The sequence below is a fragment of the Emydura macquarii genome, unplaced genomic scaffold (assembly GCF_026122565.2).
Source record: "Emydura macquarii macquarii isolate MOO-44397 ecotype Brisbane River unplaced genomic scaffold, CSIRO-AGI_Emac_v2 contig_1119, whole genome shotgun sequence".
Classification (NCBI taxonomy): Eukaryota; Metazoa; Chordata; order Testudines; family Chelidae; genus Emydura; species Emydura macquarii.
Genome location: NW_027131256.1, coordinates 15,314,876 through 15,459,054, shown reverse-complemented (window position 1 = coordinate 15,459,054; position 144,179 = coordinate 15,314,876). Strand labels below are relative to the sequence as shown.

At 40.7% G+C, this 144,179-nt stretch overlaps 1 protein-coding gene across 3 annotated transcripts; it reads right to left on the bottom strand.

Moving 5' to 3' along the window:
- Positions 1-34,375: 34,375 nt before the first annotated feature.
- On the bottom strand, positions 34,376-138,977 carry NECTIN3 (nectin cell adhesion molecule 3). Of its 3 annotated transcripts, XM_067546219.1 has the most exons (9): positions 138,467-138,977; positions 98,552-98,890; positions 85,281-85,577; positions 81,207-81,324; positions 73,657-73,808; positions 55,003-55,141; positions 50,167-50,251; positions 35,947-36,000; positions 34,376-35,369 (listed from the first exon to the last, which is right to left on the bottom strand). In XM_067546219.1, the coding sequence occupies exons 1-9, from the start codon at positions 138,645-138,647 to the stop codon at positions 35,196-35,198; spliced, it is 1,539 nt and encodes a 512-aa protein (XP_067402320.1). In that variant the 5' UTR covers positions 138,648-138,977; the 3' UTR covers positions 34,376-35,195. The 3 variants fall into 3 exon arrangements, with proteins under 3 accessions (XP_067402320.1, XP_067402319.1, XP_067402321.1); XM_067546218.1 differs by lacking the exons at positions 34,376-35,369; positions 35,947-36,000; positions 50,167-50,251; positions 55,003-55,141 and adding an exon at positions 59,251-62,215 and having other exon boundaries at positions 138,467-138,934; XM_067546220.1 differs by lacking the exons at positions 34,376-35,369; positions 35,947-36,000; positions 50,167-50,251; positions 55,003-55,141 and adding an exon at positions 59,251-62,215 and having other exon boundaries at positions 98,768-98,890; positions 138,467-138,929.
- Positions 138,978-144,179: the final 5,202 nt, after the last annotated feature.

Here is a 144,179-nt window from a genome sequence, read left to right as displayed (position 1 = left end):
AATATGGGCTGAATGAGGGAAAGTCTAGACTAGCACATCCCCTGGACAGCCTTGTGTAACAAAAAACTCCATCAGTGGATTCACACGGACAGCTGTAACTGTGCCCTCATGAAGAAAAAAACATGACCCTGGTTCAACCATCAGCTAACCCCAAATCTTTATTACTGCGACTGACAATAAGACGGAGTTTGCGCATATAGAGCGCATAGTGGTGCTTAGATGCACAATGGTGCTTAGAGGCACCCCAAATGATCCTTTCATACCATGGTGATACCAACTGTAAGCACCCTTAGCTCACAGTAATTTAACTAACTACTTTGTGTCTCAGCACCTCACAGGATCCAATATCTTGTCTAATTGCTACAAAGCACATCCCTAATGACAAATTTTTCTTAACCTGACACTCCCATGGGTGACTTGCACCCTGTCTTGCTCCTATTTTGCTCATAATTTCTGCTTTACCTAGAAGTCTGGAAGAAAATGATTTTCTTTTTAATCTCAAAGTTTGTCCTTCTAACAAAGCAAGGGAATTACACAGGCATTAGCTTAAGAGGCAACAAGCTCACGGACAACAACAAAAGCTGTTTCCTTGATAAACAGCAGATAATGTGGGATTTCAAATGAGCAAATAAGGCTGGAGGCAAATAATTCAGTGGCAAGGATTGCAAGAACATGCTTTTTTGGCTAAGATTCACTTCACTGTGAATCAACAGCAAAGAGCTCAGTAGAGGTTAGAGAAAGCTCTTTGGAGGACAGTTGTGCCACCATGAGGTATATTGTGCTGTGAGAGCCCTTGGTAGTTGCATGTTCGTTTCAGGCATGATGATGAAGATGAAAAAGCAGCCATTTACATTCAGAGCTGCTTGTTTGTGTTTACGAGTTATACTATTATCACCACCACCACCACGGGATCCATTGTATTTCTATATGCTGGGAACAACACTCCAGTCTCCCTACAATAGTTAGGCAGAATATTATTTTTGTGTTTTGGGTAGAGAGAGTTGTTGCATTAGTGAAGAGTGAAGCTGAATGAAGGTTAAGTTGGACAAGGGGAACATTGTTATTCCCCATGAACTGCTCTGTCCTGTCTGCACTGCACTGCTTTGTCCATAGGGCTGAGTTGCTTCCAGTCTAACTCCACCCATTCTGTGTTCCTGTGGTATCCCCTCCAGGGAACATGGGCCCTCTGACTCCAGTTCCACTGATCAGGATACATCTTCCCTATTTTAAAAATATTTTAATATAAATATTAAAGAACAGATCATTGACACCCAGACCGCCACTCTGAATCCCTTTGGTTAGAGGCTGCTAGCATATTTACCACAGGCTGAACTGGTGATATAGTCTGAGACAGTCTGGTTTCCTCAACTGCAGACTGCGCCTGGAATGACCTACCTCTATCTAGCTGTCACCACGTCCAGCAGCCTGTCTTTCTATGGTGCCTCCTCCATCCCTGAGGGATTGGCCTCCAGATGTTGTGTCTCTCTGTTCTATGGCTCTCTCTCTCTCTCTCTAGGAGTTGCTGGCTCAAATGGGTTCCTCTGGATTACTTGTCCTTCTTGCATAGTCCCCTTTATGACCTGGGTGCCCCTGCAGCCCTCATGACTCCTTTACTTTACTCCTTCGGTGTCTCTCATTGCTGGATTGTCACAAGAGTGCCTGCCTGCAGGGTTGATAGGTCCTTGGTTGACCTGTCGTATTCTAATGCCTGCTTTCCCTGGCTGTCTCCATCCCCTCTCAGCAGTGTCTCCGTCTTTCTGGCCACAACAAGTGTCCCCTCACTGGTAGCTGGATTTTGATCCTTCATGCCATCAGTACCTGCACTGGACTGTTTGAACACCCCTGGGTATTTGTGTGCCATAAATGCTAACACGGGGTCAACAAGAAGAAACCGCCTTGTCTAACAGTCTCTTACCTGTTTTGACAGCTGATTTCAGCTTACCATTACTCTGCGAGCATACTAGGAAGGAGGAGGTGAGACAGACTCATATTTCAGAGCAAGTTCCTTGAATTCTTCCAAAGCAAACTGGGGTCTATTGTCAGTCAATACAGCGCCTGAAATGCCTTTTCTCCCTAAGTGGGCCTTCCATTTACCAATCACTGACTTGCTTTTTGTATCAGGCAGGGCATTGACCTCCCGAAAGTTTGAATAATAGTCCATTGTAATGAAGTATTACTTTTCCTTGAAGCAAAGAAGTCCACTCACACCTTTTCCCATGATTGAGTGGGCAGGGCATTTGGCACTAGAGATCCTTTCTGTGACTGGCAGGTGTCACACACTTTCTATCAAGGAGTATTCATTTCTGGCCAGTAAACACACACTTGAGCCTGTTTAAGAGAGCAGTCAAAGCCCAGACATGAAGCAAGTGTTTTTTGCATGACATTCTTATGTAATGAGGCAAGGACAACAGCTCTGTCCCCGAAATGCTATTCCATCCTGCACACTCTTTAATTTGAGAACATGGATTCTGCTTTTACTCATACTTGACTTTTGTCTTCTGGACTCCCAGCTAATATTGCTCTCTTGACTGCCGGAAGTTGCATGTCCTTTTTCCATAGCCTCTTCGATTTCCATCAGCTTTGCTGTTGAAACTGAGAGATAGCATAGCATGGATTCGGTGTCCTGATTCCCTTTCTCCCAAATCACTTGGCATGGGTATCTGTGCCCTGCTCAAGATGTCATCTAATTCCAGTAATCATCCTGGACAACACTGAATCTCTCTCTGATAGCACTGGAGGTGCATCAACATGTGCTGAAGTCTCTTTGAAGCATGAAGAAGAGACTTTGCCATGATTACTTCCAGGGGCTTCTGGGCTGCTTGCACTATTACTGGGTGGCTGTAAGTATACCAGTGGAACGTTCCACTCCAAATACCACGGCTAGAAGCTTTTTCTATGTCTGGGTGTACTCCTCTTCAGTCTGGTAGGGTTCTGCTGGCATAAGCACTCCTGCAAAAGAGCTTTCTCTGACACATCAACACTGGAGTGTCTGTGGCTCTCCTGGTTGGTAGTGCTTTAGGACAGGGACAGCTATAATAACTTGTTTCAGCCTATCACATGCTTGCCTTTGGGAATCTGTCCAGTCCCACTCAACATCCTGCCCTGTGAGCTGACGTATGGGTTCTGCTACTGCAGCCAGGTGTGGACAGAACTTTTATCATTCCTATGAAGCGTTGTCTTCCTGTCACATCCACTGAAGCTGGCATGTGTTTGACTGCTTTGATCTTGTTTGGATCTGCTTCAGTTCCTCTGCTGTGAGCAGATGCCCTGTGTATGTCACCTCATACGGTTTGAGTCTCACTTTTTCTGGGTTGAGTTTTATGTTCTTCTGCCTGCATCGCTATAGAAAAGCTTCCAGTTTTCTGTCATGGGCTCATTCAGCTTCTATATTATTGCGTCCTTCACCTACTATGATGAGGATATCTGCAATTATTTTAACCCCAGGCAATTCCATGGGTGAATCTTCTCTGAAACAGCACGGATACTGGGTTTGCACAGCCATTGTAGTGACCAAGTGGTGTTGTAAAGGCAGTCAAATATGCTGGACTCTATCCAAATTTTTGGGTGAAAACCCTTTCCTTACATCACAGACCATAAAGATTCTGGCTTTGGAATGTTTTGCCAAGGTGTCATCAATTGTGGGCAGTGGCATCTTTTCAATGCCCAGTTCAGTGGCTTTGGGTCTATGCAGATCTATAATTTGACTGATGGTTCTTTGCCATTACTATATTGCGTACCCAAGCTGAACTGGTCTCTTCAGATGCTACGATACCCATGCTTTGCAGACTTTCGTGCTCCTTGCATACGGGATTATGTCGTGCTACTGGAATTTTCCTTCCTGGTCAGCACACAGGTTCCATTATGGGATCTACTTCAAGTCACAGCTTTCCTTCGAGGCACCCATTGCCTTTGAAAACATCTCCATTGTCCATGGCACTTCCTGTGACCCATCCGCACCTAAGATGGCCCTCTAAAAATTCCAAGGTCAGGGCAGGCTGCAAAAAGGAGAGCAGATTCTCCCAAACTGGTGGCTAACACTGAAGTTAGTTTCACCAACCACAAACAGTGCTCCTGAAGCCCCACACTGGTTATCAAGAAGCTGCAACAAGAAATACACAACTCCCTTTATTGCATTTCAGTCAGAATCACAGATTTTAAGGTCAGACAGAATCATCATGATCATCGTCTGACCTCCTGCACATTGCAGGCCACAGAACCGTACCCACCCACTCCTGTAATAGACTATGACTGAGTTACTGAAGTCCTCAAATCATGATTTAAAGACATCAAAGTACAGAGAATCCACCAGCAAGTGACCCATGCCCCCTGCTGCAGAGGATGGCAAAAAAACAAAAAAAAACAAACAAAAAAAAAAAGCCAGGGGCTCTGCCAATCTGCCCTGGGGGAAAATTCCTTCCCGACCCCAAATAAGGAGATCAGCTAAATCCTGAGCATATGGACAAGACTCACCAGCCAGACACCCAGGAAAGAAGTCTCTGAAATAACTCAGCACTAACCCCATCTAACATCCCATCACAGGCCATTGGGACTATTAACCGCTAGTAGTCAAAGATCAGTTGCCAATTTAGACTGTCCCATCATACCATCCCCTCCATAAACTTACCAAGCTCAGTCTTAAAGCCAGCTAGGTTTTTTGCCCCCACTAGTCACCTAGGAAGGCTGTTCCAGAATGTCACTCCTCTGATGGCTAGAAACCTTCGTCTAATTTCAAGTCTCAACTTCCTTATAGCAACTTTATATCCATTAATTCTAATGTCCACATTGGTGCTCAACTTAAATAACTCCTCCCCCTTCCTGGTATTTATCCCTCTGATGTATTTAGAGAGAGCAATCCTATCTCCCCTCAGCCTTCTTTTGGTTAGGCTAAACAAGCCAAAATCTGAGTCTCCTCTCATAAGGCAGATTTTCCATTTCTCGGATCATCCTAGTAGCACTTCTCTGCTTCTGTTCCAGTTTGAATTTATCTTTCTTAAACATGGGAGACCAGAAATGCACATGGTATTCCAGATGAGGTCTGGTACTAGCACCTCCCTATCTCTACTGGAAATACCTTGCCTGATGCATCCTAGGACTGTGGCCACATCACATTGGCGGCTCATAGTCATCCTGTGATCAACCAATACGCCCAGGTCCTTCTCTTCCTCTGTTACTTCCAACTGATGCATCCCCAGTTTATAGCTAAAATTTTTGTTATTAGTCCCGAAATGCATGACCTTGCACTTTCCACTATTAAATTTCATCCTGTTTCTATTACTGCAGTTTACAAGGACTCTGGCTTCCAGTAAGCAGTTAGAGTTTTAAATAACTTATGTCTTTACTGGACCTATTCCCTTTACTAAAATGTCCTCCTGATCCCCAAAGGGTCAGCCACATCGCCAGATCAATCTAAGTTTGGATCTTACCTGAAATCTGACCACGCTGCCAGCCAATCCTTTAGTAACTAAAACTAAATGTTTATTATAAAAGGAAAGAAACAAATAAGAGAAATGTTCAACAGCCAAAGCAATCAGATACATATATGGACTTTAAAGTCATTTGTATCAGGTTCTCAGCAGAACTGTGGTGTTTGCAGGCTTGTACAGTTCCTCTGGTGCACATCCAGTAGCTGGATGGGTCTCACTCCTTCGTTTCACAGCTTCAGTTGTAGATGAGTTGATCCAGAGGTAGGAAGCAGGAATGAAGACAAGATAGAGATGGTGCAGCTGCATTTTATAGTCTCTGGTCTGCCATATGGCTTGTTTCAAACACAAGCCTGCAGCACATGAGCATGGAAAGGCACTTGCATTCCCCCTGACCACAGGCATGATCAGCTCTTGGGCTTTATTGGCCCCACTTATTCCTGTCCAGCTAAGCCTCCAATCAGCTGCCTAATGGGTTAATTGGCTTTTCTAGCCTGCATTAAACCCTGCAGGGTAAATGTGGGATAGTCACCCTATCACAGACAGGTCTAAGCATTTTCTAAGCTACTTTTGCAGCTGAAAATGAAGCTCAAACTTTGAAGCTGCTGCAGGAACATATGCTTAATGAATCCAAAATAGCATTCACCATTTCCACAGCACCTACAGAACTTTTAGGCAATTTTTACTCTTAATTATGCAGGGTCCTCACACTTGGTATGACACAGTAACCTCACGTACTTTTTGCAGCCTCTCTTGCTAGTTGGGAATACGTTTCCTCATCTTGATGCACATGTCCCAACTTTGTCAAGTGGCAAGGCTGAGCTCAGATAGAACTGCATGTCAACCTTTTCCACTGAAGCACAGACATGTGTGTGATTCAGCCTGGCCTGGTTTAGCATGACAACTGCCACTTCCAATTTGCTCTGAAACAGCACATTCATGCAGCCATTTTAAAAGCTCTGTTCTCAGTTACCAGGGCAGATCTGGGCATTGCATAAATAAGCATTTTCCCCTCTAGTTTCACATTGCCCTTTTCTGCAAGGACTGATGAGGTCACATGCTTTCAGTCATACCGAGCATATTGTCAGGACAGTCCAACTTCCATCTTGGATATTGGCGGTACACTGTATTTGCCTTCTCTCATTTGCCTCTATTCTTTGCATCCTCAGAGCTGGTCCATAACGGGTCCTTTGCCTAACAGACCATTTTCTAAGCTTTGACACCTCTTCAAAGCTTTTCAGACTTGTTATTTCTATTCCCTAGGGGCAAGACCCATCAAGAACCACATCTTCTTTGAGTGCTTGATTTTGTCCATTCCATTGTAGGGGTGTGCGCGCCTTCGTGAACAGTTACTGGAACTTTTTTCCCTTTAGTAGTACCCGTAGGGCCATCTTCGTCCCCCCCTGGAGTCCCACACACATGCCATGGTGTATGAGGCGCTGCTGGCCCTACGCCCCCTCAGTTCCTTCTTGCTGCTAACTCTGGCAGCGGGGGCGGGGGTGGGTTGTGGAATGGACATGAGCAACACATCTTGAACAACAGTTACAAGATAAGTAACCGTCTTTTCTTCTTCGAGTGCTTGCTCGTGTCCATTCTATTGTAGGTGACTAGCAATCAATACCTTGGAGGTGGGCCGGAGTTATGGATGAGCCATTGAAGCCTACATCATCCCTCACCTGCTGGACGATGGCATAGTGGGACGTGAAGGTGTGAATAAAAGACCAGGATGAAGCCTTGCAGATGCCACTAGGAAGGCTATAGACGAAGCTTGAGCTCTGGTTGAGTGGGCTGTAATTATCCCCGGAAGCGGCACTTCGCCTGCTCATAGCAGAACTTAATGTAGGAAGTTATACATGAGGAGATGTGCTGAGCGGAAATGATTAAGCCTTTCATCCAATCAGCCACTGCGATGAAGAGTTGTGTAGATCTCCGGAACAGTCTCATACTCCATGTAGAATGCTAATATCTGTTTAACATCTATTGCGTGCCACCTCCAAACGTCTTGGTTACAATGAAATTGGGAAACCATCATAGGCAGGATGACCAGGTGCGGCCGCAACTGAACTTTGCTTTTATAGAACACTGTATAAGGAGGCTCCAAGGTCAACGCCCTAATCTCTGAGACCCTCCTTGCCAAAGTAATGGCCACCAGGAAGGCCACCTTCCATGACAAAAGCAGTTAAGGGCATGTAGCCATGGACTCGAAGCAGGGCCCGTGAGCTGAGAGAGGACCAGGTTGAGATCCCAGGGAGGCACTGGGTCACAAGACCTGTGGATAGAGCCTCTCCACCCCTTTCAGGAATCTAACTGTCATAAGGTGGGAGAAAAGTGATCTCCCCTTCAAAGGCTGGTGGAACGCCAATATAGCTGCTAGGTGGAGCTCAGGAAGGCCACAGCTAGCCCCTGGAGTTTTAGTTACAACAAGTATTTCAGGATCACCTGTATCAGCAACAACCCCAGCAAAATCCCCTTGGACTCTGCCCAACAGGCAAATCATTTCAATTTAGCCCGAAACTCGACCTGCATGGAAGGTTTCCTGCTACCCAGCAAGATTTGCTGGACTTGCGCCAAACAAGCTCACCCATTTGCACTCAGCCACGGAGCCTCCACGCCATGAGGTGCAGGGAGTCCAGGTCCAGATGTAGCAAGAACCATGATCCTGGGACAGGAGATTGTGCCATCTCCGAAGCTCCCCGGCGGGGCAATCGATAGGTCCAGCTGCATGCTGAACCAGTGCTGGTGCAGACAAGCCAGTGTAATTAAGAGAACGTCCGCCTTGTCCCTCTTGATTTTCAGCAGGACTTTGTGAAGGAGAGGAATGGGCAGAAACATGTACATGAAGCTCCCCGACCACTGCAGAAGGAAAGTGTCGGAGAGCTACCCGGCCTCCAGACCGCGGAGGGAGCAGAACTGCGGGCATTTCTTGTTCCATGCTGATGCTAACAGGTGCACCTGGGGAAAGCCCCACCATTGGGAAAATCTTATGGGGGTGAAATGAAGGCAACCCTTCATCAGTGTATTGCAGTAAAAGTTAAAGACTGGAAGTGAGAAAGGGTGCTCTTTCAAAATGAAATAAAGGTTATTTTAGGCATATATATAAAAATGATATGGTTTCCAGTACACAAAGGACAACTTAGATTTTAAGTTTTGCAGGGACAGTCTTTTTGTTATGTGTTTGTACAGCGCCTAGCGCTCTAGGGTCTCTGTCCATGACTGGGACTGTTAGCCACTATGATAAAAAACAAATAATATAATCACTCTAGATTTCATTCAGATTAATTAAACCATGCAGAAAAGATATGAATTGCCTGATTCTGCTCCAAGACCAGTTTGTCATGGGCATGACTCCTAAAAGGACTAGGTCACTCCACAGAAGAACCAAGTCCCTTGTGGAGCCCAGAGTAACTTGGCAGAAAAAAAATTTGTAGTCAGAAAGCTCTTTTCCTCAAGGGTTAGTGCTTACCCAAGGACACCAACCATGAGCAGAAACTGCTCCAGCCTGGCATTTAACACACAGCTTTATGACGGAGTGTGAATTCTGGGCTTTTAAAAGGAATTCTTCTGTCTCCAGGTCACTTATTGACCTTCCACCGTCCAAGGAGAAAAGGAATCTGCCCTTAACATAACTATTTGTTTACTGGAGACTTACTAGTCCCCTATGCTCTTGTCAATTACATATACATTACTCACCATAAACTTACAGTTGCCCTATTCTATTAGCTAGCACTGTGTAGCATTCAGTGGATTTCTTTACCACGTATAGGGTATGCTTTCCTGATAACTACTTTCCATAAATATTATCATGTTAATTGCAGATTTTAATGGCCAAAACTTTACTGTCCCTCAAGTGTCTCATCACAGTTACAATAGAATTTCTACAATTAAGGATCTTATTGTCTGTACTTCCTGGTAATACCGTGCTTCCCCATGGCAACGCTGATTTAAAGTTTAGTTTTATAAAGAGAAAAAACTAACAAGTTGAAAATATCTTGGAAATAATTCCTTCTCAAACTCAGCCTGCAAAAGGGAGGGCTACAGTGAGAATCTAAAACAATATGGACATTAATCCTAATTTTGGAGTTTTTCTGTGGCTGGGAGGTTTGCTTAGTACTGTCTGGTATTTTGCTGGCATGCTGCTATATAACTTGTAAGCCATTTAGTCATGCACTAGCAGACAAGCTCATTATTTCAAGCATGCTGGAGAAGCATCTCAAATGAGTGACAGGAACCTTATAAACATTCCTACCCAGTTCTTATCTACATAGATGAGGTCTATTCAAGAGAAGCTTTTTTCTTTTTGATTGTGCTATTGCAGGATGCATTTTTCCATTGCCTGGCTGAGTCATACTTCTGACATCTACTTGGGTGCAGGAGTAATAATAAATAGCAACTGACCTTTATATTGTGCTTGCATCCTAGAGGATCTCCTAGGCATTTCGTGTATTTTACAAAGGACGTGTTGTGCATCTAATTATCCTCTCACCACAGAAATGCGACATCTCTGGGGTGGAATGTGGCAGCTGTGTAAAGCTTTGTCTATGCTACAGAAATTCATCGACATAGGATATGTTGATGTTCAGCCACCGCTATAATTACAGCTGACATCCACACTGCTCTTCTTGGGTCGGTGGAGTGCGTCCTCACCAGGACCACTGTGGGAGGAGCTGAGGGAGCCACAGGCTGCCCCCCTACTTCGAAGCCCAGGTGGCTGCAACCTCCTGTGAGCACAGCGGCAGCCTCCCAGTGGCTTCCAAAGCTGGTCTCCAGCCCCCCCACCCCACTTGCCAATTTCACTCCTCTAGAAGAGTTCCTCCACCACTCGAAGGGAACATAGTGTCTACACTGACCCTGTGTCACCCCAGCTCTGCCCACAGAGGCTCTATGTCTCTCGTCTAGGTGGTTTTATTTTGTCGACAAAACGATCATTGTAGTGGGTACATCAGGACTGTTTTGTTGACAAAAGCTGACGTTCGACAAAACTTCCTCCTGTGGACAAGGCCCAGAACACAGCAATGGTACAAGGTAGTATAGGAGAAAAATTGAATCCCATATATAAGTGACAATAGGAAAAAAATAGGTAGAAGGTATCATTGACCAAATCAGAATTTGATCCCCAAATCTGAGGTTAACATCCCTATTCTTGTGAGAAGTAGCAATAAAAGGTGTTGTGTGAATTAAGATAATTACCATCTTTATTTAAATTACTTATTAAGACAGCACCTTCAGAAATACAATGTACTGTAACTACTTGCTACAGAACACTGTACCTTACTGTTTGAGGAAGAATTTCATGTATTGAATCATACTATTACTACTAAAACTGCACTCATGGCAGTTTTTTTTAAAAAAGGTATTTAAAGTACTGCCCTGGTCTGGTCCTGCTAAGTTTATGATGTTTGATGGGTTCACTGCATAAATTAGTGTGAATTCAAGTGAACTAGAGGACTTTCCATATGGGATATTCCGGCCATCCTGTTGGATTCATTTTAAAATATTCAAATTATGTAGCTTCTTTCCACAGATAGTATTTCATGTAATTAAAACCAGATTAATTATGGTACCAGCCACAGGAAAAATGTACACCACAGCCTTATGTGGTGAAGGTACCACATGCTGTTTCCCATGTGTTTGAAAGGGGAAAATTCATCTATGTTTTAATAATCGGTCTAGTGGCTGAAATATTGATGTTGGTTTTGTTATGAGACATATAAGCAGAACACAGCGTACTAGAAACTTACTGAATAACTGACTAAGGTGCACAGAACTGGGTGTGTCTCAGGACCCTTGACTCAAAGATGAAGACTCTATAGATGAAAGCCTGTGCATGCCTGTTTTTCCTCTCTGTGCTCAGTCTATATGTGATCAAAAGCTGTCGCCATCTGATGGCTGTTGAGTGATCTTAGTTGTATTCATGGTCTCAGTCCAGTTCTTCGTGGACAAGTGTGCACACCACAAACAGCATCACAACTGACTTAGTCTCCACATCCATCTCATCCTGGGCATCTCTCCTGAGACTGATTGTGGAAAGTAACTACTACTCTCACTGGGTCATGGAAGCAGGATATCAAATGCTTTGGTCTAGGTATTGTGGACAAATACATGCTGCTGCCCAGATTGTGTGGATACAGGAAGGTGTTTGTTTTCTAGGATTGTCAGCTTGGTTCCTTTGACCCTAACCAATTCACTCTGAATTGTTTGCAGACCATAGTAAGGTTTGCAGAACACAACAAGTTAGCAATACAGGAAAGGAACTGAACACTGAGGTGTTACTATGACAGGAAAGCACATCCTCACCCTGAGCGGGAATACCGTGAGTGCAGGCAGCCACAGTAAAAATAATCATTTGGCGGTGGTGTAGGTAGGGCAACAAGACTATGCACAGGAGTTAGGATTCAGGGTTTAGGATGCTTGGCTTATTCTAATGGGAAAAGGAAAAACCTTCCTTGGGGATGTAAAGGAAGATTTCCAGTCTCTGAAAGACATCACTAATGCCGATTAAGATGCTGTGCTCATGTATGAAGTGTCCATTAACTAAGACCATGTAATAATCAGAGAACCAAGATAAAGAACGCACTTTGGAAAAAGGGGCATTTAACATGGAATTACTAGCTGGGAGAGTGACTGAAGCTCAGAGTACAAGGAATTTCCAAATATATTTAGAACTATTTCTTAAACATTATTAGATGTTATAATGTGTTTTAGTAGCATGTAGAGGCCTCATCTGAGATTGGAACAGCTTTGTACTAGGTGCTGTATATGGACACATTAAGAGGCAGTTGCTGCTTCAAAGAGCTTACAATGTAAATAGACACGTAGACACACCAAGTACCCCATTTTACAGAAGGGAAACTGAGGCACAAAGAGATGAAGTGACTGGAGAAGTCAATGAGGAAGTCAATGGCAGAGCCAGAAATTGAACCCTGAGCTTTCCTCATGTCCCAATCTTGTACCTGCTGAGTGTGAAGAGAATTATGGACAGAAGAGGAATAATCTGTAAGAGAGAATCAAGATATTCTCCCATGTAGAATATTGGACTGTTCTTGTCTTTTCATATGGCTACAACAGGAGACTCTTAAGCGGCATAATTCAGGGGTATCAAGTAGTCTGCACTTACAGACAGAAAGTTCAATGGGACATTCCATGGTGATGGCTTTTCCCATGGCTGAGAGGTTTCTGTCACTGCTGTTTATTAGAATTGGAGAAGTTTTCATGTTATGCCTTTGATTTACCTTGTTATCTAAAAACTGAAGAGGAAAGCAAACATGCCCAATGGGAAACATGTTTACTACTTCCTAATGTTCTCCTTCACAGATAAAATACCGGGAAATGCCACAATGGATTCAAAGTTGCAGGGAGGGGGAAAGTAACTACTTTTGCATTGAACTTGTGAGAGGTGCATAATATTTACTTCAAATACAAAGCATAAACATCTGTTAAACCACCCTAAAGCAATGAGGAGCCCAAATTCTCTCATACGATATCCTTCACAGCATAGGCATTTCAGCAGGCATGCTTTAATTTGCTCCTGTGAATTCAGACTTTTTCCCCTTGGTTCACGCTCCTTATACAAATGGACTTCAAAGAATATTGATTCATGGTCTATGTGATAAATAGCAAGATGATGAACTAGAAATATAGGTTAGCCCACACACTCAGTTTAGACAGAAACAATGTCTTCAAACATATTTGCACTGAGAATTATAAACAGTTGTCATAGATGGTGAGAACAATAACTACCACAAACGTGTGGAAGGCAGCAGTGGTGACTTCGTATTTAAGGTTATCTTGTGCTTCTGACCCGTAAGCACAAACTAAAACCCTCTATTTGCCCTTTTCAAGTTCACTCTTCTTCCCAACCATAATTAGCACCTTCCTTCTTCACACCAAAATTCAATTTTCTAAGAAACTGTTAAGTAGATCAACTCTATATTAAGACAAATCAAAGCTCAGTTAAAAACGAACCATTTCTGAAGTTTAGACAATTTGCCTCTTCATTACTCTCAGCTGACTCTGACGCTTCAAAAATATGCCAACTTGCAAACACACTTTTCTATATAGGGTAGTTTTTTTTTTTTAAAATAAAAAGCACAAAGAAGTAATGACGTATCAATTTATTTTCTAGCAAGAAAAGCAGAAAGTTCAGGTGATGTCTTGTTTTCTTATAGTTCTTAGACATAACCATGCCCCTTCTCATTGCTACCCCAGCCTATCCCTAAACTGAAATTTCTCTTTGCTCCCCTTCCAATGCATTGCCTCCCTGCACGAACTCCTCCATCATCGTACAGATCTATACAGTGGCAGATCCAGCAAAGTCCTAACAACCATGGCTTTTCTGTGGACACTAGATGAAGTTGTCTAAACGGAGAAGGTGCATCTTCCATAGCAGAGGTACCACCTCTATTTGTCAGGCTACTTCGCCTTCAAACCTACCCCCTTCTAGTTCCAATATGGGGCACAGAGGTGTCAAAAACAATAGCTTAAAGGCAAACCTCTGCAGAAGCGGTATTATATTGCAGTGTGCCTCATGACAATTATATCTGGAGGGCTCGTCTCCCACAGGCTTTATACACCAATTCCATTAAAGGAATTGTTCATTAAGAACACGTTTCCACCAACAAAATCTTTGAAACTTGAACTATAAATAAGGCAGTGCACATTTGTGTGAGAGATGGACACAGGGAGAAAATGATACGATTCATTGAAGTGATGTCCTGATCTCATTTTTTTCAACTGGCAACCATTTTTAATCCCGTCAGTTTCAATCAAGTGTTTGATATTTAATGCACAAATACTTTATTTTCAAAAAACTAATTAAGTTAGCAAACATTTGTTTTCATTTTAACAGGTTTTTGGAGCTGTTCAACTTGCACACCAGTGAGCTGAACTCAAGCTGCACCTACGGTAATTGTCAGGTTTGTAGCTAACCTTTGATTCATTACCAAGGCAACGAAGGATGCACAGTGCATCTGCACTGTGACAGAACAGCGGCTAATAGAACTACAAAGCCAATCTGAGACTAAGGACCCAAACTGAGTTCTCAATTTAACAAAGAATCGATGTGTTTACCAGGGACAAAATTAAATCACCACCACCTACCACCTATAATCCCAATAGATTCTCAGAAATGTCCACACTGAGTGAAATGTAAAATGAAAACATCAGGGTCCCATTGCTTGCTCCCTCCGCTCACCCAGTCAGTGAGGTCAGATTTTACAGTCTGGAAAAAAAAAAAACTTTCATTTTACATAGAATGGAGACAAAGTAGAAACAGAGTAGCTCTCAACCCAGAAAGGCTACCTAGCCCACTAGACACAAACATTCTATTATTTACAAATATTTCAGATTCCAAAAAAATCCCTACCTGATAACAGAAACCATTGTGGAGTCCAAAACACCAATTTTCACTAGCGACTGATCATTAGGACGCTGATACAAGTGCTCCCCATCTCTCCAGTTTGTTTTTAACAGCGAGATGGATTGTAGAACCACTTTTTAAATATTTTTTAAGTTGAAGGATCTCAAGTTTCCACTTTTTATAAAAGAAATCAACAATTTAACTGGCTAATGGTTAGGTAAATATACTCAATTCTACCTCTCTTTTCTAGTTCTGATTCTGTCTGTCTTATTTAATTTGTGGCTCAATTTCCACATCTGTAAAATGGGGATAGTAATTACTAATTTGACAGGGCAGAAGGGAAGATTAAATATCATTTGTAGAGCTCTTCTGAGGGAAACTGTTTTAAGAATGATAATTATTTTTATATCAAATTAGTTTCTTAGCTTGCTGGGCTCAAGAATACTTGTTTTCAAGCTGTGACTGACAGCTCCCCAAAACCTGGCTACTTGAAACCATGGGCATATTTATGAGCATTTTTTTTCCTATTTCTGATTCAAGGTGGCAGTGACAGCTTCCCTCAGTCCATTAGACATGTAAAGCTACCTTACAAGGATGGAAGGCTGTTCTTCCCATGACACCAATGTAATAAGATCAGGATGATAACATCCAAGCATGATGAGTTCAAACAGTCACTCATATTTTGCCCATGGTCTTGGTTCATTATTCCACCTTAGCAGTTAAGCAGGAAACAAGTGTTTTCTGCCAAAAAGAAGGTCAGTAGCTATTGTCAAGTTTCATTGAACCACACACCACTGAGACATGCCCTGAGAGGTCAGATACATTTCTCCACGGAGAGTTTGGACAGAGAGGCAATCTCAGGTTCCTGTTCCATGACCAGAGCACTGGGGAGCTAAGAAACAAGTCATATGTAAATACACAGCTGCCCGTGACCTCCGCATGATTGACAGGTCCAGCCCCACAGGACAGACCAGGTGAAAAATGGACTCGACGGTGTATTGGTATATACTAAGTGCGTTCATACTGGGAAATCAATAATCCTGGTTACCCTCCCAGAACACCATTCAGGCACATCCCTCAGTTTCACCAATCACAAGGAAAAATTGGCCTTCAGTGTAAAATATGTCCAGGTGAAGCAAGCCTAAGGCATGTAACTACAGACATCACTTTCAGAGAACTCTTCATGGCTATCAATTCAGATGGACAGAATTTGGTCTGCTGATGGTCACTCTTAGTCCTTCCTTTTCTCAGCAGGACAGCATTGTTTCAGATGTTCACATACGTAGCAGCATCACCCTCATTTCTCTTCTGGGAGTTCATTTGCATTCAAGAATTCCACAGTCGTTCTAGGTCACAGGCAAATGCAAAGGAGCAAGACAGTATGGCACCCCACCTTAGATCCAGATCCCCTATTGTAAGACTTCCAGAGAGCCCAGTGAGAACTAGGTACATGGCTCTGATTGCTTAAGGCTGTGGATCATGAGGATGCAGGAACAACAATGTCCATTAGGACTGGTACACGCTGGAACTATGCTCCAAATTCTAAAACATTGGATATTTGACAATCAATAAGACACGAGTGCTGCAGGTGCACGTCTGCCTGATCACAGACTGATCCGTGTAGTTAGACTTCTCATTGCAGAAGGAGCTAATAGTTTAATTATTTCCAACTGTTAATGGTGCCACTTTGGACTTCGGCAGACTACCAACATGTTCAATTTCCTTGTTATTTCCCTCCACACTCACCTGAATCTTAAACAGAGGCACACGAAAGGGATAATATGGCAAGGAACACCACACTACTCCACTACAGAAGGGACAGGGGAGATTTGGTGGGTGAGGGCAGAGGTCAAATGAAGAACTGGAGTTCCTTGTTAACCAAGCAACAGGTTGATCAGGCTCTGCTTTTTTTTAGGGGGGGGGGGGAAGGGGTGGACGGGAGGAGGGAAACATAAGTAATGTCAACCCAATGGCATCAACAATATGTGAATCTGCTAAGTATGTTTCTCATGCAGGTGGTATAGAAAAGTTTTAATTCCATCAATGGATCTCCTAACAGAACACTGTATTTTACCAACTTCTGTTCTCTTCAGACTTTCACCTACATTATCCTGCATTATGGTCGGTGCACTTATATCCTATTTTGAAATACAAATACCTACAGCACCCACTGCCTCTGGTTTGCATTCACCTGCTGCATCGCTCCCACTTTTCTCTCTTGGAAATGTAGTTGGTGGTCTAAGTTAGGTGCTCTGTATATTATAATCAGTACTCTCCTCAGAAATTGCATTCCATCAGCCTCCTATAGCCTTCCTGGCACATTGGTTTTCTGGGACATCTGACCAAATGAGCTTCCTCATGATCAGCACAGGCATGTCCTGCCCCTCTTGAATCTGCAGCTTCTGCTTGGTGGCCTGGTTATGCAAGACACAGTGAACTAGAATAACTACATGACACTTTTGTAATTGTCAGGATAATATGCCACCCACCATGTTCAGATGGCTGCATTTCTCACTCAGCACTTTTTCTAAAAGAAGAGCTGGAGGCCAGGAGGTGGCTGTATTTGATTTCCTCTTTTAGTTGTTTCAGGCATTTCCCACGGGCATCGTGAATTTGACTTTAAAGCCAGAAGATTGTAGGTATTAGTCCAGGCTATGATATAACCTTCCCCCCGGTTAAACCATTCACAAGGTGTAGAATGGGTACCGTACTCTGAGAATCCCAACATTTGTCTTCCATTGAGCACCCCATTTTATAAGCCTCATCTAGTCCTGAATTCTTTGTCAAAACAGACTCCTGGGTACAAGGCAACATCTGTCATTTAATCACAAATGAACTGCATAGAGAAGGAAAGGAGCCCTTTCTAGTAGGCATATCATTCATGTCTTCAAACTTGATCCGGATTGTTGCCAGATTCCTGGGAAAGTCATCCATCTGAAAGGTGGCGGGGGGAGCAGGGGAAAAGCATAATGATTTGATACAGTGATTGGCTAATTTCTATGCTTACCTCCATCACCCTCTGAAAAGATCCCACTAGTAGGACCCCCAGTGATGACTTTGGTGAATGCAAATAGGGTAAGATTTCTGTGCGTCGGCCTCTCCAAATCCTCTTAATTCTTTAGAGGCCAGGGCCTCTATCTGCACCACTGGACTCTCAGGCAACACCATGAAACCTACCCATGACCTAACCCCTGGCATTATCCTCCTTCATAGCCATCTCCCCACACCCAACATTACCTAAAATAAGGAAGTGTGACATAAGAATCAGAATATCTCCCTCCACCCAACACTCAACTACTCCAGGAGCTGACTGTTGGCACAGGAATGCTTCACGCGAAATGGTGGCGTGATAGGGCAAAGCTGTGCAGTGAAACTGGTGAACTAATTCACCACAGTCTGCAACAGGCCACTGACTTCTATCCTGATAAATCAATGGCAGTTTAATCACTGAAGGGCATAATCCCTTCTGCACACCTCCCGGCAGGCACACAACTGTGGACTAGCAGAGCAGATTTGCCCCGTGTGGTACTCTACTTTGAAATTTTAAGGAGACGTTATTTTAATTTGTGTTCGTTAGTATGAGTACCAAAGCGCCTTGTGGAGGAGAAGTTACAGCTAAGTATAAGTTTTGAGAGCTGAATTATGAACTGAAGAGCAGTGAAACTGTAGAAAGTGAGCAGAAACGGTTTGTTTCATTTTATCAGAATATCCGGATGTGCATCTATGTTATAGAATCAATCTTTCTTTCAAGTATAGTTCATATTTTATAGAACACTACCCAAATTGAAACAACCTGCAAATGAAAGAAATGTAGCTGAACAGAACACAGAAAATTCCACAGTCAGGCTGTTACCTTATTAAATAAATCATGTAGTCTGAATGCATGGCAACCCTTCGAGAAAAAAAATTATGAACCTATTGAAAAGGTGGTTGCCAGGACTAAAGACAGGTCATAGATACAGATATTACAGAAAAATACAGTTAAGCAGGGCTACAGAAAGAGTGTACCAATACCTGAGACCGTATAGAAAGAGAATGGTCAAATTCACTTATTCCCTTCCAGGTGTTTTGTACATAGCTATTGTTCAGTTACAACCGGCAGGAGTTTGGAAAAAATCCAGGATCTTGAAATGCAGCTGTATTTCATCTGGCCTGAGGCTGAAACTGTACCTCTTATGATTGTGATGCAAGAGTATATGTGAGCCCAGGTTCACTCAAATACTTGCGAACATTAGCCTCAGATCAGATTCTCCAAAGGGTCACTAGAGTTTCCAACTGAACACCACATGTGGTGAGTTCTGCACAGGTTTTGGTCTCTCTTCCAAATCATTTCATACTGTTCTGTAACTCAGACGAAAGCACAATAACATCTTTTAAAAGATCATATTCACGAAGTCCAACAGTGGGGTCTGCTTCTCTCCAATAATATTTCTAATATTAGGATTCATCTTTTCTGTCCCAGAAATAGGTAAAGGTCTTCACCAGCAGCACATCTCAGAGGTTTCCATTTTCTTCTTGTCAGTAGCATTAATTTCCCACAGTTCACATCCATAAATTGCTCTGGAAAAATTAAGCTTTTCACCTATCTAACCTTTGTGCATTTCAAGATGTCATCATTTTTCCAAAGTTTTTTTTAAGGGAGGCTATGGTGGAATGAGTCATTCCCAGCCTTTTTCCTATTTCTTTTGGACAGCTTCCTTGGTTAGATATATATAATCTCAGATAACTGAATTCACCTACAACCTGTACAACTTGACCATTAATCATGATGTTCACCAACACAAAATTATGGACTTTGGTCACATCAGATGTAGAGATGCAAATAACTGAGAAAGGTATCATGGAATCTATGATGATGGTACATTGTAGCTGGGGATGACCAGTGAGGGGATGGATAGATGGTGTGCAGCAGGTCACTAGGAAATCAGTTACTGAGTGCTTGAAGCAAGTGATAGATTGAGAAGGCTTCTGAAAATTCTGCTATGATGCCATCAATATTCAGACATGAATATCCAGATTTTACTTACTTATTCCTTTAATCAGCTATTACGTGAAAAAGCAGGTGAATGCCATTATCAAATCTGAGACTGTTAATGGGTGCATGCACAGACACTGGTGAAACAAAACTCAAGTCCCTAAACATCATGATTTCTTAATTTTCCATTATTCACCTGTTCACAATGATCCTTTTGTTAAGTGACCAGTAGATAGGCCAGATAACCATTGGCTGAATGGGGGCTCTTCTTCCATAAATTGTTTGCTAGAGAAGGAACAGCATCTGTACAAGACCACAGGTGAAAAGATTTTCTAAATTTAGCATGGTTGTGAGTCCTTGGGCAAGTCACTGAATCTCTGCCTCTCCTTATCTGTGAATTGGAAAAAGTTCTTCTGACCTACCTTATTAGATTTCTTTGATATGTATCAACAGAGCAAGTGCATGGAAGGCTAGATCTCATTTTATTATTACATCTACTCAAACATTTCTTCTTTTCTATTCAAATAGTTTAATCATTTGCCAATTGGCAAAACAAGTAATTCATAATATGATCATCTGAGAGCTGCTCAAACAAACAATATTATTCACACTAATTTGTTCATTAAGTGAGGGAAAATGTATCACTTATTAATATTCACCCAGCTCTGATATTTACTGCCGGAGACTGACTAAATCCTCCCTAATAGGTCTTTGGATTTCTTTTCGTTATCAACAAAGTGACAGTAACCTACTCACATTGATAATCTCATAAATTAACTGTAGTGTTATCTGCTGAACACCCCAAGAAAGTCAGAGTACATTTCTGCAATCACAATTTTTCCCCTAACATGCTCAACATGAGGGAAAAAATCAAATAAATATGCACATATACATGTCCAAATAAGAAGTTCTGGGTTTTGATGCATCAATTGTGTGGATCAGAATATTAGCAGAAGTTCAGCTCTTTGAATGGAAAGGCTGCTTTCACTTGCCCCACTCACCTTTCAGGTGAGAAAGATGAGTGGGGTGCATAAAAAACTGCAGCTCCTGCCAGGTGGCTGGCAGGAGTTACTTGTTCTTCCCTGCAGAGCAGCCATTCTGACTACTTGGGTAGCAACTGCCCTGAGCCACCTGGCAGGAGGCAGGGAGGGGGCTTCCTTGTGGGGTAAGAACTGCGGCTTAGGGAGGGAGCTGCATGGATGAATGCAAGGAAGACGCTGGAGGCAATCAAGTGGCTGGCAGGGAGGGAGGGAGGAAAGGGGTGGATTCCGGAAAAGCAGGGAGGGAAGGGCATGGGAGTCGGGACCCGAGACACTGGAGCAGCTGGCGGGAGGGGAATGGATGTTGGGAAGGGAGTGGGAGTCAGGAGCCCAGGAACTGGTAGACAGCCAGTGGCTGGCAAGGAGGGGTGCAGACCCCTAGGCAGACATGGGGGGAGAGTCACTTACCTTGGCACTGCAGTCCGACAGTGGAAGGTGCTTCTGGAAGTCGAGGGCCGGGGGTTATCCACCCTGCGGGGGCTGCTCCCAATAAGTCCCGGCTTGCGGTCAGGTGAAATCTGGCCAGGCCGGGTGGATCCTTGCCCATCCCTCCCCAGCTGCTCGTGGCCACACAGAAACTCCCTGGTGGCTGCATTTGAGAACCATTGCGCTAAAGAATCTGTTCTACCTTGTATTTAGCTGTGACCCTCTGAGTTCTTCAGGTCTGGGAAAGATAAAAGCTCTGAGCAGCTTTTCATCATCAGAAATTGATCCAATAAAAGATGAGACCTCACCCACCTTGTCTCGCTAACATCCTTGGACCAATATGGCTACAACAACACTGGAAACATGCAAGAGCTGATGTCAATGACAAGAACATTTACATTTTGAAACAATGTTTGGAGTAAAAAAATTAGTTCCTTTTTCACTTACCTGCCAAGACCCGAGTCAGATTCTGTTTCAGCTGCAGCACAATCTCAGAAAAACCTTAAGGTTTTGCATAAATAGTCGTTGGTTTGTGTACCAGGCATATTGATTGTAAGAGGACAGAGACCATCTTGGCAGCTAAAGGGCTAAAGCCCAAAGCTTGGGAAGCACTGAACACCAGTGTCCATTGACTACTATCAACACTGCTCCTTATCTGAACCTCCCAGAATTTGGTCTTCAGCTTCCAGGACCTTTAAAGTTTCCTTGCAGTGGTTATCAAGCCTCTTCAAAGAGTTTTCAAAATCCCCCCCATAGTGACAACCTACTTTTGAGAAAAAAAATCCATTTTTATCTTGAATCTTCGCACCAGGTAAAAGTGGAGGAAGCACTCACTTCAGAAGCTAAGCCTTTTTATTATTATTTGTTTACACAATTTTGTTTTAAATCAAAACGTTTTTGTAATCTTAATCTGCTATTGTTACCGTTCTGGGTTCTTGGGAGCATTTTATTGTTTTCTTTAACAAAGTCAGTTGGCTTTATAAAGGAAATCTCATATTAAACAATTGAGACCTTCCCACTATAGTATAGTTAATTATCCTAGTTAAAAACAGTGTATAAAGAATATCAAATAAACCTCTGCCACTATTGCTTGAATGGCCTGCCGGCAAGCCATGTTTTGTTGTGCCAAAATTTTGTTTTATTTATTTTCACCTCATTATGATTAGAGCTCTCTTTGACCAGTGAACACCAGAAACTGAATTATAGTCATTGGCTTTCTACATAAACTTCACAGAACACCAGAGAGTAGCTTAATTTATCTATTGGATTTGAATACAGAAACCATCTTTCCAAACAAACAGATGGTGAAGCTTGGGTGGTATTTCATAGCAACATGTGTTTCCATGATAGTAAACCTTTCACTTTTAGTCTCAAAATTGAGGCTTTTGGACTCTATCCTCTGCAATGCTAAACTGTGCAGAGTAACACTTCAAATTTGACCTTTCTGGATTTATTTGGATTCCTCAGTAACTACACAGTTCCTGCTTGGTTTGGTTTTTTTTACATGCAATTGTGTAATCAATCAGCCTTCACACACATGAAGGTTGAAAGGTTTTAAAAAAAAAAAAAAAAAAAAAAAAAAAAGGTCATTACTTAATTTTCAACACAACAGACTAATTAATGAAGGGTTTAATTGACTGGTTGGAAATTTTGTTACACTGGGTGACTGTGACTTAATCTGAGTCATCCAAATAGGACAATTGGTAAAGAGCCAGAATTCCACATTTTTTTATTCTGATGAGGCAAACAGACACAGTTTGTAACCATTACTGTAGAGTGTAACAGTGGATAACATTCCATACTATTTCTACATAAAGGCAGCACAAAAGGCTGTCATGGTAGTACTATCAGAGGCACAAATAGCAACTCTGTATAAAACTGAATTCCATTTTGCACTTCAAGCAAGGATTTAATCTCTTACATAAGAAAAATACAGTATACTCTCATAACACTTACAGAACTTTGAGTATAGAATAAGTTATCTCGGAACTAACAAATACAAACAGCTAATGAATTTAAGTTAGTAAATACTGGTCACAGAGACAGTTACCAATAAACTAATAAGACAGCCTACACTGATATGTAAGCATCTAGATTACCTCATTACTGCCGCTTGGTTACTTACCATTTTGCCTATCATGTGTGTGTTACGTTGTGTTTAAGATACCCAGCTTTTTTGCCCCAGCCCAGGAAATACAGATAGTTATGTTGGCTACAGGAGGTACCAGAGTAAATTGAATGTAAAGTTCTGTATGGTATCCATGCTGGTGGATCAAATGAATGTTTGAGGTGATACATTTGGTGCTATTAAAAAAAATATTGTTTCAGTTGAGGAACAGCACATTTTGATGCAGCAAACGCTATACATTTTTTCCTCTTGCTGACCAGAATCACAAGCTTTGATTCTCTTCTCCCAACGGTAGGCTGTAGTTCTTAAATCATGCGGATGGAATAGTTTTTCCAGGTAGAATATACTTGGAAATTGTGACTACATGCAATCAAGTTATTAAGTTAACTTTATGTACTTGGCGTACTTTAGCTGTTTCCCGTGTGTATCTCTGCACAGCCAATTCATCCAAGGGTGAGTGAGCTGGCATCTATTCTGCCTCAAAATCAGAACAGTGAACTGATTTCCAATTGCACATTCTTTATTACCAGTCGTGTAGGGAGCGCAAGGAAAACAGCTTGTTTTCTAGCCTCCTAGGTGGAATCTGTCGGGCTGGCAATTAAAATATCTTTTGACTTGTATACAGCACAAAAGTCATCTGGAGTGAACAAAATAAAAGATGGAAACTATCATTTTAGGGGGGGTTTCAGATGATAGCTATCAACTCATCATTCTAGAAAGCTCTTTGAATTCCTGATTCCACTGGGACAATGTCAGCCACGTTAGTTGAAGAGAAACAATCCACTACTATGTGGAAACTCCTGGCTTTATCTATAGAATGCGTACAAGAACAGGAAACTGGACAGTGAAAATGTCATGTTAAGTAGAACTTAATGTTTAAGACTGGCTGCCTGTTGTGGCAAGAACACAGGAACTCACATTTTAGCTTTGCTGAGATTGGGAGTTGTAATTTTCATTAACAGTAAGTATTATTAATGCAGGCTTCCTCCACGCTGCCCCCAGTAACTTGGCTTAACCTTGTATGATAAACAGCTTTGCTGTGTACCCTAGCAGTAGAGTCTCTATGTCCCTTCAATACTTTGCCCTCTGCTAACCAAGGTAGTCATCATGTAATCAAAGGCTCTTTTTTTGTGAAGCAAGACCAGGAGCTAAGTGTCTTAAGAGCAACATATAGGCTTCATACTGTTAATTTTGGCCACTGTTCAACTTTATTAGTGCAGAGCCACTAACTAAAAATTTTTGATAGTTTGAAAGTTTGTTTCAAAATTCAAATTTTAACCAAGAACCACATTTCTCTTAAAACCAAAATTTGAGGGGCTAGAAATGGCCTGAAATTAAATCACTTAAGTGTTCATACAAAATTAATGGGAAAGTATTCTCTAACTGGGAAGAGGCAATAAATAAAATCTCCAAGTATTTGTTCAATTTTTACAACTGTTTCACTTTCATTATATTTCAGTCTGTTAACCCTTCAGAAATGTTCTAGATATCGTATAAAAGAGCCAATTTTAAAGTGCATAATCAAGCAATTTAAATTAAAGAGAATGCAATTTTTAATTCATTGGGCTACATAAGCCATTCAGACAGAGAACCAAAGACACAATTATGCAATAAGGTGCTGTGACCCAGTCACCTTTCAACCCAACCTCTTCACTGATCTTATCTCCTCCCTCCTCCTCCTATACTTGGGGTCCATTTACCTAGGTGCAGTTTTTTCTTAATCTAAAATTTATATCCCTAATGTCCCTTGGTTATGAAGTATTCATTTACTGACAGTCTGTGGTCCATCATAGATGCAAAGGTCAACTTTTAAACTTATGCAATTGACAGATTTTTCACAATCTACAGCCCAAGAATTATTGCTGAAGCAAGTCAAATAGTTAAGAAGCAGTGCATTTAATAATGTTTCCATTCATAGCATAAGAACCAACATCCAAATTGTTATTACTTTAAATTTCACACATTGGTAACCTGTCAGATTACCTTGTTTTTGTCCTGAGCTCTGCCACTGATTATTTTTGGTGTTTACCAGACCTCTCTATGGCTTTCTCCACCTAAAAAATATGGATAATTATCTATTTCAAAGAGATGTTATGAAGTTCAGTTCATTGATGTCTCAAATATCTAGCATTCTTCAGATAGCATTCTATCCAAATAATACAATTCAGTCATGCCATGACACGTAATTGTGGATAGGTTCTTGGACGGGGGAGGGTAAAAGGGGGTAAAAGGAAGGGTTACGTGACTGCCCCACGCAGTCTTGGCCTCCACCCCGACTCCCCTCAGCGGGTGGGAGGGTAAGCGCTGGGATTCCATGTATCAAGGTAGGAGGAAGCTCAGTCAACTGCCATGTTACTTCTCTTCCTGCGCTGCATGGACAAAAAGGTGAGGTCTGCTGCCAGGGGGACCGCTGCCTCCTCGCTGCTGGGTGTCCCAGTGAGAAGCAGCCCAAAGAAATATGGAGGGGAACGTGACCCCGCGTGCGCCCCCATGCATCGCCTCTGACTGGCATTACTGCATTTGTCTCATGAAAGGTAATGCAGCAACGATGATGACGTGGTCCATTACAAGCCCAGAGAGTGTGTGTCAAAAACAAATTCAAATTTATTGTATCCACCTAACTTCATAGGAGAGCACAACTCAATATGGTCAACGATCCCACTGTCTCAAGATAAAAATAAATAAGAACCAGTTACTCATGAAAACATTGTGTTTTAAAACCAAATAGCACTCAGAGCTGAATATCCTTTTTCTTACATTAATAGCAACAAGACAGTCAGGCAGTGGTGCTGGTTCAGTTCCCCAGAGGTGAAAACTTGGCCCAATTGTTATCTAGCAAAACTCTTATGGACTCACTGGGCCAGTTTACCTAGCGTCAGATTCATTTTTACAGGTGCCTTTCCTAGCATCCTTTCTACAAGGAGCCAACCTGCTGCATATGGTTAAGGCACCCAGCATCACCCTTCCATGACCACTTGCAGCTGATTCCTACAGGATGTTCCTCCCCTTATTTTAACTCCTAAACTGTTTTCCCTGGCTTTTCTTATCACTATATCCAAAAAAGGTGCAACACTTTCATTTACCAAGCACAGTTAGCAGATTGTAGATGTTAAACTAAGGTAATTGCTGTGAGGATCTTTAATTTAAGGATATGAATGTTTAAGACATTTATCCAAAATGAATCAATGATTGTGGAGACCCGATTTAAGAAGTTTAAGAAGCCTTAAAGGGCAGGATTTTCAATAAGTGCTGAGCATTTGCTATCTGAGACTCAAATCCCCTTGAAGACATCTCAAGATGGGCACCCAAAAGTTTAGGTATCATGAAACCATGAGTCACTTTTGGAAAAAAAAACTTTAGCTAGCTTAGGTGTTGTGTGGGTATAGACAAATGGGATGATGTATCAAAAGAGCAACCACATAAGTGAGTTTATAAGCAAACATTTGTTTTCTCCTACATGCACATATTTAGAGATTATTGAATTAAGTCACTAACATCTTGTAAAATATAAAATGTCTGCCAATTATTAGATTTGCCATCCACTGAAGTATAAGATGAAAATCTTAGTTCTGAAGATTTTTATTCAAAAGAAATCTACTACATACACTTCCAAAATGTGCAAGATAAAGGACTATTTTCCACAGCTTATGATAGCCTACAAATTCAACAATTTTGTTGTCCTTTCTTTGTGTGATCTCAAAGTAATACATTACACTTTTTTCTGCTCTGCAGGTATTGTGAATTTCTCCCTGAAGCCCGTCCACCCACCCACACTTCTGAGTTATGTGCCAATACTCAATGTAACATAGGCAACATTTCACAAATTCACCATAGTAAGCCTCACTGCATGCATTACTGAAATCCTTTTTCCTGGGTACAGGTGAAATCCTCAACAATGTACCTGCCTAATCATTATACTTGTAAACTCCACATTAATACACAATTTGCATTACAAAGTTATTTGCGATTTGTATGTCTATGTACCTTGAGCAACATACTGGAGCGCTAGTATTTTTCAGAGGCTTATTTGCATTTCTGTGAACCCGACTAACAATGGAACATTATGCAATTTAATGGTAAAAGCTAATACAGAAGTGCAGCCTTGTTGGTTAAAATCTCCCTGAAAGAAAAAGAGTTCTGGTAGACACTGATAGAAACCTCGATTTCTTATTTGCAAAACGGAAATCAAAGAACTTCAAAGATGGAATCTGAAGCCACATCGGAAGACTTCCAGGGTAAAAGATCATTTTCTGAATGTTGTAAAGCAAAATGAAAAAGGTTAAGGGTAATAAATCACACGTGTTCAATTCCACAACTGGACCAAACTGCTTCAGTAGTAACAGTAAGCATGGCAAATATAGCACTAGCTTTGAAACTGTTCTGTACGTTCCAATTTGTTCTTCTAATCAATAACAGAGTGGATAAAATAAAGGCTTGTTTAAAAATAATATTCATAGTTATTGTGCTTTCTGTTACACATGCATATTTTTTTTTGTTCTTTTGGTGCTTTGTTGTGTACTTAAGCATAAAGGGTCTAACATTTAGCACTTGAAAAGTGCCAGCCATTGAGATTTTCCAGCCAAGATGTTCCTTTTCCTATTACATAAAAAGGAAATTGAGAATGAAAAGTTTGCCATTGGCATGGACCCACTCAATGCTTCACAGCCAAGGTTCCCAAGCTGCAGCCCATGGAGTGCTGGTGGCTTACGTACACTTGCTGGCCACATGGTTCTGTCTCCTCTATGTTACTTCCAGTTTTCAAATTGAGGAAGAGAATTGAATGAACAAGATTTTAGTATTACTTTTCCACATAAGCAATTGCTGCCCTGTCATGGTGAAGTTATGCAATTATGAATGATATGGAAAGTTGCCCACACTAAACCAAACAGCATGACAGAGACCCCTGGAGAACCTCTGTATTACATGGTCCGCACTATGAAAAAAATCTTAACTCTTACAGATTGTGTTGTACTGGAGATATGCTGGCTCTGAAGTGCAATGACAGTGTAAAGCAAGAAAGACTTAATTTGGAAGCCACCGTTCTCAGACCTACTACTTTCAGAGTCAGTAACAATCCTTGATCTCAATCCTTGTACATACACAAGGCCCACCAATATTTAGAGTCACCCTTGTATAAGCCTACCAGACGGATATCCAAGTGCATTGTAGAGATATGGGGGAATTGGTGGGAAAGATGACTGCCTGTCTGATAGTGGATGTTAAAGGACTATTAATAGATATGTCTGAGGAACCAATACATTTGTTATATGAAATCCAGAACCATGATGGAAACATTTGCTGGAAAATTAGGCGGTTAGTAGAGAAATAAAAGTAAGGTGTCGCCTCTCCCCAGAAACAAAGCTATGGACCAACCCATAATTTGATGCCCAGTCGGGGTACTGCAGTACAACTGACAACTAAAAGTTCATTAAACAGCCACTGTTAAATTGAACAGAAAAATATTTTGTTTAAACCAGCTGTTCTCAACCTTTTTTCCCCTGAGTACCACTCGGGTCAGGTACAGTCAGGTCAAGTAAAAAAAGTTTTAAAAAGGGGGGGGAGAGGGGGACTTTTTGCGGTGGCAGGGTTTCGTGACAGTGGGGGGGGGGGGGGACACGACACACACTTGACGCGGCGGATTTGGCAGTGCGGTACGGCTCGCATACCACCCAGCCTTCTTCGAAGTACCACCGGTGGTACGCGTACCACCGGTTGAGAACCGCTGGTTTAAACTATAGGAAACATTTTTATCTGCACTGTCTCCCCTGCTTCTGTGGATTCATTAGTCAAGAATACAGGATTAATGCCTCCACTTGCAAACACCTGTTAACAACACTTGGACATATCAGGTGCCAGCTAGTGGGTAGCTTCCAAAAATAGGACAACAGGAACTAAGAAACTGTCTGAGGAGACTAGGGTAGTAAAAATGAGCTTTGCGATCAGATCAACTACATAGGTCCATGCACACCAGCTTACTTGTTAACAATTTCTAAATTAAGCAAATATGGAAGACTTCCTGAATACCATGAACTTGAGATGCAGAAAACAAGTGAACACGTAAAGTTGGCTGTACTCATGAGATGAAACGAGATTTACAAATGCTGATTTGAGGAAGCTCCATTACTCAAATATAGCCAAGTTAGAAATCCTCAGCTGATACAGTTTTGACAATTTTTAGTAGGATTATTGGGTTTGACCGGGAGAACAAGAGAGAATGAACTGACTTTACCAATTCACATATTTCCCCCTCTATAATGTTATTGCTTATGAGCCATACTACTATTTAAGGTAGTTACCCTCAATATTCTCATCCCCTTTCCTCTCAGTTGTTAGGCAAGTGATGAGCCATGACTTCTGCTTTTCTGCCCAATTATTTGTACTATTGTTGCATTATCCTCCCAACTTCCGCACCCCCACCACATTAGTCAGTGTCCTCTTACCAGTAGCATTGTGAGCAATCTGTGATGGATTGTTTTCTCTTCATCATTAGTACAATGCCTGGCACATTAGTGTCCTGATCCCTGAAGTTCCTAGGTGCTATCCATAATATAAACAAATAAAGGTAATTCCTTATTCTTACTATAGAAATAATGTAAATACTTCAGACACACAAAACAGAGAAAAGCCTTAAGGGCAATAGCATAACTCCCTCTCTCCTCCCGCCCAACTACTGTAGTACCCTACTTCACCTATCAACATGCTTGCTATGCTTCTGTAACACACTGGTTATCTTCCTTTCCTTATCTACCCTCAGATTTAACAGTGGAAGGCTGTGGTGACACCGCATATTACTAACATGAAACAGGCAGTATATTTACTTCTACACTTAGTCTATTAATATACATTTTAGCAATCCTTTATGCGTTAACACTAATTTTATTGTTTTTATCTGATTAGTCACTAACAGAATGCTACTCAAAATCAACAACAGCCATAAAGGAAAGAAAATTTAATTTAATACATATTATACCAATAGTAATGGATAGGCAAGTAATGTAATCATAATCCACATGGTAATTAAGAATATGGGGTTAATAGTAACCTAATATTATTCAAATGTTAGTCTAAATATTCCAGTATTAGTGTCTTAAATAGCAGTTAAGCTTATGAGCGTACTCATATAGAGGCATTTATCAAATGCTTCACAAATTGCTGTAATCTAAAGCCCCAGCCAGTGTGAATTAATGAGGCTCAAACAGACTCACATACCAGGTTTTCTAGCTTTCATTTTTTGTTTGGTTAGGTTTTTCTGGTTTGTTTTTTTCTTTTTAAAACATCTATATTCATGAACAAATGCCTTAAATATCTGTTGCTTATATAAATCCCAACTTTCACAAATACTTTGTCTGCCATCTGTCTCATTTATGTGTCTTGCATGAAGTTTTTCTTTAATTAAGAGTAAAGTAGGGAAAGCATACTTCAGCCAAACAACATTTTACAACAAATATACTTTTTACTTAGGGTGTGTTTGAACCACAACCCTACCTACAAATACACTTCACCTTTGGGGCGACTGGGATCCAGATCTAACTTCTGCAGTTCTGCTTACAAGGATGACATGCAAAATGGCAACTAGTAAAACATGTTATCTAAACAGACCACTTTTGATGCTGTTGTAACTCCATCAGCTTCCATGTAAGTACACTAGAGATCTGGCCTATCATTAACACACAAATCTTCCATTCACATGAATAATGGCAGTTGTCTTAAGGACAAGGCAACAAGGGGGACACTTTCCCTAGCAGCATGCGTATCCAAGTAATGATACTGAACAATATCTCAGAATTTGTTAACAGGAGTTCAGGCACAGATATCGGCGGCTGCACTTCAGTTACAGTCTGCTCTACTGAGTTGTTGGGCATTTGCCACAGCAACACATTGGCTCTGCTGCAGCACAGGCAGCATCACGTTTAACAACGTATGAGTAGGTGCTACAGCACATTTTTCTGCATCTTGTTTTATTTCGTTATATTCCTTCAGCCTCTCCAGCCACCGATGTGAATTTTTAAGTCTTCTCATGCAAGGTACCTCAACTTCTAAAGATTAAACATTGCTGTGGCAATTTTTTTCTATATAGATCTTTTCAATATCTAGTCTCAGTCAGTACGTATTCCCTCTCACATCAGGATAAAGTCATCAGTAAGTACCCAGTCACTTCTATATTTATTTTCCACACCCACTAGCTTTGAAGTCTACAGATCAAGAGTGCTTAGTACATGCAAATTATTTCTCTTCTGACCCTGAAAAAATGGCTGAAAGGGAAACTGATGAAGAGTCACAAACATCCTTTTATGTTCTCTGAACTAAGAGAGGTTAAGACATACTTTGCTTGTCAAGTTCATGCCTGCTCATTTCTTGCTTGTTCCATTGTCTCCTGGACCCTCATTAACTGAGAAGCTTTCAACAGGGAAAAATGAAGCAACAAACCAAGCTGCTACATCTGCCATCATGCAAGACAGAGAGAAGGCACTGGGGTCATTGCAGAAAAAACAGTGAGAGAAACACACACAGTGGATATTTTTTTTCAACTGAAAGCAGCTCCGTCTTCTCCCCACTTCTGTTTCTGACCATCACATGTATTTCACATCTATGAAATGGTGGCAGAATTGCTGCTTTCTTAGGTTTTTCTCCACTGTTCATCTTCCATTTTCCCTCCCCCCAATTGCTATAGAGCATCCTACAGCGTATACATGGATACATTATAAACTGGTGTTGAATACAAAATACCTGCACTTCAGACATCTTACAACAATGCTGGAAGCCAAAGAATCTCCATATTTCCATCGCTGAGAGGCTACGCACAAAGGCTGCAAAATGAAAATTCCCCTTCAATAATTGAAATTAATTTTGCCACCCTCTTTTTGCCACCACAGTTAACTGTTAATGACACTTGTACGAAATTGTGTCATGGAGTCAAATTTTACTAGAACAAAGATAAAAAGTTAATAGTTTATGGGCAAACTCACTGGAAGCTTTTTTTTTTTTTTATAAAGAGCATTTCCACTCTAATTGGACTTATGTTGCATTTTACTGTGGTGTGTCTCAACTTTCATTCTGCTGCAGTGTTAATGCAATTTCACTCTACCAGTTTCCAGTAGCTACATTCTGCTGTGTTGCTTAGCAAGTTGTTACAATGTGTGGTGCGGGCAGCTAGTTTAGCCCTCTCGTGGGTACTGTGCCCTCTTCGGCTACGACTATGGCGTGCCTGGGTGGGAGCGGGGGGGCCCCCGACCTTGGCACCCTGTGTGGAGTAGTCTTCAAACTGCCTAGTCTGTGACTTACTCCCTTCCCTGGGTAGCCTGTCTTTGGCCCCACTGCTCGCAGTCTGCTTCCTGGAACTGGGTGGGGAGGGGTTCTCCCTCAGGCCTGTGCCTTGGGTCCCTGGCCGTAGCCAGACAGGTACCCCCCCCTCTTGTCTCTGGTTGCTCCAAGTCCTGTAGCCGCGCCGTGCCGCTCCTTCTCCTAACTCCCTTCCAGCTGCCTGCCTGACAGGGAGGCTTTTAACTGCTGGGGCAAGCTTCTTGATTGGCCTCAGCTGGCCTAATTGGTCTAATTGCCCCAGAGTAGCCCCAGCTGGATCACCCAGGGAACAGGGATTTGTTCATTCTGGGGCTAATATAGACCCCCTCTACTACTCTCCTGTAGCCATCAGGTCTGGCCCTGCCACAAATGGCATCAATAGAAAGAACTAAGAAAACTTTAGGAAGAGATAAAGAAAGCAACTCTATTTTCAAACTGGTGGATCAAACATGAAGAAACCCTTCAAGAGACAATCCTGCTTTGACTACCACCCAATGTGTAAATTTCACTATTTAAATACTCAGTTTATGAAAGGCTGAAGTTACTACTGTCAAAAAAGTTACCATACCATCAATGTAAGCACTAATAAGTCAGTTATTTATAAAAGAAATCCAACACGTTTTAGATGACTCACCAGTCACAATTTTAAAGACAGACACAATGCATGCCTATAACTGTCATACTTATGATTTGTTAAAATCATAAGCAAAAAATACTCTAATACAGCTAAAAAATACTCTAATATCTTTGGCTGTCTACAACACTAGCAATAAAGCAATTGTCTGAGATGACATGCACACTGCAAATGAAAATTAGTTTAAGTGGGTAAATGCCCTGGGGGATTTTCATTCACTCTTTTCAAACGTCCTAGTAAGTCAGCTATGGAATAAATTGTCTAGTGTCTACTAAGACACCTCCTTAGTAATCCAGAATGCTCACTGTTCTTTATGTCCCAGTATCCAAGTTAAAGCCTTTAACGTCCCCTCTGTACTCAGTGTCCCATCTCTTCCCGTTAATTAATTAAAGAAAAACATGAAATTGACCACACAGGCTTTCTGTGCAGGTTCTTTAACTGACAGAAAAAGTATCTATACTTATTTGAAATTGTGCCTTTTCAACACAGTGTATTTGCATACAGTTTTCCACTGTTACCAACACCAGTGCAATTTCACCTGTGTTGTTGGTAGTTTAGACAAGCCACTCACATTCACCACCAGCTATTTCACAACACTATGGAGTCCATCTGCTCTGGTCAAGGTTAGAAGACAGTGTTAAAAGCTTGCCCGCAGCTAAGTGAAGCTCCCCCACCATTGTTACCCTTTGACAAAGCTGTATAGATTTTCACAAGAGGGATTTTTGTTTTGGTCAACTATGGAGTAGACATGATTCTAGCAAAGAGGTAGCTTGCTTTTCTTATATACTGAGCACCCACTGCTCCCATTGTTAGAGACCACTGAGAATTAGGAGTTGTGTCTAGAGTTATCTAAGTGGGCAAGATGTGGGGTGCATACGTGGGGTTTGTGGGAATATTTTAAACAGATAAGAAACAAGTGTGATCGCATTCTAGCAGCTAAAAAAAGTAGGTTTAGTAGATTTAGTCTGGGTGTAAAAGGGGGAGAAGATGTGAACTGGCAGCTGAAAGAATAAAAAACATGGAACCTGGGACCTGTGACAGAAAATAATTTAACCAGCACTTCTGAGGTGAGTAGGCAGACAATATTTGTCCAGCAAGCACAGTGAAGACCAGCACCTGGAAAGCAATCTGATTGTTTATTGGAATGAAGATAGAAGTAGCATGGGAGTGTGAGAGAGAGAGAGGAATCAGCAGCTGTGGTCAAGTACTGTCAGTACCTTAGTCAAATTTACCAGGGGTAACATATCTAAAGTGTCTTAAAAGATTAAACAAAGTCCTATTCACAGACACAAATTTCTCATTTTATGCCAAGGATGTACATTTTACCTTTAGCTCAGACCCCATCATTTTGTATACAGGAATTGTAATTTTATTAAGCACATCCACTTCGGGGCAGGTAAGGGGACAGACTGAGTGTGCATGAAAGAAAGAGTGAGCGCGCATGTATGCACACGAGAGAGAGAATTCCCTAATGAAGAATTAGGGAAATGGATTCTAAATTCATTTTACACACATTGTAAATTACAGATAAATGCGCTGGTATGTCTTAAATCCAGCAAGCTTACTGCAGGCAGCTGAGACTTCTGGAGGAACCTTTCCGCTATTAATACATACTGGAATTTCAACATTACAATACTGATAAGCAATATGCTACTGAAAAAATAAATCAGCAAATTAAAAAATGCAATAGTTTCTCCAGAAATGTGTATCTTTCCCTGCCTACTTATTTCTCACGAGCCCTCACCACACACAAAAAATATTAATTGGCTCTGTACCTACTTCTTTAGGAACCATTAAGACACAATAGGATATGTACTTGTCCTATAATCAACAAGTGTTAAACTTGCAGACTTTTCAAAATTTTAAGTTATCTAACACCAACTATTTTGTATAGAAAATTCACAGCAGGGGAAGCAATCACACATAGTGTTCTCTAGGATTAATGTATATCCTTCCAGTTCCTGGGTTTTGAGAGGGCTTGTTGCTCCAATCTTTGTAACATATCTGCTTGTGAACGGGATGCATCTGCTGAAGGTTGTCTTGCCCCAATGGATTTTCATCTTCATAATTAAGTCTGCCATTTGCTGCTTTCTACAAATACAAAACATTTCCGTACATTAAAAGCATCAGCAATTTCATTCTTCAAATACCGCTTCCACAACACATCATGTTAACACTGTAATTTCTATCATCAGTAGCCACCTTTTATTCTGCCATAAGCCCCTTATAATAGTTTAATGCATGTTCCTTAGTTACTAGTCACTCAATGAAATAACTTACATTACAAAAAGAAGACATGGAAAATATTAACTTCCAAGAACTTAGATACATTAGGACTAAAATCAGTTTCCTGTTAATGAAACGAACATAAAAAAGACTATGAAAAAGAACACACATTAAGCTAACTACAAAATGACATTTGTATGACAATTGGCTTTGGTCTCTTATTTCCCAGGCATTAACTTTCAGTTTGTGTTGTTTGAAACTCAGATGCCACGTGGACATCATTCTACTTGTTAAATTGTTACTGAGAAGGATGGACCAATAATGTGGACCTCTTTTTGGCAGAGGTTAGCTAAAAGCTCACTATAAGAACCAAAATCAGTCAAACAGATTGTTTAATCAAGGCTCAGTGCTCTGTCTGAACACATACAATCATATCACTTACTGTGTTTCCAGATTCTCTCTCTCTGTATTGGCTTCGCAAAGGGAAGCGTTCTCTCTGCAGGGAAAAAAAGTTACAGTAAAAGTTTACATTACAATATTGGAGAAAGGCTTGACAAGGGCTTCAAAGCAATCAAGTGAGAGGAAGCATTCTGCCTTGATAAATCTCTGAATTGAGCACTTTTCAGGAGGAAAAAGAGTTTGACTAGGCTTGAGCAAATGGAATAGCTCGAGTGTACTACCTCAAGCTAACTATTGCAACCAAGACAGCCCTAATGAATTTAAAACCCTCAGAAGGGGCACTGAAGTTTCTTAAAGCAACAAACATCTCAGTCTCAGCTTCATAGTCCACTGGACTTCTCTAGAGAAGAGTTAATACAGAAGAATCATATTTATGGCCCATCTTGGAAGCCAAATCATACAAAATTTCCACACATTATAACATGGATAAAGTATTGCCATACAATTTCATACCAATACTGCACCCTATGAGAAGGCATTCGGGTGTAAACCACTTCTTGTAAAAGGGACTGCTCTTTTTCTGATGTTTAATTTTAATTGTATTAAGTAAAAGTGCTGGAGTGAATTAGGAATTGGAGTTACTTTGAATGGTATTTTAACACTCCAGTCACTCTGGTGCTTCTGAATATTTTATTTAGTGTATGCTACACGAAGCACTAATTTCCTTTGTGATTGCTTTCATTAGTCTAATGAAGTAACATCGTTATGTTATGTAACAGTGATTTGTAAACTAAAACCCTATTAAACAGCTTCTCAATTACTCAAGCTGCTTTTATTGCACTTCTTAAGAACAGGGCATTTTACATGGTTAACATTTCCCATAGAGTTATTTTAATTTTGCATATATTTTTGCATGTGTGCCTTTTTTTATTCACAAGTTTGCCACAAGTAAGGCACATGCTCAGTCAGTGAAGTTAGATTGCTGAATGCATTCCATTGACCAAATAGTCTAATTAGGCAATTCAATCAATGTGTACAATAGTCCTAACAGAATACAATTCCTTTAATTTCTCATCACGTAACTATCGCACATGTCACCTAATTTTAAGAAAAGGACAGTGGCAGACAGCAATGAAGAAAAGTAGACGAAGACGATACAAGAAGTTAAAAATAAAGAACAAAGCAGACAATGAAAGATAAACAGAAAGAGCCTCTATGACAAGAATATGAATTCAACAAGCACAACACTTCTGAGGTTTGAGAAAGTTTAGGCAGCTATTCATTATTTAGCATACTTCATTAAAGCTTACTAACTATACTACAATTACTAATATACAATGATGCTTAAATTAGAATTATATTAGTACAAGTCAAGGCACACAGTGATGCTTTATCCTCTCATTTGCTTACTATTTCATAAACTTATATTGTCTGCACTGGATCTTGGTTGGTAAACCGGTATCCCCTATATGAAATTACATTAATGAATCATTTATCCATATATTCAAGATTTGACATATTCAGAACTCATTCATATAAAGACAGCATCATTCCCACATTACATACGATACAAAATTCAATTACTGCAACTGCTTCCATCCGATGAGTACCTTAGCTTGAGATAGAAGCTCTTTGAACTCTCTCAAATTGCGTGAAAAAACTCTTAAGAAGTCTCTGTGCAATATAGCATCTGATCTTAGTCACACTGACCTCTTTCCCAAGAAGTCAGACTAGAACTGCAAAAGCTCCTTTATTCACTATCAGCCTGATGAACCCAAGAATGTTAAGGGAGGAGTACTTTATATCTGGGTACAGTACACCAACAGATTTCCAGGTGTTTTAAGGATTGTCTGGAATGGTGGGCAAGAAAGGGTCTTACGAGTATTAAGCACATGGGTGCCATGACAAGCGACAGTGTCTGAGGAACTCACTATCAGCACGCCACTAAAGAGTATGGCCCCTTTCCAACCATTGCAGGTCCTCTTTTGTAGCCTCCCTCATCATTCTAAGGTCTTCCATCTCAAGTTCCCTGTTTCTGGTTTTCCACTGGTTCCAATCCGTACAACTAATTTCAGGTGGCTTCTCAACACCTAGTTTAGCTAAGCACTATCTTCAGCTTGTTACTCCAATTTGCTAAGATAAAGCCCAGCTATCATGATCTCTAACAAGTGATTGGGCACTAAGTCCCAAGTGTTGAGACGGCACAGACTGTAGGAAGAGTCTCTTAGAAATGGGGGGCAAGTAATACACCACCGTTGGATGACATTCTTGTGTTAATGCACAGCAATCCAATTTATTGCTGTGTTAGACCATTAACCTGGGAACTCATTTTGTTCCCATTTGAATCTGTGGCAAAATTCCTACAGACTACAGTGCTAGGCTAGGCCCTCAGTTGTTGAAATTTCATCATGTGTATTTAAAAATGCCTCCCTTCCTAATCTTCTCTGAAATGCTCATGTCCGAGTATCTGCATTTGTGAGCACTCCATTAAAAGGCTTTCGCCACTTCCAATTAACACCTCATTTAAGTTATCAGCCAAGTTACCACAGCGGAATGACTTCATGAAATCTCATTCCTTCTTTTCTGAATTCAAATGGAAATAGTCCTTTGCAGGGTCATGTGCCAAGTATCTATTTTATGCTACATAAACTAAGATTAACATCAGACACAGTAGCACAGGGGGCCAGCCTCTCAAGCACATGCCTAGTGTCTTGGGTGGGTATGTACTCAGGGAAGCTAGCCTCTCCCCCCCACCCTCTGTGGCTACCCTCTATTTTTAGCTGCTAGTTCAGCTAGAGCTAATGAGGATGTCTCCTCAAGCCAGGAATCATCCCCTACCCCACCCCCAGTTCCAAGTACAGACATACCCTCAGTGGCAGGCCTTCATCTCAGACAAAATTATTGGTTATGGAGATCCAAGGTATTGACAGTCCCACTTAATGATAGTATCTTTAATGTATTTATACTCTCAACACCTGTGAGGCTGAAATGTATTATCCCCATTTTACACATGAGGAATTAAAGCATACCACAATTAAGTGACTTGCCCAAGGTCACAAACTCTGACATAGCAGGCAATTGAACCTGGGTTTCCCAGCATCCTAAACAACTACATCTAACCACTAGGCCATCTCTCAATTCGTTTAAGAGCAAATCAGACCCCTTTCAGAGACTAAAAGACAGTTACTTACCTTGTAACAGTTGTTCTTTGAGATGTTTTGCTTATGTCCATTCAATTATAGGTGCGTGCGCGCTCTGTGAACGGTTACTGGAAAATTTTTCCCCTTAGATCTTGTAGGGCTAGCTTCAGCACCCGCTGGAGTCCCGTGCACATGGCGCAGTATATGAGGTGCTGCCAGGCCTACGCCCCCTCAGTTCATTCTTGCCATGATCACCGACAGCAGGGTCGGGTCATGGAATGGACATGAGCAACACATCTTAAAGAACAGTTACAAGATAAGTAACAGTCTTTTTCCTCTGAGTGCTTGCTCATGTCCATTCCATTGTAGGTGACTTGCAAGCAGTACCTTGGAGGTGGGCTTGGAGTTCATAGATTGATTGACTGCAATGCCCTACTGAATCTGGCAACATCTCTAGTCTGTTGTACGATAGCATAGTGGGACGTAAAGGTATGAACCGACCACCATGTAGCGGCTTTGCATATGTCCTGCATAGGCACCAGTGCCACAAACGCTGCATAAGATGCCTGCGCTCTAGTGGAGTGAGCTGTGACGTTGCCCGGGAGCGAAACCTTTGCCTGCTCATAGCAGAAGAATATGCAGGCGGTTATCTGGGAGGAGATTCATTGTGACGGGATAGGTAAGCCTTTCATCCTGTCGGCCACCGCAATGAACAGCTGCGTGTATTTACGGAATGGTTTCATTCTCTCCAAACAGAAAGCCAGGGTTCTGCGTACATCCAGCATATGCCATCTCTTTTCCTCTTTGGAAGCGTGTGGCTTTGGGAAAGACACTGGCAGGAGAATGTCCTGGTTGGTGTGGAATTGTGAAACTGTCCCGGGCAAGAAGGCCGGGTGAGGCCTCAGCTGGACCTTATCCTTATTAAAAAAAAAAAAAATCATGTAAGGCGGCTCCTAGGTGAGTGCCCTGATTTCAGACACTCTCCTAGCCAATGTGATAGCTACTAGGAAGGCCACCTTCCATGACAGTAGCATAAGTGGGCAAGTTGTCATAGGCTCGAATGGCAGCCCCGTTAGTCTAGAGAGGACCAAATTCAGGTCCCAGGGAGGTATGAGATCCCTAACCTGTGGGTAGAGCTTTTCTATGCCTTTCAGAAATCTCACCACCATGGTATGGGAAAAAACTGATTTCCTCTGAAATCAGGGGATGGAAGGCTGAGATGGCAGCCAGATGCACTTTTAGCAAGGTAGTAGCTAGACCCTGAAGCTTGAAGTGCAGTCTAGGACCACCTGGATCAGCACCTGGTGGGCATAATATGCCGTGCTGCGGCCCAGCAACTGAACCTCTTCCATTTTGCCAAATGCGATGACCTCGTGGAGGGCTTCCTGCTACTCATCAGTATGGTCTGCGCCTGAGACGAGCAAGCTTGTTCCTCCAAGTTCAGCCATTCAGCCTCCACGCCGTCAGGTGAGGGACTCCAGGTCCAGGTGCAGAAGGCGTCCCTGGTCCTGGGAAAGTCGGTCATGCCACCTTGGTAGTTCCCGGGGAGGGGCAACAGACAGCTCCAGGAGCGTCATGAACCAGTGCTGCCTGGGCCACGTGGGTGCAATAAGGATGACCCTCGCCTTGTGTTTCTTGATCTTTAATAGGACCTTGTGTATTAACGGAATAGAAGGTAAGGCGTACACCACTCCCCCCGGCCAGGGAATGAGGAAGGCATCTGATATGGCCCCTTCATCCCGCCCCTGAAAGGAGCAGAACTGGCTGCACTTCTTGTTGACCTTGGAAGTGAAGAGATCCACTTGGGGAAACCCCCACCTCTGGAAGATCATGTTGGCGACCGACAGGTGGAGAGACCACTCGTGAGAAGGACCTGCTGAGCCAGTCTGCTGTGGCATTCTTGATACTAGGGAGGTGAGAAGCCACCAGGTGAAAATTGTGGCCTAACCCCAGATTCCAGAGACCCACTGCCTCCAGACAGAGGGCTGAGGAACGGGCCCCACCCTCTCTGTTGATATAGTCCATGGCTGCAGTGTTGTCCGTCAGCACCTGAATCACCTTGCCCTTCAAGAAGAAAAGGACCACCACGCATGCTAACCAGATCACTCGAAATCCCTGACACTTATGTGGATACCCTGGTCCTCTTCCGACCAGGTCCCTGGGTACTGTGACTGGAGCTGATGTGCACCCTCTCCCCAGGTCTGAAGCGTCTGACACTAGAGTCATTGAGGGGCCCGTCTGCAAAGGACATTCTTTCCATCAGAGTCCAAGGGTCTAATCACCACTCTAGGGAAGCCAGAACCTGTGGGGGCACTGTGACAACCCTGTCCACGGGGTGCTTGCTCGGGGCATAAGCCGAGGCCAGCCATAGCTGAAGCATGGCCTCGAACCAGGTCTGTGGCAGGAATGCTCTGGCCTGCGTTGAGTTGAAGACTGCGCCGATAAACTCTATCCTTTGTACAGGTATCAAAGTAGACTTCTGCTCGTTTACTAGCAGGCCCAGCCCGTGACAGATGGCTTGCATGAGGTCCAGACTGGCTTGGGCCTGAGCCCTCGAGCTGCCTCTGATTAATCAGTCATCCAGATACGGGTAGATCTTTACCCCTCGACACCTGAGATATGCAGCCACCACTGCCATGCACTTTGTGAACACCCTCACGACTGACAGTAGGCCAAACAGGAGAGTGTAAACTGGTAGCGGGAATCCCCCACCACAAACCTGAGAAACCTTCTGTGATTCTGAAAGATCGATGTGTGAAAATGTGTCCTTCAAATTGAAGGCAACATACCAGTCTCCTGGGTCCGGAGAGGGGATAATAGAGGCCAGGGAAACCATGTGGAATTTTTGTCTTTGGACATACCTGTTTAGGCCCCACAGATCCAGGATGAATCCAAGTCCCCTTGTGGCTTTCGGGATGAGGAAATATCGGGAGTAGAAACCTCCTCCTCTCATGTCCAGCGGGACCTCCTCTATGGCTCCCAGTATGAGAAGACTGCGCATCTCTTGAAAGAGGAGCTGCTCATGAGAGGGGTCCCTGAAGAGGGATGGGGATGGGAAGATGCAGGGAGGAGAGGAAAATTGGAGGGTATAGCCAATTCAAATGGCGCCCAGTTCTATTTTTTGTTGTTTTAATATATATCTTCCTTTCCTCCTGACATTAAGTGATTGGAGCAATCAGTGAATCTCAACTTTTGCTTTGGTGAAATTTGACTAAGGCAGAGTGTCAGAAAAAGTTTATTAGTTGACTATTAGCAATAAAGCACATAAAAAACACTAGAATTTTTTCCCTATGCAATTTTAGGGTCATTAGGAAAAAAAGTTATTCACAGAAGAGTAGCCCTTGCCTCGTGACACCGCCCCTCCCTGTGAAGCCTTGCTTTACATACACTTTTTTTTTTTTTTGGATAGCAGTGTGTGTGTTTGAAGGCAAACAAACACTCTCAGGTGTAATGACTGCTGGCATTTAACTCATTGAGATGGAAAAGAAAAATCTATAAGGGCTTCTCTGTCTGTCACAGTTGTATCACCTCTTGGGGAAGATGCCAGAAATCGAGGCAAGGTTTGAGAATGAAAAACTGTGTGCGACAACAACAGGCATCAATATCCTTTTGACTTCACCACTTAAAGTTATCTGGCATTCATTTCTCTAGCTGTCTTATCTACTGTTAAAACTGTTAGGGCTTTGTTCAGATTGACAGAGAAATTGTTCTCAACATCAAAAAAGAAAATACAATCATATACAAAACCCAAGTGTGTGTGGGGGGAGGTTTGTGCCTCAGCTGTTCAGACTCTAGTTGAACTGCTAGAAATATTTTCCATGATTCTAGTTTATACTGTAATTTTCCCCGGTGAAGGTTTTTTAAAGGCCTCCAAGCCATATCACATGATGCAGCAACGTATCACATAACACTGGTCACTCCCTAAAGAGGTTTAGTACTAAAATGGGATATCTCCATGGAGCCAAGTAGCTATACTGTGATTCAGTAAGTGACATTGCTTCCTTTATATCACAGCTGAGCCCATGCTCTAACGTGGTGTTATTGGGTAGTGTGTGTTGGCGATGCTGCTGCCTGCTAAAAAAAGTCAAGGAAATAAACCACTTCTTGGTTGAAGAGCCATTAAAAAGAAAAGTACTTTTCACAAATAGCTGCTGAACCAACAAGAGGTTATGACATTTTAGATTTGGTATTAGTGAAGAGCTCATAGAAGTGGGTGTAGGGGACAACCTTGGTTCGAATCATCATGAGTTAATTCAGTTTACATTAAATGGAAGGATAAACAGAAAGATTGGTCCTTGATTACTAAAGGGCTAAGTTTAAAAAAAAATAGGGAATTAGTTAGGGAAGTGGATGGGACTGAAAAACCTCAAGGATCTGAATGTGAAGTAGACTTAGAGCAATTCTAAGTCAAAGTTGCTGAAACCTGCATCCCAAGCAAGGGGAAAAAAGTCATAGGGAAGAGTTGCAGACTAGGCATCTCAAACATGTTTATTAAGAGAAAGCAGAAAGCCTGTGAGCAATAGAAGATGGGAGTGAACAGCAAAGCAAGCTACCTCTTGGAAGTCAAAGTGTAGGGATAAAGTGAACTGCCAAAAGGCAAGCAGCGTTGGATCTTGCAAAGGAAATTAAAACTAATAGTGAAAGGTTCTATAGCCATATAAATAAAAAGAAAACAGGGGGAAAAAAAGAAGTGGTACCACTAAACCCTGAGGATGCAGTGGAGATTAAAGATAATCTAGGTACGGTCCAACACCTAAACAAATACTTTGCCTCAGTTTTTAATAAGTAGAGGTACTAGGAGGGTGGCTAACTGGAACAAGGATATGGAAAAGAGGTAGAAGTCAAACTCAGTTTAATGGGACTAAATCAGGGGCCCAAATAAATTTGGTCAAATAAATTTGTTATCCTCTGTAACCACCATGATCTGAACTTTTTATACATGCATTCTTGAACATCTCTGAATGAAAGTACAATCTGGAACTGCAAATATATACAGTTTATATAGTTATTACTATATAAAAAAAGGATATGCATGGGTTAATGGCATTTATTTACAGTACACTATGCTTCTATAGTACCTGTTGAGCGCTACTGCTTCTATAGTGTCTCATTTTCAACGGAGAAGGGAAAGAATTTAATCTTTACCATCATAATGATGAAAGCGATCACAGTTCTGTCCAACCAACTGCTCTGTATAAAAATTACTGCCTACTTTTATCTCCCAGTTTAGAGGATTAAATTCATGAATACAGTGTTCATTAAGAATAGCAGTATTCAATAAATACATAGGACAACCCCAGATCCATCTGGGCTAAGTCAGTGTAACTTTGGTAACATGAATGCAGCTGAATCAATTTATGCCAGTTAGAAATCTGTCATACTGCATGTGCATGGAGAAGGATGTCTTGCCTGTAACAAAATGTAGCTGAAGCGTGATGTGACAAGGAAGAAACACAGCAGATTCAGTCACTGATAATGGAAAAGGGAGCTGAATGAAACTTGTAGCTAACAAAGCAGCAAGGAAACAGTGGCCCACAGAGATAACAGAATGGAGACTGAGCTCTTAAAAAAAGGCCAAGTTCACGAGAAAGGTGAAAAGTTCAATAAAAGATGCTGGTTTGAAAGGAGAATCAGAGCCTGCCAGGAAGTAGTACAGGAGTTGACCACTTGGGGGGCAATGTACTATTCTCAGGGGAAAAAAAACTAAATTAAAATGGTTGTAACAGGAGGAATTCATATTGTGCTCCTGAGTGTAATCAATGGATCATAGTACTGCCACAGAAGAGACAACAGCGCTGCCAACTCAGATTTTGAACAGTTAAGAGTTGGGTGCACTGTAAAAGCGATACGTTCACCTTCTGCTGTCACCTTCTGAGCAAATGACTTGTTCCGAGATTCTTGCCTTGCGATCCCAGCTATAGTAAACAATGTCTCAACCTGAGCTCCATACAAGGAGCAACATGCTTCATTGCTCCTCCAATGCAAACCTGTCTTTTGTAAGTGACTAGCATGTAAGGTTGGGAACATTTTTCTACTATTGCCTTTGTCTTGGACTGTTTCCAACAGGCATTTCTCTGTAATTATGGCTGGACACATTGAGAGAAGTCTCTGGAATTCAGAATCAAAAGCATTAGGCTGGGACAGCCTTATACAGGGAACAGTCAAAGACTGAACATAGAAATATGTAAAGGGTTATGCTAAACATGAAAAATTATCCAGTTCAAGGAACAAATCTATTCACAGTGACGTTCAACAGTATAGATGTACAAACAGGGGCATGAAGTACAGTAATATAAATATCTGTAGTAAATAAAGAATTACATGAGAAATGTAGGTCAGTTGTTTGCCACAGTGAAGGATGGCAAAAAATAGAGAAGAAAGTTTTATTTCATAATCAAACATTATGGGCCATGTAAAGGGGTGACATCACTTGAATTGTTTTTGAAGTGGCCAATGCAGAAATACTGAAAAGGGAATGTGATTCTAGTTCATATAGTATGCAATCCAGAAGGTTCATAAGGAACAGGATTTTTCTGACCAAGAACACGGGAGGTCTTGCCTACACTAGCATTTAGGCCGGCAAAACTTACATTGGTTAGGGGGTGTGTTTTTCACTCTTGAGCGACAAAAATGTTTTTGGCTTAAGTGCTATGTAAACAAAGCTGAAGTTTACTATACAACGAGGTGATGACCTGGCAGGTAACATTATCTAAAAGAGGCAGAGTAATGCAAAGACAGCTGGAAAATGAATAAGGCTATCACATATGGCCAACTGGATCAACACCACATTTTGAGAAAGGAAAGGAAATTCATACAGTAACTGAGATTATGGATTGGAAAAATGGTAACATCATATGGATGAAGCTTTATTACAAGTCTAACAGCTCTAATATTAATGGAAGGAGGGAGGATTACATGACAAAGAGCAAACAAGATGACCATGTGTGGACACACATATGGTGCCTGTATAAGCACTGGGAAGATTAAGTGTCTGAAAGGAGAGGGGGGTAGACTGCAAGGCATGAAGAACAGCTGCATGAACAGGAATAGAATTTCAAGGCTGGTAGATAAGGAGTATACGCTGTTAAGGAGGGATCATCACATTTGGAAGAGGGCAAGTGTTCGCACAGACTATAGTACGTAAGGATACGAAAATAACTAGGTAGTGTTGGTGAAGAGCTAACTAAAAGCAAGTGAGGATGCTACGAGATCTCCTACTGAAGTTAAATATCTGTCTGTTTACAAAGAACTGCTAAGGATTTCAAAGTGATTGTAATAGGAACAATAAGCACGTGCCTGATTTCTACAAAAAGGTATGGATAAAACCAAGAGATGCAACCAAGTCAGCTACTAGAGCCCAGGCCTGGAATTATACGGCCTCATTCAGATCAGATAACTCTGTCGTAAATAAAAATAGATTATAGTCTCCTTAGCAATAGAAAAATAGGCAATATGAAGCGGTCTCTTTTTTTTTTTTTTTTTTTTTTTTTTTTTTTAAAAAGAGATTCAAGTACTTAACACGAATCTTGACGAAATTATAGATCCATTAAATATCTAGATAGTCGTAAGTGGTGAAATCCCACCCCACACCTACGATACTGGAAGTCGGAAAGACCTGATAAAATTAATCAACAACTTGTACTGACATACTGGAACTAGATAATGAATCTTAAACATTGACCTATTTTTAGAATCCTCTTGAATAGCTTTCCCTCCTGGCATGGGAGAAAATGCAGGCTTGATTATCATGGTTTTAATCCATGTGCAAAATAAAGGCCAGGGTGGGGCTGGGGGGAGGGGAGAATTTAAGGTGCCACAAAAACATAACATTAGGAAAAATAATTTTTTGTACTAAGCATTTTGGCTCTAGGCGAAAGAAACTGATGACAAAAACAAGAATATCTTGCAGGAGGAGGATTTGACACAGATGATTTCTATCCTTCAATGCCTTAGGTCAATTACAAGGGACACAAACAACATTCATGGCGATACCTAATTCTATATCCAAGCTTTTGCATGACATAAAAATGGAAAGTGGCTAAAGTGATTCATAAAAGAGTCACAAGATTAATAAAGAGCTTATTGGCTTTACATGGTGAGACAGCCTATTGTAAGCTCAGACTGACCACTTTTGATGATAATCATGTCTGCTACTCTGCGCTCCTGTTTTATAAAAAGTAGTACTTTCAGCTTTGGAAGATTATAGAACAAGACTTAGCACCAAATAAAACTCCAGACATTTTGGCATTTCTATTCTATGCAGCTAGATAAAGAAAGAAAGTTAAAAATCTATCCTGTTATTATTGCTCCCTTCTCTAATATGGGGCAAGAGACATTTGTTATGGTATGGCAATAATTTGTTTTCTTCCTGATGAGTAGCAGAAGTTGCCTCTTTCTCTTTTTGTTACTCTAACTACTATTGATGTTCGACGGCCTGGAAGAAATGGTCTCATTTATTGTTCTTACAAGACAAGTATTACAACTTTAATTATACCAGCCTGCAGTTCAATAATTCAGTTTGGAAAAGCAGAAATTAAGTGTTATTACTTACAAATTTAACTGTCCACTTCAGCACATCCATTTAATACCCATGTGGCCCTTTAAAATTTAATTCAGTTTGTGATCCTGAACTTGAAGACTCCAAAAATGCATGTGTGTTACAGAATAGTGATAAATCCCCCCATGTAAATTTAAATCCTAATGTCAAGTTGTGTGATTTCAACTGCTCCAATTCAGTGGTACTTAGTGCTTTTGCATTCTTTTCCATGGAACAAAATAGCAAATTATGGAGCAGTTTTATACCAATTTTATGAATATCATATGTAATCTAGTCATTGAGATAAAGATTCTACAAAAACGATACTTATACTGATTATAAACTATTGATTTCATTTTATGAGGGCTGTTGTTGGGAAGGCAATAGCTCCCCAAATGAGAACATCCCAACACATTTGAAAGACAATAGAGAAAACTATTGAAGGTCCTATATACCCACTATAACCAACTTGCAAGACTTTTTTCAGTCATGCTGAGAGCTAACAGAACAATAGGCCTATAAATAGTTTCAAAGTGATTTGATGCCTGGGAAGAGGGAAGGTGATCAAAAAAGAGTGAGGCAGAGGGAATTTGTTTATGAGTTAAGCAAACAGGCTGTCACCCACAACCCCAAAGAGTCTTGGGGTATCTGTAGGAAGCTCAGACCTACCATATGGAGGGAACAAAGAAGTTTCATTGGTCTTAGAATGTCATCTATCTTACAGCTAACAATGGCATCCATAACTCCAATATAGTTAAATAATGAAGTAATTAATTATGAAGGAAATGCTGGGTTTCTGAAAAAATTTTCATCAGGCAATTCTTGAACAAAAGCTATAGAACGTGTTAACCAAGGATAAATCTGTGTTCCATGTAAAAACTCAGCTTTGTTCAAAGGCTGAAGTCTTCTCCTCGTGCCTTAAAAAAAAACAAGCTGCCACTCCAGTTGCGCTTATACAAAACCAAGATAAACAAGTCTAACTACAAATCTTGCCAGATTTTGGTAGCGTGTAAGAAATAGAAGTGCATTGCCAATAACTGTCTAGTGCAAACGAGAGCCCTGCATATCTGCCGACATCCACTTCATATCTGTGGACCATGTTTGCAGATCACAGATCAGATATGGATATAAATTTTGTAGCCATGCAGGGCTCTACGAACATCTTGTCCTGACTCTCCGTCACCCTTCCAACCCACATTTTACCTTAATTCCTCTCTTTGCATTTAAACCCAAATTAATCTCAAAGTGATTCTACACGAAAGAAAAAACAGATCTACAAGATGCCCCACCCCTTACAAGACAGTCACCCCGGTCTCTCTCTCTCTCCCTTTAACACAACTAAAACTGCAAATTTTCTCTATCTAATCTCCTTGCGGTAAAAATCAGCAGATGATATTCAAACAGTAATATCTTGTGTATCAAAGTTCTCTCACTTTATATGGTTAGTAAGCTAAGAGGAATGAATTGTACAGAAAAATCTCTGAGAAGGTTGTGAAATATACAATTCCAAGGGTATTTCAGCAATAGACTGAATTTGTGAAGTATTCCACTAACTCGTATTTCAGTGGTGCATGACATGATAAAGCTATAACATGAACTTTATTCAATATTATGAATACTGTAACACTGAACTGAAGCCAAGATTAGAGCACTCCTAGAATGAAACTCTGGATACAGTGAAGTCAATGGGTTTTGTGTCATTCACTTCAGTAGGACCAGGACTTCATCCCTAGACTTTGGCATTCAAATCCAATCCAGACCTCAGTTTTGAGGCTCCGAGCCTCTCTACATTTTATGGGATTCTTGGGCATATACTAGTGCATTATATCAAGTGAAATACTAATCTTTCCCATTGAGGATGCTTTCAGTAATGAAACGTTAAAATTAGTTGCATATATGTTGCTTCATGTAGAATAATAAATGAATAAATAAATAAAGTCAAAAATGAATGAATGAAGTCAACCAAGTCTGACTGACATCCAGGTTGACCAGTTCAAACAAACATAATTGGCAGGCCAAAGGAGTGACCACCCAACAGGTACTCAAAGGCCTAGGGCTCCCCTCCCCATCACACCAACCATCATTGTAAGGCACCTCCATTACTGAAAGACTTAGCACAGCAGCCATACAGTAGGTTAACAGGACTGCAGCTGCTGTGGTTCTTCCAAGTCAGGGGGCATTATTAATTCATCTGTGTAAGGAAGCTTACACCAACAAATAAATACTTCTAACAGTGAAGTTCTGTCCCCATTCTTTCAGGTGCATTAAAATAATCTGGAGCATAAAATAACCAACTAACACTTACAAGTTATTTTGCTTTAGAGCAGCTACAATAGTTGTGTCTAATACATGCCAATTTCAGCAAATTATGGCATCTTCATACAAAATGAAGACATCATACTCTGAGAAAACAAAATAGCTAATTAAAATTATGGCCTTTTTTAAATGCTTCAGAAATCCAATTGGAGTCGATTCATGTTACAAGGCGCGGTAGATCCAACACTGAAGTATTACTGTAAGCAACATATTGTTAGATAGTACATGCTTATTATCTGCTTTGAAATGTTAAAATTACTCCTTCACCTACCTGAAGAATGACTTCTTTCTGAGACAAAGAGAGAGCTCTTTCTTCATATGAAGGTGGTGGTTTGTGTGTCGGTGGAAGATCAATCCTGCATAAAAAGGATTACACAGTTTGACTTGCCATAGTTATGAAGGCCAAATGAACAGCAAAGTCAACGTTCACCACAGTAACACCTTAACAGAAAGATCAACCAATGCTAAAATATTACATATAAATATAAATTTTACAGCTTTTGTTTCCTTTCACCACTAACAAATCTATAATGAAGCTGAGTTTTGTAAACATAACCTATTGGCATCCACCAACTACACACATCTTCATATGTAGTTATTCGTCACGTGGTATGTGTTTGCAATCAGAATGCATATGAGGTGTTTACTTCAGATAACTGTATTTAGTACAGAAAAAAGTGTTACTTATCTGAGAGTGGGAATTATTTCTCTTTAAGTATGTTCAAGTTAAAAATATTTTTTAAATTATGGGAATGACTTGCATCCTAAGAATCTCAACTGAGTACTGAAACGTTAGAGTATTATGTGTAGCTGAGGCCTGGCCCAACATGAGTAATTAACTCATGGTGGGAGACCTCATTCTTTGGAAGATAGGATTAGGGAGGCAATTGAAGCATCGGACTGAAAACAGGACATCTGTACTAAATAAGCTTGAGTAAATACGTCGATTGTCTTTCTAGCCTATGTCTAAGCAAACTAACGTAAGCGGGAGAACACACAAGGAACTACTTGTTAGGAACTACATAACAAGAGAAAATATGTAGAGATGAAGTAAGAAGGAAGTCCTATCATGGACAGTGCAGGCTGCAAAGGGATTGGTTCCTTCAAAATAACCAAGCCAATCCACAAATGGATGATGCAACATATAGTAAATGCAATAAGATGTGTAAATGTATATAAAGAGTTTCTGTGTAACTCTGGAGCTGCGATGTACCCTGCATCCATCCCCCCACGTTTGAGCCTGATCAACTTAGCATAGCACTTCTGTATGCCAAATACAAATACCTGAGTGACGAAGACTGGAGTGGAACTAAGTTCTTGGAAAACCAAGTGGAAAGAGGTCTCTGAGGGAATCCCAATATTACTAATCCTACTGAATTTCATGTTAAATTTGCTTAAATTCATTGCTTACATTTGAAAGACACCTCTTCTCTTCTGAGACTATTGTGAAGCTTAACTAATGTACTATGCAACTGAAGGAGCTGTTAGATCTTTACTGTTCCAAAATGGCTAATGTAAATTAGAATGGTTTTGTTTAACACTGCACTGAAAACTGAAAAAATAAGACATCTGCATTTGTCTTCATTTACTTTTCTTTTAACAAGTAGTTTAATGATTCTTTTAGTATATGGAAAGTTCCTCATTTAAGTCTCATCTGACTAGTACCTACCTCATGGATTCATTTTTGTCTATATTCATGATGATCCCACCAACTTCAACTGCAGTTTAACACCTAAGACTAGGCTTTTGTTTTCTATGTTACTGTAGTTCAACTCTGAACAAATGCTGCTTGCATGGATAGAGTATGAATCTACCCATGCAAGCAGCACTTCAGCAGCAGCCACCTAAGACAGAACAAAACATTTGCACTAAATTGTATCTAGGAATTTTGCATGTCCAGATAAACCTTTTGAAGGGTCCTTGATTTTCATCAGATTGGTTATTGGCACTCCCCTCATCTCTCAGTCTATTTTTAAATGTCATGCTAAGCGCCAGGTAACTGAGGCACACAATCATTAATCACCTTTGAAAATCTTGTTCTTGGTGTGTGGGTTAGTTTAAAATTTTAGTTTTTTATTAAGTATTTCATATTTAATATTTCTGAAAAAATGTTTTAGTCTGTGTATAACCAACTCATTTCATTTCAGGTACACAAGTAATTCCTTTAATTCACTGGGACCCAACCTTATTACACAGAAGAGCCAGATCAACCTAAGCACAACCTTGTGTAGGCCAAACAGATTCTATTTATTTTCATAAGATTTGAAGTCACCTGTATAGATTTATATTTTCAGCTTGTTTTGTATACATTTAGTTCAGCTTGTTTTGTATACACTTAGATTGTTTCTATGCACACTATTGTCTATTTACACACTTGTGTAAACTAAAACGATGTGACATGATGACAAAATGTTAATGAATCGGCTGTTAGCATGTTGTGCTGAAGCAGGCCGCAGGCCTCAAAAATGCTCTGGTGGGCCATAGGATGGGCACCGCTGATTTACTTGGCATCAATTTACATAAACTAGCAGTTAAAGACTATTTAGATAGTTTAAGTGTTTAACTCAAGTGAAGAAAAAAAAATCAAAAGAAACAAGCTACATATATTTTATGTGGTTAAATTTCAGTTGGAGAAGTGTAAACTCAAATGATTCAGATGAATTGTTGTTTATTGTCATATGGTAACTAAAACACCAATCAAAAAGCAACTTCTAATTTCTTACCACACAGTTTATGAGTTATGTTAACAAAATTTCTATTACTGCTTTTCCCCTTCACCATGAAATACAGTTCAACAGCAAAGTTGCAAAACATTTTAAAGATTTCCCTTTGTTTTTCATTACATGGAGCTCTCTCTTTTTACTGATTTAGTTAGATTTGTAAGTCAACAGAGTTGTTTTTAAGTTGGTCTTGTAACAGTGATTTAAAGCTTTCAATTACTTTTAGACCCTTTACATAAAGAGATATTCTCTTCTGTATTATAAAGCCATACAGGTTGTATATGTCTGTTATAAGACCTTAGTTTCAATTTGCTTAAATTCTGTATATTTAGTCTTTTAAAGTCTATCTTCTTTTTAAGAACTTACCTCATATGGGGAAACTTTTGTGAGACAGTCATGTCCCATTGTGTGGACCTAACTTGTTTGACTTACCAGTCACCTCCTAAAATTTGTTTTCTTAAAAATCCCAAGTCATTAAGACACTCTTGGAGAAAAAGGGAACAGAAAAAAAAGGGGAAACATAGTGAAGTAATATTGATCAACATGTAGCTTTTAAGTAATAAAAGCTGCTATCTTCAAGTGAGACATTCATTCAAATATTAAGTTGAACTTCAGTGGGGTTGGTTTCCTTAAGCTCCTTCAAAAAATCCAGCGAAAACCTGGCCCTAAATGGTCATCCTCTAATCCCAGGCTCTTTCCTCACCAGCAGCTTACCTGTTATTAAACCCATACTCTTCTTTGGGACAAATTCTAGAATCTCTTACATATTTCATAATAATTTCCAAGCATTACAATGTTTATAAGACTATTTTTTAATGTTGAAACTAATTTTCTGTTACCTCATGCTTTATACTTCAAGGTTAACAACTTTTCTCCTTACTACTAGTAACCTCTAAGACAACCTTGTCCCGTCCTTTAGGCTTTGCTAGATTTCTATCAATTCTTAAATTGTATCAAAATTCATAATAAACACAGCTTCAATCACCTTAAATTTTAACAACATTAACTGGCAACGAAAATGGAAATATTTTTAAACACTAATAGGTTATAGGTTGAATGTAGGTTTATTTAAATACTAATTTAGGTAGCATGCTTATGCCATGTACTTCAACTTATTAAGAGACACGTAGTGTCTTAGAGCATTTTTAACCCATTATTGCTTTATCATCTTTAAAAGTACCTCAGCTAATAAAGCACACACAACTGAATTATGGAGTAGGCGTTTCTACTCTTCAGAGTGAGTTTTTCAAGAACTGATTTGTGCAGCTGTAACACTATTAGAGGAAGACCTGATTTATTTTTATTTATTTATTTTTTTAAAAGGTAAACTCAAAGTAGTTTGATGTTTAAGGATATGTCTGTTTCAACTTCCAGCTATATTTGTTCTACTGAAGGGCACATAACCCAAGCCTTGTAGGCAGTTTTGTTTTCCAACTTGACTATTCCCAGGACAACGGTTTCACTCCCCTATGAGCCAAACTCCAAAGTGTATAGGAGTAATTTGTACAAGCTCTAATAATTGGGTTGGACCACATTTTCAACCGTGTACTAAAAGTTTCCTCTGGTTTAAGAATCTCAGCCTAAAAGCTGTTTTTTCCCTCACTTTAAATATATGATCTCAGGGGATGTAGTTTTAATCTTAAGTATGACACCTCTCCTTCAGTACTGTTATTTCAGAGAACATGTGATTGCCACTTGGAAGTGGGGAGATTTCTTAACTTCAAACGAGACAACATCACCCCACCCCTTTAACTGCCATTCTACACAAAATTTTGCACTTACCTATATTATTGTTAGAACAAGTTACCACACAAATATCCCTAATTTTGAATGTCGGAGAAAAAAACTGATAAATGAATGTGCAGAAAAATGTATCAAGGAGCAAAGTTAAGTTTCAGATGGGTAGTTTGCTTTGTAGCTATGATAATATGAAGTTGTATGCTTATGGTTGGAGGATAAATGTTATTTCCTGTTAGGTATGTTAATTAATTCTTTGGTTTTTTGTTTGTTCATTCTTTGTGTACCAACTTTAACTGCTTCACCAGTCAGTCTTCCATATTTTAGTTTTAACAGATATTGCTAAAAGAGTAGAGCATAGTAGGGCATTTTAAAACCAACAAACACCAAACTTTTCTTGGCTTGGAAAGCAGCTATGCTTTTTGAGGGAAAAGGCACTTAATATACTTGAGAAGACAAGCAATGTGTTGTTGGATTATACTAGTTAAACTAAAGCTTGTTTTCTTAACACCATTTTTGGGTTCAGAAACTGACTGTAGTAGAAATTAAGTTTTGTTTCTTACAAAGTAACTATAGCATTTAAGCAACTATCAATTAAGTCAAACGCTTCATGCTTATTGCTTCTAGTTTAAGAAACTTAAGATACTTACACTTTGTCAAGGTAGGATGGCCTTCTTTTCCTTGGCGTCAATAGCACTGTCACAAAGATGGTAATGATAAAGAGAGCAAGAACTGCTCCAATTACAGCCCCAGCTACAGCTACAGAAGATGTCTGCTTAAATGGCACATCTGTAATGTAATGCAATGCACAACAGATTATCCTTTTCAGGTATTACACGTTTTCCATCGTCACAAAGCGAGTCATTAAGTGACATTTTGGAAACTGACTCTCATATCTATTTGCATCATCATGCAGAAGCTGTTTTTAGAGTCGAAGATGCTCTTTCAAAGTCTTAATAATCAATACCAGCTGCCCAGCTCTCATGAACTCTGCTTAACAAAATTGTAGACAAAGGTAATTTATGAATAAAAAGCTCTCTATTTTAAGCCTTTGAGAATAAAATCTGTGAAGAAAACAATATAGTGACTGCATGCTTTTTATTACTATTTCAAATTTAAGGGGACAATGCAATATACTTAAGTGGCAACTATTCTTTTAAGCCACAGAGTTGCAAGAGCTTGGACCAAGCATATTAGTTTTAAAGAAAAAAATGGAACAGACAGCTGGGAGCAGTTAACATGCAAAAATGCTAATAAGTTAACACTTACCAAAACCACCCTTTACACCATGTCATCTCCAAGACAGAGCGCTTTTAGAAAGCATTAAGAATTTTCAGTGAATGTCTTCTATTTTGACCACGTTTAAAAGAAATTGCAACTCAACACAGATTTGTTGCATTCTAGAAAATTTCATTTACATTTAAGTGACCCCCCAGCTTTAAAAATAAGTACTTGATGACAATTAACTATAGCTACATCACTGCTAACTTTAATTTGCAAATACATGTTTATACCTGACTTAATAGATTTTATCCATTTAGCAATAGTTTCAAGTCAGAACTGCAACAGTTGTTCTCATTTCCCCCAAAGTTCAATAATTACAAGAATTATTCATCATTATCACAGTAAGCCTATCAACAGTAGCATAGAGTTGGAAAACAACTTCAACAGACTTTAGACTCAGAGAGAAAGGGACATGAATTCAGAACTTAACAGTAAAATGTGAGTTTTGAGATTTGGTATAGTTGGTACTAATTTAGAAAAAAAGTCACTAATAATGAGCTGAAGTTAAAAAGGCTGTGTTTCCTGTGCTACAGAGGTGTTGGGAGGAGTGGGGGTTAGGTTGTTTTTAATCATGGAAAAACTAGGGTGTGTTCCATCAGTGGGCATAGATTAATTTCACTCAGCCGGTCAGTCTACACTCCACATTGGAGACTCCTTCCAGTATAATAGTTTGCAGAGTAAGAGTTTTAGGCCTTTCACAGCATCATTTGGGTCACTACACTGTAGTTAAGGCCATAAAAACTTCTGATGCAACTGTATTTTATACAACATTTTCTCAAGTTTGTCTCCTTATCTCTCACAGAGACTTCCAGTCCCTTATTTTCTACAACTGCCAGGTCACCTCTCCGGTCTCTCTATTCGCATAAGCCTCATATTACAAAAGAAAACCACCACCCTGAAAGTCACAATGGTACAAATTGGATTAATTTCCTCCCAAGGCATGGGGCTTCAGTTTCTACTTTGAGCCTGAGATTGGTTTCTCCTTGCCGGTTGCCTCTTCTAACCACAAGTCAACTGGGCATATGCACAACGTATTAACAGCCAAGTTTAAATGACATTATGTCTAGAATGCAAGAGTACTTCAGAAAGAGTTCATCAGTTTGATTTTGTTATTGTGCACAGAGCCAAGCAGCAAGATCATATGTAGCTATAACCCATCTGAAACTGTGGATACTATGCATTCTTTTGAACTTTAACTGTCAAACACCTGAAATTGAGAATCTGGCATTTCAGATTATGGCCATCTACTATCCAGACTTTTTATGGCCTGGGGCAGACTCTGATATACCAGGTTTCAGTCCAGTTTCCCAAACCTCCCATTCAGCTTCAAGTTTTATTGTTATGTAAGACTTAGCTTCACACTGTGTATATTACCTGCGTTCAACTTCCCACACTCACCTGGGACTGTAGCATCTCTCCCTACTGCTTCTAGCCTGTAGCTTGTGAACCCCACACTGAGACACGCTTTCTGTTAATCTTTTCCTTCATTCTCATTTTCCTCACCTCTTAACTATTCAGTCATTACCTACTTTTCATCTCAATTCTGCCCCTTTCTTTGATTCTCTACCTGGAAAGTTTATAGGTAGCTCAAATGATGGCCAGGAATACTCTTTCCTCCCACAAGAGGGTCATTATTTTTACCTCAAGTTTGAGCGTAACCATTAAGACTAATTAGCTTTAACAGTTAATCCCCCAGCCCAAACTCCCATTATAATGGTTCGGTCCTCATTCACCAATATGAGTGGACTGTGTCTGCAAAATCAAAGACAACATTCTAAGGCCAAGATCCTATTTATAAATGTGCTGTAGAATTAAGCAAGAGAGAGATGCAAATTCAAATGGGACTGACAAGCACTATGATGGAACCAAAGGATTCATCAGGAGAAAATAAGATGCTACTGCTAAAGTGCATATCAGATTTGATAGAATTCTTTGCATAGAAAATTGTAGAGCAACGGTCATGAAGACATGTATTTTAGCCAGCTCCCCACCTAGGGTACCATCTCTGAAAAGCCCAAGGACCCCAGGTCTTCTAAGATTCTAGCTTCAGGCACTTGACTTTAAAAACTCCAGACCTCTGATCAGTAAGCTTTACTACTAGAAATTCAAGGTCTGATATTTGACACCCATGTGAAATTTGTGAGAATAAGGTAGTCTTTGTCAAAAGAGGGTAACAGCATAACCAGTAATGGTTTTTAATTTTGTCTCCTGGCCATTTTTGCTGTCAGAGGCAAGATAAAACTCATTATTGTAGATGAGCCCTACCAAGATGACTGCAAATGAACCCATGGCAGAGGGTATCCAGGAGATTAGTACAGTGCAATGTGTTAACTTCACAAGTAATGAGTCTTTATTATCTTTTTGGGAAGAAAGCTATTTGATGGAAAGATTTCTAAAGATACACCTTATGTGCCTAATCAGATTGTACTGTACATCCCTTGGAATGGGTTATGACCTTCTCCTGGACTTGGTCTTTCACTGAGGAATGTTTTTTCCTCACTGCTGTAAGTTGTGTAGCAGAGATCAAAGCCCCTGGGGCTGACAGGCTGAAGGTGGAAGAAAGAGAGAGGGTGCTGCTTTTTAATCCCTTGGAGTAAAAGCAATCTTTTTAGTTATGTGAATATAACTTAACTGAAGGAGTATTTTTCTCCCTACCAGAATTTGCAGGCTCTCTTTCATTTTAGAGTGTGAGGGGATGTTTTAGCATTATTTTGGTTCACTAACTGGTGCTGCTTCTACCTAAGAGCATCCACAAGTATTTGTCAGCTATATGGAATGGCTATATGGAGTCATGGTGACCCAGGTCAAGAGATCAAGTTTTGTTTAGTTGCTACCATTACCATACTTAACTCCCTGGTATTATGCCAATCTCTCATGCAATGAAGTGGGATACAACTCATCACTGGAAAGAACAGCATGGAACTGCTGAATATATATGACTGGGAAGGTGATAATCACAGGGGTCATCCGTGGTGCTAAGCAAGTTTGTTCCTAGAGCTTCCTTATATTCTAGACACACAATTCCTGGAAAATATGAAGTGACCTGTTCCCCAAGGGATAGCTGGTAGTCAATGAGCTGATGAGGAATGTCGATAGCAGGAGATACTTGCTGAACTAACCAGACACTCTAGGTATGGAAGTAGGACACGTCTCAGAGTCAAATACAGCATAAACTCCATCACACTGGACTTGCCAGAACTTTTGTTGAGTCATAATTTCTGTCACAATGAGTTAATTCATCCAAAGAAAAAGCCATGTTTTAAGAAGGTAATGTGTTAAACTTAAGGTTTTGTTAACTGTTCCTTTAACTGAAATAAATGAAGTCATTAACTATTTTAAGTAGCTAATCAACATCCTTTTAATAACTGAGGCAGAATTGTCCTTAAGTATCAACCATGCTAATTAATTAAGTTTGTCTGTAAGCTCTTTTGAAAGGCAGTTAAATATGTAGAAATAATTTTCAAAATACTAATGAAACAAAGAATTCTAGTTGAAGGCTAATCACAGACCTTCATTTTCACTAATTTTTTACTTAATGTACAAATATTTAGGTGTGAGCTTTAGCGCTTGTTATTTCACGTCTTTCAAATCAGTTCTGCACACTACCTGTAATCAAAAATTCAATTTAACAGCAGATGTTTATTTCACACAACAGCTATTCATACTTACAATCAATTCTCTATTTACAGCAAACATACATCAAGAAAGAAACACTCCAACTCTTTTGAAGTCTACCTACCTCTTCAGTTTAACATTTTAACTCTCAAAGTTTAATAATTTAAGATGGTAAGGAACACACCTAAGAGTATATGAAATATTCATTTCTAAATCTCAATGTTACAAAAACAAAAACATACAGAAGGCCCAAATAAATTATCTTACATGGACATTGAGTTTACAGTTAAGGGTCTCAAGTTAAATTATCTCTCAGAGACAACAACAAGTTCTATATATAGAACCTGATCCAGTTACATCAGTGGGCTTTGGAGCAGACCCTTTGTGTTACAAAAACTCAATTTATTTGCTTGAGTTTACACCTGAGCAGAGACCTCCTTGCTTTTGTGCTAAATTTCGACTTTGGTCAATTAATTTAATATACATCACATAGCTCTCAATTATGAGCCTAACCAGCCTTAAGAAACAGTTTTCATGTTTACATGAATTTACTGGTCTAGCCTCCATTTTTGAAGACATGCAGTCATTTGGAATCACAGACTTCTGTCATAAACCTAATACAGATATTTTATTTGTTGTAAAACCCTAAGTACTCTGTCATTTTGCAGTGCTTTTACTACCAAAGGAAACATTCAAACAAGTAGCCATTAAGCATTCTTAAAATTCTGGCCCAACTTGTTAACATTGTGTGTGGCAATTTCCCTCCAAGTTTGTCCATTTCTGGACTTCTACATTAAGGCAAGTTTTCCTGGATAAGAGTTTTTAACTCGTGAACGCATGTCAAGTTAAGAGCTTTTATCACCTCTAATTTTTATAATTTAACTGCTGTCAAACTAGATACTCTAAATCAACTTTATTCAGATTCCATTCTAGTCCATTTGCAAAGCTGAGGTAGCAAACCTACTACTGAAGGAGGGAAGGTTGTTCCAGCTCTTGAAATTGACTTCCAAGCATGCAATTTAATTTCTAGTAACCATCTGCTTCTCCTAGCTACAACACTGCTTATCATTTTAGTCAATAGTTCCACTTGTTTATTTGCAACAAAGCAATCCAACATAATACAAACAAACTCAACTGAGTAATACACACAACTGCTGTTCTGAGGATTCCAGAGTGTGCTTTTAGAAGTAATTTTTCAACAGCATTAAACAACAACTTTCCTACTTGCTTTATTTTAAATAGCAGAGGTTTTTTTTACATTTACCCCTTTCATAAGTATGCATCATATTTTCTTTAAAGTATGTTCAACTCTTAAAAGCAATGATGTAATCACAAAGCATTGTAAAAATTTACCCTTTACCTTTTAGCTTCTGCACGTCGTTACGCTGCATTCTGCTAGACTCTTGAATTTATGTTAACTATATTAACTGAATTTGTTTTCCCCATACACTTAGAATTTGCATCTGAATTTATACCTAATTATGTATTTCCCAATCCTAATAAAAGCTTTCCAGGCATCCTCCGATTTCTAGTTGAAAAAAAATTTTTTTTTTTTTTTTTTAAATTAGAGAACCAGTTTTTTCATCTCATGTGAAGTACAGGACTATAACTGACTAACTTGATAAATATACTGTAATAGTACTTTTTGGAAATAAATTGTAGAATAAAAATGGTTCTCAAAATCAGCTAGAATTCAAACCTTCCATATATTCATTCTGTTATTCCTTCATAACTTCTTCACTGAAAACTAACTTTTCAATGCAGCATGCATGTTTTCTTTAAAAGTTACCACTGGCTATACACATCTTATTACAGGAAGGCTCATTAAAACAAAGTAGTATTCATTTTTGTGTAGAAAAGTTAAACAAATCTTTGAAAAAACAGCTTTAAGCAAATCCATGTTTTTATATAGTAAAAATTACTTTAAGAATTGAATTTACTTAGATAAACTTCAGCTTTGAGACTTATTCACTCGTTTGTCTAAAATTTGTGTATATAAAACATATGCTTAACAAAAAGATTATACTTGATCACAGTCTCAGGTAAACATTTTTTTTTTTAATCACAAAACCAAGACAGCTGGTTTTTAACTTTAACATTTTGGTATGGTAACTTCAGTTTAGCACTTGGTTCTTACATGTGCCATAGACGAATAAAGCATTATGCATTAAAATGCCAATATTTTCGAAGACAGTAGTACAGCATTGAAAAATCATAAAGCAGCTCCGATACATTTAACCCAGATTTTTACAATATCAAAAGCTTGAAAATCAAATTCAAAAAGCTTGTTCCTTCTCAAGTAAAAATATTAACAACCTGAAATGATCAACTAATCAATGGAACTATATGTACCAAGTTAAGGTATCAGCGGTTACTACACATACCACTCCCTCCGGGATATTACTGAGCCATCTACATGTGACACAAAGTCTTCTTCATTGTCATCATAACATTCGCCACCCATGTACTTCATTCCCAGTGTTCCACCTTCATAATAATCCATTGGTCTTTCATACCGTTCTTGATACCTGTTAATATTGTCTACATTGTTCCATGCTGGTTTGTCCAGGTCTTCTAAATAATCTTTTGATATTAGACTGCTCACTGGATGTTTTTCTTTTTTTATACTGTCAGGGTAAGAATCCACCTCATCTGATTGGAGAACATCTATTTGAGATTCTTTTTGCATATCTGATGGTGGAATGTAGTTCTTAGCAAAGTAGTCACCACGGAACGTCCGTCTTCTTCTATAGCAGATAATTCCAACCAGAACACTTACAAATATCAGAAAGAGAGCCCCACCCACTGCACTACCGATGATGGTACCCCAATTGTCTTCCTGCATTGCTGGCAAGGCTGATGTTGGAAAATGTATTATTTTTGGTTCTGTTGCTAAACCTGTGATGCCATCAGTTGAAGGATGCCATGGAACCGTGGGTGGTCGTGAAGTAGTAGTAGGAGGATCTAATGGAAAGAGGAATGGGGTAGACAAAGACACAGAAAAGGTAAAGAATGTCAATGCAAGCTAAATCAGTAGAGGGTTTATAAGAAAGCCAGGCTGATGAATATGTAAACATGTGGTTCTCTACTAAGAGACAATAGTTTTTCATTCTCAAATTTTTAAGAAGTTTGAACAATTAAAGTATTCTTGCAATACAGATTACAGGTTTTCCACTCACTCATTCTGAACTCGCTTCTATGTATTCATTTTGGGCTACAAAATAAACAGAGTGGTGAACTGCTTTTGTAGCACAAAAGCAATCACTATCAAATTTTAAAATAACCATTAATTCTCCTGAAAGTATGGAGAAGTTCTTCTTCAGTTTATGTAGTGACATCTTATAGTTTACTACTTACAACCAGTTTTATCTCATCCATGGAGGATATTATCTATTGCAATAAACCACCAACCACTTCTCCAGCCAAAGGTAAGCAATATCGGTTGAAAAACTAAGAGTGGCAAAGGACAAATATCTTTACTTTTAACTTAAACTGATATTAAATGTTTTAAGTCTTGAAATTGTTCAATGCATTGAGACAAGCTCTTAAAGAATGAAAAACTATCAATTGTGTGCTAAGTTAGCAGAAAATAAGCTACTGATTTTAATTATTCTCCCCGAAATGTTGGCTGTGTTAATAGAACATCAACAGCCTAAGTGGGGAATGGAAAAAGAACTCAAAGTTAAATTATGCTATGCAGTTCTCTAGTTATGAATTTTTTTAAAGAGAATGATGTTGTGTAACAATGCAACTTTAAATTTTAAACCACTCTGTTTTAGAAAAATATTCTACGGAAACCAGTTTAACAAAAAGTCAGTAAAAGTAGTTTTCTACAAAATACAATAGTACATTTCCAGAATGCAGTTTGGTTTTAACTCCTGTTTTTAGCAAAAAAGATTTTAAAATTTTCTAATTTTCCACTTTTCTTCCTAATGGCATATATTCTGAGTTTTATCTTGCTCTCTCTTTTAGGGATATGCACAGAAGCATAAATTTATAAAATCTGCTGCTGGGGTTGTATGAGACTTTTTTGCTTTTGGTTTCTGAGTCAACTGGTGATGTATGCACTTCTGTTTTGTAAAAGCCATCCAGGAGTCATATCAAACTGCCTAATATCTCCAAGTCATTTAAAATGAAGAGACTACATGATCTCTTAAATTGCAAAATTACAAACAATACACTAAGTATGATTTCTTAAGTGCTGCATAAATTAGTGACTTCTCCCCAACTGCAAAACTTAAAAACTTGCAGATGAATTAAAACTGAAAACTTTTGACTCATGACTTTAGCTTACATTTTAGAGAGAATATTAAAACACCTGTTTACATAATAGATATGCAAGCGTTCAGAGATATTTAATTCATTTTTAACACCATTTGTTACTTATCAGACAACTAAATACCAATAGTGAAACTAATGAGAATGGTTAAAGTAGCATTTCAAGCTACTCAGCCTGAAATGGTAGTAACTAAGCAAACAAAACTAGAAGTAAGATCTAAAAACTTCCAATGCATCTGACAAATGCAATGTTAACAGATTCATATTGACCACTGTTTTCATATTTTCTTAAACAGGTAATACTAACAATTGTGTAGAATCGGTTATAAATTCTTATATTAAGCTCAAGAATTTATCTTTTTAATGCACACAATACTTACTGCAGCTGATTTCTTCATCTGCATTTCATGTATTGTGTCATGTAACAATTTATTTGGGTTGCCAAGTTCTGTTTAACATATTTACTGCTAGTTTTGTAAAAAGTATTTTGAAAACAACAAATTGTGACCCACTCAGGTCCATGTTATTTGTTAACACATCTATATATAAATTAAGTGATTTTAAGGAAAGAATGGAAAGAAGATGCACTAAAGTAATGAACAAAGGGAATTCAGATGATGATTTTAGTGGTTCAGAAGTTCAAGACTCAAGTAGAAAAAAACCCAACTTTGTTTCATCCTATAAAGGAACAAGGATAGAGGTTTTAACAACCTCAATTTACCAGGATCATCCTCCTGCTTAGATTTAAGTACAGACTGAAATAAATTCCTTTTTTCCCCAAATCAAGGCTGACAACAGTTTGTTCTATTAAAGAAATAAAGGTTAGATTCATATCTACAATGCTTTAGATGGCATAAGAATCAAGTAATGGGGGCAAACTCAAGTATTTAAGAAATCAAAGTCAGTGCTTTAGTCCTTCATTAGTTCTCCTCACTATAGAGAATGGTTTTCTGAAGTTTCATCCTTTAAATTCTTCCATTCGTATTCAGAAGTAAGCAATGCTCAGAAGCAAGCAAGGGTTTTGCCAAGACGTAAAACCAGTGTCAGTGTCAATTTTAGATTTTTTTGTTTAACTGATTTATGTATTGAGTTCTATGAGACATTCTTATTTGAAAACATGAACTAGTGAGTAATTTCAATATAAAATATTATAGTCAAGTTTATGTTGCATTCCACAACTGTAAAGTCTAAAAAGATTGCAAGAAGTAGCGGTCTTAAAGCGTCAATGAACGAAGTAGGACTTATTGCCTCAGTTTTCATTTATGTATGTTCAAGTCTGTAGAAAACATAACGAAGAACACTTTTACTTGGTACCTACTTTTATCTACAAATCTCTTATTTTGGAGACATGACTATTCACAATCGTAACGAGCAACATCTCTACTGTTTTCTACATTTGAACACAACTGTAGTGTCTTATATGTCCTTTACATTTAACTTTTTCTTAAATAAAACCAGGTACAGTCTTTTTCCCACTCCTTCCCCCAACCACCAAATTTCAAGGTCAGAATTTCCATTCTTGCTGCTTTAACACCTCAAGGCCAAGACTTCCAGAAGCGATTAAATACTACTGTTCTTTTTTGTTAGACAACTTCAGACATCTAATTTACAGCGACGTATCTCATACCCACCCAATGAAATAGCGTTTCATATTAGGCACCTGAAAATTGGGGCACACAAAATCATTAGTGATTTTGACAAATCTGGTCTAAGATTCTTTAACTTTTATTTCTGCTTCAGCACATGCTAACTAATGAAGTAATACAACTGATTTTATACAAAGCTAATGATTTGCCTCAATCAACTTACTTGTGCTTCCCCTAGTTTACAATATAGAACCAAATAAGCACCTTCAACTCTTACAATGGAGTATTATTGTTTGTTCAATATGTAATGAGTCCTTCAATGAGAAATTTCTCACTGGATAATTTTTGATAGCTTCTCTCATCATTTAAAGTAAATAGATAATGCCTCTCACCTGTGGAATTTTGAAGCGATCCAAAGTTGTTGCTTGAGATTCCAGGAGTAAGCAGTGCCCTTTAACTCAGGCCACTAGAAGATTTCTCCCAGAGCTGTAGGAATACTCCAGCAATCAAGTAACAGTAAGATAACTTTAATTGCCTTAAGGTTGTCTTGAGAAAAAAATCTGATTTCTTACTAGACTACTGGGTGGCTGAATAAGGAGACAAGCTGCTAACAGAAAGAAAATCATGTAACATTCATTTCTCATTCTGTTGCATAGCTTCTCTCCTCATAACAAAAAGAAAGGTAGCAAGCAGTGCTTCAAAGAAATGGGGTGATGGATGGATGAGCAGCAAAGCAAATTTTTAAATGATTACAATAGAGTAGGAAGAAGCACAAGTCCCTCCTACCCCCGATATAACGTAAAAACTTTATATAGTTTAAGGAATTATCTAAGAACTAACCCAATAGCATCTTCCTATGGAAGGATGCTTCTAATGTAATCAAAACCTACTTCGCAGATCTTCCCCAGATGAAGCTCAGACACTGACTTCCCATGTCACTTGGTCCTTTTACAGGAAGTCTGGTTTCATTCCATGAATCATTTCTCAGAAACCTGACATGCCAACGGATACAAATTTTTAATCATTTTGCCTACAGCCATTCTGTACATCTGACTTCAACCAAAATACCAGAGCTTTTGGACTTCACAGGGCAACTATGGTGTGTATGTCTGAAATACCTTTAGAGCTCTACAGTAACTATCTATGCCACCACTTCTCCAAATTAGTGCTAAAGACTGGAACAAAATGATGGGAGAGGCATTTCCCAGAATCTGTTAAGAAACTTTTCAACCCAAGGTAAGTTGTTCCAACTACAAGTAACCGTTATCCAGCCTACAATAATTGGGTTTTTTTGTTTTTTTGGGAGAGATGTCAGTGTGGATCCACTGTAGGTGCATTTTTTTTTTTAAATTTTAACAGCATCCACAAGGGCTGCACATGTGCCCTGTGCCGCCTCATGCTCCTGTGCAAGGGCATAAGGAGTGGAATAGCCCTGACCCTCCTTCAGGTCCCCTATAATTGGAAGCCTTTGGCAGTTAAGGATTAAAGAAATGGGTGAAGAACAGGTTATGGGATCCATACGGATGTGAACATCCCAAAAGAACTATGGTTACTTACCCGATAGTAACTTTAATTCTCCTAGGTACATTGTCCACAGATTCTGCTCTTGGTGCACATGCCCCACAAGGGTTTTGATTATTAATATTTTTCTGTTGGCTACTAGAGAGCAGGCATAGCTCCATCACAACTACCATAGCCAAGGCGACTTCTACTGCTTGCAGTTCCTTTGCCAATAAGAATTGGAAGGGTCAGGACTACTCAGTTCCAATAGGTGTGTCTTCAACCTGGAGTCTAACATAGTGCCTATGAATTTGATGCTGTGTGTCAGTGTGGATTTCTCGTTTGACCTGAGGCCCTGGGAGGATAAGAGGTCTAAGGTCTTTAAAGTTGAATGTTTGACCCTCTGTGGAGAAGTGTCCCATGTCAGCCAGCTGTTGAGGTACAGATATTCTAGGTATGCTACCACTACACACAGGCCCTTGGTAAAATACCTTTGGGGTTAAAAGACAGACTGAAGGTTAGAACCATATACTAAGAGTGGGACTCAGTATCATGAACCACAGAAACTGTGCTGGGAGGATTGAAGATATGGATATAAGCATTCTGCAGGTAGGGCACAACAAACCGGTACACAGGATCCAGTCAGGGGATGGAGGAGATTGGGGTGACCATGCAGAACTTGCAATGACAAATGAAGGCATTTAAACACCAGGGGTCTAGGATAAGTGTCCACCCACCTCTTTTCTTTAGAATCAAGTAGTAATTGCAGTTGATGCCCTTCCTTTTGAGTTCTTGTGTTACCTCCTCTACCACTCAGAATTTCGACAGGGAGTCTACTTCCCATTCTAAAAGGATCTTATGAGGAAGGTTCCTTAAAGACAGATGGGGATACAGAGGTAGAGGTTGGAGTAATATGCAACTAGCTCTGATACGCCTTGTTTATTATCTTGAGATCCACTGGTCCAAGGTAATCCCAGCCCAACGTTCTTTAAAGTTACAGAGACAATTGCCAAACAGAAAAGGGGATGGATGCATTGGTATTCCAGCCAGGATCTTAATTGTGCCATCAAAACTATTTCCTGAACACTTGTCTCTTCTGCAGCACTGTCAAGGAGGTGGTGAATAAGCATCACCAATTAAGTTAGTGATGTTTCTTAGGTGGCTCTGGAGGGATACCGGCCAGAGTTGGGGGATTTATCTGAAAGACCACTGGGGAATTTGCTGCCCAGAGCACCATTGTAGTTGGAGCTGCCCTTTAGTCATGGAGGATCTTAGCTGCTCCTGATACTTGTTGGGGAGCTTGTCTGTTAATGAGAGTTTATCCCACAACAGGGTCCTACTTTGCCAGGAGTGCATGGTAGTTAGCAACTGTGCATTGGAGACTGAGGAGTATACTTTCTATGACGAGATCTAGTTTCTTAGGATCCTATTCTGTCAGCCAAGTTTGTTCTCAATTTTCCTGTGCAGCTTAGACAACGAGCCAAAGCACTGTAGAGGTTACTCAAATCCCTTTGCCGGCACCTCATATCTCCTATCCACATGTCTGAAGCTTTCCAGTTGCTGTCTTAGGAAGGGGATGCTTACTTCTGTATTTTTCCAACCCTGAGTCTCTTAAATTTGCATTACTTTCCTCCCTGAGCAGGCTAAGAGAGGTTCTTATGCTCCTGATAAAGCCTTGCTGTGGCAGAGTTGTGGCTTTAGACAAGAGTCAAGGCGCCCACCCAGCTGGTCCAAGTCCCAAACTCCATGGCCTACCATTAAGAGGGTTGGTGACCTTCAGTAGCAGGACATGTTCCCAAAAAGTTTGGCTCCAGGCTTGCAGAGTTATTCTATAATTGTGGTGGAAGGCAGAGGGAACTTGCTAGATAGGTGCTCTATTGGAGAAACGAGAAAGCTACACCCTTAGTGCTCTGATTGTTTCCGACCTAAGGAGAGGGAGAGCAGCGCTAGACATTGACTAAGTCAAAGAAATACAAGTGAAAATGTAAACCAAGTGGCTAGGATAAAATGAGTTCCACCACCAGAGGTACAATTTCTAGTGGCCTGAGTTTAAAGGCAAGTTTCAGTTCTGGAGCCTCCAGCAACAGTGCACTGCCTCTGAATTCCAGTTGAGAGGATACCCATTTCTTGGGAAGAAGCAGCTGTGCAGCAGAAACAATGTTTAGTACTATGAGCTCTTCACTGTATCTAACCACAAAAGCACAAATAAAATTAAACATTATGGCATTCTAGTGCTAGGTATCATGTTGTCAGGTAAAAATCCTTATCAATTTTGAGCTCAGTTCCAAATCCTTTTTATCTTCTTACTTTAGGAAACTGCACAAAAAACAGATTAAAAATGTTCAATCCAGTTTTTATTTTTCTTGTTTATAAAGTTGATTTTCAGTGAAATTATTGATCTGCAGAAGTTGACAAGTAAGGCTTAATACTTCTATTGACAATTATATCTAACTCAATTTATCGTACAATGTACATTTGCAACCATATATATTAGCACACAAAAAATTTTTTTTTGTATTCGCTGTATAGCTCAGCCACCTTGCAAATTTCAGTTTATACAGGGCTACTTTTTTTCTTTTTGGACAAGTGACTAAGGTGTGCATTTCTTTAGTCACCACCATTATTCTGTACTTAGTCATAATGACTGGCTGACAAGTTTTCCTGACCATTCTTTCAGACTGGTATGCATTGTTGAGGTTTAAAATGTTTTTTTTTTGTTTTTTGTTTTAATCTGTTGGAAGCTTTGAACAGGCATGTTAAGATCACTGAAGCAGTTTAAGATATAAATAGTTAATACTGATTTTTAGTGGTAAAAATTCCATTTGCAAGTCTAAAAACCGTTATCTTTGAAATAGAAAAAGGTATGCAAAGTAATTTTATAATTTCCTAATTATTTCATTTTACAAAGACTGCAGACACATTATGCTCAATGTCTCTAAACAATAGATGCAATCTGTTCAATAAAAACCATAGTAACTAGTTTTTGAAGCTCAACTATATTTAAACATTCAGATTCTATGTACTATCATCTGTAACAGCAAATACAGTTTAAAATTTATAATAAAGTAATTATGAAACAGTGGGTATCAATATATTTCCCCCTCTTTATAACAGTCAAATTTAAATGGACACTTAGTTGTCTCTTGCTCACATTTGAAAACATACCACAGAAGGGTATGTTCAAGAGAAAAATATTACAGTAGGTTTTCTAATGATTTCAAGAGCCAGGAAGTGGAGAGACTAAGGATAACCTATATCTTGTTTTAAACATGGAAAAAAATCAAGCCGTGCTTTCAGGTTGGAATTACTGTGTTTTCATGTTGCATTTCTGAAGACATTTGTTCCATTTGGATTTTGCTACTGACAGCATCTTGGACTACATATGGAAAATAGTCTATTATAAAAGTTTTTTGTTTTGTTTTTTAAACAAGCTTTTTACTATACCACTGAGATAGTCTAGGAAATTCATTAAGAGTGGTTCACATGCATCTTTTTTCCTATGATATCTAGTTTTAACTGGTGATACCTGAGCTCCAAAGGCAACACTGGACTTAAGTTTAGGGCAGCTTAACTGGCCAAGAGGTACTGGTGTTATTTAAAATATTTTTGCACATATATCTTGTCATAGTTGAGTTTTGTGCAATTCAGTCCTGCAACCATAGACCAAGGCACACAATGAGGATTATCAAGCTGTTGAAGATTTTGCAGCAAGTTTGTTTTACTATACTGTTCAAAGTCCTTAAGTTTCAACTTTCCTGCAACACTGCTAACAGGACAAAAACACTCATGCCTGAGTAAGTTAGCTGTTAGGTGAATCTTTGCATTTGATCAGTAAAACTAAGTGAGAACAAAACAATTTCAATTTTTCAAGAGTTTTCATCTTCAGTAATTTAAAGTGCTATAGCCAATTTTCCAAGTATTTTTATGCCATTAAGGTTGGTTAACACAAAAAGTTAAAATAAAACATTACTGCAAAACTCATGACCAGAAAGCATCAATAACTCTAAAATACCAATGCTTTTATAAGTAAGTTAAAATCTTTCCCTTTATATACCTTGTATGGCTAGTTCCACCTTGTTTCTTCTGTAATAGCTAAGAAGCAACTCAACAGGCTTAAGGATTACAGCTCCTGTCCATATAGGTTAGGTGTTCTTGTCCATCAACTGCTGCAGGACTAAAATAGTTCTGAACTACAATTTTGCCACATAATTTGAACAGGGGGAGGTTATTTCATTTTAAATACACAGGAAGCTTTAAAACCTTAACTAGGTTTTGTACAGTTTTTCCATAGGCAACTTTTTCAATTAAGCATTAGGTATTAGCAGTCTTCAGTAACATAGCAGTTCAACTAAGACACAAAAAGCAGAATATCAGAACAATTTAGAGGTGATTTATGCTCATGAAGATATTGATAGCAAGGACAAATTTCTGTATCACAGAATTGTATATGCACACTTATGAACTTCATATGTTATTTTCAGAGGGTTTTTTTGTTTGTTTTTTTTAAACACTTCAGTATTTTGCATACTGTTTTTACAAATTTTGTTAAAATACTGAAATTCCATTGACAGTATAGTTCAAATTCTCCCCAAGCCAGATTGAGGTGTACTGAGCTCAGTAATGCTCCCCTTTCCTCCCATTCCCATTTTACAGTCAACCTGCCCTACTGAAGTAATAGCAGCATGGCACATGGTGGTGTAAGTAGTGAAGACTGCTCAAGTATGTAATTGGTACAGAGGATGTTACTTCAAATATTTTATATGTACATTGTTTGGTGCAATTTTGCTCAATTTCATTCTCCATTCCAGGAATCAAAGCCTCCAAGAATTTGAGATAAATTTTCTGCTCCGATAGCCAAAGAGGCGTTTTAGCTTACTACTCGATATCAGTGGTCTATGGGCTGAAGCAGTAGTTCTCACTAGCGACAATGGCACCAGCATAGTAGCTACTGAGACAAGAATGGATTCAGACCTTACCATAAAGACTGGACCTCAATAACCTAGAAGGACTAGAAGGAATTTATTTAATATCCTAAATACTGCTACCTCCCCCGTTAATTGAAACATCTGCACTACTGATAAAATTAAGTAATTCCATTTAGCTTACCATCATCATGGTAATATAATGCTAGTGTGACAAGCTGTACCCCGTGTACACCCTTATGGTGTGATCTGTGCATCATTCATGTTCACCCTTATAATGTAACTATGGATTGTTTAATGCAAAGTATGTCATGTAAGGTGTTTTCGGAATACTCATGACATACTGAACATTATTGTTATGACAGTATGCTTCTTGTAGCGTCACATGCATAGTTATGAAATTCTGTTATGTAATATCCCCAAATGTGTCTCTCACATGGCTTGAATAGACCCAGGCAACCACAAAGAGTGAGAGGTCATGACTTGCTGAGATATGCATATAGGAACAATGGTCTGGCCCAAGTATTTGATTAGGCAATGCTCATTTGACTCACGAGGAGAAAAACAATCCAAACATGGCTGATTACCTGACCTCAGGGATTGACGGGGAAACATGTTAAAGGCAGAGACATTTTGTCTGGGGGGACTCTCTCTTGCAATCCACCTATGAGAACATCAAAACGAACTGCCTACAGCGGAAGAGCCTGGTTAGGAGCCCACCAACCAGCCTGTGGTAAGATCAAAGACTGTAAGGCTACTGAGGTGTTAAGTTTAGTATGTGATTGGCTTTCTTTTCTTCGTGATCAAATCTGACACTTATTATTCTGGCTTATAATCAATTAAAATCTTTCTGTACTTAATAAACATGTTTTTATCTAAAGCAGTACTTGTGGTTGGAGTGTTTATAGAGACTTCCTTTAGAATGACAGAGCTGGTGCATATCAATTTCTTTGATAAATTGACTAACCGATGATCTTGCAGAGTCCAGTGGGAAGCACTGAATTCTGTAAGACGGCAGTTCTAGGGCTGCATCCGGGACTGGGGATGTTGGCTGACGGTTACACCACGGCATGATCCCATGAGTGACTGGCCAGAAGCATTCATTCACTGGGTTGCAGATGGCTGGGCATGGGCTCACCCCAGAGTGGGGGTTCACACAGTGAGTAGAGGGATTGGGATGACACAGTGATATACCAGTCCAGACTAGATGGAAACGTCACAGCTAGGTCTCAGCTATACTATTGACGCTACTTATTAAGCCATGGTACCCTGTCATACTTAAAGGAGCTTATACTACAATAATATGGCACTTCTGTTTTCTACTGAGAGTCTTTACCATAGCTAGTACTCTAGTAAGTGCTTTTCTGATTTAAATACAACTGAAAGTCCGCAACATCTGTAGCAGTACCCCACCACAAGATAGCACCACACATGGGAAGGAGCAAGTGGAGCAATGTGCTCTAACCATTTCTCTCCCCTGCAATATAGCTTTATGCTTGCTCTGTAGGAGAGTACTGAGCAGTGAGAGGCTAGACTGTTATTCTGACCAGCTCAGCTGAGAATAAAGGAATAAAACCAGACACCCTCAGGAAAGTGTTTTAAAGTTTGGATTTGGTAACATGTCTTCTCCCTCCTTTCCTCCAACTATGCAATTTTATTTAAATCCTCACCAGCTAAAATCTCTTCAATTTTTCAACTGATCTCAAATTAGGTAGCATGGATGTTGTCAGTAATGCTGTTTTCACCAAAGACAGAAGGAAACACTTGCTCTTAGGAGGTGGTAGGGTTTAACCTTCCTTATTTTTATTTCTATCACTCAGGGCTGGTATATAGTCTCAGACACTACTGTTGTCCTTTTAAGTACTAGAATATGACTACAGAATGCATGGAAGAAAAATGGATATAGTATCTTGAAATAATACCAGTAGTACTAGGATAATGTTTCCTTCCATTTGTCCTTTGCAGTTTTATATCACTTTTAATCAAAAGACTGAGTTCTAGATAACCAGCTCTATAACATGGCTAAAAAATTTCAACTAGACACACAGGTCTATTTCTGACACAACATTTTAATAAATTATGCTTAGGAGGGGAGGGGAGGGGAGAATCAACAACTCACCTGATATGTAGATAGTCTTTTCATCACTTCGTTGTCCAAGAGAATTCGTCACCTTGCAGACATAAGTACCGGTATAATTATAAGTCAATGGACTGTTGAAATGCAGAGTATTGTTTAAGGACATTAGACCCTCAGGCCATTGCCCATCCAACCTGAATTAGACAATATTTAGAGGCAGTTTAAGCAGTCTCAGAATTTGCACAATAAAATTTAAATGCAGCATGTATTACTTCAAGAAGTTCAACTATAATTATCTTATGTTTACTATAACTTGCTCTGTGGGATGCAATTATTTTGTTGTGATATTAAAGCCCTTTCACTTAAAGAAAAAAATGTAAATATCAAGTCAATTTGTTTGCTTCTATACAAGTCTGTTGAAATTGAGTCTTTTTTGGCTCTTCTGCAGGTTTTTAGGCTGTAAATAAATCTTCCTTTTTTGAAGTAATGATTGATGGACATGTTTTCCAAAGACCATATGACTATTACAAGAATGAGCAATCTTAAAACAACAGACCAACTTAAACACTGGTTTAGCTCCAAATCATGTAAGGAACACAGTGGCCTGAAACTAAAAAAAAGTTGGTCAAACTTTTAATAAGACTTCTTACTATTAACAAAATGGTTTTACTGGCAGTAGCACAATTAATTGGGACCTTCAAATCATCATTACGGGAAGTATGACAGGCTAAGTCAGAATAATGCATTTGGGCTTAATCATAAGATCTGTATTTGTGTCTCATGATTTATCTGAATGTTTATATTATGGAGCAATATTTTCAGAAAAACACAATTGTAGAAACAAAGTTACGAAGCCTAAAGGATCACCTAGAACTACTTATCTCAGACACGGTTGATGCAAGTGGAAATGCCCATCTTCCACAATGCAATCTAAGAGGAAAAGACAGGGAGTATATCAAGGGCCTACAACTCAAATATGTGGAGAAGGAGGAAGAGCTTTCTCACTATATTTATAGCATTCAGTATAGTGCCTAACACTTTCATTCATTTGTATATTGAATGGCCTGTAAGATTTCTTGTATGTATTGCCTCTGCCAGCTGTTTTTTGTTAATGTGCTAAGAGACTTTTATTTAGAGGCACCTTTAAATGATCCTTTATTACTAATTTAAAAAAATCAGATGGTTTCAGGATGTAGAGGGGATTACAACTAACCAAAAGGAGAGGTTCCTTGCCTTGTACAGTAACTGGAGATCTTCAAAAGATGTACCCCAATGGGTGCTCCGCATCAGGATATGTGCACGCCCCTGCTCTCGATCAGTTATTTCACTCAGCAGTGTCTGTGGATCCATACCTGAGCCCCAGACACCCATGTGTCCTGAATTAAGGTTATATAGCGAGGGGCAGATCCAATGCCAGGGTAGTTGCTTCTCAACCATGACTGTTTCAAGAAAGATTCCAAAGCAGAGGGGAAGGAAGGTGGGTAGTGATGCATCCTTAAGGACATGCATCTGGAAGAACTCCAATTATTGTACAAGATAAAGAAAGAACAGAGATTACCTGAGTAGCGTCCCTATGGGTGCTCCATGTCAGCAGACCCCCAACGTAATTCCTCCATCATGGAACAAGGTGCCAAAGATGTGGATTCACTATGGATCGTAGGACAATGGCAAAGGCCACATAAGGCCTGGAGGCAGGTATGACAGCGTAATGCTGGTAAAACCTGAGCAATGAAGACCAGGTGGCTGCCTTGCAAGTGTCTGAAATGAGTACATTTTGGAAGGGGTCTAGATTGAGTCCTGGTGGAATGAACAATAACTTGGAGGGGGAATGAACCAGGAGACTTTGTAGCATGAGAGGACAGAACCTGCAACCCATTTGGACAGACTTTGGGTGGAGACTGGATGTCCACTAATTCCTTCTGAAACCAAGATGAAGAGACAATGGGAAACCCAAAAAGGCCTACTCTTGTCAAGTTAAAAGGCAAGAGCTCTTTTAAACACCCAATGTATGGAGGCTCACTTCTTCTCTAGAAGACTGAGGCTTGAGGTAAATACTGGTGAGTGAATATCTGCTCACCCTATAATTCAGAAAAGACTTTAGGAAAAAACAAGTATGGGGACACAAAGTCACCATATTTTGATAGAACACTGTATTCAGTGGGTCTGCCATCCAGACTCTAAACTCTTACTCTCCTGGCTGAAGTTATGGCTATGAGGAACAAAGTCTTAAGGGACAAATGAAGGCGGGGCCAATCCCCCTAAGTTTGAATGGGGTTTCCTCAGAGCATTGAAAATTAAAATGAGGTCCCATGGCAGAGTTGGTTCCCGGATAGTAGGGAAGAGGTCGAATATGCTCTTGATAAATTTTGCAGTGCAGAACCTTTGTATGGGAAGGTGAAAAGCTGTGATGGCAGCAAGGTGAATTTTGATCCAATTCAGTGACGAGACTGATCTTCAAATTCAGCAGGTAATCAAGAATTGATTCAAAAGAGGGTTCAAGAGATATAGCTTGAAGGCTGCACCAAGCCAGGATGCATTTCCATTTCTGCCGTTCAATTTTTCCTAGTTGTGGGCTTTCTGCTATTGAGCAGCACCCTTTGAACTTTGAGAGAGATTTGTTCTATACCACAGAGGCATCAAACAACCATGTTTTGAAGTGAAAACCTGCTGCTATAAGAAGTCTTCATAACAGGGGTCCCTGAAGGGGGATGAAGGTGGCAACGAACTGGACTATATGGAGAAGCCTGTAGAAATGACTTCTAGGATTTATCTGTCCAAGGTGATGAGCTCCAATGAAGGTAGGAAATAGCAATTGCAATCCCCATAAAGGTGAAAGGGGAGTAAGTGAAACCTAAGATCCACAGCAAGAGGTAGTTTATTACCTTCAACCAATAGGTCCAAACAAACAGATTACTGGCTGGGAAGTTGCTGAAGAGGAGAGCTCTTAAGGAATCTGGGTTTCTTCCTAGGGGGTTCAATCCTTCCGTGTGGGCTGGTAGCGGACTGGGCAAAATTGAGCTGTTTGACCTGCTGTATTTGTGGGTATATAGATGCCTAGAGATCTTAGTGTCACCCAGGAATCATTGAGAGGATAGAAAGTCCCATCCATGTTGTCACTCAACAATTTGGGGCCTTCAAAAGGAAAGTCCTCCATAGTATTTTGTACCTCCCAAGGGAGGCCTGACGACCCCAGTCAGCAAACCTGGCACATGATTACTGTCATAACCACAGAAAGTTAGATGCAGCTGACAATTGTGCGAAGGGTGGACAGATGCCTTGGCAACTGTTTGACACTCTGTAATGAGGGCCTGAAATTGTTCTCTCTGCTACTGAGGCACATATTCAATAAGATGAAATTTTTAAAACAGACTCAAGTCACATTTAGGCATCAGGGCTTGATAAGTGGCCATTCTGAACTGCCAGGAGGCTAAGCAGAAACTCCTATGACACAGAAGATCCAATCATTTTCCTCCTGATCAGATAGTGTTGAATAGGACAAATGCTGTGTTCTGTTCGTTAGCAGGCTTGACCACCAGAGTGCTCAGAGAAAATACAGAGTCTCTAGGAGAGATGCAATACTTTTTGTGGGCTCATCTATAGAGAGGTGAAATAATGGTTGGAGTTTGCAACAGTGTGTGTGTTAGAGTAAGCAACGCTTCACTGATGGGCAAGACCATCTTGCCCTGAGTTGAATGTAGGATATCCAATAAGGAGTGCTGGGTTTCCTGAATCTCCTTTAATAGGAATTGTCAGGTGTCTGCTACCCTTTTTATGGGTTCTTGAAAGGCCTGAAGTCAACAGGCAAGGATGGCAGGTGATGAGGATTTGCGACATTTGTGACATTTCTTCCTCTTCCATTGGTTCCTGCTCTGGAGGCTATTTCTGTATGGCAGAATCTAGATGCAATGGTTGATATTCCTGAAGTGAACTCTTGAGATAGCACCCTGTGCAGCAAGCATCTCCATAAAGAGCCCACGGGTTCCAACAAACCCACTGTGGCGGGGCATAAAGGGATGGTACAGGATCCCAAAGTCATCCTTGCTATGGTAACCAGTGTATTTCTTGCTATGAGTTTCTTCTTCAGTGTCAATCTCTACAGAGAAAAGTCGGAAGGTGGAGGAACCTCATACAGACACCCGAGTCAGAGTCTGCATCCCTTATTATCCAATGGGGGGGAAGCAAGCAGTGGTATAGATACCAATGGTCAGACAGGTACTGGGCCCCAGGAGACACGCACTTGCATAAATACCAAGGTTAAAAAGAGAGGCTGGTGAGGCCGTTCCAGAGAATGTTATAACAGTACCAGCTGGAAGTCCATCTCAAAGAGCCCATGTGGGGATTATGTCAGTACCAGAGGATGAATCAGCATTGACGAAAAAGATAGAGGCTCAGTAGACTCAGAGAAATGAGTTGGTATCAGTGGGGAGTACCTCTCAGTACCTTTTAATAGTGGTGATTTGGGCTCTTTCAAGATTCAGATGCCTTTGTGAGATAGGAATCTGAACAGTCCCAAGACCCTTGGATGCGTGGTTTCTCAGGAGTAAACATATCATGTGGTGCCAGAGACTTCACCAGAATAGGTATGGTACACTTTACTTCTGGCTATGGAAACATGTACCAATAAGGACTTAGCCTTGGTTTGACTTTCAGAAGCACTGAGTCATCTGCAGATATCGGAGGCTCTCTAGATGGCATCTAGGTAAATGCAATGTGGTCTTCTTTAGTTGCTACTGTGGTCATAGTACGGCAGGCAAGGGAGCCTCAGCAATATATATGTTGGGACATGGGGTCTCCTGGGACCCAGCTCAAGGAGGTGTCACACCCTTTTTCTTCTCATTCTGGAGAATGGGGTCTTTTCTTCTTGGAAAGTCTGGGGAATATCCCAGACCTTCTAGGGTCTTTCCTTACTGCCAAAGCAAAGCTGGTCAGTGGAACCAACATACGAGGGGTGACTAATCACATGGGTCTCAGTCAGCACTCTATATGTAGGAGTTTAAATTTTTCCTTCCTCAATTTTTTAGATCTGTTTTTAAAGCCTAAGTACACTTCTCATTTACAGGGAATGTGGGTTTCTCTCATACAGCAGAGATGCAGCTTGAATGTACATCACTGCAAGTAAAGGACTTGTTGCAGATCTAGCAAGGTTTGAAGCCTGGGGTCTTGGGATTAGCCCCCACAGTTGGGGCTGTGGATGAGGGCAGAGGGGGCAAACACCTTGAAGAAATATCCAAGGAAAAACTAAAATGAAAAAAGGTATAAGAAAGCAAGGTGTAGTGAGTTGCACAGTTCAGCTAGCAGATGCTAATGTTCTGCTGCAAGGCACAAGCAGTTGGAAAGAACTACAGTGGCAGAGAGTCCATCCTACCTATACATCCTTTGGAGAGGGTGGGGGTATGAGGGTGTCTAGCCCAGGGCCTAGGTGCAGACATGCAAACACTGCTGACAAAAATGTCTAATCAAGAGTGCATGGGCAGGCAGCATATCCTGACATGGAGCACCCACAAGGACACTACTCAAAGAAAAATGTGTGTGTGCTATTTGTTTGAGTCAAGTGTCAACTCAGTCGGTCATGCAAAACCAGATGTTTCAACTACTTTTCATGTATACCTTAAAAATTCAACATGCACTGTGAATGAACATGCTCGGACATTCTTCCGCATGAGATCTTGTTGACTGACTACAGGACAGTGACTGCTAGACAACTGTAGAAATGTGTGTTCTTCTGCAGCTTAATATCTATCCTGCTTACCAATCTCAGCTTTTATGAAATTTTCCCACCATAGGAGACAAATGACTCAACATTTACAAATCAGGACTTATGTATTTTAAGGTTTCTTCATTGTGGATGGACTATTAGTTATTTCATTGCACGAATATGACACTCCTGCATTATACATCCATTTGTCTTCATCTCCCCAGCCAAACAAGGATACAATATTAACTCACGTTGTACAGTTTGTCCAGCTACTTCCAAGTTATTAAGATTGCTTAGCATCTATTACTGAGAATATAATGTACCCCTTTAGCTTCAAATTCAGTGCACAAAAATGCAAATATATAGCTACTCTGCATCATTTCAGTTCTGTATTTCTTCAATAGCATTACTTAGAATTAAACTAGATTAGAAATCAAACATCCACTGAAGTTCTTTCTGGGACAAAATAGTCCAGATGAGATTCTGCCATTACTTTGTTTATTTTCCAGAAGCAAGTACAAGTAAATACCCATCACACCAAGCGAGCTCTCCCAGCTTTGCAGTTCTCCGTTTCACAAAAGTGGTCTGACCCTCTACTTTGTAGCCCTATTATTCTGCCAATAAATTGCTACATAACTTTTTAAAGGCGGCATTCTTAGAATTATTAAGTTGCTGCCAAAGTGTTTATTGCAAAAAAAATGTGCATACAACTTCATCTACAATTTCTTGAAATAGTTCTCTGCTTTTACAAAATCATATCATACTTGTCTGTACCACGTAAGTAATTCAATTAAATGTGGGAATTGGTTTAAGTGTTATGAAAACTACCTATTATTGAGAAGTTAAAATATCTTTTACAATGTTTGATCATTAGTTATTTGTCCTTACTTTTAATCTGCACAACAACATGCTGGGAAAGTGAGATAATGAGCCACTTTGTACGCATCATCTTGAAAAACAGCTTGTACTGCCTTTGAGATTATAGTCAGAGCATTAGCTCAAATTTATATTGTTTCAATACTGAGCAGTTTAGCCAAGCTAAAACTGAACGCAATTGATTTAAGTTAAATTTAATTGGAGATTATCTGACAGCCATTCTGTCAGATTTATTTAACAATTTGTATTAGGAGATTTCTTGTTTTAATAAACCTGGTTTAAATGTGATCTAATATATCAGATAATACCACAGACTGACTTAAAGGTTTGAGTCCTGAAGCAAGCCATCTCATGTATCTTATTTGAAACTAGATAGTGTCTTTAGGGCATGGTAAATTTGATTGAAATAATACTTCCAAGTGTTTTTCACCCCAATTCTGAAAGTAATATCAGTTTTATATTATTTTATTCAACAAATATCCAGTCTTTTCAGGTGTTTGCTTTAACCATGTTCCCAACTCACATGGAGGAAGAATAAAGAGGTGCTTGCAATCTTACACTAAGCCCAAGAAACTCAATATCACAAATACGTGTCAAATACGTTATTCCACTTATAAAAATAAACTGATTTATCCTAAAAAGTGTTGGTAACATTCATAGACTTCAAGAGTAACAATAATTCTTTATCTGTATTTCTCACCCCAGTTGCTACTGTTCCCTTTCTTTAGACGCCATCAATTGTATAAGGCCACTATGGACTAAGTGACTAATATTTTTCTTTAACACATCCACACGGGAATCCCTATGTCTGATCCATCAACACTGGACATATTTCAATAGCAGTTGCCTTCTAATCACATGTAATGTCAGTCATGTATTGGAACCAGATGAGCTGGTAGCAGCGAAAGGCGTTTGTTTCCACTACGTCTTTGCCAGTAGCCTTCAAAACTCACCACTAAAAAGTTAATTGTGTACTAAAATGGAAAAAAAAAAATCATCTTTGGTTTTCATGCACACTTACCTGGTCCACGTAAATTCCATGGGCAGTGGATTTGCATCAGCATTACACCGAAGCTGAACATGCTCTCTTCCAATGAACCAGTTTCCATCATACCCAGTTACTGAAACTTCAGGCGCATCTATAAAATATGGGAAATTTCACATGATACTACTCAAGGATTGCCTTAGTAGTCAATTGATCTTCATTATATATTTGCACTTTTTAGAAAAAGTTATGATCGTTTCTTTCCTTATTTGTGTATCAGAGCACAGGACCTGGATAGAGTATTTACAGTTATTAACTTGCTTCTTTTCCTTATATTTATTTATGAATACTCCAGTAAAATATTCTAAATCAGATTCAAGTGCAGATATCCAGAACTCAGTTAAGACAGTTAGTATATGTTGAAACAAAGCACTAAGTGGGATCACTACTCTTCTATGCACACTCAACCCAATTTTATAGGAACACTAGGCAAATTGTCATGAGTATGAAGTCCCATACCTTTTCATAATTTGTTTTGGATGGTGTTCAAGTTTACTCAGGTCTAACTAATACTGGGAAAAGATGTCTAATGTAAATTGAAGCTCTTTCCAAATTCATTTATAGACATGAAAGCCAGCAAATTCTCCAATTTAGATTGTTCTAAGATTTTAAAAAGTTCATTGATTCAATATAATGTATTTGTGAAGAGCTTTTATGAAAAACAATTCTTACAAGTTTTTAAATATTGGGTTTACTTGATGGGATACCATAAGGTTACATTAGAGGAGGCTTACAGTTCCATCATAAATTTAGTCCTTTAATACCACTTCAAATGTTTCCTGATTCCAAATTAACAATTTTACTATCTTATTGGATTCTCAGACCTTAACGTTTATTATGCTATTTCCTAAGATGGCTAAAGGCAATAAATAAAATTAAAAAAATTAATATTTATACCTGAGTCTCAATGTTATTGCTCCTCCCTTCCAAAAAAATCCTTTACCAATAAGGAAGCATAAAAAGCAGCAGCTCTTTAAATTTACCGAAAATTCTCTTTTGGTCATGTGTTTATGCCACCAACTAATAATTGATGGCAAATATTTATTTTTTGATAGAACAGATTATAGCTGATGTTTAATAAGAAGGAAAAGAGAAAAGATATTCTTTTAAAATCTTTTCAACACAGGTGCTTTTCTGAACTAGTAATTAAGTTACTCTAACCCAGCGGTTCTCAAACTGTGGGCTGGGTCCGCTAGGTGGGTCACCAGGGCTGTCCTTAGATTTGCTGGGATCCAGGACTGAAGCCGAAGCCCAAGGGCTTCAGTCCTGAGCAGTGGGTTTCAGGTTACAGCCCTTCCTGCCTGGGGCTGAAGCCCTCAGGCTCTGTCCCTCCCCTCCATCTGGGGCAGCGTGCCTTAGGTTTTGGCTCTGACCTCCCCCTGCCTGGGGCAACGGGACTCAGGCTTCAGTCCCCCTTCCTGGGCTCATGTAGTAATTTTTGTTGTTAGAGGAGGGTTGTGATGCAATTAAGTTTGAGAACCACTGCTAATCCATCAATAGATGTAAACTACAAGCTTTTTCTAGTCTGAGAACTAGATCCTACACTTCCTTTCCCCCTCTCCCACACACCGATTCATGTGTTATAGTTAGCATTTCGAACTGGATGCCTAAAGCTACATTTTGAAATCTTAGGAATCCAAATAATTTTTCAGAACTTTAGAAGATTCTGGTCATATATTTGATAGGGCAACTTTAGGCATCCATTTTAGGTTATGTTGACTATGAAGTTGGTAACCGCACACCAAAGTAACAGACAAAGTGAAGTTTAAAAAAAAAAAAAAAAAAAAAAAAAAAAAAAAAAGATAATTTTGAGTTACTCTTCAATGGGGGAAAAAAACTGACTGGAATATATCTTGGGGAAACTAGTCAAAAAATCAAGGGGCCACTAGAGCTCAGCATTACTACTTGTCAATCTAGGAAGATTGTCTTACATAGTCCAAAATGTAGTGTGAGTGTGAAAAGCACTGCACTCCAACTACTGTGTTGCAAATCTCCCAGTGTGGATGCAGTGGGTGTAAACGGAGAGGTTCCTAAATTCACATTAATGTAGTCCTCTGTTTTAAGAGGACTACATTAATGTGAACTTGGGAACCTTTCAATTTACACCCACAGCATCCACATGGGGGAGTTGCAGCTCAGCACTTGGTGTGCAGTGCTTTTCACACTCCCATAATCCTTTTAATTGTTTAAATAGTACATGTGTCATACTATTGTTAGTGTAACACAAGCAAAAAGTAGAGTATGCAGAATTCAACATTGGTTAATCTGGTCTTGCATAAAAACTCATTTGATGCAATAAAGACACCAACAATGCTAACAGATGAAAGTTCTGCAAATTACTACAGATGAGATAGAAGGTGCAGTTATGAAATTATAAAGAGAATCTGACAAGATAAGATCTTAAGGTCAAATAATGAGGGGGGCTTGGCAATTTATCATCTTCTGTCATTTGTTTCTTTCAAAGACTTCAAGATTAACTAACTGAAAGATGTGTATTAATAATACAAATAGGCTTCCAAGTTGAAGGGTTCTCAAGTTATCCACTCTACCTCGAATACTCAGTAGTGTAGTGATCTGGTTAAGCACAGTTACCCCACAATGTTTTTCATCATCATTCAGTTCTTCTGGAATATCATCCCTTGTATTATTCCAACTTTAGAATGACAACCACTATTCCAAGGATTTTAAAAATACTTCAGTTCATTAATGATCTGGAGGATGGGGTAGATTGCACTCTCAGCAAGTCTGCAGATGACACTAAGATGGGGGAATGGTAGATACTCCAGAAGGTAGGGATAGGATACAGAGTGACCTAGACAAATTGGAGGATTGGGCCAAAAGAAATCTGATGAGGTTCAACAAACAAAAGTGCAGAGTCCTCCACTTAGGACGCAAGAATCCCATGCACAGCTACAGACTGGGGACCGACGAGCTAGGCAGCAGTTCTGCAGAAAAGGACCTGGGGGTTACAGTGGATAAGAAGCTGGATATGAGTCAGCAGTGTGCCCTGGTTGCCAAGAAGGCGAATAGCATATTGGGCTGCATTAGTAGGAGCACTGCCAGCGGATCAAGGGAAGTGATTATTCCCCTCTATTCGCATTTGCAGTACTGTGTCCAGTTTTGGGCCCCCCACTACAAAAAGGATGTGGACAAGTTGGATAGAGTCCAGCGGAGGGCAACAAAAATGATTAGGGGGCTGGGGCACAAGACTTATGAGAAGAGGCTGAGGGAACTAGGTTTGTTTCGTCTGCAAAATGAGAAGAATGAGGGGGGATTTGATAGCAGCCTTTAACTACCTGAAAGGGGGTTCCAGGGAGGATGGAGCTAGGCTGTTCTCAGTGGTGGCAGATGACAGAACAAGGAGCAATGGTCTCAAGCTGCAGTAGGGGAGGTCTAGGTTGGATATCAGGAAAACGTTTTTCACTAGAGGCTGGTGAAACACTGGAATGGGTTACCTAGAGAGATAGTGGAATCTCCATCTTGAGAGGTTTTTAAGCTGAGGCTTGACAAAGCCCTGGCTGGGATGACTTAGCTGAGGTTAGTCCTGCTTTGAGCAGGGGGTTGTACTGGATGCCCTCCTGAGGTCCCTTCCAACTCTAATATTCTATGATTCTATGATTTACTTCTTGTTGACTACGAAAAGAAATTTTGCTTATAGCAAATCCCTGTAAAGCTGAGGCAGAGAAACTGAATTCTTTCACTTTCAGCATCTGAATATTAATCACATACGTTAAAAATAAGAGTCCATGAAGAAACATATGAGGAATATAAATAGGTAATTAAATCAAGTTAATTAAAAGTTAAGAGGCAATGTGTCTTAGCAACTATGGGAACTGACAGGGTCTCAGGAGTGGCCTGCTGCGCATCCTTGGTCAATTCACTTCACTTCTCCATGGCTCTCTGTTTCCCCACCTGTATGAGGGGGTAATGGTTCTGATCTTTGTATAGTTATTTGAGATCTACTGATGGAATGTGTTATATAATGCCTAGTTGTAAATGAGAGAGTAATAGCTGTGAAAGCAGTAGCTAACTTGCTGTATGTATACTTACACTGTATGTCCAACATATAAGGATATCTCATCTCCTTTTCCAAAGCTGGATGCCTCACAACACAAGTTATGCGTCTTCCTCTGGCAAATCTGGTGGGTATGAGTTTGTACTGACTGACAACTGTCACAGTTTCATTTGGAAATGAAGTAGAACTGGATTCCATTTCTCCAAAACTTCCTTCCCAATCAACATCTGCAGCAGGTTTTCCGGTGGCTGCCGTACATATGGCTGCTATTGTCTGATTTTCACCATCTATTAAAGAGTTTGGTCCCTTTGTTAGGCTCACAATGGGTTCAACTATTGAAATAAAAAATGTCATTAAGCATGTTTTCAGTCAAGACAGAAAAGTTTCATTAACTTCATTTCCTCTATGTATATTGCATCCCAATAGCTTACAGCTCATTTTTAAAGGCCAATTTTGTTAACTGGCAAATAAAGTTGGTAACAGATAATGGTCCAAATCACTTTTAAGTAACAGCTCCGACACCCCTGGCCTTCACATTGCCAGGGTGGACTGATTTAAAATCAAAGTTATTTAAGTCAAATTTTAATCAGTAATCAGGAAACCTTGGATTTAAATAATTTTATTCTTGCTTTGCATCTAATGCAAACACTTGATTTTTCCCTTAAAGGAAAGTTGATATTCATTGGTTGGAAATTAAGACGTGATTTGCAACTAAAAATAGTGTTACACTGAAATTGGCAGGGGGATGGGGTTTGCTAACCAGGAAAATACAATATATGTATACACATTTATTTAAGCCAGGGCTCGACAAACCCCGAGCGCCAGGTTGCTATGGCACCTAGAAGTTTAAGTCTGGAGTCTAGTATTTTTCCCGGGGGGGGGGGGGGGGGGAGGAGGAAAGAGAGGGGGCAGGGGGAGTGGCTGCCATGCTCCAGCAGGGTGCCCCACCGCTGGGCCATGTTGTGGGAGAGGTGAGGAGAGGAGAGAGGAGGGCAAGGGGCAGGGCTGGGTGGGGAGGGGAGAGCAGCTGCTGTGCTCCAGCCAGGGCGCCTCACCGCTGAGCCCACGTTGTGGGAGAGGGGCAGGGGGAAGGGATGGGGCGAGCAGCTGCTGCACTCCAGCCAGGGCAACCCACGCTGCCTGAGCCCACGTTGTCTGGCTCCATTTTTGGGCTGGCTCCTAGCTCCAAAACAAAATTTGTCGAGCCCTGATTTAAGCAACTCTGTATTTATATTTATTCAGCTTTTTTTTTTTTTTTTTTTTTTTTTTTTTAAACACATCATAAAAATATATGATGCACTTATATACTAGATGTGATCTGTGTCAAGTCTTATTTGGATGGAAATTCAAATCCCACTAAAAATACACAAGAACAGCATTTTAATTTTTATTAAAATCACTACCTTCAATGTGCTGGATATATAAAGAAAAAGTTCAAACTATTTATCAAAACAGCTTTGACTTTTAAAACTTTAAAATATGTATTATCTGTAGTTAATAAAAACTAATTGTTTCTAGCCATCATTCCCTTCAAGATTTTACAACTACTAGGATTTATCCTCCCACAATTAGTTTTAGCCACGCCTGATTTTTCAACTCAATTGTCTTATTAACTTTGCATAAACTAGTCTGAATAAATGGAAATGAAGAAAATATTCTCCCTGCAGATGCAGAAGAGAGAATAGCTCCACTGGTTAAGCACTTCAAATTCTGGATCCAGACTCTCAGAGAGTGACTTCCACCATTTCAGTGATTTGACTCTCTTTACAACTTGGCAAAAACATACTGCTTAATATTTTGATTTAATTCAAATTAGATTATCAATTCAGGTCTTAACAGTGTTTATTTAAATAAATCTGTATTTAACTAAAAAAATACAATTTAACTCAATAAACCTTGCTTTTTTCCCCTTCACTGTTAAAAATCAAATCAACCCTGCTCGCCACCTTCACTAAACTTCAAATTATCATTCAAGGTTTGATTATCCTCCATGTTATTGTACTAAAAATAAAAGATTTCAATTGATCAGCTTTAGAAAAGAACTTTTAAAGCTTTGCATACGACATTACTGTGTTAAATGAAGCACTAAAAATGCCTAAATGTGTCACTAGCCCATGAAGAACACAGGGTAGCATTATTGTACTCCAAGAACCAAATAAATAATGCCTAGCTTCATGTCCAAAGCGACAATATAGTGTAAAAGAGGACCTGGCTTTTGCAGCATTTCAGTTGCAGTTCCCTTATGAAACCTAACAGCATTCTAGGCCTCCATCTTCCACTGATGTTTTTTCAAAGATGTTCAGTTTACAAGATCTTCAAGAGTTAACCCAAGACTAAACACTTAATATCGAGTGAATTCAAGTACCCAGTTAGGCTCATTCCAGGTTTTGGTTGCAGAGCTAGTACTTAAGGCTTATTTTACTTGTAAACTGAGTGCATTCTCCATGCAGTTTGTATAACAAAAATGAAAACCCCTAAAAATGAAAACCCCTAAAACCAATTTTTTACAGCTTTAGGCATGTCAAAGGACTAAGCTTTTTGCTTTTCTCCCCCCCCCCCCCCTTTTAAAATAAATATAGCTATCAAGACAGTCAACATGCAAGAACTCAACATCAGGAAAGACTCAATGACATTCAAGGTTGAATTCACATAAATTAAGAGAAGCCTCTCAAGAAATCAAACTTAAGTGTAAGCAAATTTAGTCTACTTATGAATGTTAAGCCAGTTACAAATAAGAGATTGATTTCAGTCCCACGTTGGAAGCTACTAATGGGGGAATATCCAACTGCCCCACATTTCGGGAACTCAGGTCTCCAGAAGCATCTCTATTGCACAGTTTATATTTAAAACAAAAAATAACTCTTACAGTAGTCACTATTACCTTAACTTAAAATTCAAGCTCTCACTTTAGATATTTTAATTTATAAGTAAGGGTCAATTATGAATCTGCCTAGTGAACACAGTAAGTCATCCATAAATTCTTGACCTAGCATAGAATTTTCACTTAATCCAAGTTCAGTCAATTGTTTAAATAATGCCACTTACAGATGGAGACGTTACTAATCTTGTACAGTAACTGGAGTTCTTCAAGGTGTCCCGCACATGTGTATTCCACTTCAGGTACACCTTTGACATTTTCAGTAGCAGTGCCTGTTCAGTCCACACATGTGGGCCAGATCTCCTCGTGCCCCATATAAAGGATATAGAGAAGTGCAGGCAAACGGCCCTCGGTTCTTTCTCTACCACGAGGTCTCAAAAGACAAGACTGCAAAGCAGAGGGTAAAGAAGGCAAATAGAGATGTGCCTTGATAGGTGCTCCACTAACAGCTTCAGTTCCTGTAAAATTAAATAACCTCTCTTTCTCAAGTAGTGTCCTGGTGGGTGTTCCACTTCAAGTGACTGCCAAGCAGTATCTATAGGACGAAAGAGCAGCTTTGGAGTCTGACCTAAAAATGCTGATGAAATAGCATTAATAGCAGCATCTGATCTGGATGACTGTACCCAGACATATTGTTTGAAGAAAGTGGGACGCAATGGTTAAGTTGTGACTGCAAATTTCAGCAACTGGCACATTTTTCAACAGCACCAAAGAAGTGGACTGAATTTTAGAAAGGGACAGAACATCAGTTATCTCCTAAATTAGGATACACGCAGAACCCATTTTGAACATCTTTGGGTGGAAACTGTAGAACCTTCTGATCTATCCACAAAAGAAACAGTCTCTGAAACTTTCTAAATATGGAATGCCCATTCTGGCTGAGCTGTCGTGGCTGGAGGATTGGGGGAACCCCCACACAGGAAGGTATATGACCTGGTTAGCGTGAAAATCAGAAAGTGTTTTAGGTAGATGTTTGGGATGAGGCTGTAGTGAAACTTTCCTTAATACTGTGAAGGGGGCCACCGTTTATGCCCGTCTGACCCACAGGCAGAAGTGATGGCCAACAAGGAGGCCATTTTATTAGGTAAGTATAACAGAAAACTAGCCAGGGCTCAAATGGAGGTTTCATGAGGCAATTAAGAATCAAGTTCACGCCTCATACCAGATTAGATTTTCTTATTTGTCGGAATAAATTTATCAGTCAGTCTTTTAATGAACCCTGCCGTTGTGTGCTGGACAAATACCGAAGCCCTCTCCACAGCTAAATGAAAAGTTGTGATTATCACCAGAGCTTTGACAGAACTCAAACTGAGGTCTGATCTCCCTGATTCCAAAAGATAATCAAGAACAGCAAAGAGGGGAATGGGTAGGCAAAAGCTACCAGTGAACACACTGGTGATGAAATCTCCACTATTTAAAGTAAGTAGCTCTGGTAGAGACCTTTCTGCTACTTAATAAGACTTCTTGTACCTCCATCAAGCAAGAAACCTCTATTCCCCAATAACCATCAAGGAGCCAAGCTCACAAAGAAAGAGTGCCCCAAACTGCAGGGTAACAAATGTGGAATGACTGAGAGGAGAATGTCAGACAAAGTGAGACAAGTTAAGGAACATCTCTTGGTCAAGTTGGTGCCATTAGGACAACCCTGGCTTTGGCCTGTTTAATCTTGTTCAGCATCTTCAGGGGCAGCAGTCAATGGATATGCAAAGAGAAGGCCCTTTGTCCAACATGGGAGAAATTTGTCCCTTAGGGACTGATGACGACCTCCCTCCACCCACTGCACCCCAGGCAAAATTTCTCATACTCTTCACAGCGGTGGCAAAAAGGTCCACTTCCAAGAATCAGGTTAGGAAAATATGCCCTAGTCTGAGCAGAGCGATCCCACCTGCAACCCTGGGAGAACTGCCTGCTCAGGTAGTTGGCTCTGGTGTTTTGTAAGCCTGGAAGGTAAAAGGCTGAAATGAGCATGTGACTCACTGTACATCAGTTCCATAACTTCACTAATTCAACAAAGAGAGATGCTTAGCACAGCATCTTAGCCTTAGCTTGATGAGGTACGTAAGAACAAGATTATGCGGTCTGTCATGACCATGACAGAATGGTTTCTAATGAAGGGAAAAGATGTATGCAGACATTCCTGATTGCTCTTAAGTCCTGGGCACACCATTTGCCCTGAGCAGTGTCCCCCCACTTATGTGCGCTCCCACCCCATCAAGAATTATCTGAAGTTATCATGATGGCAAGAGGTTGGGTGAAGACAACTCCTGCACATACTTTGGGACGGGTCCTTCCACCAAGTTAATCAAATACTCAATGAGGGACAGATGCCATCTTGTCTAGACTGCATTTGTTTTGAGCCATCCCTGGAAGCAGTGATAATGTAAAATAGGGTTACTTACCAGTAACTGTTGTTCTTCGAGATGTGTTGCTCATATCCATTCCAATATAGGTGAGTGCGCGCCCCATGCACGAGTCTCCAGAAGCTTTTCTGCCCCTAGCAACCCCCGCGGGTTGGCTCCTGCGCCCCCTGGAGTACCGCACTCATATCTCGGTATATAGGGCATTGCCGACCCCGTGGCCCCCAGTCCCTTCTTTCTGCCGACTCCGACAGTGGGGACGGAGGGCGGGTTTGGAATGGATATGAGCAACACATCTCGAAGAACAACAGTTACTGGTAAGTAACCCTGTTTTCTCTCTTCGAGTGATTGCTCATATGCATTCCAATATAGGTGATTAAATAGCCATACCTTGGAGGCGGGTAGGAGTCACTGGTGAGTAGCCCTTCTTAGGACGTCTCTGCCGACTGCCGAGTCCTCTCTCGCCTGCTGCATGATGGCATAGTGAGATGTGAAGGTATGGACCGATGACCAGGTGGCTGCCTTGCAGATGTCTTGCAGGGGCACACGCTCCAGGAAGGCCGCCGATGAGGCCTGGACTCTGGTTGAGTGTGCCGTCACAGTCCCTGGAAGTGGCACCTTCGCCTGGTCGTAACAGGCACGTATGCAGGCGGTGATCCAGGAGCAGATGCGCTGGGTGGAGACAGGTAAGCCCTTCATCCGGTCTGCAACTGCCAGGAACAGTTGGGTTGCTCTCCGGAATGGCCTTGTACGGTCGATATAATAGGCCAGGGCCCGTCTGACATCCAACGAGTTCCATCTCTGCTCAACCTCCGACTCGTGAGGTTTAGGGAAAAACACGGGGAGGAAGATGTCCTGGTTATAGTGAAACTGAGACACCACCTTAGGTAGGAATGCTGGGTGGGGTCTCAGCCTCACTTTGTCTTTGTAGAAAACGGTATATGGGGGCTCCGAGGTCAAAGCTCTTAATTCGGAGACCCTTCCGGCCGATGTAATGGCTACTAAGAAGGCTACCTTCCAGGAAAGGACAAGCAATGGGCATGTAGCCATAGGCTCGAAGGGGGGTCCCGTTAAAACGATGAGGACCAGATTCAGATCCCAGAGAGGTACCGGGTCACAGACCTGCAGATATAACCTCTCTATTCCCTTGAGGAACCTAAGGGACATGGAAGGCCGATATGGCCGCCAGGTGTACCCTGAGGGAGGCCAGTGCCAAGCCCTGCATCTTTAAGTGGAGTAGGTACTCTAAAATCGCCTGAATGGGCGAAGAGCTGGGCAGGATGCCCCGGGAGTCCGCCCAAATAGTAAAGCACTTCCATTTAGACTTATACAGCACCTGAGTGGAAGGCTTCCTGCTTCCTAGCAGGACCTGCTGAACTTGCGCTGAACAGGCTCTCTCCCCCTCTGTCAACCACAGAGCCTCCATGCAGTCAGGTGGAGGGAGTCCAGGTCCGGGTGCAGAAGGCAACCCTGGTCCTGGGAGAGCAGGTCGTAGCGCTTCGGAAGTGGTATTGGTTCGGCTATGGACAGGTCCAGCAGCATACTGAACCAGTGCTGCCGGGAACGGAGATTGCTACTTGCAAAGCAAGGGGCAGACGTTCCACTGACCGTCACGGGCGGAAAGAAGGAACTGGGGGCCACGGGGTCGGCAATGCCCTATATACCGAGATATGAGCGTGGTACTCCAGGGGGCGGAGGAGCCGACCCGCGGCAGTTGCTAGGGGTAGAAAAGCTTCCGGAGACTCGTGCACAGGGCACGCACTCACCTATATTGGAATGCATATGAGCAATCACTCGAAGAGAGAAAGTAAGTTAGTGATGCTTCATGCCAAGTAGCAAGCTGCCACGTGTCTTCGCAATACTAGACAATTTCTTGACAGCATTTGGACTTATTTGAATTTTTAAGCTTAGTTTTTTACGGTCAAATCTATGATAAGCTTTGGCTTTTATGGCACCCAGAGAAACCCTATGAAGTGGGTTACAATGGGGTCAAAGTGGATTTTTTTTAGTTTTAACTGAACTCCTGATGTGTGGAAAAGGAACACAGCTGTACTGTACTATACTGTAGAGCCAACTTTGCTGTAAAAGTGGCCCCTGAACAGACAGACAATCATCAAGGCATGGAAAGAGAACCATCCCAGGCAGCTACTACTGCCTTGGCATTCAAGAATACCTTCAGAGCAGAAACAACTCAGATGGGAAGCAAGTAATTACTGCAACTATGAAACTAAGAATACATCTCAAGGAAGGGGTAAATCACAATGTGGAAATATGCACTCTGAAGATCAAAAGCCAAAAACCTGTTCTCAGAATATAGCAGGGGGAAAATAGGTGCAAGTGTTACCATCCTGAATTTCTGCATTGCACACAGCTATTTAAGAGCTGAAGACTGGAAAAAAAAATCTGTCTTCATACAGAGGTTTGTTTGGGGCTTTTTTGGATCAGAAAACATTTGAAATAGAATCCTTTCCCTTTATGCTGGGCTGGAACAACTTCCAAAGCCCCTACACCTAAGAGACAACTTCGATCTCTTGAGCATTTGCTGAGACAAGGTCCCTGAAAAGGAAAAAGGAAGGAGGAAAAGAGGAGTAGATGGAAGCAAAATGTATGGAGTAACATTAGTTTATTTAGGACAACCAGGAGGGTCATGATGTCAGGACGGTGATGGTGGCGGCAGCCATGACCTACTCCAGGAAGTGACACAATTTTGCCATGTTCTAGTGGACTCTTTCCTGCTCTGTTTAAGAATCTGCTTCACTGGGGCAGAACATACATGGCCTATGTTAGACACCCATCCAGCCACCATGTCATGAAATGAAGGGCGCTCGGGTTGGGATGCCTAAGCCTGCCTTGGTCCTGTGTAAGAAGATCTGGGAATAACCAGAGATTGACCAGTGGACAGCTTCAGGTCTGTGAACCAAAACTAGTGGGACCAGTGAGGTGTAGGACAACAGTGGTGGCTCTGCCCCAGGAAATTTTCTGGAGAACTTGAGACAACAGGAGAATGGAGATATGGGGAAGGCAATTCTGAGATTGCTTGTCCAAGCAAGCAGAAGAGCATCACCTCCACCCTCCCCCAGGCAGTATATAGGGAGCGTCTGATTTGTTAGTGATGCAAAAAGGTTCCACTGGAGGGTACCCTACTGTGTGATGAGGTCTGTTAGAACTACATTGTGTAGTTTCCATTTGTGGCCTATGCACAGAGTCACACTCAGTGTGTCTGCTAGGGAATTATGAGCAACAGGAGAGGTATGCAGCCTATATGGTCATCTAGTTTCTGATGCTTCAATTCCACAGCCTGACTGACTCAGAGCAGACGGAGAGAGACCTAGCATCCCTCCCTCACCCCTTATTGATAGAGACCATCATGGTGGTGATGTCCAACATGATCGGTATGTGGAGAGTGCATATGAGAGGAAGGAAGGCTTTACAGGTGAGACAGACCACCTTAAATTCCAGGATGTTTATGTATATTCTGGCTTTTTACAGAATTCAGGTACCTTCCACTGTGTGGAGATCTAGGTCAGCATCCCATCCCATAAGGGGAGGTATCTGTCACAATGGTAAAACTTGATGTGGGAGGACTGAAGGAGCTTCCAATCATGATGGCTAGATCGGACCACCAAGCAAGAAAGGCTAGAACATCTGAAAGGGAACAGGGACCATTTCAACTCCAGGTTCACCGGTTGGCTCGTAGGGCAAGTGGAACCAGGCCTGTAAGCACTACAGGTGGAATCTCGCAAGAGGTGTCACATAGGTGCAGGCTGCCATGCGCCTCAAGAGAGTCACTGACTGACTATGATGCAGGGCTTGCAGCGAAAGCGGGCAATCAGGGCATCCGTCATGCAAAAATGGTCTGCTGGGAGGAAGGCTTATACAGAGACGGAATCCAGTTTTGCCCCTTTCATGTTTACCATCTGTGTGGGTGACAAAATGGACTTACCTTTGTTCATGCAGACCTCTAGAAAGGCCAGAAGGCTTTGAAGGGACTAGATCATGGAGACAACTTCTTGTTAAATTTGCCCCACTAGAAGCCAGTCAGCCAGATAAGGGAATACCTTATTTTCTTGGCATCACATCTGGGCATCTACTGATGAACACCTTCGTAAAAACCCGTGGTGCTGTCACTATAGCAAAGGGAAGGATGTGAAATTGGGAAGAGGTGGTGCCCAATCATGAAGCAGAGGAACTTCCTGAGAGATGGGTGATGTCCATATGAAGTATAAGTCTTACGTCAAGAGCCATAAACCATGCTCCATCCTGGACTGAGGGAATTTTAGCTTCCTGATGAATATATTGCTGATGAAGATCCAAGATTGGCCTCTACTCTTTTTTGGGATGAGGCAACATGGTGAGTAGAATCCTTTCCCCTGGTATTCAGGCGGATGCTCTGTATCACACCCTTGAGAAGCAGGGAATCAGTTACCTGTTGAAGAATCAGTTGGTGGACGGGAACACCTAAAGGAGATCATGTGGGAGGGCAATAAAGTGAGAAGGAAAGAAACTAATCAAGTATCCATAATGGATGTTCTCCAATATTCAACTGTCCAAAATGATCTTGCTCAAATGTAGGCAAAGAGGGCAAGGCAACTGCCCAAGATGACAGGCAGCAAGATAGTTGGCATCGAAGGTGGTTCACAGATCTCAACCCACATGTCAAAAGTGACCCTCAGCCTGCAGCTGGAAAAGGGCTGAGGAGGTGGTAATGGCTGAGGCTGGGAAGCAGGCCTCCGGGACCTCTGTTTCTGATGGGTTCCAGTGGCCATTGATAGAAGGGTGGGTAGGCAGTAGGCAGTCATGGTGTGAAGGGCTACCACTAGTGCTTTCTCCTGGGAGCTGGGATGTAGATTTCCAGGGACCACAGAGGGGCACGCATGAGTCCTCAGGAAATGCAGAGACTCGTTCATTTTATCATTTAAGAACAAACAGCTGTACTACATCAGAACAATGGTCCGTATAGCTCAGCATCCTGCCTTCAGACAGTGGCCAATGGAAGGTGCTTCAGAGGGAATAAATAGAACAGATAATCATCAAGTGATCCATCCCATCAGCCATTTCCAGCCTCTGGCAAACAGCAATCCCTACCTATCCTGACTAATTGCCATTGATGGACCTATCCTCCATGAACTTTAGTTCTTTTTTGAACTCCATTGTAGTCGTGGCCTTCACAACTTCCTCTGGCAAGGAGTTCCACAGGTTGACTGTGTATTGTGAGAAGAAATATTTCCTTTTGTTCATTTTAAACCTTCAGTCTATTAAATTCATTTGGGTCCTCTAGTTCTCTGTTATGAAAACAAGTAAATAACACTTCCTTATTTACTTTCCCCACACCAGTCATGATTTTATAGGCATGTCATACCCTCCCCCCCCCCCATCTTCTCTTTCCAAGATTACAAATCCAGTCTGATTAATCTCTCCTCATATTGAAGCTTCTCCATACCCCTATTCATTTTAATTGCCCTTTTCTGTCTCTTCCAATTCCAATATATGTTTTTTGAGATGGGGCGGCTACATCTGTACGCAGTATTCAAGATGTGAGCATACTATGGATTTATAAAGGGGCAATATGATATTTTCCATTTTATCTATCCCTTCCCTAATGATTCCCAACATTATTGGCTTTTTTGAGTGCTGCTGCACATTGAGTGGATGTTTTCAGAGAACTATCCACAATGACTCCAGGATCTCTTTCTTGAGCAATAAGAGAATTTAGACCCCATCATTTTATAGTTGGGATTATGTTTTCCAATGTGTATTACTTCACATTTAAAAGATTGGCTTCTTCGAAAGAGAGTTCCTCGATGGTGTTTTGGTCCTCACTTGGGATACCAGAAGACTAAAGTCATGAGTCCCTGCACTTCACGAATTTAAGGGCCAAGAACGGGATACAGTGTCAGCTCAATCCACCGGACCCTGGAGGACCACCTTTGCCACCAATTTCCCTTAATTCTTTATGGCCTGGAACTGGGCTTGGTCATCCACAGAGAGCTTGTCCATCAGCACATACAGCTGGCTGGCAGTTTGTCATATTTAGCCAGCAGAGCCTGGTAATTAGCTATGCAGAACTGTAGTCCTGCTGAGAAAGGAGGCCTAATCTTCCTGCCCAGGAGACCTAATCTTTTTGACCTCGTGTTCAGAGGGGTGCACTTCTGCAGGTGCTGACAAGCTCACTCCACAGCCACCTGAATGATCAATGAATTAGGGGCCCAATGCATGAATAGGATATCTGCCCTTTCTGCCAGCGCAAAGTAGTGTCTCTTGGCTCTTTTTGGGGTGGGGGCACTAGAAACGTGATCCTTGAAATTCAAGCTGTAAAAAATAGCATCACACAAAGAGAAAAATATTGTCCATATTTCTCAGAAGCAGAAATATGACATACTGTGCTAATAGAGTAAGTGGGAGACAAATACCAGAAAAAACTTCCAACTTGAAAAATTAATTCTAGAGCTATGAGTCATTGCCACAAAAAACTTACCTAGGTGTACTAAAACTAAACATTTTAAGCAACAATGTTAAAGATACATTGTTCAGCTATTTCAGAAATTTCTCAGTCATACTAATAGAGGTTTTATCAAATATTTGTATTTTGTTTAAGTACAGCTGTTCTTTTTACAAACAAAGTTGCTATAGCCAAGAGTGAAGTTATTGTGAAGAAGAGTGAAGAATTGGAAACGAATTATTTCATTTCAGGCTGGTGAGTAAGTTTTCTACATTCCCCGTCCCCCCCAATGCAGGGATCTCTAGTAATTTTAACTAAAACTCTAATGAGTAATTTATAATTAAACTAAACTCATTTAACCATTGTTCATGGAGTGAATATCAAACATAAATAGGAAAACATTAGAATGCAGAATAGTAAGACAAGGTCCCAGTTAAATTTTTACTTAAAATATTTTAAGTAACCAATTTTTTTGAAAAAATTAACAATTACTTCATATTTGCTGGACTGCCCTCCCCCATCCTTTAATGAGCCATAAAACATTTCAAAACAGTACAAAGCCATTTACTTATTTCACCGTCAAAAGCTTTCCTATGGTCATTTAGTATCATCAAATCAATACACCTGCAACATCCTTAACAGAGCTTCTTTAAATTGTGTATTGATTTTTCCATCCAAGTCAACTACTATGTTATTTATTCAAAATTTCAGGACAAGCTTTGTTAAGTTGTTTTCTGCCTTTAGTTTAAGTAAATGTTTCTGAAGTTTAAGGAAGCTTATAAATAAAAATGTTTGAAATGTCTCCCATTCATATGCTAACACTTAATTTTCAACATACTGGTATGTGAAAGTTAATTAAAACTGTAGTATTTTAGTACATATTTGTCAAGCATTTGAAGTAGCAACAATTTCATCTCAGCCTATTGTAACCCATCAGAGCATCTCTTCACTCAGCAATCACTACCCAGTGTATGAGTTTAGTCACGCAATGTCTATTTTCTCCTTCTTGTACCTCAGACCCAATTGATTACATAAATTAAAAAAAAATCCACACACTATTCTCTTTTGGATTATTTGATATAGAGCACTTTGATTTTGTGATTTAATACACGTAACTCCACCCCAAATCACGAAGAATGACTTAGAATCAAAAAGTCTTTAGACCCCTTGTGGCTGGGTCTACATCTACAGAAAAAAAGCTTCACCTGAGTCAACGAATGCTGTATTACAACAACTGCTCTGTGTTGTCTTCTAAGTCAGCCAAGAGGATTTTTGAAGTAAACTTGAGGCTGAAGAATAAGTTACAGCATTTTGCAAATTGCTGCATTAAGGACACTAGATCCCTTCCTTTAGAAGCTGGAGCCCACTAACAGCGTTTGAAAGAGCAATCTTTTAAAACCTACTACAGAACTTTCAGTGCACAGTAGGAAGGTAAACAGTCAATTAATATGTGGCATGCTAGTGTGCTGTAGATTCACACCTCAGCTTGCCATACACTAAGTCTCCATGGCCAAGGTCTATGAAGGTGTTTTTTTTTTTTTTTTTTGGGGGGGGGGGAGGGGGGGGGCGGCGAAGGGTAGCATTGTGTTTTTAAATAGAATAAAAAATAAAAATGTTAAGAAGCAAACATACCCAATACAGTTACAGTTGTTGATGACTGAGCATTTCCTAGTGGAAATGTAACTGCTTTGCATACATATTCTCCTGAATCAGAGAAACTTATATTGTTTAGGACGATAGTTGCATCGGTAAGTGAGTAGTTCTTAAATGATACTCTTCCTTGGTATTCTCCTTGAACAGAAAACCCATATTCTGGATGATGAACAGCGATAGTCTGTGCGCTTTTACCATGTATCTTCTCCCATGAGACTTGTGTTATTGTTTCATTTACTTCAATTATGCATTTCAGGGTGACATTCTTCCCCCAAACTGCTGTTACATGTGGATCAACAACTGGTCCCGCCAAGGCACCTAAAAACAAAAAGAAGTGTTATGTTAGTTGAGTCTCATCAAACAGGAGAATCATACTTCAAGGCACATTCGCCTTTTGCTGTGTTTTGGTATTTCACATACAACTTTAGTTGATTACCCTATTGCATTATACTTCTCAGGAGGCAGGTTTTAGAGAAGCGCACAGAAGAAGAAAGCCAGCTCCTGGGTTCCCATGCTGAGGAACACACTTCATCATCATCAATGCTAGTAAAGAGATTTGGCAGAAATTGATTTTATGTTTTTATAATTGGAGGATATTTACTTTTTAAAATATTTTAAGATCAACTTTTCATATTTGCATGAAATTTTGGGGGTGTCAGACAATTATATAATCAGATGTTCAAGTTTAAACAGTTGAAGCTTTTAATAATTAAAGACAATGTTAGTCACATGTCAAAAACAAATTAAATATTTTTAAAATCAAACTAAAGTTCTTAAGTAGAATTTTTCTTACTTCGCCTGTCCATAAATTTTGAACATATTGGTCAGTTCATGTGTCTATGGTGAAATCAGTGTTAGCCACCATCTATTGATAAGAGTGCAAATAAAACATCCAATATCATACAATAAGTCTGTGGCAAAGTCAGGTATTGAATCTATGTCACCCACCACAAAGACACTCTTTCCTCTAACTTCTATCTTGTTTTAGTGTTCAGAGAAGCTCCTAAAAGGCAATGGCCCAGTGGTTCTCAAACTATTTACCATTGTGGGCCACATATGCAGCTCTCTATATGGGCTGCATCCACACAATACACACACAATACACACTAACTGTATAGTCCTAAGGATGTCACATGGGCTGCGACTGTGTGCTGACTGGGCCGCTTGCGGCCAACAGGTTGAGAATCACTGCACTAGCCAGTCGGAACTGTTAATGTCTTACCTCAGCTAGAGTCTGTTCTGCTTTCACCTCTCATCCTCTTTCTTCTGCTTAATATTCTTCAACACTACCACCCTTCACACCAGTCTGCAGCACCTAGTCCCAAATCCACTCTTTTGCAAATTAACTTCTTTGGGTGGGCCAGACAGTTTGCTGCTTTTATTAATACAACACTTGCAACTTCATCAAGTGTTCAGGACCCAGCACAAATAGTTTTAGAAATTAAGACAGAGCTCATCCGCAAGGGCCATGCCAAATTTCTTGTGTCACTGTACCTAAAATATTGAAACTAGTTTTAAAGTGCAGCATTTACAGTGCACATATCAGCAGTTTGATTTTTTCCAATGTTAGGCACTTGTATGTACACTTCAGTACACTCAATAACTGAGCTTCAACTATTTAAAGTAATCGAGCACCCTATAAGTTAATGGCAGAGCACAAATGTATTAAAGTTATCAATTCAAACTAAGGACAAAAAATTAAGTTTTCAAGTCAGATTTCAGATCCAGTACACCAGCAGCACCAACTTTCTAGTTCTGTATCAGCAGCAGCAATGGTTATGAAGTTTCAAAATAAGCAAGCACCCCTAATGAATGTAGGCTCTTAAGAGTACTGCTAGCTGTTAACAAAAATATGGTCATCTACTTTATGCAATCTGCTATGTCTCTTCTACATGAAGACTTACTCTTACTTTTCCTGGTACTATTTCACAAGGAAGGTTTACCATGCGAGAATATTCAAAATTACTTAAAATTAGCAATGTTAATTCAAGCACTTGTGGTGTCTTAAATCTGTAGATCACATGAAACCTGGACTCAGAACAATAAACTATTGTTATCCTTATTCGTCCTATGGAGTTTGAGTGGCTACTCTGAAGACCAATCACTACATTTCTGTCCAAACTGTTTAATTGCTCATTTTAGCAAACAAAATGGATAAAAAGGGTAGGAACTGAGAGTTGCTACAAGAAAGAAAACAAAGTATGAGGAAAAGGAAAAAGGCAAGAAAAAAGCCAATTGTCCTGAAGAATATGCAACGCTGAATGCAAAAGTAAGGTAAATGAGAACTTAACACTTATTATGCATCAAGGCACTGTGTTGTACCACAAAGAGTTACGTAAAAGCCTGCCACTGACATCAAGGCAACTTTCACTGCGAACGGAGGGGACTGTGGCCATACATTTGTACTCCGTGCCCCTACCCGAAACACTAAATTTTGCCGTTTACACAAGGTGTTGGACAGCCCTGCTGTACAGGATTTCAAAATATCAGCCTCCCAACTTTGGTAAAAGCAATGCTTACTACCGCTAAAGTCCGACAACGAACGACACTGAAATGGAGTTTGGACTGTGAACGCACATCAGTACCTCAAAAGGGAAAGGCATGTTCTAATTAGCCCCCAAATCAGTTGTTACAAACTAAGGAAATCCAGAGTTATGGTTTAACTTTTTAAGTCCAAACGTTAAAAGATACAAAGAAGCCGATAAGGCATTTTTAACAGATTAAAACAATCAACCAGCAACAGCAACCAACAATCAAGCACCTTTACTGCTTAACGGTGGTTATAAACCTGAGCTTACACTGGCTTTTTAAAATAAAATTTCCTGATGTTATCCTTACAGGGGAGTTATGACAGGCCCTCACATTCCTTAAGTGAAGTTTGGCTTCACTCCTGCTGTTCAAACAACGAGAAGCTGTCATCATTTTGGAAGAAAGTATTTCATTCACTTATTGGTAATGTTCTATTTTATGACCATGCTCCATGACCTCTATCAGTGTTAGGATCACTGTGATGGAGAGTACACTAAAGCAGGAAAGAGAATCCCTGTGTTGAAGGGAATCCTGTATTTAAGAATATGAAGTCAGCCACTTTGACAAAGCTCACTGAAGAGTAATATTTGTCAGTCCTGCTCAAGCATAAACTTTCAGTCATGAAGAACTGTAGACCATGACTACTAATCCTTAAAAATCTTCAAGTGAAGCCAACATGTGACTGAGCTAGAATATCATCCTAAGTATGCTATGTCTGTAATGCCATTAGAATTATTTGGGATAAACAAAAGTGTGTGTTAGCATGCTGTATTTCTTATAGGAAAACTTAAGTTTTGCTATTTGGAAAACCGCAGAAATTCTGGACTTATCCTTAAAACGCTGTAATTTGGGGTTACAATATGTTGTACTCGGTACCTAAGCAGCTGACTTCCTGATTCAAGTACCAAAGTCAACTCAATTTTAACTTTTGAATTGCAACTGATGCCTCCATAATGCAATTTTGTCTTAAATATTAGATTTTAAACATGTGAATACTAAAAATATGGTTTTGTTATGTTTTTTAAAAAAATGAAAGGGTAACTTTTGAAAGGTTCAAGTTTCAAGATGAAATTTTAGTTTGAGCATACTGCACCTACAGTATGCTGGGGACAGTAACAGTTATGATTACCAAAAAAGAACAAAGTAGCTCTTTCCAGGTGACTAAAAAGCCTAGCAATTTTCCAGGTCGCTTTTTTCTTCTTATACCCAAGCCTCAATGCAGTGCTTCAATATAAATTCTTTTCAAGCAGACAGGAACAAAAATACTACAGCTGAGAAAACAGGGCAGAAGTTCGAAAGTTACTTCACCCTCATTTGTATTGAAAGACAGATTTTCTTCTATCCGTTGAGAGGAGAAGTGAACATTACACTTAAATTTTAGAGGGGCTCTTTCAATTTTGTACTACACTGTCTAGAACTGTGCTATTAAACATTAAATAGTCATTTAAACAGATTTTCCTGCAGAGATTAACTAGTGTAAATTATTCAAAAACGGTAACGTTCTGTAATGGAAAAAATTTAAGTGGTATAACAAACCAACCAAGCTAGCCTACTAACAGTCTAGACAGAGCATCAATATCCTTTTATATAAACAATGCTACTGAATCACTAACTTCTAGTGTTTCCAAAAAAAAAAAAAAAGTCAGATAATCCTGCAGGAAAGATCTTCTCCAGATTCGTAAATTAAAACTGGGCTTCAAAAAAGGGCTGATCCATTAACATTTAAAGTTTATTCCTACTGTTCAGCCATGCCCCCTTGAACTGGAATAGATAGCAAGGGGCTTGTCTACAGGATGCTGTAATGCACACCAGAGAAATGCAGAACCTGATGTGCATCAACTGGCCTGTGTGGACCATGGTAAAATGCACACTAAAAGTTCCCTAGCGTGTGAATGTAGTACTGTTGAAACACTACTAATTACCAAATAGGGACATTTCAGCATATACCAGCAGGGTCCACACAAGTCAGTATGCAATGTTTGTGCACATCCATATTCAGACACCTTGTGAGGTGCCCATTGCCACACCACATTGTCACAGCACACCTGTCTAACTGCTTTGGTAGTATTGATTCTTCCATTCCCAGTCTTACCACTCATGTCAAAGTAAAGCTATCAGTTATGTTCGAGGCACTGGTTTCTGAACAGTTTACAGTTGATCTCAAGACTCAGGCAATTTAACCGCAACCCTGATTAACAAGTAAACATTTCTACACCATGTAACCTTATCACCACTGAAGATACTGAGACAATACTTCGTTGCATGTAGTCAGCAGTTCCGTCCCAGAACTTTACATTGCATCATTTGACTGGAAATATAATCAAGCCTTTTATTAGGTCCTGGTGCCTCAGGCTTATTTATCATGTCTACTGGCAGTAGAATATTTGACATATCTGGTGGTTTCTCCTAGTAGCTAAGAACAAAGGTTGTTGTCCAGAAAGAAAACAAAACCAAAGTGCTTCTACAGAAGTATGTATTCCCTAGTTCCACCTCCAAAGGAGCCTCAGTGTGCACTGGAGATACACACAGGAAAACTAGCTTGTCGCTTAGTTAAAGTAGCATCAAGTTGCTTCTGTAGTAATGTTTCTTAAAATGTAGTTGCTTTAAGAAGTCCACATTCAGGATTTTTTTGAATCAGCGAGGCACAATACTTTCTGCAAGTACAAGTTCAAAGTGTTGAAGTGTTCTCAGTTTAGTTCTAGGCTGACATCTGAGCAATTCCCAGCATAACCTTAGTCCTTTCTGAGGCACATTACAAGAGTCTTGCCTATACAAGGTTGTGAAGTATCCAATGCGTTTGAAACAGAAAGTGAACCAGCAGTTTTGAACATCTGGTCATTTCAGAAGGCTGAAGTCATAACTAAAAGATACAGACAACTATCATGATTGGTGTCTTAAATTTTAGCGTAGCAGAGTTAAGCTATTAACAGGGTTGGGCAAACTTCAGAAGTTTAGTTACGTTGACAAAATAAGGAAGAGTAGAGCACTTGAAAGCAGCCCAAAGCTTTGGTGACCCTTCCTTATAACAAGTACACTGAATGGAGCACACTGCAGGCAAGTACACAGGTTAGCTTAATGGTATTCAAATATAAAGAGAAAACTTGACAGCAGTAGCCTCCAAGAGCAAAAGGCCCCCTACCATAGACAACGAAGCACTTGCCTGCACAATTAAATTTGAACAAAAAGAGTCAGCATGTCTTCATAATCAACTAAGTATTAATATGCATTGATATCAAACTGAAATTTACCTTTTTTATTTTGTTGTTTAGCTAACAATCTTCAACCTCAAGTATGGTGACTTAAAAATCTAGTCCAACTGAATCAAGACTGTAGTGGCAAGTAGTGTTCAGATAGTTGTTTAGGGTAACTTGCTGATCACCACAAATTCTACAAGCAGCTTTTTGATGCCACCAAAAAGAGAGATGAAGAGTTCTTTTCCCCTTTAAAAGCTTCCTCACTTGCAAGTAATCAATTTTACATGAAGGAAAACCTCTTCATGTATACTATTTCTAAGTTATTGGTGTCTTAGTCAGTCATCTATTATACAATTCATGTGGGAAGGGATGATTAAAACAATGTATTTGCCTCCTATGAACAAACCATCAAAAATAATGACCTCATTCAAAATTAGCTTCTAAGTTAGTAGTTACATTACCTAGCAGAGTGTCTGCTAGACACTAAAAACCACTGGTGAAACAGACACTGGGCTTTGTGGCTCATTACAATAATTTGTAACACACCCTACTTACTGGTAACCCTTAATGCCCTTTTCATTTTAAGTGGTCTTTCACAACACATGAACCTCTTATGCTTAACAGTCTGTCCCAACTTGCATTTAGCTCAAACTCACTGGTTACCTTCCCCAGACCTGAAGAGAGCTCTGCGAAGCTCAAAAGGGTGCCCCCCCCCCCCTTCCACCAAACGCAGTTAGTCCAATAAGAAAAAATTACCTCACCTACCTCGTCTCTTATATCCTAGGATCAACACCACTAAAACATTAAAACCATTATCTTCTAATTGGCACATCAGAATTCAGACAGCTTAGGGCTACTAATTCTATGGAACTAACAGATACAATTGCTGAGGAACCCCTAGTCGTCACTTCACATACTCTTTTATGGTATATTGAGAAACTTCAGAAAATGGCTATCAGCATTTCAATATACTTGTGTGTAGTCTAATAGCAAACAACCTCTAAGATTCGTAGAATCTAAGGCCAGAAGGGACCACTGATCTAGTCTGTCATTATGCAAAAACACAGTCCCCATGACATCTGAATTAATTCCTGTTTGAACTAGAGTATCATTTAGAAAAAAAAATCCAATCTTGATTATCACTGACAATTGTTAAGAGACTCCACCACAACCTTTGTTCCAATGATTAGTCCCCCCCCCCCCCCCCAAGTTAAATCTTTACACTATTTCCAGTCTAGAAGTTGAGGCTCAATAAACTCAGTCAATGGATATTGTTGTACCTTGCTCTAGTAGAGTCAAGAATCCATCTAGCGGGTGATCAAATTACCCCTTTAAGGCAAGCTACATACCTTTAATAACTGGAGTTTGAGTTATGTTGTTGATACATGTTCCACTTCTTGTGTTCATGTGTCCCGTCTACTGGAGAGTGTAATACTTTAGCCATCAGTGTCCACTGTTACATCTGCTCTCCTTATAACATTGATACCCTCTCTTCTTACGGGCATAAAGGGGTTGGAGCAACTAACCGACCCTCAGTTCTTGCACCACTATTAAATCTAGGGTATTAGACTTGACAATAGCAGGTCAAGGAGGGTGGGTCATGGTTAATGAAAGTATGAACACTACTCCAAATAGGAGTCCTACATATATCTATAGGTAATCCCCCTAACAGAGGCTGCAGAAGTGACTGTGATCTGGTACAGTGTGATCTAAATATGAACTGGGAGTTCTAAATTGCCTACCTCATCAAAACTTTATGAAGCATAACACCCAAATTAGAGAGGGAGAGTCAAGACAGCCTGACCTTTGAATCTTTCACCAATAGAAATAAACAATATCTTGTTGAAGCAGACTTACAAGAAGTACCCCTGAAAAGTTAGACATGTCTTGGAATTGATTTGAGTACCTTTTAGAATTATGCCCAATACACCATCTATCACTAATGATACTATTCCTTACTTCCTGGAAATAATGCACCTGTTCCCCAAAACAGTAGGAAACGATCAAGATCCTCCAAAATTGACTAGTATCTTTTGATGTACACATCAAAATGATTTATTCAAGCATTCAAAGTCAATTAAGGCCTCAGTCCATGTATATATTGTTTCCTCTTATAGAAACCTGATGTTCACGGATAAGGATGATAGAAATGAGTAACGAAATGCTGTCTTGGTTAAGTAGGATATTAAAACTGCTTTTTGTATTGACAAATGTAGATACCTAATGACCGTAACGTGGCACCAGTCTTAATGCATCTAACAAGTCATCTAAGCAGAATACTCACTTCAAAGGGGAGGTCTTCCAATATAGTTTGAACATCCTTTGGCAACCCAGAAGACTAAGCCTTCACAAATCTTCATGCCTTATCAGAAGCATCAATTGAGGCTTGTAAGGAGGTTTTATATCTATTAACTGATCCTCCATAAACAAAGATTTAAATTCCTCTTGAAGGTCTAGTCAAAGTTTATCAACATGCTCAGTAACTCTGCTCCACATAAGGTAATCAATGTGACAAGAGTCACTATGCCAAACTGAAGGCTAGCAGACGAATACCTATTTCCTAAAAAGTCCAATCTTTTCAACTCCTTCTTCGGAGTAATCCTGAAGGACTTACATTTTGACTTCTCTTGTGCTGTGGTCACCACCAAAGACCATGGATCAGGATGCATATAGAAATATTCTAAGCCTGTCAAAGGTACTTGATACCTTTTTTCAGTTTTTTGTAAGTGGGTGGTATAGAAGCTGTAGTTTGCCATAACAGGAAGGGAAAGCCTCTCGTATGCCAAATGTCCAATAATTTATGTCCTTTTCCTTCAACAGTCTGAACCAGGATCTCCAAAGCTTCCACCATTCTGCCACCCAATGCTTGAAATAACCCATAATTATCTAACGAAGAACCAGAGCCTCATTCTGTGAAGAAGAGGATGGAATATGCCCTGGAACTGTTTCAGGAACTTGTTGACGCATACGTTCATGCAGAGACTGACATGGAGAAGAATCTGGCTCAGTAATATGTATAGTTTGCTGTGAATGCTTTTGCATAATAGGTGGATCCTGGGGAGAAAAAGATCTAACCCTAAAAACTGAAGCTGAAGGAGGTTTTGATTTAGGATATGGTCACAGGGGCCAGTGAGGCCAAGCAGTTTGTTCATATAGATAAAACAAATGTGGCTTGAGGAGTGGCGGCGGGGAGGAGATTTTGAACTGACATCTGTTGTTACCCACGTCTGACCTGACACTAACATACAAGAGACACACGGAAGGACAGGAGAATGAAACATTCCAACCATCAAAAGAGGTTTAAGAGGAATACCCATGCTCCTTTTAAGGAGCCAGGGGGGCTGCTTGTGTGAAGGTATGAAAATTATCCATTGAATAAGACTTACCACAATAACCCCCACTGACCTAGAAAGCACTTCCTGATTAAGAGAAACACCTAATAAGGTCAGATCAGGCTGCCTGTAAACCATCAACTGACTGTGCGCTGTATGCTTTGGCAACAAGTGGTACTGCTCCATAAACTGACCTGCAAATAATAAAGCCAGCACTGGCGAAATTATTACTAGCATTAGTAGCTCTATTGCTTGAGGAGCCAGAGCTGATGTATTAGAAGCAGTAGCAGCAGACTCCAGACACAGGCACAAACAGCAGCTTCTGAGGATGATTGCACTGAGCAAGTCAGCCCTATAGGAGGCTGTAACTGACTGGGCGCAGAACAAACTGATGCTGCAGGCAGCTGAGATTGCTGACCTGATGCCAAGAACAGGAGGTGCTAGCAGCAGTGTTCTGCTTGGGTGCAGATAAACAGGAACACCAGTTGTCAAGTTTTCCAAACTACCTCCTGCCAAACAGAAGAGACAGGGGCTGCTCTGAGAGCACCCTTTCTTCCTGGAAACAGAGAAGGGTGATCCACTTTCTTTTCCAAGGAAGTCTTTTGAGGCGATTTTCCTCTGCACTTCCGAGTGGAGCAATGACCATCACTGTTTGCAGCCCAGAGGAAGAAACAGGTAGAACCCTGGAAATGTGCCAGGACACATTTTACTGAGGACTGTCCTGGACTAGGGGATCTTGTCTGTCATTTGGTTCTAAGACTACCCTCATAGCTTTCTCTAAAATGAACAAATTCTGTTGTCCCTACATTTAGTTGTTTTTAAATAAAAAAAACTAAAATTACTACACCTCACAAAAATAATGATACCTTGAATGTGTGTCATCAATGATCTTAACAGCACCACAGAACTCTCAATTTAAAGCACAGTGGGTTTCATCCCCACATCATGCTAGAACCCTGCCCCCTGAACAAGGCAAACAAATTTTGAGAAAGCTAAAACCTACTTAACATGCTACACTGAATACTTAGCTTAAGTAATGAACTATTTACAAAATAATAATAAAATACACATCTAGAAAAATAGTAATAAAATATCTGACTGGAAAAAAGGAGGCACCGCTAACTGGGTCTATCTTACAGGAATAAGCAGTTGAAAGGGACTGAGGATGAGTTGATCACTCCACCCTCTTTTTTACTCTTGAAGGGGCAGGGGCTTGCTAAAGAATTCTGATCTCCAGCACAAGGGGTGCATGCACACCAGACGTGGAACATGTGTACAAGTAGTCAAAGAACCTTCTTCCATGTGCTACACTAGTTTAGTACACTGTAAAGACATTTTCTATTCCTACAGGTCATTCTCGCTTTTCTCTGAACCCTCTCCAATTTATCAACATTCTTCTTGAAGTGGGCACCTCAGGACACACCATTCCATTAGTGGTCACACCAGTGCCAACTACAGTGATAACAGACCTTTCCTACTCCTACTCAACACTCCCCGACTTAGGCAGCCCAGTATTAGCCCTTTTGGACACTGCAAGCTCATATTCAGCTGATTATCCTCCATGACTCCCACGCCTTTCAGAGTCACTGTTTTTCCAAGGATGGAAGACTCCATCCTTGAAATATGGCCTACGTTCTTTTTTTCCTAGATGTAGGACTTCACATTTGGCCACATCAAAAACATAGATGGCTTGCACCCTAGCATACCACATAACGAAGAGAACAGGTCACCAGGAGTTATTTGCCATTCCCCCCAGATACTATATTCCAAAAGGTTTTATTAGTAATTGAGAACGCTCACTTTTATTTAGTTTAAAACCAAAGGAGTCATCCATTTCACTTTCCAGTACAATACCACAAAGCATAATACTGCAGAATTTTGTTTGCTGATACAATAGGAGACTATTTAACCTTTTAAAAAAATTCATCATCTCTGAAAGGAAATATCTATATTTGTATAATCCCTTTAAGTAAAACTTGGACTTTTGTAAGTATATACCCTGCAAGTCACTTCCAGGAAATAAAATTCAGTCACACATTATCAGATTCCTGAAAGAACTTAAGAGCTACTGCACAGCTTCATATTGAATCCTCTCAATTCCTTGTCCTGTGATCTCACATGCACTTAGGCATGTCTCAGTGATACATTAGTGTTTGATCTTATGGCCTACATGGAAACCACAGGATTTTCCCAGACGTTTTCTCAACCTTTACTTCCAGCTAGACGTATACTGAATGTTATCTTCAATCAGGAGAGAATACTGGAGAAGACAATATACCACACCTCTGGGTCAGACCATCACCTCACCCCAGTATACTAGAGCCACCCACCAAGGTAGTGAGCTACTGAATTAAAGGTAGCCTATTTACCTATAAAACTGAGTGCAACAGCTGGATTTGTTCTTTTCTGTAATGTGCAGTTTAAAAATTGCTTTTGCAATTTCAACAAAGAAAAAAATTCAGTAAATTAGCAGCTTGAGAAAAATAGCTAAGTTAAGGAAACTAATGGATTCCCATTGATAGATAGAAGAGTATTACCTTATTTTCTTCACTGCCATATCCTGAAAGTACATGATAAAAATTACTGAACTTTGAGTTGGATGAAAGTGACTACAAGCCAGGACACATTTTGAGTACATGCCATGAAGTCTCAGAGTACAAGTGAAAAATACCATTATCATATACACCTTGTTTACAAATACAAGTTAAACAATCTCATTCTTCCCCCCACCCCCATTAAGGTGCCCACTATCATAAATAGTGAGGCAATGGTATTACTGTAAAACCTAAGTAAATAGCTGATTGTTTAAAAAGAACCCACCATCTAAATTTTCATATGATAACTACATCCATTTGATAGTCACAATTTAAAAATCTTTAATATGATATTACAAAAGACCTTGCTGTGTAGCAATATAGCCTTTTACAGTGTCTGTTCAAAGGAGTTTGTAGCCTTAAGAATGGTTTCCTTAAAAATAAAGGTCTTGGTGCAGAAATGAAATGGTCAACCATACCCTCTTAGCATTAGTATTGAAATTTTCTGGGGGTTTTTGGTCAAAAGACTGACGATCCTAGTATCTGAATACTTTCCATGTAAAGTTAATCACAAAGTTCCTAATAGACTATTTGCACATTTTTTGTGTGTGGGGGGGGGGAGGGGGGGGGTTGAGAAAACTGCTTGGGATAGGCTTTTGGTAGGGGTTTCAGGATAGACAGTGCTGTCAGTGAGTATCATTGCTACACTGGAAAGGATTTTTCATAAAGATGACCATGCTTGATTTGTCTCTTAAAAAAACAAAAAAAAACAAAAAACCACCACCAGGGAATGATTTATTGTGAGCTCTCTTGATTTTCATCCTGCGCTTTGTGTTGTGCAGCGTCCCAAGAGGGCATAGTTGTTGCAGTGGTTTATGCGTAATTTGATGTAGCTGAGACATGGTCTATCTGGAAATTAGGATGAAGACCAAAACTGGGAGTCAAGTCAACAGGAACTTGAGCATGGCAACATAAGCCAGAGCGACACCAACAGATACACACACAGTTTGTGTAGCTGTTGGAGCCTGAGCACACACTGTTCATTCATCTTAAGATCAGCATAATACACCAGCCTGAAGATTGTCTCAGTGGATTACTGTGGCAAGGTCTTTGTCCAGGAAGACAGAACAGTTTTATAGCAAGCTGGAGGTAGACTAAGGCACTTCTGGAAAATTAAAAGCATTTCCCCTTTCCAACCAGCATCACTTAGGTCTTGCCTGGGTTGAACTAGAGTCACATGTTAGTCTTTCATAGCTTTTAGGCATTCTAACATAGTAATCATGGAAATGGATTAATTTGAGAAGGCGATAGTTTAGTGCTACTGGCATATTGCTGGGCAGCCTGAGAGCATCAGCTGCGCACCCAGGGGGGTCCGAGAAGGAAGGGAAGACGCACACGAAATATTACAAACACCAAGAAGTGCAGCACGATCAAATAAGTTTGAGAACCACTGCCCTGGAAAATTAGATTTGAAGTAAAAATGGAAAGGACTAAACAGAGTACAAGCGGGGAAAGATGCTCCTCCAAAGCACTCCTCAAAGCCCTGTCTAACCCACTTAGAGAGAAATTGAGATGAAATAGCTTTTCCTTTTGAGTTACCAGCATACAAAACTAGTAACTTATAACAAGAGTTCCAGGTCCTTTTTCATCTAAATAATATGACAGCACTCTTGGCAATCAAAGAATGAAACCTGGCCTCACATTTAGATGAATAAGGCTTTGGAAATAAACACTGGAGATTAATGGTTTGACCTGCATGAAAACAATTTTTTTTAAGAAATCTAGGATGTAGTTTAACAACAACCTTATCGTTATAAAAAGTAGTGTAAGAGTGGTGTCCATCACCAATGAATGTATGTGATTCACGAATTCTTCTTGTATAAGTAACTGCTATCATGAAGTCATCTTCACAGATAAATGGAAGAAAACCTGCTCACTAAAAACTTCCAATGGTTGCAACGTAAGTTGAGTCAAAAGTAAATTTAGTTTCCATAGAGGGACAGGGTCCAGCACTGAGGGATATGGGTCGAAAAATCCTTTCAAGAAGTTTTATTTTTTCAATATATGCAAAAAACAGATTTGCCATTAAACATGAATACAGTATGCAGTTACTGTTGCTAAATGAACCTTAATGGGAGGACACAGATTTATTTTGAAGTGTAATAGATATTCCAGAATAAATTATATTGGAACTGAAACTGGGTCAGTACATTTCTCAGTTATCCACACTGGGGTTCCCCAAGATCTTCTCCGCTTAGCTCTCCAAGAACTGTTTGATTCCAGACTTGTCATTCAGGTTCCTTGATTTGGCATACAGCAAAGCTTCACTGAGTTTATCGGACTCACAGAGGGATCTGTATGGGGCATACCCCACATTCAAAGTTTGATAGAAAGCTTCTTCCTTTCCATGCAACATGTACACATAGGTCATTTACTATGCATTGTACCATGAGTTTTGGGATAGGCTTGGTTAATCTGTAGAACCCAATCCCTGTATAGAGCATGCTAGCTACACAGTCCATATACGATTTACTCTTTACCTTATTTTACGTTCCCGGCTTAACTGGTCCATTGTTATTTTGTTTTTTGTAAGTGGTTTCCAGGATGTTTCCTCTTATCTTAGCTAGGCTAGACAGTTTGGTTTTTTAGCTTACTAACCCATTTACCTATCCTAGTTAGCACAGACATTCCGTTTCCAGCCTAATCTATTTACCTCCCTAATCCAGTCTTCCAAGAAATGAGGCCTCCCCATCTAATTAGATATCAAGCCAGGCACACAGTCCTCAAAACAAATATTTTCTACTTAAAACTCAATTTTTTCTCATTGATAGTTTTCTGGCATTAAATTAGAATTCTCTGCACCTCAACTGAGCACGATCTTTCTAACTCATCAAAAGGCCGAGTGCTCAAGCTGTCAAATGTAACTATTGCATATCTGGGAGGAAGACATTTCTCTCCCCACTCCTCTCAAATGCAGGACAGTAAATCCATTTATAATGGGAGCATTTCATAACTGCCTTTTGATAAATGCAGTAACTTTGTGTACCACTGTTACCCCTGCCATGCCAAAGCAATAAGAATCACACTGGCTGAATCCTGTCTTATCTTAAAGACTCAGGGAACGAAGGGAAATGCGTATGTAACACCCTCCCCCCAATCTAGGAGAAATATCTGTCAATGTCAGGCTGACTGAGCATGCTCTTGAGCAGAAACAGGGACACTTTATCCTAAGACTGACCAAATCTTCTGGAAACCATTCATGCACCAGAGAAAAAAATCTCTGCTCAACCAGTCTGCAATCACACCGTATTGACCCACTTATATGTCGGGCAACTTGTACGTATTGTGCTGAATACACCAACCCCAAAGTTTTACCACCTCTTTGCAAAGTTCAGACAAAGTTCCTCCTTGGTGGTTCACATAAAAGTTACTGTTGACATGTTGTCCTTGGCCACTTCAATTACTACATTTCACACTTGTGAGAGAAATGTTCTGAGAGCTAATCAGATTCTCCTCAGTTCCAGCACATTTTCTTGCAACAGGGACTGTCATTCCAAAGACCTCAAATATACACATTGAGGGTGTGTTACCCCTGTCTTAGACGTATGTCATTAAGAAAGGGTGGGTTGAATAAAACGGTCTTGAGGGCACCAAGATGATCCACCATCTTAGAGAAAGGCAAACTTCTTCCTTGGAACAGCAAATACTTTTTTATGTATTGTCCATTCTGGGTCTGAAATTAATAGTAGCCAGTGCTGAAGAAGTCTCAATTCTGAGTCTTACATATGGAATAATAAATGTTGTGGATGCCAGACGCAACAGATTTAACAAAAACGATTTGCTGAGAGGGATATACTTAAGCAGCAGGCATAACCAGTTCTAATTTAAAAAACAAAACAAAACCAAAACTCTCCTCTCCAGAAAAGCTCTTCCTTTTTATCTAGTTAAGAATCCCACCGACAAACAAAATCTTTGACCTCATCAAGAGACTTTCCTTGCTTTGTGAGAAGACTTTGGGTTCCAAACAAGGAACAAGTGACCCAAACGGCTTTTGTAAATCTTTAAAGGAGGCCAATAAACTAAGCACGGGAAGACAAATTCCTTGTCTGCTCACCAAAACCAGGCATTTGGTAAAGACTCTGGATGTGATAGAAAGGCCAAAAGATAGGACTCTATATTGGAAACCTGAATCAATAGGTAAAACTTAATTTTTATATGAAGCTCTTACTGAAATATGAAAATATGCATCCATGAGATCAACAGCAATGAACCAATACAAAGTCAACAGGGAGGAAATCAGTGTCATTAGTTTCCATCCTGAAGTATATCAAAAGTAAAATCCCCTTGTTCCTGGAATGTAATTGAACTTTTTCTGTAGTCCCTGCTTGGAGTAAAGCTTGGGCTTCTACCCTTAAGTTCTCATGAAAAGGGTCCATGAAAGATGAGGGAAGGAGAGGATTGGATGGAATCACTTAATTGGATGGTATAACCTTTTATTGCATCTAAAACCCATCTGTCCAAGGCGTCTGTGTGGGGAGGGGGAAGAAGAGAGTGTAAAAAATGCTAAACATGTAGTCTTATATTAGGTAAGGAAGATGTAGTTAATGAATTCTTTGTCCTCCTCCTGGGCTTGCAGGATGTCCCCCCTCTACTGCATTTGAGAGGATGTCCGTTGGCTATTATGTTGACAATAAGGCTGCCTCTTACGCATATAGTAAGAGAAGGAAGAAAATGGAAATGTCCAATGATATCTGAACACAGATGCAGATGTCTAAGGTAAAGTGGTAGTAACTCCAAACATCCCATTTTCCTCCAGCACTTCAGCAGTTTCTGCACTAACTGGTTCATCTTCAAAAGATGAAAGCTCAATTTGTGTCTTCATTTCCATAGGCAAAGATGAGGATCATAGCCATGGATGTCTGCAGAGAGCACACAGTTGATGCCACATCTTGATGCAGCATCAGAAATGATGTAACAAATGATGCCCTAATAGCATGTTTTGCTATATTTTGGCCCTTCTTAGTGAGAGCTGTTAATCTCTTCTGTTACTCTGGGATGTTCTTGATTCAAATTGAAATCTTCTCCCCCAAGTGAAGCTGATATCAAGCAGTAATGGCCTGATAACTGGCCACCCACGTTTAAAGAAGCAAATGGAAATTTCCTTCCTCGAGTGTTCAACTCTTTTCCTGCTTTGTCATGAGAAGTCTAGTGCTAACCTGGATCTCTGAATTGTTGGTGCAACCACAAAAGAAATAGGTTGAGGGTGCACAGGCAATTGTTCATGTAGGTCTTAATGTAAAAATGACACAAATTATATCAAACTAGAAAAAAAATTTTGCCAGTTGCCACAGACCTTCCAATAAGATAGGTGAGATCTTAATCTGCGATACAACTCCAAATGCCAAAAATGTGACTTCTCCCAAAAGCTCCTGATAATTTTCAAAGTTGATGTCATTCTATCTACTAGCTCATGAAACTGAATTGTGTCAGGAAATGTCATCTCAGGAAACAATGCTGCAACTATATCCACATTTTCATCAGAAGACAAGCCACTGTCTTATTCCATGTTTTATTGGAGAAATTCCTCCTGGGGAAATAGTCTCTGATGCTCCTACTCGAACAACATCTCCTGTGGCAAGGACAGGGAACATTCTCTAGGTGTATCAGATCCAGACCCCTTAGATCCATTGGTTCTGATCAAAGACCTATTGACAGCAAGATTCTTGCTTCTTGGAGTGACAGTAATAAGAAAGGGTTGGCCAATATGGCAAAGGCACTATAGGCTAATCCTGCTAGTCACCCCAATCTCTCCTCAAATATTTAAAACTACATGGCCCACATTAAATGGATCAAGAGCTGGCTAACAGACACAAGGTAGGCCATCCATACAGGATGGGGGACTCTATCCTGGGAAGCAGTGACTCTGAAGATTTGGAGGTTGTGATGAACAAGCAACTGAACATGAGCTCCCAAAGCAATGCTGTGGCCAAAAGGGCTAATGAGATCCTTGGGTGCATAAACCATAAATCTCAAGTAGGAATAGAGAGATTTTACTTCTGTATTTGGCACTGGTGCGATCTGGAATACTGTGTGCAGCTCTGGTTTCCACAATTCAAGAAGATAAACTGGAGATGGCTCAGAGAGGAGCCACAAAAATGACCAAAGGATTAGAAAACCTGCTTTAGGAGTGATAAACTAAATAGACTGAGTGCTTTTGAGTATAATAAAGAGAAGGTAAAAGTGTGATTTGATCACAGTCTCTATCTAAGTGGGGAACAAATATTTAATAATGGGTGCTTCAATCTAGCAGAGACAGGTACAATATAATCCAATTGCTGGAAGTTGAAGCTAGACAAATTTAGACTGGAAATAAGACATTTTAAAACAGGAGTAATTAACCACTGGAACTATTTACCAAGGGTCATGGTGGATTCGCCACCGTGGACAATTTTTAAATCAAGACTGGATTTTTCTCCCCAAAGATATATTCTAGGATTTATTTTGGGCAGGTTCTATGGCCCATGGCATATACAAGATAAGACTAGTGGTCCCTTCTGGCCCTGGAATCAATCTCTCTTTCCACTTTGGTGATCATGAGCCCCTTGTGCTGAAGACCAGAATCCTGGTTGAAGTTGCACATGCACTCCAAGTATACTAATGCCCCACATCTCGGGTATGAAGGAAAAAAACAACCCAACTGCCACTCAGCACTTTCTTCAGAGAACCTCAACATTGTAGGGCTCAATAGAGGAAAGGAAGGACAGTCATGGACTATGTATGTTTAACACATTTTGAAGACTCCACTTATTGTGCATGTAGTTAACTTTTCTTCCATATATAGTCCACGGTTGGTGACTTGGAGGTTGTCATACACATGACTTATATAGCCCTTTACTTAGATTTCCAGAGTGCAACCTCTTCCATAGGGTTTCATTCTTTAACATTCTTGAATTACTAACTGTAGAATTATCTTCAAGGAAGTTGCTCAAAGGCTAGCTGAACAGACTGGAGCCAAAAACAAAACAAAAGCACTGAACCCTGATTTTTCTACAGCAGAATCATGTTTCAGAAAAGCATGAACAGACGGCAATATGGCTACTCCACAGACATATGAAACAAATGGTTTCCAAGGATGCCACAGAAGTTGCCTGAACCCTGTTAGAATGAGCCTTCATCTGATCTGAGGGATCTAAGCTAGCTATGTCTTAATCCCAAACCCAATCAGAAAGTATTTGAGCTTAGTCACTTGACTCTTCGCTCCCTCAGGAAAGCTCTAAAAACTTTAGCTCTATGCAAGCACAGTTAAATAGCTCTTCAAACGTTTGGCATTTGCAGCTTAGCGTCTCTTTCAAGTGAAGTTTGAGGAAGGGTATCCAGGTGGATCAACTAGATCAAGTTCAAGTTCTAAACCAACTTAAGTCAGAGATACTTTGTCAGGGATATAAAGATCAGTTTTATGGTTAGGGTAGTTTAGTGCTGCCCTAGAGAATTCTCTTCCTATGCCACAAAGTCCTTTTGTGATGCTAGACAAGAGAAAGTTAGAACCATGGTTACGCAACCAGTTGAGTAACCATGGTTCTTTGGTATTTGTCCCCCTGTGGGTGTTCCACTCTAAGTATCTTCGCCCCTGCACTGCTCATCACAGATCTTCAGTAGCAGTTCATCCTGCCCAGGCATGTGCTGCTCCCTATCTGCCCCGAGGCTAGCCAGCATGCATAGGCATTCCCTCCTCAGTTTCTTCTCTACCAGAGTCAACTACTCAAACTCTGAAGTAGAGGGAAGGAGGATGGGTCGCAGAGCACCTATATGAACACACATCTCAAAGAACCATTGTTACTGCACAAGGTGGGTAACTTCCTCTTCTTCGAGTGGTGTCCCTAAGGGTGCTCTACTGTAGGTGACTCCCAAGCTGGAGGCTAGGGCTTCAGAATTGAATCTGATACAGTTATTACTGCAGCATCCACTTTGGCATCTGCAGCCAAATTCCCCAGGATAGTGTAGTGTTCCACAAAGGTATGTGCAGAGCCCAGGTAGCTGCTCTGCAGATTTCTGATATAGGGATATCCTTGGAGAAGGTGACAGATGAAGAAACCAACCTCTCAGAATGCATCCATATTGAAGGTGGGAGAGCCACCTTATGCAACTGGTAACAGAGCTAAATACAGCTGAAGATCCACTTAAAGAATCTCTGGAGCTGAAGATCACTGTGCCTTTTGACTTACCTATAACAAATAGTAAAAGTTTGAGATTTCCTGAAAGCCCTTGTCCTGTCCAGGCTCGTCTCATGTCAAGCATAGAGTGAATGGCTTCCCTATTATCCTCATGAGGTTTGGAATGAAAGACTGGAAGTTGAATAAGCTGATTCATGTGAAATGCACACATCACCTTGGGAATGATCTTTGGATGTGGTGTAAGTGTGACCTTGTCTGGGAAGAACACGGTAAGAGAGGGATGCACCATCAAAGCGGCTATCTCCCCTAACCTTCTGGCTGAGGTGATGGAGATTGTGTTCCTCCATTGCCATCTTCACGGAAAGGTTAGTGAACATGTGGCCATGGATTCATATGGCGGTCTAGTCAGTCCTTTTAAACACTAGATTTAGATCCCCTTGGGGAGAGGGCAGCCTGGGTTGTGGGAAGAAGTTTTCTATGCCCTTAAGAAACTGCTTTGTAGTCAGGTGGGAGAAGATTGAGTTTCCTTCTACCTGCTGATGGAAGGTTGCAATTACTGTCAGAAAAACCTTCAGCAAACTAATAGTGTGTCCCGGCTTCTTTAAAGCCAAAAGGTAGTCAGATAAAGTGGTAGGGTGGCTGCAGTAGGGGTGACACTTGAGCTGGCACCAGATCTGGAACCTCTTCCATTTCTGAAGGTAGGTATGAGGAATAGTTCCTTTTCTACTGTGTAACAGCATCTCCTGTACCTCCTCAGAGCAAGATGTCTCTGTATGCTGGAACCACAAACGAGCCATGCTTTGAATTGCAGAATCCACAAATTGGGATGGAGGGCGTCTCAGTCTGCGACAGGAGGTAAGGAGTGATCGGGAGCGTCACTGGTGAATATAATGCCAGCTCTGATGGATAAAGGGTACCACATCTGTCTGGGCCAGGCAGGCGCATTCAGCAAGTTTACTTTTACTCTTATTTTTAAACAGGACCTTCAGTAATAGAGGGAATGGGGGAAAGGTGTAAAGAAGGCCCTTGGGCCAAGGAAGGAGAAGAGCGTCCCCTTGGACTGTCATCCAATTCCTGCTCTGAAACAGTACTGTGGACATTTCTTGTTCTGGTAAAGTAGTGAACAGGTCTATTACTGGTGTCCCCCATTGCTGGAATAAGTCATATAGCATTATTGATTACCTCCCATTTGTGGTCGGGTGGGAAACTGCAGCTGAAACCATCAGCTGTCATGTTGTATATTTCTGGTAGGTAGGCCACTGATATTCAGATATTGTGGGAGATACACTAGTTCCATCATTTTAGTGCCTCTATGCATAGGGAATGAGACCTAGTAGCTCCCTGTTGGTTTATGTAATACATGCAGGCTATGTTGTCTGTCATGACCCTTGCATGCGTGCCTGATTAGTGAGAAGTTAAGCACATGCGTTTGACCCCTCTGAGCTTGAGCAAGGTGATGTGAAGGTATGTCTTTGTTGGGGACCATTTGTCCTGTGTGGTGTGACCACTGAGATGTGCACCAATCCTATAAGGGATGCATCAGTGGTCACAAGTCAAGACGGGGAAGACTGCGCAAACAGGATTCCTATACGGACTTTTGCCAGGTCCTTCCCTCAGTCCAAGGATCACTTGACCCTGGTGGGTATTGATAGAAATTGGTTTATATTGTCTGTTTGGCCCGTACACCAAATGAAACCGTTTGCAGGCATCTCATGCGTAATCTGGCATAAACAATAAGAGATGTGCCCGCAGACATGTGCCTCAGAAACTGGAGGCAATGTTTGGCCAAAATTTGTGGACTGGATTTTATTGTCTCTATCAACAAGAGACTGAGAAATCTGATGTGGTAGGCAGGAGCACTTTTGCCTGAGTGAAATCAAGGTCAGCTCTTATGAATTCTAGTTCCTGTACCAGTGTGAAGGTCAATTTTTGTTCTTTGATGTGTAGCCCAGATTCAGAAACAGGTCCCATGGGGCCTCAGTGACTCATTGGGCCTCTGCAAAGGACTGTGCTCTGAAAAGCCAATCATCCAGCTAAGGATAAATCATGGTGCCTTGAGAACATAAGTGGGCCACCACTACTGAAATAACCTTGGAGAATACCCTCTGGGCCGATGAGAGACTGAAATGGAGTATTCTGTGCTGGTAATGGCCCCAGCGTGAATCTCAGGTAACGCCTTGAGACTCTGTGATGGAAATATGGAAGTATGCATCTTGAAAGTCAAGAGCCAAGAATCCATCTCCTTCCTTTAATGCTGCAATGATTATGGATAGGGTGACCATCTTAAATTTCTGCACTTTGATATATCTGTTGAGCGCACTGAGGTCAGTATAGGTCTCTGACCTCCCTTTTTCTTTGGGATCAGGAAGCACAGGTTCTACAGCTCCTACACGAGGAGATGGTTTACCTCGACAGACTCTCGTGAGAAAGGTCCTCGAAGAGGGACAGGGAAGGATGTTTGGGAGGGCGGAGGAAGGAGAAATGGATGGTATACCCATTCTGGATGATCTCCAGTACCCACTTCTCAGAGGTTATCCATTCCCAGGTGCTGCGGAATAAGGTAAGGCAGGCAGAAAGGATGGGTAAGGTCTTCCAGTGTGAACTGCAAGGAGAGAGTGTTCTACCAGTGCCTCAACCACCCTGTCAAAATTGACACTGTGAGGTAGAGGGCTGAGATACAGTTGGTTGGAGTCCCAATTGCTTTTGCCTAGGGAACCTCACTTTCTTCTTCCGCAGCTCATAATCTCTTTGTGATGAGTACTGAGACGTGTATTGTGATGACCAAGACTTAAAACAGTGGCTGAGGGCTGCATTTTCTCTTGTAGGCTGGCGTGTATATCCCTAAGGATCAAAGAGTCACCCACAAATCCTTCAAGGCATGAAGAGACATGTCGGTCTTCTCAGCAAATAACTTCATCCCTTCAAAAGAAAGGTCCTCCACTGTGGTTTGGACCTCTTTAGGGAAGCCAGACGAATGCAGTCTTACATACCAAAGCAATAAGTTTCTGACAAAGGTAAATGAAGAGCCCTAATGAACTAGATAGGAGGCTACTTTTATGTCAAGAAGAGGGTACTCAATATAGACTATGGTCTTAAATCCCCTCCCCCCCAGCATCTGTACTACAATGCCAAAGACAAATACCTACATCTTGTATAGCACATATCAGTAATTCTCAAAGCGTTTTATAAGTGAGTTCAGTATCATCATCCCCATTTCACAGATGAGGAAACAGGCAGAGTGGTGAAGTGACTTGCCCACAGTCACTCAGCAGGCTGGCAGCAGAGATGGTGAAAAAGATAAAAGGATTCCAGTTAAGTCAAATATTCACAAAGCATTCAGGTACAGGTTCTTAATTTAATTTGTACAAATGTGACTTATTATTACACAGAAAAACCAGTTAGTTGCCGTACTGAATCAGGTCTGAGATTCATCTCATTTCTGACAGTGGCCAGCACTGAGTATTTTAGACAAAAATTTAACCACCACAAAGAAGTTGGATACAAATAACCCATCCTCACTCATTACTTCTTATCCCAATCACAAGTACTTACAGACTGGTTGAAGCAGTGAGGTATAAGGTTTAATGCCCTTTCCAAAATTTCTTATTAGCTACAACAACTTACTATTTTATTCTTTTTCCAATCTTGCTAAACTCTTCTGAATAGGAACTACACTACAGACTTTCCGCTGCCTCTCTCCCTGCCTGATACATAATTCTGTCTGCATTTGTTTTTAGTCCAAAGGCATATACCTTGAGACATATACCTTAGAAGTGATTTTTGTGCTGTAAGGGAAAGGAAGTGTTTATTTTGTCATTTGGCTTCCTTGATATGAGAGAGAAATGGGACAAACAAGCTCTACTCTTCTCCACACATCACAAAAAATAAAGGTTTTTTTTTTTTTTTTTTTTTTTTTTTTTTAAATAAAAAAAAACATTCATCCTTAATACCAAATCTTCATTTTTGTTTTGACAAGGGGGATGACATCATCCCAGGACACACAACTCAGTGACTAACTGGAATGTTAAATAATTTTGTCAGGCGGTATAAGTCTTTTCGTTAACACCCATTTTTAATACCTGACTCAGTGTTTGGGGGCTCAACTGGAGTACCTCTTTATGAGAGGACTCCGCCTCCAACCACTTTGTTATCTAGTTCAGACAAGATTTTAGTTTGTCCATGTTTTTAAACATTTAAAAAAAAAAAAAAAAAATCAAGGCCGCCATTCTGACTTTTTTTTTTTTTTAAATTGAGACCCATTCTCTCCTCTTCCTTCTCATCACCTATGGTATTTATTCTTATTGCCACTACATTTTTATTTTTTTATTTTTATTTCTTGAGTAATGTAAGAGGGATCTGCCAGCTTTATCTGACAAAGATGCATGTTTTTGTGATCTTACTTTTGCTAATAATGGTCTTTAAACAATTGATCAAATAAAGAAAAAACACTAGTCTTTGAGTGTATATTTTCCTTGGTTTTCCCTCCCGTGTGCTCCTTCTCGGCATCAACTTTTTACCTACCTATATTGAATTAGTGATAAACACTACATAAAATTTAGTTTTATTTCTATCTCAACCTTTTTATTCATTCCCAGTTTAACCTTTACTTTCCTTCTTTCAGGCCTAACTAACTTTTACTACCTCAAGTAGTAGATACAGAAACGAGATGAACCAAATTATGACTCAAGCATCTGAAAAAACTCTTCAAAAGATGATAAAGTACTTATGGGAGAAGAAATAAGTTACTGTCAAGGATCAGAAAACAGTCAATTTTTATCGTAGTACCAAGTTATTAGCAGTATATGGCAAGGTTCTTCACTAGGGTCAGTGTTTAGTATATTTATCGGCTAGAAGAAGTTGACACTGAGGAGACCAAAGAATGAAATTGAAGAGTAACCTAAGTAAAGTAGGAAAACAGGCAACAAGAGCAGATTAACTTCTTAGCTGACAAATGAAATAGCATATTGAAGCACATTCTACCTTTCCAATCTGCCTTAACATGTTCTATGCTAAAGCGTTAAATTCATTTCACAGTCAAGAGTCACTGTCATCAGTTCAGTCAAGAGCTCTTAATTTGAAGCCCCCTAAAAAGCTCTAGTGTTGGGATGCAACGTATGAAAAATACGATATGTACATCACTAATTCCTGGTTACCCTTTAAGGTGGGAGGTAGAAGGACGCAAAATGATTCAGAAATTATGAAAATTAGAAGTATGAAAAGGCTTCCACAGGAACAGGATTTGTTAATGTGGGAACATTTTCTCTTGGAGGTGGTAAGGGGACACGATAAACATGAAATATTTGTCAGTATAGAAGATATGCCAGGCACACCTATTCTATTACACTTGTATTTTGAATGGGTGGACTTTCATAGTGTTTATTGACAGTATATTTAAAACTGCTACAAAGAAACTTTTTCACACAATTACTTGTGCAACTCATTATCCTAAGGCACTGAGGCAATTAGTTTCAGAGCACAAACCAGCAGTTTAATACATATATGCTAACTAGAATGACTGCAGTTTTAATAGCAAGATGAACTGAGTAAATCGTTACTGCATTATTAATCTCAATCGAAGCATCAAAAGTTACCTTTGGTCCTCCATGCATGTACCGGCTGCTAATGGGAATGATCATGAATGGTAAACTGCTTTGTAAGTTTATTCTGTGACTGGCTACTTCAGGCTCTCGCCTATCTTTCTGAAAAACAGCTGGTACAGGGCCAAACTATAGACTAGTAGCTGCAGCAGCATAGATGGGGCATTCTTTCAAGTGCACAGTCATTTTTTAAGTGGCCATGAGGTTGACACTTGATGGAAGGAACAACTATGTTGAAGCATTGTACCCAGTGGACTTCCCTACCCGAATCTTACCCTAGCACATCAGAACTCAATCCCTTTCTGTAATTTTCCATGAATCAGCTAGCATCAGACTTTCGTTATTCCTAGGTTTCATTTTTGCTTCATCTTTTCACTGGTTTTTCCTCTCTGTAGATGTGTTATTGTTTTTGTTTTTTTTAAAAGGCTAAATGTATTCACTCCTGCAGTTGATCAAATACAGCTCATGTGGTATGGTTCTGCATTTTTATTCACTGTCGCAGAACCAAGCCCCATTTCTTATTCACTGTGGTGTTTTGCTCACTTAGATTTGTTCAACTAAATTCTGGAGTAATTCTGTAAAGCTATCACCAGAGTCATTTTATCTGCCAGAATTGACTCAGCTGTCATCAGGAAGGTCAGATTAGGGCTTTATCTCTTTGAAGTACTTACATCTCAGAGGGCTAAGCACCCATACTCCCTTGATCAGGGAAGAACAAAGCCTGTTGATCTAAAGAGAAACATTACTTAACCAGAAATTATGAATCCTCATTTCTTCTATTCCCTCCATAAAGCATCATCAGTCAAAGACCACCAGAAAAGAAATCCCGGATTTGAGACATGAAGAGCTTACTTAGAATACTGCTGCTTTCTGCCACTCAGTGAGACTTCCAGGACCATTCTACTGACACATCGGTAATCTCTCCAACACCATTATACTCAGTTGGGAGGAGTGCAAATCCCCAAGTGTGCATTCCCACTTCCCTAAGGCTGATCTTAGGCTACAGTAGCCACATCCACCTCCTAAGTACTTTCATGACTCCCTTCTCCTAGAGCATCATCTTGCACTTGCTAGCTGAAATGTGACTACTGTGTCAGGAGATTGAGGGAGTGTAAAGGTCCCCTGGCGCGGGCGGGACCTGTGGCCCTCCCTCACTGTCAATCTCCAAAGGAGGCACCTCCCGGCGCTGCGCCGTGTGGAGGTCTAATGAAAAGAGGGACAGTCTCCAGCCCTTATTACAGTGAGCACACAGTTCAAGGCCCCAGCCCTTAGGCAGGGCGAGCCAAGCAAACGGAAACAGTCTCTAGCCCTCAGAAGGGCAAGGAAATAGTCCAAAGCCCAGCCCTTAGGCAGGGCGGGGCAGGAAGTGTGGAAACAGGTTCTGGCCCTAAGCAAGCAATCACCCCCAGGTCGGGGTAGGAAGGAGGGAGGGGGCCGCAGGCCCAACCGATTCCATTGCATCTCAGCCCCGGGCCCTGGCAATGACAGGTCGTCCCATCACTGGGACTCCAGGCGAAACGCACTGACCTGGCTACAGGCCATAACGCAGCCAGCTGGGTGTCTGGCTTCCCTAGACTCCTTCCTTCCCTCCTTTCCCTAGAGCACCTGGTCCCTCGAGTTGCTCCCCATTTCCTCGGGATACTCTGCCAGAATCCCTCGGGCTCGTCACTCGATGGCAGGTCCAGGAACTCTTCGGAGCCATTCATGGAGGGCAGCTCCTCTAGGTCACAGGGTCCTGGGGTTTCCTCCGGCTTCCCAGGCTCAGGTAGCTCCCCTAGGTCCTCCGGGCCCCAGACAGTTGGCAGCTCCAGCAGCCTCTCATCTGGGTAACCATCTGGTCCAGGCCCATGCCCCGGCATCAAGGGAGAGACGTCCTTTTCCCTCGGCCGCCTTCCCCTATGAGCAGGAAGGCCTGCCTTTTATACTTCCTGCCCCACCTTTCTGCTTCCAGTCAGGCGGGGTTGTACTCCCAGGCTCCACCCCCCCCCCGGGGGGGTTTGGTTCTCCCTCACTGTCAATCTCCCAGGGAGACCACACCTCCCGGCTACAGGGAGAAAAGACATCTCTCTGGGGAAAAATCCCAGAAGGAGCCACACGCAATGATTTTTTTACCCTATACAGCCTCCAGAATTAACATACTGGGGAAAGGAAGGGCTCCTTGCTCTGTAACAGCTACTGCAAAAATCACTCAGCTAAAGCACACCCATTTTCCAAATTCAATTTATGTTGTAAGTACACATGTAATTTAAGAATGGAATGAACTCTGACTTCCACAGAATTCCTGAACTAGAGAGCAAAGAATAGGCACGATGTACTTAATTCCCACTAACAGACAGATTTTATCCCTTGTTCCTAGTATCATGAGGTATTTGAAGTCACACAGGAAATAAAATTAACAAGCATCTTTCAGTAAAGGCACTGTATAATCCCTGATGAAAATCTGTCACATTCAATGTAGAGCTACTGCCTGGTAGATTAACCTTCTGCCTCACTTTTTGCTATTGATTTAAGGAACACCTTACACCTTCCTCCACACCAAGCTAGTAAATCTTTCAACAACATTATAGATCTAGGAAAATCATTGGTTTCACTTCTGTTTTAAGATATGGTCATCTTCTGGCCTTCAAGAATTTTGGCTCAGTTTCTTGACTTGGGTGATCAAGTCCTGTAACTGATGACTACGGTTAACCCAGTTGAGGAATTCTAAGCCTGTTGGCTGCTCCCTTTGTTCAGGCAGTGGGAATCCAGTTTTGTAACCAGCTGAAAACAGCTATTTCTCCAGCACCAAGCACCTCAGCCCAAACAATGTATATCTTGTTGCAGACACATCACTTATTAAATCCAGCTGCTATCCAGAAGTTACTCAATTATTCAGGACCAGGCGCCAGGGTTTTAACTCCAATAAGTTTTAGAATCGATTTCAATAATTAAAGAAAGCCTGAGTCATATTTGAGAACTCTCAGCCACACATCCTTGAAACAAGATCACTTAAGACATCACCTTACCTCTAAATTTGTCAGAAGTCTTAGCAGAGATGCCAATCTTGCTTTGAGACTTTTAGGGATGTTTATGAAAATAATTATGAAGACTGGAACTTGCTGTGGTCCAAAGTGCCGTGCCCCGATCTCACCCTCTTCGAGAGAAACCAGAATTCCTCTCCCCCCTTCATTCCCCACAGAGAAACCAGCACCTTGCCTCCTTGTCTATGGTTGGTGGGCCTGGGCCAACTGAGCCCCCTTCTCCCCCCCTTTAACCTCCATCCCCAGAAGAGGGAGACAGAGGACTGGCCCAAGGAAAGCTGTCCTCCTATGCTGCATAGGGCCCTTAATTACCTTGGCCAGTCCCACACTGGGACCTCTTTCCCAGGATGATCCTCCTCCCTCCCCTTGAGCTTCTTCTCCCCATCTGACTGTGCAGTGAGGATCTGATGGTAGAAGAGAAGCCACAGCAATTGTCAATAGGGTTCATTGCCAAAGCCACAGGTCACATGTTGCACTCTAACTGCCCCTTGCAGTTAGCGCCCTGCTGGAGCACTGAAAGAACCTAGAGCACATTAACGTAAGCCAGCAGGTCCATGAGGGGCACCGCAGAGCCTATGGCTTAGATGATGAATGTGCCCCATCCTATTGAAAATCATTATGGCTTGCCTCCTATCAGACCCTCACTGCACATGTGCTACAGGGACAGTGGAAAAGAATACTCCCCACGGCCAAAGTGCTAGCTGCTGTGCTCGTCCAACCTCGTGATGGGTGACAAAAAAAATGCGTGCTTTCAAAATTCATAATTTAACCCTTAAATAGTAATTCCATAATTTGTGTAAAAATGGGAGGATTATGGAAAATTTGAGAGGGTTGGCATCTGTGCTGCTGACCCACAAACAGCTGAATTAGCTCATCTGTGATCAATTGAGGGTTGCCAGATGCTTCCCAGATAAGTTTAAGACAATTCATTACTGCAAAGAAGCCACAGGTCCATTTCCAACACAACATCCCCAACTATCCTTTAAACATTTACTGCAGTTGATTACGAAGACACTGTAGCTGTTATTTTTAATCAGTATCATCATCTGGCATACCCCACTCGTGAAGATACCTCTCAGTTCTTCCGTATCATATGCCGCCTTTGGTTAATCAGGGTTTGAGTGTCTATGAAATATCATCCATTACAAGACATTTCCTTTGTCTATGTGCTGCAGTGGATTTAAGTTTCAAAACACAGGAGCTTTAAAAAAAAAAAAAAAACAACAAAAAACAGGAGCATCCAGCTTCGTTCTTCATTATTTCATGATCTGAATGGCTTGCCTCAGTTCATAACTAAGATCCTACAAATATACCGTCACCTTGTTGTATGCCTGTCTTCTCTGTACTTGTGAAGACATGGTTCTGGTGTTTGAAGACTGTCTGAACACACTTTGGGCTTCCAATCCTCTCTTTGTAAACAGATTAACTTTTCAGAGTACAGGTGCTGTCAACTGTGGTAGACATGTGAACGGCAGAGTGTTTCAAAATAGATTTATTCATTCTAATTTTTATTATACTTAGCAGCCGTATAAATGTTAATACACTCGTAGATAGTGAAATTTCATCTTTTTTTGACCACCCATTGTAAGTGCCAATTGCGAGAGTTTTTCTTCTGGCATACCTTTTCCTCCATTTTTAATCCAGCAGTTTCAACTATCTTCTCAATTTATTTTAATTTTACTTTCTGATGTCTATCCCTGGTAAGCTTCCACTCCCTCCAAGACCAGTAGGATTTTCTTCTTCCTCGGGTAGCATTTCAGAGTTGTTCTCATGCCAGCTCTGAGAAAGCTAGAGGAACAGCTTCCCAACAGTATTATGGTAAAATTTCACATATTAAAATGAAGTGTGCCACATTGTACTAACTACATTTAATGTAGTCATCTTGTTGCATCATTTAATTTAAAAAAATATTTTCAATGGCAAAAGTATACATTCCCATCCCATTCAGCAGTCTACAAGGTCTATCTACTCCCCCTTCCCCCAGCCTACCCTTATTGCCACCATGGGGCATACTACTGTTAGCAAAATCAAGTGCTTTGCTTTATGATTCTTCTCCATTGTTTGTTTACTTCGGTAAGCAGCAGAATTTATCTTATATCTGTGCTGAGGGCCCCAATACAACTCCCTCTTGCAAGAGGATCTGTACTTGTTCTCCGATAAGCAGGCTATTACCATCGAACACCACAGGTTTTTTTAAGCCCATCAGGTTAGTCACACTGATCCTATTAATGAACGGTGTCTAACAAATATCTGGCTGTGCAATTGACCCAGCCCTTTGAGCACAACTCTAGTCTACTCCAATTTAGGGGTAGTGCTCTTCTTCTTAAGCTCCTCTTTAGCAATCAGTCACTTCTGACCTTAAACCAGTTTTTAATTTAACAGTCAAAGCCAACGTGTGACTGTGGGGCTGAAAATTTCATTTTCTTCTTCTTCCACCTGCTACTGAGACTGGGTAGAGAAAACAACACCCTCCCATAACATCTGTCTGATGTGGAAGGAATGTGGAACCCACGGAAAGTAAATCATGCTCATCTCCTGGTTTCCTTTGTTTCCAAAGATGGTCCCACCTCCCCCAGTTTCTTGGGCATATTCCTGCACAAACTTCCACTGACTGCACAGACCTCATCTGCTTTATATTCTTTACCACATCTGCCACATATTCAAGGGAAGAAATGTTTTGTTTGTTTTTCCACCGAAGAGTTCTTTCACTAGTAGCTGCGCTATGGTTCCACTCTTCCTTGATTTATACTTCCACAAGCTTAGATTGCTACACCAGCTGCATCATTATTGCAGCATTAGCAAGTATTTTCTTTGTTGTTGTTTACTTATTCTCACTGATTGAGACAATGGTGTTTTTATTCATACCTTTAAAAACTTTCATGCTTTTTTTGTAAAAGCACACCCATGCACGTATTGTATTCTATGTAACAAACTCCATTTTCAATAATTCAAGTCAATAATGCAATGTTTCTTTTCTATCTCAAACAAAGTGTTAATTTTTTTATTTAACTCACCACTGTTTGAGTGAGATGACCTGTAAATTTATTTGTTCCACTTGCTTATCTGGTGAAGTCATTAAGGCCTCCCCTCAGGCCATTAGGAAAGCCAAAGCAGCTTTTGTAAAGGGAAATCATGCCTCATCAATCTATTAGAATTCTCTGAGGTGGTCAACAAGCATGTGGATAAAGGTGATCCAATTGATATAGTGTACTTGGATTTTCAGAAAGCCTCGGACCAAAGGCTCCCTCACCAAAGGCTCTTAAGTAAATTAAGTAGTCATGAGTTAAAAGGGAAGGACCTCTCTTGGATCAATAGTGGTTAAAAGACAGGAAACAAATGGTAGAAATAAATGGTCAGTTCTCTGAATGGAAAAAGGTAAATATTGGGATCTGTCTTATTCAACACATTCATTAATATGAAAAATGCAGCAAATAGTGAGGTGGCAAAGTGTGCTGATGATTGAAAATTATTCAAGACAGTTAAGTCTTGAGCTGATTGCCAAGAGTTACAGGAGGACCTCACTAAATTGGGTGACTGGACAACAAGATGGCAGACGAAATTCAACATTTGTAAGTGCAGACTAATGCATATGGAAAAAATAATCCCAACTAAATATATATAATGATGAATTCTGAATTGCCTACTATCTCTCAAGAAAGATCTTAGAGTCATCATCGATAGTTCTCAGAAAGCTCAGTGAGCAACAGCAATCAAAAAGGCTAACAGAACTACTAGGAAAGGGATAGAAAAATATCATAATGCCACATTTTAAAGCCATGTTACACCCATACCTTGAATATGGTGTCTAGTTCTGGTCATCCCATGTCAAAAGGGATATAGCGGAACTGGAAAAGATTCAGAGAAGGTCAACATTTTCAAAGTTATGGAATAGCTTCCATACAAGGAAAGTCTAAAAATATTAGGGCTTTTTGAAGAACTATGACCAAGAAGGAGGATGGATATGATAAAGTTCTGTAAAGTCATGAATGGTGTGGTAAAAAAGTGAACATAGAAGAGTCATTTACCCTTTCCCAAAATATAAAACCAGGGGTCACGATGAAATTAATAGCAACAGGTTTAATACAATGTACAACCAACCTGTGGAACTCACTGCCACAGGAAGTTGGAGGCCAAGAGTATAACTGGGTTCAAACAAAAGAATTAGATAAATTCATGGAGGATAGATTCATCAATGGCTATTAGCCAAGATGGTCAGGAATGCAATCTTCTGCTCAGGACGAACCTAAACCTCTATCAGAAACCAGAAGGGGCAAACAGAGAATCACCCCGAACGGTCTTGTTCCGTACACTCCCCCGGAAGCTCTGGTATTAGCCACTGTCCAAGACAGGGCTAAATGGACCATTGGTCTAATCCCATGTGGCAGTTCTTAATGTAGTTTTTATGAAGGATTCAACATTTTATTTTCCTTTGATTTCTGCCGGTTCACAGTGAGTCAAGCTTCTGATGCCATTTTATTTCTCACCAGGTTTAGGGCACAGTAACCCACATCTGCCTCAGCAGAGTTTTTACCCCATACTCTGACTTATCTGGTGGTGAATGTGACAGACTGTCAATATCCTGAACAATCTTAATTCCATTCAATGAAGTTTTATTCAATTAGCATGAATATCTTTGGGGTATATCGTATTAAAAACGCAATAGCATATGTGATGATGCTACGTACATACCCTTTCTAGTAGGGTGCAGGGGGAGGGGGAGAATGTTTGTGCTCCTCCATTATCAACACTATGAAGCAACTGTTCTGGAAAGATACGCATACTAATTCAAACTAGATTCTCCAGGGAGTAACAGGACTCCTCGTACATAGAGGGCCTCAATCCTTAGGACAAGGTTGGAAGGACTGTGTGCTTGTTAGCTGAAGCTGTAATGAATTTGTGGAATCCCCCTTGGGTGGAGGTTTGAAAGTCAGATCCTGCCCGAATCCATGTTAGGGCTGAGTTTAACTCTGGTAAGCTTATTAGCATGCATTTGTTTTTAACATGTTTTCTCAGTTATGCTTTTTACCTTAAGACTAAAGTAAGCTTGCATAGGAAATGCTGTGTGGCACCCTGTGTAGCAATTACATTTATTAACTATTTCTGAAGAGAAAGCAAGCAGTTTTCCTTTGGCAACCAGTCTGTGCTGGGAAACACACAGGGAAGGCAAAGAACTGTGTTTCCTGGAAACATCGTAGTTAGAAGGAAGAGGGACATGTGTCTCCATCCAAAAGAGGCAACAGCTACAGAGCTGGAAGCCAGAGAGTGGGTGCCCTTGCTGGGACATTAAAGGGAAAAAAGCGGTGCACTTGCCCTGAACAGTGACAGTGGCCACTATCAGAGACTAGATAAACCTTGGATCTGATGCAGTATAGCAATTAACATGTTCCTATGTCAATAAATCTCAGCAGTAACTATCCTCTTATTCACAATTAGAAGTTATCCTTCAAGCTTCTCTACTTCCTTCTAGGCCTCCTATGCAACTCCTCACACCTCCTTCTACCTTTCCTGTCACAAACAGCAGCAAATACACAAAGTCACAATCACCTTCTTAGATTACCTGTCAAACTATTTTAGCAATAAATGGAAGAGCCAGGATGCTCTAAGATACCTGAATTTAGAAAGCTGGTTTAATCCAACATTAGAATTTACCTTAAACCATTAGATTCAGTTTTACTGGCTTTTCAATTAAAATCCAAGTAATTATTTGACCAGTTCGCTGATAATTTTGATGTCCAAAAACCCAACAGAAATCTACACACACATTGTATCCTCCTCCTTTTCCTTGTTCTTCCCGACACCCTTGCACTTTAATTTCTGCATCCAACCCATTTAACCATCCTCTTTTTTTTAAAATAAAAAGCTTACCTATGCTCTCAAGTTCACATGCCAGCCTTTCCTTTAAGGAATGATAATCTTTTCACTACCATCTTAAACTCAACCTCTCTCTGAGATACTAGTCACGCTTCAATAAAAAGCAAAAAATAAGATTTTAAGTTACTGTTTCAACAGGAAAGTTTAAAAAAAAAGACATACGATATTTCTTTGACATTATCCTGCATTTAAAACTGCATCTTTTATTGAATCTTTCCCATTCACCACACTTTTGTTTCTGCTTCAATTTATGTTTTACATCCCACAGATCTAAAAGAGAAAAATCAAGGTAAGCAAGCCCTCATTAGTTTATACTTATGAATGGAAGGTTCATTACACACCGAGTAGAAATCATACATCACAAGATGTAGCTGGTTCTCATTTAGTGAGTGTACTGTTCATAATAATATACTTACATTTACAATATGTTATGCTTTACTTGAACTAAGATCATATTACTTTTATAAATCTTAGTCCAAGTATATCTTAATTTTAATCAGCCTAGCTACACCACACCCCAAATGGCTCTTCAATGTGTCTCCTGCAGTTTTTTACAGCACATGATAAAACGCTATGTGATTTAATTGGCTAATAACTTAAATGATTAACCAATCAGGATGCTTTTACTATGTTAAGTTAAATTTATTTAATTGGTTATTTGCTGTGAGTATAATTTCTATATAGACATCCATCAACATAGGACACCTCTACAACAGTGATACTCAGAGGTTCAGGAGGCAAAATAGCCATCTACATTACCCAAACAAGCCACAGTAGTAGGAATTCAGTTTCATTTACTATAGTACTTATACATTCATATTTAAATATTTTGACAGGGGAAATATTTAGTTTACACAAACACACACGGTGACGCTGATCCAACAAGGGCCAGCAGGCTGTGTGATCCAAAAATCAACCTTTTCTAATATGTCGTTAAAGCCTTGAAATGGTAAACAGGACCATTTCTTGTAGATAGTTAACAAACCTCTGTTAACTAAAATAGAGTTCTTAAAATATAGGACTGTATTGTTAGAGGATTACAAATATATGCTAACTGTATTTGTCTGTTATATCCTGTTTGTATATCTTGTCAAGTCTAAATGCGATCTAATTAGTTTGTACATGCTAAACTTCCATTCCTGTCTGTCATGTGCCATTAGTATATTCTACTGATTTAGAGATCAAAAGGGGATATTAACATTTAGATGAAACTTGTGATGTAATAATATTTTCTTTATTTCTCTGAAGTTCGTAATAAACCAACCATTCACACAACTCATGGGTAATTGCCTTATGTTAATTAATATTACTAGTTTACCTGTGTCTACATAGGAAACGAAGTTTATTTCAAAGCAACAATGTACATTACCTATTCTTCATCCAAGGAATAGTTGCTGTGATCACTTGCTGCCAAGAGGTTTATCAGCTGAGCTTCAACTATAAAGGAAGCATCTACTGGGGTGAAACCAGTGAACTGGAGTGTACTGCTTTCTCTGAGGCGGCAAATCAATGTGCACTGCAAGTGTCCAGAAGGACAAAGGAGTGGGCACTTGAGTGTACCAAAGTAGGGAGTTCACATTAAGGCTTGTGAAGCCCAGAGGAGAGCTCTTATGTTGCCAATAGCCAGTAATTGGGAAAGGTTTCTCCTGGTGGGCACAAACAAATTTCTCTCATGCCCAGAAAGCATCACACTGGTGCCTGGCAGCATTTAAGCACTGTGGTGGTAGCAGTGGAGGAAGAGATATGAAATTACGCAAGTGGGCAATTTTAGCCAAAGATTTAGTACAGCCAGTTAAGAATTGTTTGTTGATAACACAATGCTGTTCAAGAATTACTCAATATTTTCTTGTGTTTCAGGCTTCTGCCTACATTTATAGAAGACACTTGGGTACCCAATACAATTCAGCTGCAAATGTCACAATACATAAAGCAGACATTCCAACTTTTTTTACAAGGCTTGCATTGTTTAAGTGTAATGAAATGGATAACGGGATTCAGTGTTTACATAGATCAAAAGTCATCCAGAATCAGTGACATCAAGATTTTAGCCATCCAGTTTGCCATGACTAGGAAAGCATGCCTTTTACCACTTCTTATATGTATATTAGGTAACTGTAACCCCAACAAATGCATTATTAGGCCTGTTAATTAAGTACTGGACTATCAGTTTACCTCTGAGTCAGTCTACTACACTCTACTTGGCATTGGTCATTTATCAATATTCCCACATCTTACACAAGCACAATCAGTTTCTCTTTAGTTGACCTTCTGACATGCAGTAATGGAGACATCAGTTCCTGAAAAAGTTTACTTACTTTTTATTCTTGAGCTGTTGTATATTTTCCGGGGTGTCTCAATAAGCCTTGTATTCCTTTTATTCCAACATGCATTGTAGATTTGCAGTATTTAGAAATGCCCCACAAAGCTCTAACTACAGCTGATTGAATCAAACTGGGTTTGTGTTAACTCATCAGTTTCAGGGAAACATCTGCAAGGTTTACCTTACCCATGTGGTCTCTCCAGTGTAATATCTTAAACTGGACCAACTTCTTCCAACTTCAGGGGTGGGAGAGACTTGGTTGTGCCCTGCTGGGGAAACATTTCCCACCTGCCTGCTATTGGTAGCACAAGCACTCCATTCTGGGCTCCAGTAAAGATACCTCACCTACCTTCTCTCTCTAGTATCCTGGGACCAACACAGTTACAACACTGCATGCAGGTTATACACTAGTCATTTTTTATTTAAACAAAAATTTGAAAGGAAAAAAAAAACATGCCTCCCTACTGTGTTTTCAACTCCACCCCATTACAGTACAGCACTAGTGCATGGGATCCTGACTGTCTAACTCAGTAGTTCCCAACCTGTGGCCCGTGGGGGCTTTTAAAGTGGCCCACCGCTCCCCTCCCACTGGCTGCAGAAGGGAGCTGCTACCTAAGGACCCAGGCAGAGCTCGTTGCTGCATGGCTAAAAGACCGGTGCAGGCTCCTTGTTGCACCAAGGGGATGGAAAATCAGTGCTCCCCTTCCCTTGCCTATAGTAGGGAGCATGTCAAAGCACTCCGCCTGGGTCCCTAGGCACAAATGTCCCTGCCGGAGCCAGAAGGAAAGGAACACTGATCTCCCGTCATGTGTCTCCCCCTCCCCTGCAGAAGGGAGCCACAGCCAAGGGACCCAGGTAGAGCACATGGAGCTACAGAACATGTGGTTTCCCTGCTGCAGGGGGGGAGGGGGAATGGAGAGCAGTGAGGAGGGAGGCAGCCCTGCAGTGAGGAGATGGGGAGGGCTGCTGGCTGAGACTGGTAGCTCTTCAGAGTTATAACAATGATATCTATGGCTCTTGAGCCAAAAAGGTTGGGAACCACTGATTTAACTTTTATTCTTGTCTCAACCTAGAGACAAATTGTCAGCATATAGCTCAGCATGAAGTTTTATATTTTTAATATCTTAATATGAGTAAAATATGGTTTCTTGAGAATCTCTTCAGCCAAGCATAAAACGTGGTAACTTATGCATGCCTAATTAACTATTGAATATCAGGCAATTTTCTAGTTTTAAGAAAAACATATCTGCACACTTACAAAAATGTAGCTTAGTAGAACATGGAAACTGTAGTACTGGCATCTAGTTTTCAAATCTACTTGTTCAATGCAAAAATTACAGTAGATCAGCTGAATTTTAGCTGTATAACAACTCAAAATTCAAAAGGGTTGAGGCTGTACACGATAATGATTTGTGCATGCCACACACCAAATACACAAGTGAAAGCTCTGCTTAACCACTTGCTACACAACTAATTCTGTAACACGTCTATATCATACAGTATTTCATACCTATGCCAATGTACCATGTATCACTTGGACTTAACTCAGTTACCTAATTCTTCAAACAACTTAAGTTGTTAAATCAAATGCTGCACATTTAACTTTTGCACTAAAGTCGAAAGGTAACTGTCTCCTAAACAGATGTAATGTAAGTCATTCATAAAAAGAACTGCTTACACTATTATCTCCCAATGCAACGCTGTGCTCACAATAAGTGTGACTGAGCACAATGAAACCTCAGCTTGTAAGGAACAGAAAGCATTAAGTACAGTGGACGATTATCAGAGCTCTCCTAAGCCTCGGCGTGTCCACGTTCTCTGCGATTCCAATTGTTATTACCGCACCCTTGTGAAGCAACTTTATGATGGTCTGCCCCCTCAGGCAATGATGCAGCAGTTCGCACTTCCAGCAGCAGCGCTCTCCTTCCCTCCCTGCATGGGCATCTCGCTGAATACTGAAACGCTGCCGCAAAGCACTATCGCGGCAAACTGCTCTGTCTGTATCAAGCCCACCTCCAGGTCCAGGAGGGTGCAGAGCAAGACATGAGAAACAGCAGAGGCCTCATCGGGTACACGTTGCTGTGCTGGAAAGTGACATAACTGCTGCTGCGTTAGTTTCTTTCTTGCAACCCATCAACATCAAGTCCGCTTTCCTCCTGTATCTTCCACCCCCAATAACTCCGAATGTGAACAGGCCGTACTCCCTTTCTTTTCCCAAGACATTGACACTGCCCGGACTGAATTATTTTAACGATGCTGCCTACCCAGCTACTCTCCGCAAGAACTGAGTTGGGGACGGGAGGGGGAAAAAAATCTTCCATACAGGTCCACAGCAAATCACAGGTGGGGCTACCGTAAAGCCCCCACTCTCAGTATCAGCAGAATCGAGGGAAAGGTGTGAAAGGGGCGTGAGGCCGCTTTGGAAGGTGCAAAACGCGCTTTCCCCCAGGAGGTAGGAGGTGTTGAACAAGTACACCCCAAAACAACCATGCTAGCTAGCTAACGTATGGGGGGGAGCGTTCAACCGACAGCATCAGAAACCAAGAAACGTTTCTACACCTCTAAAGGACACCACCGCCCACGTGCAGACCCACCCCCTCGGCTCCCCAACACACCAGGCTGTACTCCTCCACCCGGGGGCAGAGAGAGGATCATCAACAGTCCCCGGACAGGCCACGGTCCCGGCTCCACAAGCTGGTCTGTATTAACTTACAGCGTCTGACCGCTGGCGGGGGCGGGTGGAGAAGGAAAGGCCCCTAAACCCTCAAATCGCGCCCAGCCGCCGGGCTGGGGTTTACTGCCCCACGTGCTGCTGGGCTGGGCGGCTGGAGTGAGCGAGCGAGCGAGCGAGTTACCCCGCGCCCCGCTTTGCGTAGAGTCAACTCGGCTCCAGACGCCAGCTGTTCCCAGCCGGAGCCCGGGGCGGGGACAAGGTCTGCACGCCGGGCTGCTGGGGGAGCCTCTCGGCAGCTGCCGAGGCGCCGGGCCCCCGCCCCAGCGCGACACCCCGGCCGCCCCCCCCCCCGCCCGGCCCGGGCCGGGCCGCACTAACGGTCCCGCCGCCGTCGCGACAAGTGGAATCTAAACACAACCCGCGCCCGGCAACAGCCGCCCGCCGGGAAGGAGAGGCGCGGGGGGGGCTCCCAGTCCCACCCTCCCCGACATGCGGCGGGGAGGGTGTTAATCCCGGCCCCCCCAGCGTGCATTGGGGGCTCTCAACCGGGCTCTTCCCCTCACCCCTCCCCCCCGCGGCAGAAACTTTCGCCCAACTCCGGCAACTGCCCCGGCCTCGGCCCCGCCCGCCGCCCGCGGAAAGTTTCACTCACCGCAGCAGAGGAGCAGCCCCAGCCCCAGCAGCCCCGGGCCGGGCAGAGCCGAGCGCCGCCGCCGCTGCTGCTGCTGCTGCCGCCGGGGAGGGGAAAAGGAGGAGGCGGCGGTAGCCGCCGCAGAAAGTTCCCCGCGGGCGGGAGGGACCGGCGGGGGAGCGGCCGCCACGGTCCCCGCCATGCTCCGGACTCGCCTCGCCGCCGCTACGATTCCAGCCCGGCCGCTCCCCCGACCAGCCGCCGCCACCTCCCTCCCCAGCGCCGGGTCTGTGTGTCACTGAGCTGGGAGGCTCTGCGCCCTCCTCGGAACGGGCCGCACCACCCCCGCCTGGGGGGGGGGGGAGGACGGAGGGAGCCACTAGCTCCCGGTGCCTCCTTCTTCTCCCTTCTGGGGAAACCGTCTCGCCCGCCCCCAGCCCGCCGAAACCCCTCCTCGCTCCAGGGGCGGCACAGCCCCCGCCGGCCAAAGGACTAGCCCCGGGAGCTGGGGCTGTCACGGTGTCCTCTCGCCCCCCCCGAGGGGGGCTTATTGGTACGTCCCGCCCCTCCCCTCTCCTCCCTCTCCCCACTTGCAGCCGCCTGAGGGGGGTTGGGGGAAATCAGTGCGACTCACTCGCCTGCCCGCCCGCCCGCCGAGCCTGACTTGTGCTGTCCCTCCACCCTTCCCCCGTGTCCCTCTCCCTCTCCTCCCAGCTCCCTCCCCTCCTCTTCTGCCTCCCCACCCTCCGCTTGCCACCTTCTCTCTTCCCCTCGCCCATCCTTCCTTTCCGCGCGTCGCCCCCTCACTTCCCCCTAAGTTACCCTGCGGCTGGCCGAGCCCCTGGTTTCAGGGGTGGGAGCCGGGCGGCTCTAGCCGCACCTTCTAAAAGCCCCTCGCCCCCAGTGAGGACCCTGGGGCCAGCTGGCAGCCGCGTTCCCCCCGCGAGGGGGATGCCCTGTAGGTGAGGCGCTGCAAGGCACCGAGAGGCGCACGCGGAAACACGGCCAGAGCGAGAAAGTGTGCACCGGGCACGGCTCCTTCCAGGGAGGCAGCAGCAGCAGCTGCGTGACAACCGGGCTTCCTCAGTGCCGAGGGGTGACATGGCTCCAAGTAATCCACCTGAGAGGTCAGCGGCACAACACTGCAGCAAGTGAGCCGGACTGCTAAGTAATGCGTTCTCTCTTTGGAAAAGCTGCTAGAAGCTGGCATTCAAATGCTGTGGAGTTACAACAGTGTTTGCAGTTATCTGGGGGGAGGGAAGAGCAAGACAAAAAGATGCAATCAATATGCTAAAGTTAGGTGATGGCTGCTTACTGGATCAACAAATTACATATTTTTTGTGCGACACCACCGTCTTTTGATGATGCCAGTCTGTTTTTGACAGCTTTATGGTCTGTAGCTACACAAGACACACCACGGGCAGCAGCCGTGCAAGCTTCCATACACTTCTCCATCAATGTGTCTAAACTTTTATGGGGGGGCAACACTCCTAGAGGTGAGAGGGTAATTTATTCTCCTTGTCCATTCTTTACTTGGCATCTCTGCTGAGAATATCAACCAGGGTACAAATTTGTGCCAGCTGCAAGGGTTGTTTTGTGATGCGGACATCTGTCCTCCACAAAGTGGTCTGAGACTAAACTCATTTCACACAGTCCATCAAAGACATGAAATGATAACAAGTTTCATTCACTGCTGCACGGGGGAAACAGATTAGAACTGGCATCAGTGAAAGGCATTGTATCATGTTTCCAATCCCCTTAGCCATCCAGATCTCTTAACAAATAATACGTTTGGGGAGATGACTGTGGTTTAAAGATGAAGTAATGATATTTATAAACTATGAAGTATGAACAACTCTTATGTTCCTCATGTGGATGCTATGGTTACTTTAAAACATTTGACCCTATTATTTGCTTTCAAGGGCCCAATTCGGCAAGGTTTTGAGTAGCTCCTGCCAACTGCTAGTAGTAGTAACCTTTAGTCCTGTTAACTTCAGAGGAAATTAAAGGGCTAATTACCTCTTACATTTGGACTCTTTGAGGAAAAAGTACTGACAACACAGAATTATTATGTAGTGTTTAGATATGAAGTACAGAAAAGATTAAGGATTAACCTAAGGAGTAATGATTTAAGCATTTGAAGAGCACCATTGGTGACTTTTCTGCATGTTTTTATTATGCCTTATAATAAATAAAAGTTCATAAAGCTAAATAAAGTTTATAATGCAGAAACATTCAGATCATTAGGATCCCTTCTTCAAGCATCTGTATTTTTGGTGTCAAAGTAATATGCAATATTAATTATTAGTCCAATAAAAGTCTCATATTATATATCCTGTCAATTTTTCACAACACTCTTATTTGGTTAGTTATGTTTACTAACCATTAGCTAATCACAATTTTCCCTTCAGTTTTAAACCATACAACTTTTTCAACCATTGTTGAATTGTATATATTATTATGTATTATTTAAGCATCAAATATATATATCACTATCGCTATTATATCTACAATTTATCAACACATTTGTAGTGCTCCTATCCCATATAAGTATGCACCAAAAAACCCCTAGGAACAGGCACAAATAGAGAAAAAAACACAGACCTTGTCCTAAGCCTGCAAGCAATACACAGAGAATACCCTGGGGCCCATTCTGGCAGTGCATAGGGGTCATAAAGGGGCTACAACCAGTGGGGTCAGAACTCCCCCTGTACAGAAGTCAGTTAGGAACCCCTAATGTTTTCTTATGTTACCCCACCCAACTTCTCTTAACCCCCAATGTAAAATCCATATTGGGGCATGGGGCATGAAGGATAGTGTCGGCAGGAGGGAGAATATCTGTAGCAGTAACAGCTTCTGAGATTCTTGACTGCGGCATAGCTCATAGGTTGCCTGACTAAGACTGCCATAAATTAGAGCTGAGCCCGCCCAACTCAGGATCCCGGCAGTGCAAAGGTGGCAGTGCAAAGGCTGTGCCTGAGCACAGAATCTGTCCAGTTGATTTGAATGTGACTGCTGTATACAGGATATGAGGTGTGGTGCCTAAATCAGATTCAGATAAACATACACTCATTTATTACACACAGGTTGGGAGTCCAGTTTCTTTGAAGTCTGTATTTGTTTTCTTTATCTCTTTCTTGTGGATTGCCATTGAAAGGCATCATGGAAAATACAGCAAGGTTGTCATAAATGTATAAGCACACATGCTGTTGAGAATTCTGGTGGAACTATTTCTATCATTTGATTTTCTAGTATAGGTTAGATACAGCCTCTACATCATGTACAATACAGAGTAACATTAGTCAATGATGGAACTAAACCATCATGTTTCTCTAAAACCTCTCATGTGTTAAGTTTATCTCACACACAATACTGTGTTCATCCAGTCTTCAGCTACACTGAATGTTCACTAATTAACAGGCCTCACTAATTTGTAACAGAAAAACAAAACAAAGATCAGGAAAAGAGTCACTAGAGGCAAATTACTAGCACCAATGGACATTCTACATTCAACAACATTTTTGTGTGTAAATTAGCAAAAGTGATGGGGCCACTGTTAATCTTTAAAAGTTTTCTACATCAATTTACTTCTGTAGGACAGATCCTCATCTGATGTAAAGCTGTGCCCATGCTGTTTTAATTTACACCAAAGTTGAGTGGATGGGAATCAGGTGACCTCAGGTACAGTGGAGAATCTAGCCCAAACATGTGCAAACAAGATTGAAACCTATTTATTTAAAAATAAAATTAATATATTTTTTTAAATTCAGTATTAGCCTACTCTAGTCTAAATGTTAGGGTCTGATTCTTCACTGTGTTACTCAAGTTTTATGCCACTGTAATTTCACTGTAATCCATTACTGCAGTAAAATTGGAGTAATGCCAGTAGTGAACTAGGCACACACGGTCTGATTCTTATTTACACTAAGGCTCTTCTACACAAGGAAATTGACTGGAATAGCTACTGCAGAATGATTGTACTTCTATAGCTTTGCCTGTATAATCCCCCCATGTTATAACGTATTCTGATATAATTTTATAATGTTATTATCCATTCTGATATAATTACTCAGTTTCCTGGGGTAGGCAAGTGCTAAGACTCCTTTACGCTTTCCTCTGTCCACGTAAAAGGAACCTTAGTTTAGTTTAGTAATTTACAATTAAGGCCCACTTATGCTACTAGAAAGGTGTAATGGGGCCATAGTGTAATTCAGAAAGTGTCTTTTAATATTTAGTATTCCATCTGTGACAACTGTAATCAAGTTGGCAGCTGCATAAAATTTTCATTTCTTTACATTCCAAAATAACAAAATAGGTTAAGTCTTATTAAAAGAAGATTTTATGCCTATTGTGCCTTTCAAGGCTTTTCACAAAACCCATTAATGTGTCCATACTGGCCAAGAAAACAGACACATTTTGTCGTATTTAAATAGAAATGGGGCCAGCCAGTAGGTAACATCTTCTAGTGGCAAATTCAGCCCTGTTGTAATTGAATACCACAGGGATACCTGGTTTTAAATGGAGTTGCACCAGGATTTAATTTGGCCCTTAGATTTTGAGAACATCACTAATGGTGAATTTATCCAGAATAATTCTTTTTAAACAAGGTAGCTGATATCTATAGGGTCTCCTGGCTCAATCCGTGTACATTTGTTGGTTTTGGCATATTGTTAAAAATGTAATTTTTTTAAAAGTTGCTGCTTGTTCAGTTTAAAACAATCTTTGAGCTCTAGATATTCAGAATACTGTACTTTATTTCAAAACAATTTCCCGTGGTTTTTTTTCCCCACAGTTTCTAGTCCCACCCCCGTCTCCCACTATCTACGCCTTCAAAAAATAAAATAAAATAAAAGCTTAATTAGGATTGGGGGTTTCTGGCAGGTGTTTTGTCCTTAGACTTTAACCCTTTTGGTCATTTGAAAACAAAGTTCTGTAGTGTGAAATTAGCTTATATGCATAACATTGATGTGACAGCACAAATTCCAGTTGGAATGAAGGGCTATTCACTTCAAGGGGAATTTGTAAATAGATTTGTGACAGCACAATGTGCTTTTTTGAGAACTCTAGCTCCCATTCTAATAGATGTGACGGTAGAACCCTGGCAATGTTCATGCATCACCACCATGATGCTCTTTAAAAAAAACAAACAAACAAAAAGAATGCTCTCTTTCCATATGGATTCAGATGGTTTCAAATGGATAAGATAATCTTTTCTTTCTGTTGTACAGTGTTTCTGTGCTTTGTTAACAGGTAGTTGCAGTTCTGTGATGGGTGAACTAATCCCTACTTTATTTCTAGAGCCAACAGCAGGCTCACTGAGCCCATACAAACACCCTGGCAAAACTGCACACACAGCTAAATGTTTTCTGTACTCCATAGTGTAAAAAGTTCTACTCAAACCTTTACTTGGAAGGGAAACCCACAGAAAAGTCTCTGTGTTTGGGCTTTCTGTCACAAGAGTAATGGACAACAGTTCCAGCTGGGCCAAGGATTAAACAACATGGTCTGCATATTTATATGCATATGTTTCCTGACCTAGCAGTGGCCCCTTGCTCATATCATCCATGAGCCCATTTAGAAGGAATTTAGGCCACTCACCACAATGAACAAAATTTGGTCCCTTGCTGGTAAATCGTCTTTTTAATGGTGTTTGTGTACACTTTGTAATCTTTGTATAAAAGATGTTTTATGAAAATCAGTCATTATTGCTATTAAGATACAATTAAAATGAAGG

Bases quoted from the DNA above. Each gene is read 5' to 3' on its own strand.
- NECTIN3 (XM_067546218.1), bottom strand. From the start codon at position 138,647: ATGGCGGGGACCGTGGCGGCCGCTCCCCCGCCGGTCCCTCCCGCCCGC. The intron at 98,891-138,466 runs GTGAGTGAAACT...TTTTGTTTTTAG, and splicing joins GGGGCTGCTCCTCTGCTGCG to GTGCCTTGGCGGGACCAGTT. The intron at 73,809-81,206 runs GTAAGTGTGCAT...TGTCTAATTCAG, and splicing joins ATGGAATTTACGTGGACCAG to GTTGGATGGGCAATGGCCTG.